We start from the raw sequence: 121,465 nt of genomic DNA, 5'->3' as shown, positions 1-121,465 counted from the left end.
ACTATCTTAAAAATTCGATTGACTGATGTCCTTAAAATTCCGAAAAGTGTTTCGTCATATTATTGTTTGGGTTTCATTTTTCTAAGTTTTATCCTGAGTGTGGTTGTTCAGGTATACTGGCACTTTTTTAATTGCTTGGCGTTTAATTGTTCTTGCATTTGCTGGATTTGTAATCATTTCGTAAATACTTAATACTTTGTGGTTTCATTCATTTGCCTCTCATTTTTCATTCATATTTCTATGTTTGCAGTGCTGCTTCGGTTCGTGAATATATTCAGTCTCTTGTTTTTCATATTTTTCACTCATACGACTTTTGATTGATAGCTTGGCTTAATTATTTGCATTTTTACTGATTGATTTTTGGTAAACAAAATATTTTAAATAATAATATGTACGCTTAAATAAGTTTAATGCATTAAACACATTTTTGAACATTATTTTATTGACTTTGATAATGGTTATGATTTTTGCATCTTTCGCTAATATATTTTGTGTATTTCGTTACTTGTTTTTCTCAGCTTAATTTAGAGGAGTTACATAATTACGAACTTTTTTGCTTAAATTGTGGCTATAAGAAGAGTTTTTGTAAAACAAAAAGAAAATAATAAGTCTGGCTTCTGTCATTCACGTCAAGATGGTAAAGAAAAAACACATTCTTGCAAAATCATAAACGCTTTTCAGGAGTATATGGGATTGAAAATCAACTTTCACTGTGTCGAGAGTCGTTTGCGGTTTTGTTTTGAACTTAACAACTAAAATATACATTGCATTCATTTGTATACAATTTGACATGATTTACAAAATGTTTAAATTTAGTTTAGTTCATTGAGAAGATCATGTACGTACTCGTAGTTTCCCGTCATATAAAAAATATGATTTTAGCATACTTTGGTCACAGTTGAATCGTAATTGTAAATGGAACTAAGGATGAGCACATAATCATAACTTTTTTTAGGCTGGAGCTCAGTGCAGGCTAGCTCCGTTTGTCTATCAAGAAAACATTAAACAACAGGCAATGCGGGGGTATTTTCAATATTTCTGTTCAGGATTCATGGGGAGACAAAACGAAAACAAGTGGGAAATATTAATTTGGGCAAGGGGTTTATAATAGAAAGACGTCGAAACACGAGTTGGCTTATATGCTAAGAAAAAGAGAACTGTTTCCTTACAACTAAAATTGTATGTTCTGAGTGACCGCGTGTGTGTGTGGGTGTGTGTTGTGTATCATAATGTGTCGCAAGTTATTCTCTGCATTAAACTTAGATTCCCTTCCTGTTACTCGATTTCTTTCTGCCCTAATCCCCGTTCTATTTGGTTTATTGGCCTATCGGAGCACGCGCAGCGTTCTGATCTCTAGTGTGCCGTCAGGGGTGGGAGTGGGAAGCGGTTGTCTAGTAGTAGGCGGCTGCATTCGAATAACTCTGCGAGTAGGCCTGCGAATCTGCAAGAAGACGATGACCGATGACGGATGATGCAACTGGGAGCTCTGAAATCACCTACCATAACCCGCATAGGCACGCTCGTCGTAGCCAGTGCTCTGCTGTCCATGCTGGCTGTAGTCCGCCTGCCCGGTGGCATTATAGTCCACGGCAGTCGAGCCATACTGCTGGCTGTAGTCCTGGCTGTACGACTGGTACCGCGTATCCTGCGGAGCAGCATAGCCCGTCGAACTGCTGGGAAACACATTAAATTAGTAAATGAATGGTCCAGTCGGAAGAGAGGAAAGGGTGTCAAGAGTAGATAACCCACTTGTAGTTCTGATACTGGCTCTGATCGTACTCAGTGCCGTGGTGGGCGTAGCTACTGCTGGCCGGGGCACTAGTCTGCGATGTGTGGGTCGCATAGGTGCTGCCGCCGCTCTGGCCGTAGCCATTGTATCCCTGCTGGGTGGCTGGGGCGCTGTAGCCACTTTGCGCATAGGGATCCACTTGCTGGGTCTGGTCATGAGTCTGGTAGCTATGGTGACTGTATAGAAATGAGAACGTTAGTGATTAAGTTTAGTTATCAGCCATCAAATAGAGTTGCATAGATGTTTGTAACTAAATCTACCTCTATAAACTTATATAACCTAGTATAAATCCAATATTTATGCTACTCTATACACGATATGTCGACGTCTTACCTCTGCGCTGGCGCATGATGACTTGGCGGCGAGCCATATGAAGACTGCGAGGACATGCCGCCGCCTCCGCCGCCACCCATGTGCTGCTGGGTGGAGTGGTACTTGGGCGTCATGGGCCGCTGGCCGTAGGGACCGCCCTCGTAGCGACCGCGCTTGGGACCAGGACCACCGGGAGCGCCGCGTTTGAGAGCTGGTACCGGTGCGAGTTGTGTATTGGGATTATGTGCCTGATGATGATGCAAGGGTGGCCGACTCATACCTTGATTGTAGCCGCCCCTACCGCGCGGGGCTCCGCGCCTGGACATCGAGCCGTGCTCTCCGCCCGGACCGCCGCCCATGGAGTTGCTGTGGTGGCTGTGGGAACCGCCATACATGCTGCCGCCACCGCCGCTGCCGTTCATGTGCGAATTGTAGCCGCCGCCACCTCGTCCGCGTCCGCTGAAAGGACCACCGCGTCCCCGGCCACGGCCCAGATACGGAGGAGGTCCGCCGCCATTGCTGCCGCCTGGGGCAGAGCTGCCGCCATGCGAATTGCTCGAGGGAGCGACCGACGATGCCTGGCCATCGGTGGCATCGTCGCCGGCTGAGTCAACTGCTGGCTGTTCTCCGCTGATCGCCGAAGTCGGCACTGGCGACACGGTCTTGTTATTGTCGGCACCTGTGTGTTGTTTGGGAGCTAGATTGGATTGGATTGGATATAAAAGGTGCGGTTGGGAGTCAGGGGGTTGGCTGGTGAACTTACGTTGGGAGTACAAGGGCGGACGACCGCCACGCATGCCCATGGGGGCTCCACCGCGCGGCTGATAGCCACCGCCGCGTCCCTGGTAGCCCATTCCGCCGCGGGAACCACGCATACCCCGAGGAGGACCCGACATCATGCCCTGCATGGGCGGTCCCCCGCCCATGCCGCTGCCGCCGCCTCCGCGCATGCCACCCATAAAGTGACCGCGACCTCCACGACCCCTTCCGCGGTCGAAGCCACCGCGCATGGGTGCTCCGCCGCCGCGTCCGCGGAAGCCGCCGCCACGTGGGCCGCCCATCGATGACGAGGACACTGAAGCTCCTTCCATGCTCCTCGCTGGCCGATCAAGCACTCTGGAACACAATCACTACCACTGGCACTGGAACTTCCTAAGAATGGACGCGGATTTCGAGACTGAAGGAGCACGGGGAAGAAGCAGCACTCAGATGCCGGAGAGTCGGGCGGTTTTGCTGGCGAAGGGGAATCGCTGCTGTCGATGGTCACTGGTTACTTGCTCACTGCTCTGATCGATGCACTTTCAACTATGGCTTATCTTAATTAACTTATTTATCTAAACATTTTCGGGGGTCGGGAGCGCGTTGGTCTGCGTTGAGTGAAAAAATATGGCGGCGACTATTGATTTTCGTTGCAGGGCTGCCCACTCGTCAGCGGTTTGCATTCTTAAGCAGGGTTGCCGCCATTTGTTAAATCTGGCTTTAAATAGCTAGTTTTGAACATCTGTTCATGTGCTAAAATCCATACTCTGTAAAAATCAATATGGAATTAAGATCAAATTGATTGTCGATAGGTTTTTATTCAGTAAATAATCAATGTAAAGGTGCATTAAACCATTTTTAATTATTCAATAATATGTCTAGGAATAGATATTTTTTCCAGAAGTAGCCAAGCTCCTAAATCGAGTTACCAGGTTGGCATCACTGATCGCCACTTCAACGTTAATTTTAGCGGTAAGTATGTTTCTTAGCAGGTGTTTTAGCTAAGTCTGAATAATTAAGTTCATCAAACCCCTATGATTTGTGTAACTCCCCCACTTTCATTTATATTTGCTCAAAACAAAGCTAATCCCTTTCCCACCCCAAAGACTCATCTCTTGGAATTTCGCTACTTCCCCACTGCGGTCACACTGAGAACTGGGAAAATGGAAAACAGAAGATAAAACGTGAATCCTTCTGGTCGAAATTCCGTGGTTACAATCTGGTATCTGGTGAAAAGGGGCGACAGGCGACAGCGACAGGATGCCGGGCAAGGTGGGAGTGAAGATCAAGGCGGCGCGCAACCTGCCCGTGATGGACAAGAGCAGCGAGACCACGGACGCCTTCGTGGAGATCAAACTGGCCTCGGTGACCCATAAGACGGATGTGTTCCGCAAGAGCTTGAATCCCACCTGGAACACCGATTGGTGAGGTCTTAGCTTCAATTATTTCTTCATACTCTAACTGCTTCCTCCGGAAAGGTTCCGCTTCGAGGTGGACGATGCCGAGTTGCAGGACGAGCCCTTGCAAATCCGCTTGATGGACTATGATACGTACTCCGCCAACGATGCCATCGGAAAGGTCAACATCAGCCTGAATCCCCTGTGCCTGGAGAGCTCTAGTCAGGCGGTGCACGGCAAGGGCACCGTGCTTTCCGGCTGGATTCCGGTCTTCGATACGATGCATGGCATCCGAGGCGAGATCAATGTGATCGTCAAGGTGGATCTCTTCTCGGACGTCAATAAGTTTCGGCAGAGTTCCTGCGGCATCCCCTTCTTCCACTGTATGTAGATTTTGTACCAGACTATCCGGTCCTCAAGCTAATCTGCTTTATTGAAAGCAGGATCAGTTCGTTACATCTTCCCAAGAAAGACTAATAAACTTTCTTCCACAGCCCAGTGTGTGCCATTTGGCTACCGCGCCCAGGTGATTCACGGCTTCGTTGAGGAACTGGTGGTGAATGACGATCCGGAGTACCAGTGGATAGACAAAATTCGCACTCCCCGTGCTTCCAATGAGGCCCGACAGGTGGTATTCCTCAAGTTGTCGGGCCAGGTGCAGAGGAGAATGGGCCTGAAGGCCATAAACATGGGCGCCAATGCCGTCATCGGCTATACCCAGTGCTTCGATCTGGAGGGCGATGTGGGCGTGGTGGCCCGAGGCATTGGAACGGCTGTCACGCTGATCAAGGACACCAGCACCAGTCAGCCGAACAGCGCGGATGTGGCCCTCATCGAAGAGTGAGTATTTTTTGGCACTTGGGGTCATCTAATGAGTCAGAATTATGACTTTTCTAGTAAATTACCATACTCTTTCAGAGAATTAGTCATGGTCTGTTTGTCTGTATTACACTTATTACATAAGTCTGTTATAATTAAATGGGAACGTCTAATAATAATCATGGAAAACGTGATATATCTGAACCTTCCTTCTACTTCAAGATTCTTTTTCGATTATTTCTTAACCCATGACAAATCTCAGGTTGCAAGAGTATTTGTAACTTCGGTAACCGAAGCCAACCTGCCCCTTTATGTAAAAAAGTCTTGGTTTAGCATCCGTAGCCGATTGTAGGTGCTAGTCGAAAGCCAACTTAAACATGTTCTAAAGCAATTTCTTTCTTCTCTTGAACGTTCTCCAACCCACACCGAAATCTCTCCGACGATGTTCATCCCTCGATATCTCTACTTTCGCTCCTTGTCGTATCGTATTGCACGTTGTTGTTTCGTTGTTGTGTCGTGTTTGTGTTTATAAAACATTTACGTACCGTATCACCTTACCCGAAAACGGCTAGACTGACACAAAAGTATCTAGACTTCCTCAACTGTGCGGGGGCGAGCAGCGCAAGTCTGCCGCTTTCCGGCCGCACGCCCCAATATCGTCTCAATATATATAGGGAGCCCAGCTCGTCGGCGCCTTCGTCTGCAGCAGCGGCGGCAGCAGCAACGATGTTCTACCTGGAGAGTGCCAGCAGCGACACCGAGGATGCGGAACTTATGCAGAATCTCATAAGGCAGGAGGACGAGCGAGGCGATCGAAGTCGCGAGAAGAAATTGCGACACCGCATGCGCCGACTAACCCTCTCCTCCAGCAAGGTCTTTACTCAGAAGTATACCACGCTTATCCGTCGGATTGAGCCAAAGATCCCGGAGAATGCTACGCAATCGTTGAGCAGCATCTTTGGAGGAGCTGCGGCTGCCACTTCGAGTTTCAGGCGACGGCGCAAGTCTCGCTTTAACGCGTCCACCTTCAAGTCAGCTATTCCGCCGTTCATAACGCGTTCCATCAGCAGCGATGCGGACGAGCGTCCTGGACATATGCCTGTCAAAAGCTTTCTCACAGTGCCCGGCTTGTCGGAGTACCAGGAAAACACTCGTTCGGCTCCTGATCTACCAGGAGATGAGTTTCAGGCCAAAACCCGGCCATCATCCAATTACTCAACTGATTCAGAAGAAGAGTCTCTACAGTTGGATTTGGAAATAGGAGCGCCCGATAGCAATTTGGACGAGTCCCCAGACGACGATGAGGAGAACCTACAGGATAATTGGATTAGGCCAGGAGAGACGCGAAGCTGTGAGAACAGCCAACAAGATTTGGGTCCTAGGCACCACAATCTGCTCGAGGATTTCAAAGGCTTCTCTCGTCGCTTGCAAAAGATGATGCACCTGAATCCCAAGAGTAGCGAAGTGGAGAAGCGACCAAAGCTGCCGTTTGTGCCCTCGCTGGAACGCAAGCCGTACTACAGCTCACAACCGGAGTTGCCCACCTGCTCCGATGACTGGCTGGGACCGAATCTCAGTGGCTCCTCGTCCATGCTGCAATTGAACGTGCTTTCCACCTACGAGAAGGCCATGCAGCGTAGTGCCTCACTGAATCATTTGGTGGCACCCGAATCCCCTGTACCGCCCAACACGTTGCTGCTGAAGGCGCCCGAGCTGCGCGTCTGCCCCTCGACACCCACCCCCACCCAATCCGACCACTTCACCTTTGAAAACTTTAACCCCCCCTGCCTTGCCCAATTAGATCAATCTGTAAATATCTCTAATAGTACTAACCATAGTAACCACAATAATGAATCATCATTGCTTGCTCCATTTGCCATTCGTCAACAACAACAACCACGCGAATTTAGATCCAGCACTGACCTGCAACAGCAGCCAAGCTCAACAGGAGCAGCCGGAAGCAGTGGACCGACCAATATACCCACAACAGTGGAGGGCAGCAGTCCCAATTTGAAGCGCTTCGCCTCGCCGGTGGGCAGCAGTCGTCTTAAGCTGACGCCCAGTCCCTCGAAGAGCGGCATCTCGGCGACCACGAACGCGGACAGCGCCTCCACGTCCACCGCCTCGACGGCCACCACCATGGTGCCGGTCACCGTCGGCGAGATCTGCCGAAGATCCTCCGACTCCGACCTAAGTGTCACGCCCAAAGGTATGTAAGCGATCATTCCAAGGTTTGCAGCCCCGATTCCGTGCTCATGGGTGAACTCCCGAAATTGAAGGATATGTAATACTTATTTTTTCCCTGAATCAGGGATCAGGGCTGCTTTGGGATCTGCGATCCATGTAGTTAAGATCTAGGATAAGGCCTTAGGCTCTAACCATCTAAGCACCAGTTGCTGTTCAATATTTGTGTGTTTGCCGTCTCCGTGTGTCTTTTTCTCACCGTCTCTCGTCTCTGAGTAACCGTAAACGTCTCTTCCAACGCTCTATCTTTGCGTCCGCTGCCGCATCTCGCCATCAGGCATAGCCTTTACATTCCACCGGAAGCGTAAGTAGATGCTCCGCCTAATCTCGGTGTCCTTTCTCGATGTACCTCTGTGTGTCTGTGCGTGCTCCTCTCTGTTTCTTCACCCCGCCCGCACCTTTGGGCGGGGGACCGCTGTTCTGTATCGCCAAGTCTTTCCCACACATATCTTGCGAATGCCTCATACGAACGATCTATCCTTAAATGTTACACTACACTTTCATTACGTGTGTGGGACTTGATCTGAACTGAGGATATCAATAAAAAGGTTTTAATTTGTTTTGACAACATCAAAATTAATAAGGGTCTTTACACAATTGGTAAATTTAATTTTTAAACAACGATCTCCTTTTCCTAAATGTATTTAGGTTATATTAGGAAGTTAAATGTAAAATGCATTCTCATTAATTGGCCAAACTCAAAATTATCAATGTCTATTCTGGCTTAAGACATTCCGCTGTATATATAAATGTATATACTATGTGTAAGGCCCAAAGGTCACCTTTGGTATTAAATATTAAATAATAGTTCGAAATGTTCTACATCTGCAGGAAACTCTATTTGTGTGGCCAGTGAGCGTCTTGTGGCCGCCACGGCCATGATGCGTTTAACGCAACCGGCGGTGGGAGCCAAACCAGGAACAGCAGCCGACAGCCTAGACATGTTGGAATACCCCTTCCTGACCATGACAAAGTACCCGACGGGCTTTATTCTTCATCTGGGTGCTACGGTCGCCGCACGATCCGTGAAACTACTGGAGCGAGTGCCCAATCCGGATGAGCCGGAGGTGCGCGACAGCTGGTGGACAGAGCTGCGCATGGAGATCCGATCGCATGCCCGTTCCCTGGGCTGCAATGTAGTGCTGGGCTATGCGGAGACCACAACCATTTCGTAAGTATCAATAAGTCACAAAGTTTAAGAATGGAAACTATAATTGATTTTATTTTTAAACATTTGACTGCCAAACAATCTTTATAAATTAGTAATCATTTAATCAGAATTTCCTAAATCCACCTGTTGAGATAAGCGAAATTAATACCCTATCTTTGTTTTGCAGTGACGATGTCTGCGTTTTATCTGCCACTGGAACGGCGGCAGTGATCAACATGGTGTTCAATCGATCTGTATCGCAAACCGATATCTTCACCATGTCAAAGGCAACCGCCAGCGTTGCGGCCATGACGAATTCCGTGGAGGAGGGGAACGGAAGCACTGCCGGAGATACGAGCATTGGCAAGGACAGCGGTTCCTTGGGCACTGGCAACAGTTCGGGAGGCAAGCGTTACGGACTTCCCCCACTAAATGGTCCCCGCAATGCCTGTGCCATCTGCCACATACCCTACAACCTAAGCTCCGTGCCCTTCAACGTTAAGATGAAGAAGTGTGCAGTGTGCCGCAAGGGTCGAGTGCCGGACGTACTCTTGGCCACTCTGGAAGTGCCCGAGTTCATGCAGGTCACCGGGCGCGGTTGCTTTATGCAGGCCCAAGTGGTGCGCGCCAAGAGAGATCTGCGTGCGGAGCTGAACGCCAAAGAAATATCCGATGGACTGCCCTTCCTGGAGTACGAACTGCATCGGGTGCTGATCAACAAGCTGAAGGCCAAGGGAATGAATGCTATTTTCGGGCTACGCACCCAGGTGGCCATTGGAGAGCGCATGATAGCGTTGATAGCCACGGGCACAGCTCTGTTTCTCACTGCTCTGCCAGTGCCGCAAGTGCCCAAGATCGTAGCTGGTAATTCGTGGACCGATAAGCAAAAGCTGAACGAGCTGCAAAAGAAGTTGCAAGAGACGTTTGAGCGCAATCAGGAGATCTATCAGCTAAAGAGCTTGGATCCTGATTTGGCCGCCAATGCGGGAGGAGCACCATCGACAGGCGCCACTGGGGATAAACAATCGGATACGGACGACTCTGATGAGGAGGAGATGAACGAGATCGATCTGAATTGCGGCAACAAAGAGCTGTGTGTCTTGGAAGTGGATGATATTGAAGACTTGGAAATCATTTCGCTGCTCATGGAGCCATATCCGCCGGAAGGCTTCCATGTGGTCAATACGCAGCAAGTGCCGGGCATGCTGGAAATGGATACAGTCAAAAATCTGCAGATGTTCACTCAGGTGTGGCGCGCTCGTCTGGAGGTGGGTCAAAGTGTTAACGGCTTTCCCAAACACTTTCAGAGGTAGGTGTTAAATATGAATGTTGTGATCAATAGATAAAAAATATATGTTTCCACAGACTGCTGCAGACCATTTACTTCAAGCTGCGCACCATGATACCCTGTGCCATCTGCGATCTTCGCTTCCGACTGGATCTGCCAGAGACGGTAAGTAGAATGATAGTACTTGGCTTACAGTTAACTATAACTATAAAATATTGCACGGTTGCAGGATCAAATTCAACTGCTAGTCACTGGCATGGCGATGGGTCTAACCGATGCCAATAAAATGAAATACCGTGGACGTGGTCGTCCAGTGCCACAGCAGCAGCCACCTCCACAACAGCAGAACGGGTTCCATGATAGCACAGTGCACGCCACCCAATCCCAGCCTGAATTAAATGGCAAACGAATGCTGCAGGAGGAGGATTACATATTTCCCCTGGACGAGGATCAGATGGTGGATACACCAACGCCGACCAGTACTGCTATACCCCCATTCGGGATGAGCTCATTTAAAATGCGCAAAACTTCACCATCACGTCTAAACAACCTGGCTTCAGGATTACCATCCACTGGAGTTAAGGCGTTGAATGTTGGCTCTGTGTCTCGTAATCGATATGTAAGTAGATGTTATTATTATACATATTATAAATGTTATAGATGTGTATACTTCTTTCTAGTTTCCTCTGCGAGATCGTTACGGAGTGGATTTGACGCCCTTGAGTTTCATCCCCGGTGGTCGTATAGACAAATATTTGGGCAACCTCAACTTTTTCTTCATCCGAGAGAGTACCTCGATTCGGGAGAATGGCGGGATCAGCGGATTTGTCCATGGTTTTATCACGGAACTGCTGGCTGTGGTGAGGGCACACATAGCTTCACTGGGCGGAAATGCCATGGTCTCGTTTTACATCACCGAACTAATGTTGTTCGATAATCAGCATAAGAATCAGGTAAGCCAAGTTTAAATATCCGTAAGCCTTTTGGTTTAATCCCCTATTTTGTTATTAGGGTCAGTGCCTGATTAGCATTGGTGGCGATGCCGTCTATGTGAGCTACCATGCCGATGACTGATACAAAAACTTGCGGGGCATATAGCGCCTATTCTACGCGAATCGTCCCAAGAGCCTCTACTCTCTGTTTTCTTCCGCTTAGCTAGACCCGTCAGCTCTGCCCAGCAACTGAAGTTAATCTAATTCACGTTCACTTAACAACTTTACAGTCTCTGTAGTTGGATTCTTTATGCAATATTTTAACTATGAGGACTCGTCCTTATCCTAACTTAGTAGTGCGAATATTTTCGGTCTTGTTACTTGTTTGCTTGATGTTTTTAGCGTTAAACCAATTGCAATTTCTGTAAATAGTTGATGTTTATTGAATATTGAATTTAGAACGAGTGCGAATTCAGACACAAGTATACTAACGATATATACAACTGTTGCAACCACAAACATGACACACACATACTAGTATTCCTAGATATCCAATTTTGGCGTGTAAAATACAATACATACACTATTTAAAAATAAAACAATTGCTCAATTATATGGATTCGATGCGATTCGATTAGTTTGGTGTGGTGGAGAGCAGCACGAACATGACCCACAGATGAAGCAGGGCCACGTAGACGATCACGGAGACCCGCATCATGGGATAGCGACGCAGAAAGGTGCCCACCCGGATGCCCATGGAGTCGGCTTGGCGAAGAGCTCGCTTGAAGCGACGTGCCACCCGATTGTCGAAGGGACTTGGATGCATGAGCAGCGGGAATTGTGCCTTGACTGGAAAATATTTAAATAAGAGATGTGTGTTAAGGAGTTTTCTAATTGCCAAACCATGTCACTCTCACCATCATCCGTGCTGTTGAGCAAAGCATGGCGGGAACTGCCCCTCTGGCTCTCCATCTCAACCAGGTGCATGTTCTGCTGCAGCTGCGTCTGCGCCTTCTCGTGCTGCAAACGGAGGGCATTCCTCTCACTAGTAACCCTTTCCAGAAGAGTCTGCCGCTCGACAAGTGATTGGGTTAGAGCCTTAAGCCGAGTCTCGTAATCGTTTTTGGCTCCTGTATTGGCCTCCTCGCTGAGCCTTTGGCGCATCTGTTGCAGCTGTTGCTCCCGCTCCTGGAGGCGGGTGGCGGAGGCGGCCATGTGGTTACTGAGTTGCTGACGGAGTGAGGCCAGCTCTTGGGTTAACACTCTTTGATCGGACTCAGAGGTCACACTGTGTTCGCGAGCCTGTCGCAACTCCTTGGCCAGTGTCTCCTCTCGTTGGCGCGCTAGGCTCAGCTCCTGCTGCCGTTGTCTCTCCTGGGAGAGGTAGTCCTCCAGCTGCAGGCGAGCCTTTTGCAGTTCCTCGTTGGCATGCTCTAGTTCTTGCTTCAGTGTCTCGTGTTCGATTTGTAGGAAGCGGGTCTCGCTGTCCTTGGCTACCAAGTTGGGATCGGCGCCCTCCTCCGAGGGCCTGGCCTTTAACTCTGCGATGAGGGAATCCTTGGCCTGCAGAGCTCGCTGCGCCTTGATGCGGTACTCCTGTAGTTCTTGGCGCTGCTGGTCCGTTTCCTTGGTTTGCATCTGCAATTTTTGAGCAGTGCTCATGTATTCCTGCTGCAGTTTGGCCAGATTGGTTTCCAGTTCGGAGATGGAGTGCACATACGCCATGTTGGCACTCTGAGCCTCATTGTGGTCGTGGACCGCCTTGTCCCGCTCCTCGGAAAGTGTCTTGACCAGGGCCTCCAGCATCTGGCTGTGTTGACGCAGATCGAACTTCTCGGTCTCGTTGTTCAGCTCATCCAAACGCAGACGCAGTTCATCCCTTTCGGCTGTAATCTCGTTCAAGGCGATCTTGAAGGCAGCCAATTCGTGGGTGTCGGACAATGTGGAGCTGCCGGAACCGACCTCGGGATTGTGGGAGAAACTCGCCGACGTGGTCATCTTCTGGCGCATCTCCTTGGTGACCACGGAGCCGCCGCCCTCGCTTTTTACGCTGGATGAGCTATTGGCCACCGAACGCTTCGCTGGCGACAGAGTGGACTTCAGGGACAAGGACTGGGTGCTGCTGGTCATGCTCCTGCGCATGGGATCCGCTGCTCCGGTGGGGCTGTCCGTCTGGAGGGCCGTTGCCGCATTCTGGTCCAGCTTGTTCAGAATGTTTTCGGCCTTGTCCGCCAGTCCTGTTATCCAGGATGACATGTTTCTCTAATAATACAAATCTCTGCAAGCGAAAACACGTAAACAAAACCTCACTGTGTGACCAGGTCAGTAATGACTACCAAACGGTGACCAACAAACAAAAGGTCTCACTAAAAATAACGAGATTTTTTAAAAATTATATTATGATTATTTAATTAATTAAATATCCAAGTTACATAGAAGAAAGGAATATATTTTTTAACTCAAAAAAAAAACTAATACATTTTTTTTGTAGAATATATGTACTTACATTTTTTAAAATAAATATTTAAAGATTTATCTTGATTGTATAATATTCCTATATTTATAAAAGGGTATTTCAAAAATAAATAAGTTTATTGGTTTAATAATATGGTCTCTTATTAAAAACACCACCCACTCAACCCACTTTTAAAACTCAAAGCGCTAAAATGTATATATACTTTATTCAATACTCAACGGGGCAGTAGTTTTCCATCTTCGAGCCTAACAACTATAAACTATCATTATCAACTACTTTCCAATACAAAAGTCTTTGAAGACGACGTCGAGTATATCTTCGCAGCTAATGTGTCCGGTGATGCGCTCGATGCAGCGCACGGCGTTGCGCAGCTTGGACGCGGCGATGGCCATGTCCGGGTAAACATCGGGTCTGTAATCTCGCAGAAAGATGTCGATGTTCTCTATGCAGCGCTCCAGTTGTTGCCGGTAGCGTGAGTTTGTGATGCGTGGATTTTCCGCCCGGGGTTCGCCACACAGTTCCTGCAGCTGCTTTTCCAGAGAGCCCAGAAAGGCGGGCATCTTATCGGGCTTATGACAGGATATGGCCAATATATTGGTTAGTTTGTGTAACTGCTGGGATTCTTCATTCGACAAGGTGTCTGTTTTGTTGGCAACCAGCTGCAGTCGTTTTCCCGAGCACATATCCAGGGGTATATCCAATTCCCCCAGATAACTATCCACAAATTGGGCAACGTCATTATCGTGTGTCAATTGTGTTATATTCTTGGCATCTGCTAGGAGCAATATCAAATCTGATTGAGCCAGGCAGTCCTTGGCCCGCTGCATTCCCTCCTGTTCTATACTGTCCGTAGTGTGTCGGCGTAGTCCTGCCGTATCCGAGAATACCACCGGGTATCCCCCGAAGTTGTGCATTGTTTCTATGATATCACGGGTAGTGCCCGCCTGATCCGTCACTATGGACACGGATCGCTGGCAGAGGAGATTCAGAAGACTGCTCTTGCCCACATTGGGTGCTCCTATAATCACCGTGCGAACTCCATCTCGGAGGAGCTCGCCCTGCCGCTGGTCACTTAAATGCTCGCGAATCTCCCGCTTTACCGCCTTCAGTTCTTTGGTGAGTTGCAGGATAATGCCGCCTTCGATCTGCTCCTCCTCGGCGAAGTCTATGTAGGCCTCCAAGTGGGCGGCGCACCGGATGAGACGGCGGCGCCAGTTGTCGTAGAGGCGGGCCAGTGCTCCCGTGCTCTGCAGCAAGGCCTAGGAGAAAATATAGTTTATTTTCGTTCCTATTGGTCTATATTAATATAACGCTCACCTGCTTCCTTTGTGCCTCCGTTTCGGCATGGATGAGATCGGCCAAGCCCTCCACCTCCGTCAAATCCAGTTTGCCTCCGAAGAAGGCTCTCTTGGTGAACTCTCCAGGCTCCGCTGGCCTCAGACCGTCCACTTTACCCAGCGCATCCAGCATGGCGGCAATCACGGCCAGGGATCCGTGAACCTGGAACTCGCAGGAATCCTCGCCAGTGAAGGAAGCCGGTCCCGGGAACCAAAGTAAGAGGCCTCTGTCAATCATCTCCTTGCTGGCAGGGTGGTAGAAGGACTTTAGATACGCTTGGCGGGCCTGTTTGGAAAAGAAACAAGAATTAAATAAAATTATTATTATATAAGTTTTTAGCGCCAATTAGCAATCCATTATAATTTTGTTCCGCAGGTTCTAGGTCAAGATTGGCAGAGTATACTCTACGATCAGCTGACTTCTGAACAGTTTTCCATTGATAAGACCAATGAACTAAAAATGTGTTGCCTATGTTTAAAAATGTTTGAATCCAACTTGGCAAGTTGCCATTTAAAAATAAAGTTGGATATTTTAACCCTATAGGTTCTGCCTAATATTTAATTTACTATCATTTAGAAATTACCTTAGATCAAAATTAAATTTCAATGGATTATCAAAAAGAAACGATCAATTTTTAGGCGAAATAGTTTGCCAAATCTTAAATAAAAAAATAAAAAATCAACAGGTCTTGAAACATAATGGGTTAAGACATTCTCTATATATATAGAAGCAAGCAAAAACAATTCAAACCGGCAAAATTTTTAAAAGTTTGTATTTTAAATTAAATATAAATAATATCGTCTTAAGCAGTAAGTTTTTTACACAAAGGTTTTAAAAGATTATTATATAGTTCAAACATAAATAATGAGAAGATTATTTTTTTAATAGGGGTTCCTGATTGTCCTAAGATCGCCTTTGGTTTTCTAGGGCAAGGTCCCCATATCTTAAATATATATAGTATCAACTGACTTGCCTTTGGTTCATATTCTTTATTGGCGACTATGGCTCGGAGCGCCTTCTTTGTTTGCGGCCCAGAGACGCGGATCACGGAAACGCCGCACTTGACATGGCCGGAACTGAGGCTGTAGATGGTGCATCCGCTGCTGGCGAACCGACGGAAGCTGCCCCAGAAGCCGTGGGCGGCGTTTCTCAGCAGCGCCATGGTCGAAAAACAATTAAAAACCAACCGCCGAATAATAAACAATTAAACGTGAGCTCCAGTGTGACCGCAGAACGGCCGTTACAAAAATATATTATTCTGTTTTCAGATATATACTGAACTGCATTAAAAATAAATAAGCCCAATGGTGGGGAACTTGGCTAAACCTTTAGTGCGTGCACAAACCTTTTGAAAACCCCCTTTTCAATTTGAAATCATTTTTAAAAACCAACATATTCTAAATAAAAGACATATGTTCTCTTTCAACTAGGGTGTTTACCCATGTATTTTAACGCCAATTTTAGATTTTGAAATTTTTTTATCCTACTTTCCGAACGGACGCCGGTATCCCCACAGCTTTCTTCTGATAAACATTGTAAGCCTCTCCCTCTGCAGTTCCTTGGGATTATACGGACACCTTCGTTTCTCTTTTGGAATCCTTTGCTTCAGGGCTTTGAAAACATCTCGTAGTGTCCTGTTTGGCAAATGCTTTCGTAGGTTTCCAAAATTCTTTTGATGCGTTGACATGCTGCACACTAAACTCCATGTTGGCATCAGCTTTCCGAAACCCCGAAGAGCCATTAAAGCAGGTATTAATTTTGACTTAAATATTTATTTGGATATTGACATCACATCTGGGCTACAGACACACAACATTGTAATACGTTTTCGGATTTTGACACTTTAAAATCGGTTGCCCTGTGGCACTAACAATTTGATCAGGCTACTGGAAAGTACAATCATTTGAATTTCTTACGCGGATACTGTCGAGTAAAACTGGACCAGTATTAGTACAGGAACTGGCGATTCCGGGTGCGATATGCGTTGGACATCCGGGAGGAGACAGTAGGTGGCGGACAAGACTCAGTGGTCCGGGCGAACCGGTTGCGATTGATCATGGCCGTATTGGTTTCCCATTGGTTGATAAAAGCGCGGGCCTCTTCGTCCCACGGTTTGGCGGTATTTGGTCGGTCTTCCTGTAAAAAATTAATAATATATAATTTATAATAGTTAAGGATATATTAGGCCTTACCTGACTTCTGCGACGACGAGGTGTCTTATCCTCGTCTACTTCCAAGTAGCTCTTCCTGCGCCTCTGCTTGGCCGCCACACTCTCCGGGAAATTGATCCAGGTGCAGTCGTAGTGACGCTTCTCCAGCTCTTGCGGTCGATACTGCTCCTCATCGAAGCGCTCCTGGCTGTCCCTTCCCGAGGTTCGACCGACTTGACCCTCGTCCTGCTCCCACATGGAACGCCGCTTGTTCTTCTTGTAGATGTCCGCCTTCTCCCGCTCCCTGACCACCTGCTCCTCGGGCAGGTACTGGGCGAGCACCTTGCCCTGATCCCGGGGACGCTGGTACCGCCTGGCGATGTGGCGCGTCGAGGCGCACTCGATCCTGGCCCGCAGAAGCTCGATGCAGCGGTTCACCATCATCCGAGTGCAACCGTGGAAGTTCACCATTCTTGAGAGGTGTTTCTGTGTTTTAAAGGTATTGTTTAAAAAAAAGTATGAGGATTGTGTAAGAATACTGAAGTGCCAAAACGTAGCCTGCTTCTAAAGAGGCGGCGTCTGATGAAATGATTCCGAGCCCCGGCAAAACAACGTGACATGTAAGGTGCGTGCGAAGCAAGGCCCACCTGATGCTGTAAGCCAGCTGGCCTTTCTTAATTAGCGCTCACCTGGCGTTAATTTTCTACTCTTAGTACCGGGCGCACAGATCAGTTAGGTTCTTGGATTGACGGCATGAGGTCCACGATTCTGGTACTTCTTTGGCTCGGAGCCACAGCATCGGCTCAGGGGAACCACACCCATCTGCTGGAGTCCTCTCTCGAGAATCGCGTACTATCAAGGCGGGTGAGGGGTTTGATATTCCCGGACAAGGCCGCGCTTCTCCTGACCGCCGCCCTCACAAAAATCATTGTGGGTGCTCGACCCAGTGGCCTTCAGTATAGTCTGGAATTCGACATGTACATCCCAGTGCCCGACACCGTCGAGGGTTGGCAGCCCAAGATTCTGAAGAGGTTTAGGCCAAAGCCCATGCCAAAACGCCGATATGATTGGTCCTATTACAAAAGACCAGCTTATCCCTATTTTACCACACCTTATCGGAATGCGTATTACAATAGGTAAATTATAAGTAACTTGTGGTTAAAAGATAATTCGAATTACAATGTTTCAGCCCGGCTTTGAATAGAGGATCCTTTTACCAAAAGAAAACAAGGTAGGTACTAAAGGTTTTGGTAAAACAAAATATAAATTCTATTTTGATTTCAATTTTAGTCCTGATTTTGGTAGAGATATATTTCAAAAAACTCCATGGAGTTCATCCTCGCTTATTGATCGCAAGAGTTTCTACCAATCCAAGGATGATGTCTATAAGGCGAGGTAAGCTGCAGATAAAAAGTTTTTAAAAATATTCATAGTTTATTTTTTTTTTAGTCCCGCTTTAAATAGCGGTGCGTTCTACCAAACCCCCTGGACTTTATCTTCAACTAAGAACCAGTATAAGCCACAGGAAGAGGTCTATGAATCCTGGGATCAAGTGCCCAGTTGGAAACTAAACCGTGGCTATAGAGAGCGCCGAGAGATTTTCGATCAATTTGAGGCCATGGGAAAGGTGTAAGCTATGTTAGCTTAAATACTAGTTAATAAAGTTATATTTGAACCTTTTTCCATAGATTCCAGTTGGATCTTAGGTCCTGTATCAAGAGAGCCATGTGCGAACTGAGAGCCAAATTCAACAAAGGTCATGACCAGGGATTTCTCTTGGATGATCTTCTGAGAATTGTCTTAACGTGAGTTTTAAGGCATACATTATAGTGAAACCCACTGAATATACTCCCTTTCAGAGTGCCCGAGGAGATAGCCGACGACAAGTACCGGCATCGCATGGACATCCAGGACTGTGCCCGGTTCTACTCCCCAAGTTGCCCCTACAATGTTCTGGACTTCCTCACCCAGAGTGGTGGAAAAATGTGAACACAGTAAACTGTGAAACGAACTTCCGCGTTGTATCATTTATGTGGTGTAGGGGGTAGCCCAAAGTCCTCAGTTCTCATTCCGTTCTCGAGCTGGTCAGGTCTCTCACCTCCAGTATCGTATTCCTTAAAATTCCCTTTGATTTCCACCTAAATTCCATCTAAACTTCTCGGGACCACAAATTTTGAAAATCCCCTTCGGTAGAAAAGTTCAAAATTTGTTAGCTTCAGAATGGCATTGAGTGGCGTGAATCCCTCTCGGGCCCTGCTCCTCCGTCCCGCCTCCCTGGTGAAGGGTGCGGTGAACAGCTGTGTGCGATTCGCATCCGGTTGCGAGAAGGGCGAGGGAGAGAACCGATGTCCCAAGGTACTGACCAAGTTCCCCTGCGGCAAACCCGACATCCAGGCGCCGCCCAAGAAGAAGCCCAAGATGGTGCAGTCCGTTTCGATGTGGCTCAATCCGTTCTGCGATCCCGAGGACACGACCTGTCCGTTCAATCCGCGCTTCGACGACATCTACTACGTGGAGTCGGACAAGGCCAAGCGAAAGTACTGGCAGACGTGGGTGGCCTGTCCGCCCATCCAGATCAAGCCCAAGAAGATTTGCTGCTTTGCCAAGGCCAAGCCGGCGCCCATCAAGCGCAGGAAGCCCTCGTTCAAGCCTTCCACAGCCTGTCCCCAGCCCTGTCCGGATGCCAGGGAGGAGGCGTGTCCCCGGCTGGCCCGTCGCTGCCATCGCGATGGTCGCCGACCCCCATCGTGCAAGCGGGAACGCGGACCCCTGCCCTGCGTGAAGCCCCGTACCCCGTATCCCTCGTTCTCCGAGTGCCAGCGCCTCAGGCCCGACGCCCTGCCTCTGAAGGAGTGCACCTGCCTGGTGAAACCGATGCTCTGCGAGGTCTGGGCCGAGTTCCGCCGCAGAGCCATCTGCAAAAAGAATAACTAAGCAGATCCCGAGATTCTGAAGCCTTTAAAAATTTTTTATTTTGTATGAGAAATAAAATTGTTATTCCCTGAGTGCCTGGAGGACAAAAAAGCAGAGTGATCTTTAAAGAGGGTTCTTGGCCATGTTCTTGACCAGGGTCCAGAGCAGCGGGTTGCAGTCGCTGTAGGTCCGCTCGCAGTCGGCTCCTCCGCGTCCGGCATCCCGGGCGTGCAAGTACTTTATGCCCACATTGTCCAAGCTAGGTCTGAAAATATTATAAAAAATTTAATTCTATACTTAATACAGTACTTTAACTTACACCAACACAGCGTTCACAATCTCGCTGAAGATATTGCTGTTCTGAAAGGGTTTCTGGGCGATTTCGCAGATGCTTCTCAGCAGGCAGACTCCTCCATAAGCTCCATCCAATCTTCGGGAGATGGGGTTTATAAGAAAGATATTTTAATTAAAAAAAATCAAACTCACTGCTCCATGCCTATTTCGATGGCATTGTACACCCAGGATCGGGCCTCGTCGTGCAAAACCTTCGCCTGCATGTCCTTGCGCCACTCACGGGCCGTGGACACAAAGGCAGTGGTGTTCCAAAAGCTCCACCAGTAGAGCGGAACGGTGGTGGGTATCCACTGGCCCTGCACGTTGACGAACCACCAAAAGGATTGCTCCTTGTCGGTCTGCTTGATGGGGTATGCCAGGCTCGGGACAAACTGGAATGCGTTATATGGTCAATTGAGAAGAGATGGATCAAGGATATCAAAATCCCACCTTGACAATGCCCTGGCCATTGTAGATGGCCACACGCTTCGATCGACTCAGAGGAGTAAAGCTGCTGTTACTATTTTCATCAGATATTTTGATACTTCTGCTAAATTCCAAGCTACTTCCATCTGAACTATAGATATTCCTGGTGTGGCTCACCACCAGATCGACAGTGAATACCAGAGTTAGGAGCAGCAGAAGCCAGGTGAGAACCCTGTGGACCATCTTGTTTGTTTTGGAGTGCAATGCTAACTAATCCGGCTTTGTTTAAACTTCGATCTGCGCCACGATCCACAAGGAACGCAATATTTGTTTGAGCAACAAATTGACAACTCTGCATAGAGAAAGGGTACACGGAGAAGAAATCTATTTTATTAATATATTTAAAGATTTTATTATATTTTTAGTTTTCGCAAATTTAAAGACATATCAATGAAGCAAGGAGTATCGGAGTAATCTATAAAAAGGGTCTCTAAAATTTATTGAACCTAAGATATGAAAAGCTTTTTGCAGTGTAATAACGCTGACTAGAGATCTCCAGGAAATGAAATGGTTCTTGAGAAAGCAAAGAATAGACTTATGCGCAGCAGCCCCTTGATTGGTTAGATCACGCTGCTGGATGATGATGGAAGACACGCTCCACTTTCAGAAGTGTTTTGTGGACCATTCTAATTGCTGTTCACGCGTTTGTTTCTGGTCGTTGATCCGCTCATTTGCAGCTCGCCTTAATTAATCCCCAAATAGACAATGGCAAGAACTAGATTTCGGCTGGCTCGTGGCGTGCTCCCCAAGTGGATCACATCACCATGTATCGCCCAAAGCTGCAGAACGGAGTAAATCTCAGCCAGGTCAACCTGCTGCTCCTCCTGATCCCCTTGATTCGCTCCACTTATGGAATCCTCCTGTATCCTGCTTCAACGGTGCTCCAGATTACCTCGTCCATCTCCATACCCGCCGATCTGAACACCCGCACCAAGGTCTTCATGGACATGGGCTTCCAGATGAACTATAACCTGCCTGCGACGGTTTCCGCCTTCTACAATTCCACCATCTGGGCGGATGAGCTGGCCCGCAGGCACAAGCGCCAGTTGGACAGCAGCCTGGAAGAGAGTCTAACGCAAAGGAATCTTGAGGATTCTATGCTTCCGAGTGACTTCACGGCTGGGCAACTGTACAGGGGTCTGGAGCGCATGCTGGAGACCTACGGCTTCCATAGATCCTGTCTGCTGCGCAGTGTCTGCGAGCTGGCCCTGCATCCCTTCGCCGAAGACCATTTCTACGGAATGGTAACCCAGGTCATCACCTTCCTGCTCACGTAAGTTGAAACCCCTGACAATTTTATAAATATAAAGAACTGATTTTATTATTTTCACAATTTCAGACCCTCCCAGCACGAAGGCTTCGCGGAGGACGAGCAGCTTTATCGAGATAAGTACGAGAGAGCGGAGCAGATTGGCTTCCTTGGGGGTCAGTGCCACCTATCATATCCCAGCTGTGAAACAGATATAGTAAACCTAGCCACCCGACTGGTCAGATGAAATAAATCCGTACTGCAGTCTAACATTTGTGTATATTTAATTGGACAAGATGAACTCTGAACGGGCACACAAGTCCATTTTACAGATAATCTTCGTTAAATGGGAAAAAAAAAATGTATATGGGTTTGACCAGCTTCTCTTGTGGAAATTCAGTTTAATACTGTCAGCTCAACAGGCTACTGATGCCGCTGAGGAAGTCCACGGAACAATTGGAATACAGTTGGCCACAATCCTTTCCCAGAAAACCATGCTGTTCGGCCTGTTCGTAGACTTCCCGGTAGAGATTTTCTCCGGGGGCAAAAGCCTCGTGCAAAGAGGGTCTGTAAGGGAAATTGTAAAAAATTTAATAGTGTCTCCTTATGTTTCAGGCAAATTAATATATTGTCTGTAAATCAAAGTTATCCTATCTCTACTTACGTGAGTGTAAAAGTCAACAGAGCGGTGAGCATATTGTCTTCAATATCCTTGAAAGGATGTCGGGCCAGCTCGCAAACACTTCGCAGGAGGCAGGACTCATCAAATCCATAGCGGACAAGCATGTTCTCCAAACTCTCGTACAGCTCTGCGGCCGTAAAGTCACTGGGATGGATCGTGGCAACACCTTCGGGCAGATACTTGGCGGTCTCATTGCGCAAATGGCGCCTTCCCCGGCGCGAGAACTCATCCTGCCAAATGGTGGCCGCGTAGAAGGAGGACGGCTGAGCGGGCAGGGCATAGTTTATCTGAAGGCCCCAATCCCAGAAGAGTTTCCGATCCGGAATCACCACGGGCACCGACAGCGAGGAGGTGACCTGGTAAACGGAGGCTGCCGGAAAGAGCAAGGGGAACTCGGCTCCTATGCGAATGCTCCACAGCGACAGCAGAGCGCCAATGAAGTGGACACTTGGGAGATTCATTCTGTTGTGACAGTCACCCGAAGGTACGTGTATTTCAGTTTCTGGACTTCTAAACAAACCGACGCACTGCGTTAATTAGAGACTCCCAGCAGCTGCTAATGAAACGCACAGACATTGCAATTTACATATAGGCCTATTTCCAGTGGTTTTATTGGTTCTAGTGAAATATGACTTGACTCATGAGTTTTAAGATATCGTGCTTGCATTGGGAATATAATCTCAGGCAATCCCGACCCAGAAAGCCATCTTGCTCGGCCTGTTCGTAGGCATTCCTGTAGACAAGTTCGTCATCCCGGAAGCCTTCGTGTTGCGAGGGGCTGGAAATAATATAATATATATTATAATAATAGAATATCTTTAATATTGTAATAATTTACCTCAAAACAAAGGTGACAATGTCGCTAAGCAAGTGCTGATGGCTATCATCGAAGGGATGCTGGGCCAATTCACAGACACTTCTCAGCAAACAGGTCTCATGAAAGCCATATCCCGCCAGTGCGTCCTCAAGAAAGGCATAGAGCTCCCCAGCGGAAAAGTCCTTGGGGTGCATACCATTCCCTCCATCATGACCATATTTGGTGTAGAAACTCTCATCCGTCAGTTCGAGTTGAGGAACCTCACGTTTCGCTTTGTAGTTGGCAAATCCCGGCCAGATGGGTATGCTATAGAACTCGGTTAGGTTATAGGGATAGTTGTAGGAGATGGCAAAGCACCAATCTATCAGTATACGACGCTCTGGAAACAGTTCAGCAATGGGTGTGGATACCGAGAGGGTCAACTAATGATTGCAAAAGTTAGTACGCAGCTCCAAAATTGTGTAGCCCTTACTCACACCCAAATTAGAAGAGGCTGGCCATATCAGAGATTCGGATTGCCCAGCGAGGAGGATGATTAAGATACTCCCAGTTAACCAACCCAGTTTCATTTTCAGAACTGTTCCGCTTGAGTCTTGAAAGAAAACTGATCCATGTACACACAGACAACTCCCACAATTACTAGAGTAAATTGGGTCGGTGGGTTAGTGGACATATGAGTACCGTAAATATATCAAGACATCAATCAGCTCTGGGCAAATGTTTGATCAATTGGTTGGCACTGCCAGAATAACTGGCCTCTCAGAAGAACTCCAACAATGTACGCATTTCAGTTGGTCAAGATGCTACGAGCCAAGCTCTTTATCTTCTTGGTGCTGTATGCCGCTTTCAGGCCAAGTTTGGGAGAAGATCATTGCACATCCAAGAAAACCCAGCTTAAAGACGTAGTGCCTAGAGTTTTTATCAGAAGGAAAAGAGCAGTGCTTTTCCCACCAGGATCATTTGTGAAGTTCACCTGCTCCTTTGCCACAGGTCTGCTGGCCACCTATCCGAAGGGTATAACCTTCGTTTTGGAGGAAGCTGTGTATTTCCCAGTTCCCGGGACGCTAGAGGATATATACCCCAAGAGGTTTCGGCCCAAGACCACGACCAAGAAACCGGAAAAGCTGCCAGATTCCATTGTTTACATACCCGGTACCGATTGGCGTTTCAAAGCCCAGACCTTGCCCAAACCCAAATGGAGACAGCCGCCTCCAAAGACCCATCGCATCGATGATGGTAGCTATGCCAACCCGTTCAAGTGGCAAAAGTGGAGTCAGGAAAAGAAGTGGCAGCATTACAAGTGGAATGAATTCGATCCCAACAAGGCCAAGTGGGCGAAATGGACCACGCCCTCGCCAAAATGGGAAAACAAATGGAGCAAGTCAGCTTGGGAGTCCCACCATTACCATGGCCATCGGGATCGCAGATCTTTGTTTGATCGCTTCACCAAATTGAGTTCACTGTGGGTAGTTATCATATTTTATTTCGCTATATTGGTCTCAAGGTATTTTACCTCTCAAAGGATTGGCATAGATGTGAAGTCCTGTATTTTACGCACCATCTGCGACAGCAAGAGATTACTCCTGCCACCTGGTTACTCCATGCTTCAGGATATGCTGCGTGTGGTTTTCACGTGAGTTGGGGGTGCCTTTGGTGAAATTTGTATAAAAATGTATTTTAAAATGAGATATTCTTTAAAGTTTGCCCCGTTTGGATGGCTTGGAAGATGAATACACTCGTATAATGGACCAAGATCCTGAGGACTGTGCGGCGGACTTAAAATCTAAGTGTAACATGAATTTATTGATTTGGCTGCTGAGCGGCAAAGTTGAATAAAGTATAGATTGATTTTCAAGTACCCACTAAATACACCAATCACGGATCCCAGACAAGTGCAATTAGCACCCCCAAAAGAATCGATTACAATGACAAACATCCAATTGAAGTCCATTTGGTACTAGTTGTCTGGATTTGGTACATCTCAATCAGTACTTCTCAGCAATGCGTGTTGATCTGTTGATCTTCTTGAGTTTTATCCATTTGACTTTGGCTCAAGTGGAGTCCAACCAAACGGAGTTAAATCATGTGTTGGATCGTGTTTTTTCGCGCCGAAAGCGCTTTGTTTTGTTTCCGCCTGGATCAAACTTAAAGTTTACCGGGCAGCTGAGTAAAGGTCTAATCTCGGCCTATCCCAGAGGAGTGAACATGAATATCGAGCAGGCCTGCTACTATCCTGTGCCCTCCAAACGCGAGGATGTCTACCCAAAGCGGTATCGCCAGAGGACTACGACTACGGAGAAACCCAAGACCACCACGGAACCCACTTACGTTTGGATACCGGGTACCAACTGGAGATTTAAGGCCACGCCTCTGCAGAAGCCCAAGCCCATTAGACTCCATCAACGCATTGATGTGCGGCCACCGAAGCCTTCTTATGCAGATCCTGCCAAGTGGGCTCATTGGTCGAAATATGGTAACCAATACGACAATTGGTCGCCAGCAAATCACCACTATGAGAAGTACAGCCAACCGGGGAGGTGGAGCAAGTGGACCACGCAGTCGCCCAAGTGGTCCAAACGTTGGTATAGATCTGCAGATGGAGAGTACTATGATCCCGAGGTGGAATCCTATGAGGATGTGAGGTCGCAGCCCCTTGATGATCCTTACGATCCCGATATGGCTCCTTATGAAGTAGCTCACTATCCAGAATTGGCCCATGTCAAGGATTTAAGGCATTACAATGGGCATCGTGATCGCAGGCAGCTGTTTGAACACTTCGAAGGGTTCAGTAAGCTGTAAGGATTAGTTGGAATATCGAAGAAAAATATTTTTAGTAACCTCTGCCTTATTTTTCAGCCTGGGAATCGACGCCAAGGCCTGTGTCTTGAGAGCCATATGTGATAGTAAGCGTCTACTTCTGCCTCGAGGATATTCCATGATACACGATATTGTGAGACTAGTATTTACGTAAGTGGAGTTCGTCAAAAATATTTAAATATTTTTAAGAACATATAAAGCTATTTCCTTATCAAACCCTAGTCTTCCCACCGCGTCCGGCGTGGAGGACGACTACTCCCGGATCATGCACATGGATGCGGAGGATTGCGATCGTCAGTTTCGGGACTCCTGCAAACTGAACATTCTGGCGTGGCTCATGGGCGGCAAGTGGAACTGAATAAAACAAACATAGAGAAACTTGGGGAATGGGTGTTTATTGTATGAACTGGGCCTGCCACATGGACTGTTTACATCCCGGGTAGAGGGCGGCGCAGTCCTGCTGGGCGGCGTGGGCCTTGTCGTAGTGGGTGTCGCGATAGGCAACCGGCTCGTCGTCCAGGGCTTCCGGAATGGTGAACACCGCTCGCATCAGTTCGCCCACGAAGGTGCCGGGCTCGTCCTCCCCCGCCTTCTGACCCGTCTCGCAGAGGGTTCGCAGGACGCAGTGGTGGCCATGGTGACCTCGCCTGAGGAAAGAGTAAATCGGATAGCTAATTAACGAGATAGATACTCTTCAGCGGATATCCCTAATGATTAGCAGTGATTATCTTAAGTGGGCATTCCAAACACTAAAGGATGACTTAATATTAATATGTTTCCAAGGCGTAACATAGGAGATAACTTAAAGCTTTAAGAGATTCAAATAGAGATGGCATTACTAATGCACATATTTCACCATGTGGAAAATCAAACAGATGAAGCCCCACTTCTCTCCAGTCCAACTCACTTGTCCAGATACTTCTCCACCCGCTCATACAACGCCTGTCGGCTCCTGCGATGGTGCTTGATCTGGAGCTGCTCCAGGCGACTCAACTTGTCCTCGTGCTCGGTGGCCACTCCACTGCGTCGCTGACGTTGATGCGGATTGGCTGCATCCGGAATGCTGCGCTTTCCAAACACCGGATATATGCGATGATGACGGGGCGCCGGCCTGCGAGTGGGTCGACTGGTGGTGGTGGTTGTGGTGGTGCGGCTGCCCTGTCGTCGCTGTGCCGCCGGTGGTGCCGCCTTTTGAGTTTTGTACCCGTAGTAGCGATTTTTCATTCTACAAGTGGGTAATAAAAATAATTTTAAAGGGCGAGAAAGTATAAATTTGGAAAAAAAACTGCTCTAAAATTTAAAAATCAATTTACAAATCTTAAATAGTTCCCTTTCTTCCAACTGCTCGGTATTCTTAGCCAACGAAAATATTTTTCCTCACCAAGAATATATTTTTGTTTACCTTGAGTTGAGTGCCCAGTAGGGATAGCGTGAGTTCTGGGCGGGAGTGTAGGGCCGCGCCCACTTGGCGAAGGGGTTGCTGGCGCTGACCCCGGGTCGGCTGTAGTAGTAGTGGTTGTCCTTCCGCCTGCCCCCCTTGGGGCGGTGGTAATAGCTGTCGGCGTATTGATGCGCCGGATGCATCGGAGTGCGGAAGACGGGCGAGGAGCTGTAGTAGGAGTTGCTGCCACTCGAGGAGCCGCCGTAACTCGACAAGTTGATGTAGTTGGGCTTGTAGTCCAGGGGCCTGCTCGTCGTGGTCGTGGAGGCGGAGGACGGGTCGGAGGCGTCGTCCACATAGGTTATGTTCGACACGGTGTCGTTGCGACTGATGTCTATGGTTCCGTCCTCCAGCTTGGTCAGCAGGTCGTCCAGCTCCTCGCTGGGCGGCTTGCTGGGCAGCTCCCAGGCCAGAGCCACCGTAATGCCCAGAATCAAGTAGTTCGTATAGTCCACCACTCCCACAATCTCGTCGTACACTAAACGGATGGGGAAGAGGTAATTGAGGCGTGTGATTTGCATGGTTTGAGGCAGGGGCGGGGAATGAGGGATTTTAAGGGGTCAATTTACTTAGAAGACTATGATCCTAAATTCCAAGATAATTTAGGAATTACTGAGAACACTGTATAAGATTTAACAGTAGAATCCCTCACGAAAACCCCCTTAAGAAATAATTTAAATCACATCTTACAACATTAAATTAGATAATAGCTCATATGGGTTACAACTATAAAGACCCCCATTATGAACCCCCCGAAAAACCCCAAAGCTACGCCCCTGTCCTGCGACCGAGCGGAACTTACCCATCTGAAAGGAGCTGCCCTCCGGAAATACCAAATAGCGTCGTTTCCGGGACAACAGCTCCTGCGACTGGCTGCCCTGGACGGATGAGGAGGCCGACTCATTCAGCCGCGTCTCGATGAGCTGCTCCAGGCTGCTGTCCGCATTGTTTATGCCCAGTGACGGGCTGCCGGTTGCCAACTGGATGGATTCCCCGGTTTTCAGTGCGTCGGCCAAGTTGGCCGAAAGCAGGACAACTGCAGTCAGGACTTTCGGCCAGCAATTACCTATGGGGGAATTTTCCACTTTATAGCTGACGGAGCTCCTCACTTTCCGCGTCAACATTTTCCGGCAACTTGCGGTCCAAGCGTTGGCCACGCGGCAACTGTCGGCCAAGTATCGCGAGGCTGGCCCAAACAGAAAGAGGCGAGAAGAAGCGTTCTGCAACTTGGCCGTTAATTGTGAGTGCTGCCCTCCGCTTTCCCCCGAAGAAAGTTTCCAGTTTGAGTTGGAGCTGCGTTCGTTAAATTTCTTTCGCTCTCCTTTTGTCTTTCATTAGTTTTCACACTTTTCGTCTTTTGTGTTTTGGCAAGTAGTTTGTCTTGTAGAGCGTCTTTGCCTCGTTGCCTCGTTGCCTTTCCTCCTCTGCCAGCTCATTGGTCTATTTAAAGGTTCAAATTACTTTTTCACGCTCCCAACTTGTTCTCCCTTCTCCTGGTTTATTCGTTCCCATCTCGAAAGTAGCACACTTCCATCTACCATCGAGCATCTTCCTCCGATAGTGTTGGGGAGTTCAAGTTGAAGTAATGTGATCACTAGTCTCAGTTTTTCCGGGGTAAACTTGAATGCTCGAGGAATGCTTTTAGCCGGGGAAGTGAATAAACTTCCAAATGACTTTTGCACAATCTTTCTTTCACAATATCCGACTAGCTATTTGAAATACAAAGGGTGTGTCTCTTAAAAATATATAGGATTAAGGTACGATTTGAGTTAATCTTTGAAGTTTCCGTAAGCGAGGTAAATCAAACCAGATATTATTTAGTTTCTCAATATTTATTGTTTGCTCTTCCTATTTATTCCAGCCAGAATGTGTGATTGCAATCGCCGTAGAGCTGTCGACAGTCGCCGCGCTGCCGATGGGCCTCCAGGTAATGGGGGGAAATCATTAGCTCCAGTTCCCCTGGCTCCTCCACGTCATCGCTGCCGGGCAGCTGGAAGATGGCCGAGAGTAGCTCCATTATAAAGCTTTGTGGCTGGGCTGGATGGCTTCCTTGGAGCCCCTGCTGCCTCTGGGCGGACTCGCAGAGAGCTCGCTGCACACAGGAGGTGCCATTCAGTCGTCGCCTGGGGATTCGGGATTTATTATACCACTGAGGCAAATGATTTGCTTAGGTTCTACACTCACGACTTGTACAGGCGTTCGATTTTGCCGAAGAGCAGCTGCCTGGAGCTGAGATGCTGCTGCAGGTGGAGTCGCTCGAAGTGGGGATCCAGCTCCAGGCTTCGTCGTCTCCTGCGTCTGGCAAAAACCGGGTATATATGGTGTTTCGGCGGTGCCCGTAGCACCTGTCGGGGTCGCTGGGAGTACCCATAGCTGAGGAAAGTAAGCAAGTTGAAATTTAATTTAAAATTTTCCATTTTAGTTTAAATTTATCTAAAAAATTTAAATTCAGAAGGTTAGATACTATATCTGAAGTTCACTTACTTCCACTTGGAAGGGCCCCACTTGCGCTGCTTCTCCTGCCAGTTCTGCTGGACCCGCTGCCCGTTCCGCGTCCACCAGTTGGTTTTTCCCGTTCCCGCTCCATCCGTCGCACCCACTGCCTGCCCCCTCTGCTGCCACCTCCCTAGCGACTGTCGCGCATGCCAATTAGCGGGAAATAGCGCCTGCCGCTGCTGTCCACTCGCATTTGCATCCGCATTCGCATTTGCATATGGGTAAGCGGCCGGGATGCGTTGGATATTCGTGTAGTACGAATGGGAGTCCTGCTCATTGGCCGCATATGCCGGTGGATTCGCTGGCGGTGCGTGCACAGCCTGCCAATTACCAGTGGCTGTTGCTCGATTGTCCAGCTCCAGATTCTGGGCAGGGGCTTGGAGCTCCAACTGCGGATCTGAATCGGGCAGGGGGACGCTGTCATTGCGGCGGACAGTGCCGATGGTGCCGTCGTTGATGCGCGTGAGCACGTTTTCAATCAGCTCGCTGGGCGGCTTACTGGGCAGCTCCCAGGCCACGGAGCAGGTGATGCCCAGGATGGCGTAGTTGGTGTAGTCTATGATGGGTATGATGATGTCGAAGACCAGCTGGAAGGAGGAGCCCTCCGGGAAGAGCAGGTAGCGTTTCTGCCGGTGCAGTCGCATCATCGCATCCTTTCCACTCTCCAGCGGGGCGGGAGACGAGGCCGGAGGAGTTGTAGTGGCGACCATTGAGTGGGAGACATTACCACCAGGTGGACCATAATTTTGGATCAGGCAAAGAGGCAGCAGCAATATGAGCAGAGTGCCTGCCCCAGCGCAGCCAATTACTTTGATTGTTTTTCCCATTTTTCCTTAATGGAAGGCGGCAAGAGTCACTTGGCCAACACTGGCGAGCTGGAATGAAGTTAATAAAAAGGTATTATAATATTGCAGGTCACCAAATAAAAGTAAATGTTAAGGAAACTATGTAAGAAATAATTTTTATCTTACAAATGGGCATTCAACTTATTTTTATTGTATCTAATGGATTTACTATTATATCACTATCTCTAAAAATATATATATATTTTTCCATGGATCTGTAAAATGTGTTTCCATGCTTTCCAGTATCACTATCACTTATTGAATATTTTTTCTCTGTCACTCAGAGAAGTCCAACATTTTGTTCGAGAGTGTAATTGAGCAATCGAACATTCCGATTGCTCCGTGCCCGGGCACTCCCATCGAAAAAAGCAGCGACGAAATTTGCATAATTTCACTTTAGCTGTGACGCTTCCATTTGCCGGCACTGCCAATCATGCGTTAAATTAATGCAATTTTCGACAACATTCGAAGCGCGAGAGATGCTCGTTCCGATGGTCAGACGGTCCGATTTTTCGATTTTTCGATCGGCCTTTACAATTAAAGCACTGCCATTCCAAAGGGGCGAACGAACGCGAGCTTATGAAGCAGATAATTACCATTAGAGGCGAATTGGGCTCTCGATGGGGACCGATTAGGCCGGGTCCGCACTCCTTGCTTTACGATATGTTGCTGCCATTAGCTGTCCGAAGCGAACTGATGCCCCGCAGACCGGCCATCGAGTTCGTTCCATTTCGGAGCGGCAGAGTTTAATTGTACAATTAGCACCCAATCGAGTGTCGTTAACTCGATTCTGTGTCACTGCAAGTGCTCTTTAAAAGGTGCTAAATAGCACCGCCCCATTTGGCATCGTAGGTCGTATATCCCATATCTGCCACACCGATTGCCGGCAGCTAAAATACTAATTTGTCGATTTTTCACTTAGCCATCGCATTAATGGCCTGGTTATTTCGCTACATTGTCAAAGTGGCCGATAACAGATTGTTTAATTACTATATTTGGCCAGCGATTGGTGGTTGATTCCTGTCTGCAGTGTCGACAGCCCGCCCGTTGGCAACCGCAATAAATAATCTTTAACACGACAAAACCGAAATAAAAACAGTAGCTCATGCAAAAGGGATTAATATTGAATATATTTTAATCACTACGGCTTTCGCAAGGATTAAGCGCTTTTGAACATTCGGTAATTCTCGGCTTGATTGAGTGCTTTTTAATTTTCACATTAACTACATGCCTATTTTTAACAGACTTAACTTCATTTTAAATTTGATTTGTTTAATGCCAACTTGTTTGGCTTTTAGAAGATTAAATGGAATTTAGTGCGCTAGTTCTTGTATCTCTAAAATAGTTTTGTATAATTTAGTATAGCTTAGATTGTTTCAAAAGAATCTCTTGAACTCCAATTGTTTTGGTGGCACCTTTCAGCGGTCAGCAATCAATTTACAGAACAAAAGAACCGCCAGGAGGGAGGATCTTCTGTCGGGAGCCGCTCCACCCGGAATGGCAGTCAAAGCGCCCGAGGGCTTTCCACAAAACCAGGTGGCAACAGAGGATTCGCACTGCTGGGACACAGGTTGGATATCCGCTGTTAAGTCCTCGCCAGAGGCGATTGGATTCTGGCCTACGCACAATGCCATTTTGGCCGCCGAGGATTGGAGGAGGTGGGAGTCGGATGGAGGCTCTTCGGATCGGAACCGTGCTCCTTAACTGCTCCTGAAAGCTGCTGAAACTCATTGGAGTGGCCACTGAAAAGCCTCAGTTGCGGTTTTTATTGTTTTCTATCGATTTAACACATATGAATATCTCATTTCGCACTGTAAATGTGTGTTTATTATTATAAAATATTCATAATGTGGTTGTTCGAATTATTGTGGTATGTCATTGGTTTATTGTGCCACGAGTGTTTAAGAAATATTCCTATTGTAAACTATTTTAAAATGTCTTGATTACTTACTGTGTTTTGTGTGAGATATGCTCTAAAAGTTGAATATTTCGGAGAGTTTGAACATAATTTTCATCTCAACTTTAATTCCTTGTAAATGCTTTAAAGGTTGATTCTACATAACATTTTTTCCCAGTGCATAGCCGTAGTTTTCTGTTAACTTTGCGAATTCTCGTCTGTCAATTTCTTGGGCAAACTAAGAGCCGAGTTTCCCATTGCCGCCGCAAGTTGCAAGTTGCACCGGCTGCAAAATTAGTTGACCATGCACTCCAGCGGCAAACAGTTGCTCCTGAATCCTTCCGTCGTCGTCCTGCTCCTGCTCGTCCTTGTTGGAAGTGCTGCTGGAGATGGGAGTGCCACATCCACATCCACATCTGCCTTAAGCCTCAGCCGGTCGAAACGCTTGGCCATTTTCAATGGCTCGGGCACAAACAAGGTTGACCACCATCGGATATCGATCCGAGTTTGGCATTCCGACTCCTAATTGCTCTCCCCCAGATTGTCGCCGGCCTGGCCTACCCCATCAAGCAGGCGGATGAAGTGCAGTCGGTTTGGGGATTCGTCAACTACCAGGCGCAGTACGTGCCATCGCCAGTTCCAATTTACTGGTGGAGTTTCTGGAACACCTCGACATTTGTGACCACAACCAGGGAGTGGCGCCAGCATGTCCAGAGTAGGCTTCTCCAGGACGAGACTCGCATGTGGCTGTACGATGTGGTGGAAACGGGCCTGGAGCGGTGAGTGGATAGCCCCGTCTGTCATCGCCCTTCCCTGAGGTATTCTCATTACAGGTTCGGAGATCGGAATGCAGGCTCCTGTCTGCTCAAAAGTATCTGTGAGATAGCGCAGCGCCCCTTTGTGCATAGCAATATTTTTGGGGAAGTACTCAATGCAGCACTGGTGTGAGTTTAATTTGATTTTTTGATTGTTAGCAGCTTAACATGTGCTACATTTTCTGGGTTAATGGAGATTCTTGTATCTTTTACTACTGAACAGACCGTCTTTGGACAATGTGCCTGAAAAGTATCTGCTTGCCAGGAATGCCGGAAAAGCTGGTGCCAATTGTTGGAAAACCTACAGTGATTGCAGCCGGAAAATGTGGAACAAACTTATTCGAATGGCTAAGATAAAAATCTGACTAAATTAAGCTTATTTTTGATATTAATATTTTTAAAGAACTGTAAGATTTAATCGCTTATGCCCTTGACTGCTGGAAAAAGTTAAGCACCATCAATTTAAATTAGTTTTTGGAAATTTTCTGTGTGCTCCTTTGACTTTTTAGTCTTTTCGATTCTGGCTGCTGGTATTTTTATTGTCTCGCTTTTTTATTTCTGTGGCTGGTGCTCGTGTGAGATTTTTACTAATTTCCAACCAAGTTGAACTGTAAACAATGTCAGCAGAGAAACCAAATGAAAACAAATGCAGCTAGCAAAACACCAAGGGGCATGGGCGGGTGCTCTACCAGCGGATAAAGGGGGGCTGCAGGGGTACAGGGGCTCCTCGTACTAACGAACAGCAGTCGTCGTGGTAGTCGTCGCAGCAGTGGCAAAAATTTTGCAGCATGCAAAACATTTGTCAAATGTAAATTAGCAAAAGAAGTGCGGGGGAAAGGTTCTAGCATTGCCTCTACGGCTGCTGCGGTTTTTTCTTCTACCAGTGGCGTCGACTGAGCGGGGGAAGGGGGCCAAAGGGGGGCGCCAGGAGGGGCGCAGGAAGTGGGCGGCTTAGGGGGCGGTGTTGAACGGGTGTTTGCCTGGTACAAATCGCATAAAATCACACTTAATGCCCGCAGGCAACATGCAGCATGTAAAAAGTGCAGCGAGGCGTGAATGTCGCTGGCACACAAACTTCTGCATGTGCACAGGACACACACTTGTGTGGACTTGCACTTCGAATAATTAAGGTTAATATTTTACATTTTAATTAAATAGATATGACAGGTTGTTGTAATATTTGTAAGTAATAATGGGTTAACTTTCTATAAACTAGGCAAACCTCGTCTGAAGAATTCGCGTTTTGTTTGTAGAATGAGTAGTGATCTTTTTCAAGAAATGTGGCAACTCCCCATTTGCTAGGCTGTGCCGTCTAAAGAATTCGCTTTTTTTTGTTCCAACTTAACACAGCGATTTCTTCAGGATAAGATTTTCTAAAGATAATCTATATTCAGCTATATAACGACATTTTTCTAGTCAAAAGAAATACTATCCTAGCATTTTAAGACTTAATTCATTACCCAAAAATCCCCAATTTCTCCCAGTGCTCTCACGCACATTCACATGCTCAAGCAGTGGTGCAATGTTGCAGCTGAACGCAAATGCGGAAGCATTAACATGGACGCACCCCGTTCCCGCTGCAGCCTCCTATTTGCGTCTATTGTTCGCAATTATCATGGAACGCAAAAGGCAATGCTTAATTTTTGTTATCCGAAACTTTTACCCTGGCCCCGCTGCACTCACGCCGCCGCCGAAAATGAAATAATGATAAAAAAATATGCAAAAGTACAAGTCAAACTTTAATAAGCGCCATTTCTGCTCGCCGTGTCGTTTGGCTCCTCCCCGGGTTTTTCGGTTAGCTGCCGGTCCTCACGGCGTATGAGCAATTTGCATTTGTTTGCGCCACGTCCTGGCCCTCCCCCTTTGGGGAGCCCAAACAAAGTTCTAGGCGATGCTCTCAAGTGAATTTTATCGCACCCAGATAGCAAACAAAACAAGTCTGCATTTGTATGCGAGGTAGAGCCTTAAGCAAATTCAAGTTATAATTAAATTTTGGCAATGCAAAGGGCCTGGATGACATTTGAAAAAGTGCCTCAAAGAAAGGCCTGGCCTTGGAACCCAAAGGGGGAAATTAAAACGAACTGGGCCATCAGTTTTCTTCTTCAAGAAAGTTCTTAGATTACGATCTTCAAGAGAATTTTGTTCCAAATCATGATCTTTTGTTTAGCAGCTCTCGTTTAAAGTCACTGACTCGGGGACTATTTCACACCTGGGTGTCAAGTCCAATGAACTTCTGGAACTGCTGAACAGCAATCTTAACGGAAACCCTATTTCGTCATGGGACTGCTACAATTTCTGTACAAAATATGGGACAGTTGGCAGGAGTAATTAACACCTTGGCTTAATCACTCAAAAGAAATTAGCAAAATGCGCGCTACACCTTTTATTTATTTTGTTTTTTCCCGAAAAACTTTTCGAGCTGTCGTCTGGGCCCTCAGTATTTTAATTATGTCAAATTTACCCAGCTTTTCGCGGGTGTTTCGCCCGCTCTTTTTCTGTAATTTCCGCTGCTGTGTCTGTTGTTAGCTGGCAAATGTCAGCAGCCAATTAGGAGGAGTGAGCCAAAGGATGTGCCGCTGCGTCTTCGTCATCTCGAGTCAGTCAATGTCACTCTGCCGCTGTCCACCGGCGCAGTTGCCCCACTCAAAGTCCCAAACTCCCCAGCCAGCCGGTGGCAGGAGGAAGGGGTATTCGGGGGGTTTTGGATGCCAATGCCACTCCAGCGCCTGGCCTCAATCCCTGCTCACCTCTTCCTTCCCCCGGATCGCCTGGCTTGGCCTTGTCATCATTTGCATAAGAAATTTATCTCAATGAGTAGCTAATTGGGAAATTGTGACATGCCCGCTTCTCCACCTTCCATCTTCCGCCATCTCGGGACCCAGTTCCCCTAAGTCAACAAAAGGGCTGCGCAAATCCATGGCACGTTAGTTTTATTGCACTAATCCTTGAACTAATTTGGGGAGACGCAGACGAGAGCCACGAGACCGAACCGCTGATGTCGAGAGTCTTGGGATTTTAAAATTAAGTCTAGGCATATTGGTTTTTATAGTGTCAGCCGTGAGACTAGAGCCCAGAATAGCTTAAATGTTCTCTATTTATAAGATAAGTTTAAGAGGTAACAAAAAAGGTATGTAAATATTACCAAACTTTTAATTAATTGGCCTGCAATGCCTTTGAATTACACCAAAATTAAGTTATATTAAAGTTCAAATTATATTAAATTGGTGTTTCAAATAGAGCCTGGGTTTATTGTTCTTATACTGCTAACCATAGGAATAGAACCTACACTAGCAGAAATATTTAAAATGTTCCAGCATACTTTTCTTATTTTTAAAATATTTTATTCCTTAAAAATAAGTTTGCTTTACATTACATTAGACTTAAATGCAATTAAAAATACTAGGATAAAAAATAGGTCATATCATTAGGTATGTGCCTATTCATTGAATTCCATATGGTAACTATAGAGTTTTTATTAATTTTCAAGTTCTATTACTTTTTGATGATACCGAACGTCAAATTTAAAACCTGTGCTTAAAGCTTAAGCCCTATTCGCCTGGGCAGCATTGTCCAAAGTGCGGCAATCAGCGTTTGACTAACTAATTGCGTATACGCCATGCTCTCTGCCATATCATAGACGGTTTAATTTAGACACACAGCGACTGCGATGGGCACACACAGACGCATCCTGGCCACAAACTGAATTGGCTAACTGAGCTCATTAGCAGCCGCTGTCAGGGTCTATATTCCCCGTCTCTAATCCCCCCCAGGCCAAGCCCATCAAATCCCCGCCAGGCAACAGTGAGGCCTATCACCTACCGCCCATCGCCCATCGCATATCGCCCCATCCAATTACATATTCGATAATGTGAGGCAAGCCAAATGAAATTAATTGCACATTTTAATTGACAACGCATCAAATCAATTTGCATGCCAGTCACTCCACCTCGGTCCGATTAATGAATGAATGAGTGTGGCATACGGATGAATGGAAGTGCAAACCAGGCTGGGGTTTTGCACCCGGGCAGCGGGCCCTCTTCGCATGCATAATGTGCCGGAGGCAGATGCGCATTTCGTAGGTCCTTGACGGCCAATAAATTACCCGAGGTGTGCGCTAATCTCGTCTATATTGTGCGGCTGACCAATCATCATGCCGCACCATACCCTCACCCGGGAAATCGGAAAAGCGGGGCGGAGGCCAAATGACTTACCACACCTGTCGGGCCATATTAATTTTAGATGGCCCATGCCCGTTAAATTGTAAACTGCCTATTTTCCTAAGTAATTAAAATGGCTTTCAGGCCAACGCATCTGCCAGCTGGCAGATAAAATATTTATTTGCGATTAGTATTATTTTGTATTTTGCACAACACTAAAATGCTTTTATCTCTTCAGCCATTTATTGACGTTTATTCATTTTATTCACTTGGCAAGAGATCGAAAATTGTGTAAAAATGAATAAATAATTTACAGATTAAGGAGAATCAAATGCCAGCTATAAATTTGTATTGAAGGCAATATTATATATTGGCTCAATTGTATGCATTCAAATTGGAATAGAAATAAAGTGAAACTCAATCTTTGCAGCCAATAGGGTTACAATTTATTGTTTGCCTTTGTGGTTTTCCATAAATCTGCAATGTGTTGAACTAAAATCCGATGGTTATCCTTTTTAATTATCTTACTAAACGCTTTTTTCACCTTTGTACTGGCGTAGTTTTGCTGGAGGCAAAACCATCTCATTAATTGTCACTTGCCATGGGAATGCCGGCACATTTCCAGGGTATTTTAAAATTAATTGTAATTGCGAAAATACACTTCACGCGAACTGGGAAAAATGGAGAAAAATGCAAACATCACCAAATGAGAAAATTAAACTGCAACCACCAGCAACAACAAAGTGACATTTACGTTTGTGTTGTCAGCAAATGTAACAAGTGAAATGAGCAGCATGTACTTAAGGGTAAGGAAGTGGAGGTACCCTATATGGGGCATAATCTATAAATATATATATATTTTTTTTTAAATACCTAAAATACCTTTATTTTTCCGAATAGGGTACATCCTATTAAACTCCTTTAGGAGGAAGCCAGTCAAGGTAATGCGAAATGTAAGGCGCTGGGTGCATGTGCATAAAGTAGGGTCAGTTGATGTGGTTGGGGAGTGGAGTTGACCTCTTAATGCAGCAATTCAACGCACGCCCAAGATAATTAATACTTGATTAAGGCCGAGACACGAACTGGTGGCTGCGTGTGCTCCTTTTTATTTTTATTTTATTTTACTTTTCGGCTACCTACATGTAAGTGGCACAAAGTTGTGGCCCCAATAAGCGCCGCTTCAAGTTTTGCGGTCAATGTCCAAGTGGGGAGCCATCCTCCAGCTCCTGGCGCCCATTACTTGCTGCATCCTTGTGGCAAGCTAGAGAGACTTGAGGGCTCCCACAACTGCAGTTTAATGTCCTTGTGCGCGAGCATGTTATTTATGCTTTTCAACTTAATTAAAGTTAATTTTTAATGTCGCCGCGCTGGGCGACAGGTTTTCCTCGGGGGGCGTTGTGGGCGTGACAAGTGCATCAAAGGCTGCCGCAAACATTTTAACACCACTCGGCGTTTTCGTGCGGCTGACATTAAACAGCTGGAACACTCTTGTCAGCCAGCGAGGTCAACAATGGCCACCGAGTCCTCGCCATTATTTCGTCCTGGCCTGGTCGGTATCCCTTTTGGCCTTTTTCCCTCCCGCCACTGCCGCCGCTGCTCACTTTCAGCTGTTTAATAAAAATGCCAATTAAATGCACGTTGCTGATTGCCACACGCACAATCAGCGGCTGGCGGAAAAACAGAAACACTCGTCCAAAACCTGCAAATGGCACACAAGTTAATTATAAATTACAAATGGCAACAACGGCGAATAAATATCATCAGCAGCCACAAACACTTACTGCGAGCTATCCGGGAAAAACAAAATCAGCAACATCTAGAAGAGGGCGACGATTTGTTACCCAACTTGCTAAGTTGACTTCAAAATTTCGTTGAAGAAAATATGTAATCCAAAATTTAAATACCACAACCACAATATGATGTATTTTAATTTATTATCTACAGCTATAACTTTGTGTTTAATTAAATCTTAAGCTTTTACTTCATATTCAAATAAAATCTTTACGTTAAAATGTTGCTAGAAGTATTAAGTTGCATTGTTATTTCAAGGGTATTAAAATATAGCAATGCGAATGAAACCGAATCTCTTTTGCTGAAATGAAGTTTTTAATTTGTATTAAAAGCGAGGTGAATTAACCATTGTATTAAGTGTCATTGGGCCACAAAACGAACTTTAAAAGACCCTGGCCAAACTTGAATCCCTTTGAAGTGCTTTCATTACCATCGGTAATATTATTTTAGGCAATCAGTCCGACAGGCTTGTGTACATGTTTATATTTTGATGTCCAATTCAATCTCGGTTTGGTTTGTTTTGCATAGCTAAGAATAACAAAACAGTGATGACAGGCTTTGTTTTTCGGAACGGTTACTATTCGGCCAAGTTAGGATACATTTTACGAATTTATTATTTATTTATTATTTGAATGGTACTCAGAATCGTTCGAAATCATATCCAGCGTTACCCATATTAACCTGAAGATTTCTATATATTATAATATCTTGTGAAAGAAAACTTCATAGTGAAAGTCCCTATCTAAAAAGGGAAATTTACGCAAAAACCAAATTGTTGGGTAGTCACCAAGCATGATTATGCTTTAAATTCATTTTCCAATAATACACTTTTATTTGGCTGGCTTGTCACATATTTTAAATGCAGTGCAAGCACATTACACTCATTATTAAACGTCGTCCGTGTACGGCGATATGCTGTCGAAACTCAAAGGACAATGGCTGTGCATGATTTGCTCGCAGTTCTCCTCCCGCAGATGCGGCATATGCCGCTTGTCGTGCTCATCCAGGCTGCAATTAAACAACGTGTAAGCGCGGGATAATTAAAATTCCCTTTATTTTAAGCAGGCACTCACGTAAATACGTATTTCAAAAGCTTAAACAGAAAGCCCTGCCCGTGATCGCCGGCCAGGGCGGTGCAATAGGCCTTGAGCACGCAGGCCCGCCCGTCCAGGCCGCTTCTATCTATCAGCTCGTGGAGCAACGCATAGGTGTCCCTGCGAAAGGGGCGGTTCTCCCTCTTGACCAGCACGGGCGTATTGGCTCGGAAGCCATAGCCATGGGCCCACACAGTCGGCGACTTGATCACATTGTTCTTGGCATTAACGCGGAACTTAAAGAGGAACACAAGCTATGCTATAGGCAACTAGGGGATATGCGATTTTTAAGGGAGTCTTAGCTTTCAGAGCATCCGAATTATTTTACTGGGAATATATATATTCTTTAAGGAGATTTAGGTTTTTGATGATCATTTACAGGATGCAGTTTAATAGTTAAGACTCCCTTTGGCTAATAGCTACCCACAAATATTCGAGTGGTCTCTATAATATCCAGATACCGCTTGGCTCGACTGTGAACTGCTGTGGAATTTTGATCTTGGCCTGCCACCAGGATCAGGAAAGTAAGAACCGTAATCAACCGAGTCGTGACCATTGTAACCGATGTAAAAACTCAACTAACAGAATAGAAATCAATAGAACTGTCATACAGAGAAAGACATTTCTTTCGGCGAACGAAAACTGGTTTGGTTTTGTTCTAAGAGCTATTAGAACTATGCTAATTGATGGCAAACCTTGCTCTACTTAACCCGGAAAATGGAGTCTGTGATCGACTCACCTGAATATCAGTTTGAGAATTTTGAAGAGCATTCCGCTCTTTTGTTTGGGGTTATCCACGTCGTTCAAGGCGGTGCAGAAAGATTTCAGCATGCAAGCTCGGCCATCAAAGCCATGTCTATATGGATAAGATAATATATATAAATAAAATATATGATATTATAAAATAAGATATGATATTAAATGTACAATAGTTATTATAAGATATAAGATTTTATAATATGTTACTTTTTAAAAAAAGATATCATGATAGATATCATATCGTATCTTTAAGGACTTTTTGAATATGATACAAACTATTTAGAATGAATATTTTGCAGAAATTTTAAAATGGCGAAAAATATCTTCAAACTTACCCATCGAGGGCCATCTCTAGCTTAGAGAAGAGGTCCCTCTTGAACAGGCGAAAGAAGACGGCGTTGTCCTTCTTCTGCTCCTCGATGGACGGGAAGGGGTAGTTGGCGCGGAAGCCATAGCCGTAGGCCCACAGCGTGTTGATGGTCCAGAGATTGTTCTTGCCGTTGGTGCGCCACTGCGGGTGGAGGGAATCGAAGGACCCGTGATTGGGAGCCAATTAAAACCGGGTGCCATACGCACCGACATACGTGATCCCTTGCTGAATTGGAGATAACGCTTGCCCCGCCGCAGAATCCTGGTGGCATTGCTGGCTGCCGAATCGTACTCGGAACTGGGTCCATAGTCGCCACTCGACGGGGGACTGGGGATGGGGCTGTCGAAATGTTTGGACAGGGTGCTGAGCCCCTCGAAATTGTCAACTGGCTGAGGCTGAGTGACGGCTGGACTGGATGACAGGATGCTGGGGGCCACCTGGACCAACTGCAGCATCAGCAAGGCCGTCGCTGACAGGTGAGTCATGTTGGTGAGTTTCCAAAATTGCCACTAATTAATACTTTCAACTGCGATGTGCTACGGTTGTGCCCCGACAACTCTACGCTTTTTCCGGTTTAATTGCCCCGAACTGCGTCCAGCTCCAGGTTCCCTTGGCTACTGACATAAGCTCGGATGTATTTAATCTGGCTGACATAAATTCGAGGGCCAAAAAGAGAAGCGAACAAAATAAACAAAGAATCGGTTGCCACTGCCGGCATTGCTTATTTATTTATTGCTCTGTGCGGGGTTCGGTGACATCTCGTGTCTTGGCCATTGCCACCCGCCAGAGCGATCCGTCCTGCTCTGGAATTCTAGTTCTGGACATGACATTTACTTGTTAACACTTTTCTCTCCATCTCTCACTCAGCTGCTGCGGGCACGGAGCCCTTGTTGACATCCACAATTTCCCCGTTTACCATTATAAATGGGGCCAGCGGAGCACTCGGACGAGGTGTGAACACCTGGAAGAGTTGGCAGAGGGCTGAGGAAGAGAGAAATGCTTATCAATAAATAAATATTTTTTTGGGTCAGTGAAGCCAATAGGATTATGTTCTAATTAAATAAATAAATAAATAATAAATAATAAATTTGATATTTTGTTTATGCAAGATGTGTAAAGCTTTCAGTTGTCAATAAATGTTTGCTAATTATGTTATAATTGTGGAGATGTAATCTTTTAACTATGCTGTAGGGCATTTAAAATCCAATTAGAGTTTTTGTCTTGAGAATCTGTTTATTATTTTGACAGATTTTATTCCAATCCAAATTGATGTCTGCTCATATTTCCAAGAAACCCAAATGATTGCTGTCTAGGCCAACAGTTGTAGATATTTCGGTCTGTCACTTAAGTTTCACTCTTAGTCTAAGACAATGCTATACCATTTTCCCTCTGATTGATTTCAGTTTTTCAAAAAGCAACATGGTATTTTTGTTTGGCTTGAATTGCGGTCCAATTTACCAGTGGCAGGATCATAATGATGGGGCAGAAGGTGTCGGGAGACTTGCACATCCGTCAGTTGGAGTCGGCTCACAGGCACCATCAATTCCCTTTGGCTGGAGCAGGATGCCAACTTGCAGCTGGGCAAAAGATATATGAAGTGTCATTTTTTAAACTGGCTCAACAAGTGCCCTTTGGCCCCGACCTCCCCTAGCTATATAAATTGCCTTATAAAACGGAGGTGGACGGAGTTGACATTTAAAAAGAATTTGATGCGAAACACTTTTGGGTAAGTATTGGGAATTTATTAGGCGTAATAATTTTTCGGCGGCGTCGTATATTTTCCAAAGGCCAGTTCCAATAGGGAGAAGTGACAGTGGTACTGGGTGCAGTCGTCGTTGTGGGCATTTCTGTAGGCCTGGTCGTAGTGGAAGATGTCCGAGTTCTCGTGCAGTTCGCGTGTGAAAATTCGCTGCTTCGGCAAGCTGTGGATTAAAATAGTATTACATTAAAGTTTTAAATTGAATTTTAAAGATTTTTTGCAGCTCACCTGAATATAGTGCGCAGCATCTCGCCCACCATGCTCATCTTGGTGCGCTGGAAGTACTGACGACTCTCGCAGAGGGTTCTCAAGACACAGTCCCTTCCATTGTAACCCATGCTAGAATACCAGAAGGAAGGCTACTTATAACCGTATATAATTGATATTAAAGTAAACTAAAAATATTGGAACTTGAAGGGTCTTTAAAAATCTAACGAACATTAAAAGTTATTAATGATGTATCCTATAAAAAAGGAACTTTAAAATATATATTCATTAAATGAAATCTCTTTTTGGGGAACTCATTGCGTTCAACTTATTTTTAAAGACTTATATTTCGAAATTTCGAACTCCTGTTAATAGGATTCTAAGAACCCCCGTACTTATCGACAATGGTCTCTATCCTCTGGTAGATGGCGCTCCTGGACCTTCGTCTTAGGATGGCCGGTCCCACTGGATGAGTGGCGAATCCGTGCAGGTGCTGAAGGACCCACGTGGTATTGGGCAGGTCGTAGGCCACGCCCCAATTGAGGCCGAAACTGTTGTAGCCATAGTACGGATTGCCAATGATGCCCACGGTGAAGCAGACGGCCACCTGATCAAGGACACGTTGACTAAGAGCACTCTGGGAGGGAGGAGAACTGGGACTGGGAGCACATACGGAAAGCGAGGAGCCCTCGGGGAAGCTGAGATAGCGCTTCGGACGACTGAGCACTCGTTGCCAGCGCCGGTGCAACAGCTGCGAGGATGTGCCCAGAGATCCGGGTGCGGACGAGGACGTGGATGGAGCGGAGTCGTCTGCACGTTCCATCATAGTCATCAATGTTGGCGGCGACCATAAATCATGGCTGCTGACATTACCCGGAAAAAACGAGTGGGCCACGAGGGTGGCCGGGGGCGTTGCATTTGTCGTTGCAATTAAATCGTAAATCAAAAACTTTGCAACAATTAAACGATAATTAAACAATACGGATTGCGCGTAAATCATGGCAGCAAGCAACGTGGCACGTGCCACTCTCGCAGGCAACTGCTGTAGTAACTGAGAACGGCAAAGACTGCAAACAGTGGCAAACTCCGAGCTGCCAAGACAATGGGCCAGAGTGCAAATGTGTCAATTGTCCGCTAACGTTTAGAATGCTCTTCAGACACTTGCAGCAGTCACGTTTACAATAAACATGGCACCGGCCCAAAAGCTCGTCGGCTGTGGGGAGGGGTGTCCGCCCAGACAGGCGCTGCAACTTAATTGAATTGCCTGCGCCGACACTTGGAAGTGTACCTTCCTTGCCCACCTCCACTGCCGTCAACATCACCACCTCCATCACCAGCACTCCCATTTCCACCTGCATTTTCACCTGTGGATGCCAAGCGAAAGGTCGAATTGCCTTCGTAAAGTCAAAGATGCGATGACAGAGATCGATGGACTGGTCGGCGATGGCGTTCATATTTGCCAACCCGGCTCCGCAGTGGAAGTACAAGGTATTATTAGTTCGCACCTCAAGTGATGGGGTTTCGAGAGGCCTTTCTAAACTGGTTTTGACTATTTATAGAGTTCTGTGTTGAATTAGCGTTTAGAGAAGAGACTTACAAAGTGGGTTCCGGTTGAAAGATCTAGTTCTTATATAAAGAATGTTAAGTAAAGAAGAAATACATAAAATATTCTTATGTTTTCTGTACTACAAAGAGTTCTATTAACAAATATTTACATTATTATTAAACCTCTTAAAAACGTTTTCTGATTACCCATTTTACTTTTTTTAAAAGAGTACATAACTAGCCTTTGTTAAATAATCTCCACCGCATGGTTGGCGGCACAATGAACCTCCTGATATAATTTCCAGGGGATACTTAACTTTTTAGCCCCCTTCCGGAACCTCCAGAGCTGACAGTGGCGGCTGTCAACTTGAATGCTGTGGCCAGGACGACAGGCGAACAAACAAACAAACAACTTCATTAACCCCATAGGGCATACAGAGCATACCATGCACAAGGACTCCCACTGCCGCATACTATATGTACAATGTGGATATATGTACGTATCCCGACACATCGGATGGAGGCAATTGAGGCCGGGGAAGGCGCTTAGCTGACCCATTAGAGGGCGAGGCGCTCGTAAACCAGAAGAGCCAATGCCAAAAGTCAGGGGCAAAATGGCCGGGCATCAATTGTGGGACGCTAAGCAAAACAGACAATCGAAAAGCGAAACCAATCGAGGGAAAACAATCATGAAACACAAGGCGGGCAGACAGCAAAGCACAAGACACCAAATTCCCGACACGTGAAAAGCTAAGGTCAAAGCCAGGGGAAAATCCCAGGCAGATGGGCGGAAGGAGGGAAAGCCGGTCGAAGGACAAATATGGTAACTTTTTGACGACCACTTGAAGCTTAGCCGGGTGTCCCAGGAATCGAAAAGGGGCCTCAAGTCTCTTGATTACCATGACAACGCCCGTCACTGTATCTGGGGATATCTTGGGCAAGCGCACAGATACACGCACACATGCGTGTGCGGATCGTTGATAAGGCATTTTACAGATTGCAGATAGTTTAGCGCCACCCGCCACATAACTCTCCCCAATTACGGCCTAATTTGTTATGCATTTTTCGCATTGGCCCCAAGTTAAAGTTGCCGAACCGCAGACTCCGAGACTCACAGACTCGTGGACTCGTCCTCTACGGATATTAAACTATTTCCGAAGCATACAAAAAGCCAATTTAAATGCTAATATAAAATACCAACATTTTATTATTATGCCATGAGCACGCATCTCCGAGTAGTGGGCGGTGGGAGGTGGGCGGTGTAGGGTGGCTTGTGGGCGTGGCCGGGTAGGGACAACGACCACTTTGGGTGCGAAGTTTTCTTGGTCGCACTGTGCGTGATAAGCCAAGTGGCTTGCTTGGCTGATTTTGGCAGCGAAAACAGGATGCTGAGCAGGGGAGCCTGCCACTTGAAGCATGTAAAGTATCTACATATGAATGGGAGCTACTTCTGCGGGCCGTACAGTGCGTTTCGAGAGTGAAGAGCCCCTGCGGCAATGATTAAAAGTCATAAATCAGCGGGAATATATGGCAGTAATTTAAGGCCCACTCTGATAAATCATTATTATTGTTTGGGCATGGAACCGAAATAAAGATAGTTATGGATGTGTTTTTAAAAGGGGAGTTTACCAGACTTTTATATTCCATTTTGAGATATAGAATCTTAAGGTTCATATTTAAGAATTAATATTTAAAGTTAGACTTTTTGTTATGAAACTATACTTTATGGTTCATTCTTTATAAAGAGGGGCATTTTTAAATCTAGTTTATATCTTTCGCAATTCCATATTTCTTGTCCGCTCTTGAGCCTTCAGAATAGTTTGGGCTTATCATAAAACCCCAGCTCAACTCCCAACTTTGCCCTTGTTTTCACACACAAATAGACTCGAGATGGTCAAGTGCCTTTGACCCATGAATCCCGAACCACTCACCTGTCTATCATCGTCTCCAGGCGGCTATAGAGCTCCCTGCGATGTCTGCGCTTGATTTGCGCCTTGGCCGACTTCTTTGTGGTCCAGCCGTGGGCATTCTGCAGCACCCAGGTGATGTTGGGCAGGTCGTAGGCAACGCCCCAATTGATGCCCAGACTGAGGTACAGCAGGTTGGGGTTGCCGATGACACCGGTGGTCAGACAGACAGCGCCCTGGAACGCGGTAGAAAAATATTCTTTGAGGTAAGAACTCATTGAAAATCAGATGTTCAAAAAATTATAAATAAATATTCAAAATTCTACAAAAAAAGAGCGAGGTCCTCAGCATTCCCCAATTATTATGTGGGAATTTAAGAGTACAATTTATTTTCCTATCCATTTATTTCCCTGCAGAGGGATAGAACACCATGCTGTCCCATTGTTCGAGGGTTCGTTGACTCACCGAAGCTGATGAACCCTGGGGAAAGGCCACAAAACGCTTGCCTCTCGAGAGTTTCCGCTGCGACGATGGGGCCGCATGTGGTGTCAGTGGGTCGTCCTGCTCCAGGTCCCGGTCGAAATCGTCCTGTTTTCCCTGTGCGACGCGTCCTGGCGGAGTCAGCGTGACATTGTTGACTTTCCCGGCTTCGTGACTCGTCGTCGTTGTCGCCAGCGGAGCAAATTCATCCGGCAAACTGCTCTGGCACTCGCCCAAGAGCCAGGCCGTGAGCAATAGCTTCAGCCAAGTTGCACACATCTTTACAAACTGAATCAAAGATTGGGCCCTTGATTTCTTCCACATTCATAGCTCATCTTTTTGTCTTAGCGTTCTATCAAAATGGCAAACTTGTTAATTGAATTAGAGCCCCGGCCAAGTGACCCGGTTTTGGGCTAATGCCTTGGCCAAATAGCTACTTGCAATGCGGTCAAGACACGCTCCAAGCGGACCAAATTGGAGAGCCACGCGAATGGAATTGCGACTTGGCCACTTGTTCAAACTGGAGTTTACTCCGGGCCGGCTCCTCAGTTCCTCAGTTCTTCGCTGGGCTCCGCTGGCTGCGCTATGGTCAACTTGATTTGGTTTAGATTGGTCTTGTTGGCCAGCCTGGTGGTCCTGTCTGTGGCGGGCAATGGCCCGGCTGTCCTGGACTCCGATTTGAGCTCGGGGAGTAGGGGAGTCACCTATATGCACGAAAAGATTTATCTACTCCATCGCCAGAAGCGCTGGCTCACCTTTGAACTGGGATCTTCTCTCACGGTGGGCTTAATTATAATTTGAAAACTTATTCTAAAATAAAAATATTATTTTTTTAGGTAACGGCCAACTGCGCTAAGGCAGTTTTAGACACCATACCAAGAGGTCTTCTTTGGTTGGCTGAGATTACTAGCATTTATGAACTTCCCGCTGCCGTTGAAGATTGGATACCCCGTCATGTGGGCAAGCCAAAAGTGAAACCTGTGCCACCGACTCCTCCCCCTCCTCCACCACCTCCTCCTCCGCCGCCTCCTCCACCGCCACCTCCTCCCCTACCAGCTCCTCCAGGAGATCCAATTGACTTTCAACCACAGCCCGTCATTGTGCCCCTCAATCCCGCGGATCCCATCCAGTCCTTCTACTTTGCCTATCCCCAAGGCATTCCACTGAGTCCTACTTTGAGTCGTCGCAAGTCCTACTCCCAGCAGATGCAGATGGGATGTCCAGCCTCCCACCTGGTCAAGGATATGTATGGCACCTACTACTGCCGACCCTCTGCCATGTCCCGCAGACTGAGACGCGAATTGGAGAGCCAGGGCAAAAGGATAATCAACGACTCACAGAATCCACAGAATATGCTATTCGATCTGATTGCCATGATGGCCACCATGTGAGTAATGAATTTTAAAGAAGGTATCAACCAGTTTCTTTCGATAATGGGTTTTTAAATACTGGAATATTAACAAATATTTTTAAAATTACAAATATTTTTAAAATAGCTTATCTGGATGATTCCACTTGAATTACATTTAAAGCGCTGTATAAATACTATAACCGAAACCCACCCTATTCATCTAAGTTCCCCTCCATACTAGCAAAATGGATTAGGGAGAGCTCCCTTAAAAGCAGTCCCTAATGTCCATGACTCATTTGAAAACCCCCTAGGGTATAGTGCGATTTAAGGGGGCTTTAAGCAGTGCAATTTGTGAAGAATATGCACCCTCAACGGCTCGCTTCCCTTTCGCCCCATGCAGGTTTAATTACCAGCCCGACTACTGCATCATGCGGACCCTGTGCGAGGCACGTCATCTGCTGGCTCCGCCGGGCTTAACGCTCTTCCACGATATCTTCCGCATCATGCTGCGCTACGTGCATCCGGAGATAGCCCATAAACCCAAGTATCGGGAGGCCTTCACCGCCGGCCATTCGCTCCACGGCTGCGCCAGTTTGTACGGGCCGCATTGCCGCCAGAGCTTTTTGCTGCTCATCAGCGAGCGCTTTCAGGAGAAGTACGCACGTTGATTAAATAAAAATAAAAATTAAGAATAAAAACAGCTATAAATGAAATAAGGAAAACAAGCCAATGAATTTATCGAACTGCAACGGCCAGCAAGGCGCCGGGGCTAACTGCTATGAGACACTACATAAAGTTAATGGATTGCGATGTATGTTCAATTTAATTGTAATAAACGGAATCATATATACGCTGTGCCCTTCACAACGGGCAGTCTTTATTCCTGCGATTCCTGCCGTTTCAGGTTTTAATTGGTATGCCTTTTAAGTACTTAAGTGGAGTAATAACTCCGATTAAAGTTTAACAAATGCTAGTGTAACACAAGTAACCAACAAACATCTTAGTTTTGTTAATTTGTCAAGGGCATTTTTGAACTATGGAAAAAATTAACACACAAATTCTTTTTTAAGCCTACACCTACAATTACCATCGGTTATTTACTCAGCCTGGCACATACATTTCACGGGCTTATTAAAGCCTGAAAAAATGCCATAAAAATCAATACTGTCCAGCATTAAGCTTTTACAAATTCTGTAATATTTCCCCAGTTCAAACAATAAATACAAACGAAAAACGAGTGCATAAATTGATCAGCAAAAAAATATATTTCATTGTGGGCTCTACCAAAAAGTTGAATGGAAATTAAGTAAATACTCGTCCATCGACGATTTTTATTGACCTTTTTTGGCCATTTTGTGGTGCGCTTCGTTGAAAAGTGAAGCGCATGTGAGTTGCTTTGTTCTTATGGGCATATGGGTAAAAAACTGCTATTATTATTATATCACCTCAAAATTAAACGCCAAAGTGACGAGGCCATAAATGCATTTTCAACTAGAATAGGGTATGGACATGTTGATGGATTGGGACTCGGATCTGGAGCCTCGATTGTGCATGCAGCCCCCTCCCCGGGGATGCGAAATGCCAATTCCATAATTTGTGCTGTTTGTTTTTCGCTTCACAATGCTGACAATTGGAGTGGAAGTGGAAACAAAACAAGTGTATTTCCCACTGTTGACAGAAATTTACATGCTACAGCAATCAGTGTTGGCCCCGCCCTGACAACCGATGGTTAAAGGGGGCGAGGAGGAACCCCCCCAGTGAACCCAGAACCCGAAAACCCAACAATGGGCACTTGTTAAAAGCAGACTTTGCAGGCAGCCGCTAATCAGTGCAATCAACAGAGCACTTGAGCTAATAAGCCGCTAAAGCGTATGGTTCCCTTTCGGGCCGGAGCTCAGTATCCAACGCAACGTTCTACTGACAGTATGAGGCTCTCCAATCTGTTTGTGCCGGCTTTTTGCCTGCTGCTGCAAGAGATGCATTCCCAGGTGGCTTCCATGTCCCCCCAACCAGACTCTAACGCCACACGGGCGGTGACGAAAGTTCTACGCCGGCACAAGCGTTATCTGGCATTTCCGGAGGGTTCTTCGGTTTCGGTGTGAGTGTGTTAATGGTCGACAGTTGGTAAAACGGCTCTAAGGAGGATCTTATGACCCATCCCGCTCTGTAGGGTGCCATCTGCATGACGATCGGCATGATTGGCAACCCCGACGTCGACTACCTCAGTTGGGCCGTCAACTGGGGCGTGGCCTACGATCTGCCCAACCACCAGTGGGTCATTCAACACGCCCACGGACTGAACGCCACCCTGGTCAAGGACACCATCAAGCGACGATCCCGACGAGCCTTCTACGACGAGGTGCAGTCCCTATTTGACAAGTGAGTGCTAGTTATGGAATCCAAAAGTACAATTTTCGAACCCATTCTGGAACTAACAAAAAAAGAAATGAATACGTGTTCAAGTTTTGACCCACTTTAAATATTTGAATGTAGAATACTAGAATATTCAACCACAAATTCATAGAGGTATCCCACGTCTTAATCGGAGTTCCGGAACTCAAGTTATGGAATTTCGAAGTGCGGTTTTGGGGTCCAATCTGCAGTTCTTCCGAATTATGGAAAAATCGGACATGAAAATGGGTTAAAATTTCGATCCTCTTTAAAGTGAAATATTTGAATGTGGAATACTAGAAAATTCAACCACAAATTCATAGAGGTATCCCACATCTTAATCGGAGTTCTGGAACTCAAGTTATGGAATTTCGAAGTGCGGTTTTGGGTTTTGCAGTTCTTCCGAATTATGGAAAAATCGGACATGAAAATGGGTTAAAATTTCGAACCTCTTTAAAATGAAATATTTGAATGTGGAATACTAGAAAATTCAACCACAAATTCATAGAGGTATCCCACATCTTAATCGGAGTTCCGGAACTCATGTTATGGAATTTTGAAGTGCGGTTCTGGGGTCCAATCTGCAGTTCTTCCGAATTATGGAAAAATCGGACATGAAAATGGGTTAAAATTTCGACCCTCTTTAAAATGAAATATTTGAATGTGGAATACTAGAAAATTAAACAACAAATTCATAGAGGTATCCCTTATCTTAATCGGAGTTCCGGAACTCAAGTTATGGAATTTCGAAGTGCGGTTTTGGGTCCAATTCTGGAATTCTTTGGAATTAGGGAAAAACCGGACATGAAAATGGGTTAAAATTTCGTAATTCAACCATTAATTCATAAAGGTATCTCACGTATTATTTGGGGTTATGAACCTAAAGCTATTTATTTTTAAAGTGCGGTTTTCGGTTCCCGGGCTAATATATTTGGTGTTTATTTATTTTTAATGATATTTATTTTACTTTTTCAGTATGGGCTTTAATGGTCGCTCGTGCGTGGCTCGAGCGCTTTGCGAAAGTGCCAGGTTTATGCTGCCGCCAGACAAGCGCGGTAATATGTTGCAGGAGTTGGTCAGGACCGTCTTTAGCCTGCCCGCGACCCCTGTGCTTGCCGACGAACCCCAGGCTCATCACCAGTACGATCGTATTTACCGCAGGTCCAAGCGGAACTCACGTGAATGTCACGAAATATATCCAGGATGCCAGTTCTCTCTGCTGGCTTTGGCATTGGGAAAATATATGGCAGCCACTACCACAAAGTTTAGTTCATTTAACTATATGTGAGACGCGAATAATTTAATTGAAAAGAAATAAAAAACATGGATATTGATGGCCCTGAATTTATTTAATACAAATAAGGTGTAACACACAAAAGGAGTGTAAAAATAAGAACTTTTTTCAGAAATTACCAAAACCGCTCACCCGTGGCACTAAACCATTTCCAATGAAAAGACTGCTTGGTTTTTTAAAACAAATTATTTTCATTCTTCTTTATTTAATAACGCGTAACATTTATTTATATAGTAATTGTTTTCTTTTAATGTGTTGTCGTTTTTTAATTGTTTTCAATTTTAGTGTTATTTTTCGCAATTGTTGCTATTATTTCAATTTGTTTTTGCGTTTAGCTTAAGTTCGTTATTTAGTGTCTTACATTTAAATTGTTAATGCATTCTGTTTTTTATATTGTTGTGTTAGTCAACATATTTATTTTTTTCTATCGATTTTATTAATTTTTTTTAATGTTTTTTTATTTGTGTATGACCTCGTAATTTTCGATCAATTTTCAATGTTCAATTGTTTGCTTGCTGGCTGCGCGTGAGTGTATTTATTTAGTTTCGGTTTGTTATGTTTGTAATATGTTTGCTGTTTTGTTGTTCAAGAGAGTTTCGAATATATATTTAATATATATAATAATTATATATATATTTACGCACGTATTTGTTATGTGAAATGTAAATGCAACGCTTTTCCGTTTAAGTTTAAGTATTGTGTCACATTTATTTGAATTACTGATGCACAAATTTTCCATTTACCTTCTCATTAGGTTTGCTTGTTGCTGATCTTGCTTTGATTTGCAGTGTCAAATTTAGCTTAGCCTATTCTTAGTCGCAAGTATTTTACATAAATTGTTTATGGATTATAATTATCGTTACTTAGCTTACTTACGTTATGCGATTCCATTTAACTAAATTTTCAATTTAGTCAAAATTGATTTTTGTGTAGAATTTTTAGTGAGCGCTTGGGACGCCTAACTAAATGTCTATCCCATACTTGCATTTATATCTGGCTTTAGTTTACTGCGTATATGTATGTATATTTTTCATTATTAATATATTTGGTTTTAGTTTTTTCTTTTTTTGAGCAAATTGTCGTTAGTTTAGCCCGTGGGCATTTTACCTTTAACTTTAATATTCGTGGTGTTGTTTTCCCCAGTGAGTTGCAAGACTTTAAGATTTGCCATTTTCTTTGATTTGTTTTGAGTTAAAAATCTTGACGCTAAAATTGATTTTTGTTTTGCTTTTCCATATCTTGATCGAACGAATTGAAAGAAAATTTACACAAAACTTGCAACGGAAGCTCTTAAACCTAACGGCACCTAATAGTTAATACAAAAAATATACATACAGGTGTATATGCATAATGTATACCACTAAGTACTATATATACCTTCAAATATATAGTTAGTATAATTCTTATATTCTCGAGGGATTTAAGTTTATGAATTTACACATTTGATTTCGGCCTTATCTCGCACACACACACATGCAATGCCATTCACACCAATTCATACGAAACGCATGCACTCAAGCTTTAAATATTCGAGTATATTCGTGGATCAGAGTGTGTTCAGCTTAGGGCCGAATGAGTGTTTTGTGCTGCTTGCAAAACTGCGAATTTTTAATGTCAACGATTTGAAAGCCTCCTGAAAATGTCTTTTCTTTCGAACATATGGGGGAGCTGCAGAAATCCCTTGGTTTCATATCTCCCAAAATAGCATTGCATACTTTTAAGCACCTTAATAGGTGATTTCGTTTACCACAAGTTGCTGAAACACCCCCTGCTTATAGGAAATATTCAAAAAGCAAGTTCCTAAAATTAACTGATTGTTTAGCCTTTACTCTGGGAAATATTTTACAAAAGTTGTCTCTTTTCCATTTGTACATAAGAAAGCATGTTCCAAATAATGGTGAAAATGCTAATTGCTGTGAAATTCGTGTACTTGTGTGTCAGTGTCTAAATTTTCTAGCTGTCATTGAAACCGTTTTTAATGAATTATTTTATGTGTTTTTTGATTTGCCTCGCTGCTGGCCAACTTTATGGAAATTTGTCAGCCAAATCGAATTAAACATTCGGCAACTGTATGTACAAGACGAGCTTTCATGGATGGGATGGATGGTGCGGAGTGCTTAGAAGTTCTGGAAAGGTTCTAGTTCATCTATTGTCAGGTACTTGATTAGTTGCTGGGAACCGAAAGGGGTCAGAGTTCAAGTGAGCGAGAGATAGAGAGCGATGGAGAGCGTGAGGAATGCCTTGAGGAAGGTGTCATCTTTGATTTTCCGTTTAACCCTTAGGGAATGTCATGATTATTCGCTAATCGAGTTCGCAGTGCAGTGTGTGTGTGTTGTGTTTCTATTTGTGTAAACTGTTTGTTGTTAAAATATTCTGCATTTCTGCATTAATCAGCTCCACAGTTGCTTCCAATTTGTTTTTTGTTTAATTGTTTTTCTTTAGCAATACGCAGACTTTGATTCTTGTTGTGTTTGCTACAAAAGACGACCTTTGATTGGAAGACATACGATTTTATGTTTTTTGAATCTCAGGGTCAAGCCGCATATTTATCAAACACCTCAATTTCCTGTTTACATCGTAATTATTTTGCTTCAGTTATCCCGTTTTGCTTGCTTTTATATATTTTGTTTTATAACTATTTCGCGTTTAACTAATTATGATATTTGTTAGTGCTAAGTGTGAGTGGCCTTAAAATTGTCCTTCGAAACACGTTCTAGCCTTGATGGAATGCCCCTAGCGAAGTGGAAAGCAAAGCGTACTATACAGGATATCTACCGATTTTAAATCCCTTGAAAAGGTGTCTTGCGGATTTGAAATAATTGATTGCATTCTTTTAGGCGCCCTTCAAATATGTATTCATGTATTGCATTCTTTTGGGCGCCCCTTTAAATGTGTATTAATTTATTGCATTCACTTAGGCGCCCCGTCAAGTGATTTGAAATCTCTCCTGTATTTTTAGTTACCCAACTTTTCATCCTAAAACATCCTTTAAGGGCAATTCAATCGGCTATTGTTGAGTGGTATTCATTACTAATTTCTCCAAGAATTTTCCTGTGCTTTACCTAAGATCTGTGAGTACACAAGTTCGTTGTCTGTTGTAACTGTAATCGGGAAATGAATTGTACTGGAAATAAATTCTTTTCGCTTGCTGAATGATCGATCATTGATGGATCGGCATCTGCCTCACATTATATGTATATTTTTGTATATACAGGTATGAACTGCTTTAACTGTGTGCCTCTTGTGTCTGCATTGCTGTGTGTGTGTGTCCATGGGTGTTTTGTGGTGGTTACTTTAATTATATACAGAGTTAATCGTATCTTGCCTAAATAGTTAGTTCTTAGCTTCAATGTTAACTTCGAGCCCCGATCTGCAAGATCTACCCTTATGTGTCTAGATGGAGTGGCCTCTGCTCCTCCCTTTCCATTTTTGGACACACTCCGAAAATTGTTTGCTCTTAACTAGTTCGTATATCAATATACTCGTATATCATATATAGATGATACATTCATACATATACTTGTATATTTACTAATGTTCTATTTGCATTTCTTTCGTCTTATTTGTGGCAGTATTTAAATTACATGGTTTCTTCTCGATTACCTACATTAATTGCTTAACCCTTTGTATATCAAGCACACTAAACATTTAGCTAGAAACCTAAAGAAAACTTGAACAGAATCGATTCGAAAAGGCAAATTCAAAATGTTTGACATTACTAGCATAATATACAGGTAAACGCGATTTAGCTCGCCTTTTTGCTTTGGTTTTCTTTGGGCTGCTAAATTTAAGTTAATTTATTCGTTAATACATATTAATGAATCAATGTTGAAATGAACTGTACAACTAGGAGTCCGGCCGATCGTGGGTGGGATCGACTGACGGACCGACTGATTGAGTGATTGAATGAACGATTGTTTGTCTGTTTGCTTGTTCGGGCGGTGGTGTGTGTGCGTGTGTCGGTGTGTGTGCAGGACGAAGGACCGGCACACCCACACGACCACACACCCACACAGAGCCAAACCTATTTGTTTATAACCTAAAAACACAACCAATGAGAGCATATACACTTCTATGTATTTGTTAATTCGATTTTGTTTTCTCGAGTGTCTCCACTTTTCCATCTTGTGTCTTGCATTATTTGGTAAAACGAGTTTTCATTTATTTCTCTATTTTTTTAGTTTTTGCTTTAGCGTGTCGATTTCCCAAGTGAAACAATTTACAAAAATGGTTTTTGTTGAAATGAATTTTCGTCTAATTGTTCTTCCTCGCCTCGCGCATTTTTCTTGTGTGCATTCTTTTTTTTTTGCATTTCCCATAGTGACATTAAGTTTAAATATGCATTAATGTTTTTTTAAGGGGTTCATACTCATTTAGTTTATTTTATTCACAGAAAAGTTACGCCATTTACTTGTCATTAGTTCTTTGTTTTCATTTCGCTTTGCTGCCTTTAAATATATTTTAATAGTTGATTGTCTAAAACTATAACAAAAGATTTGTTAGGCTGGAAGTTTGTACAAAATAGTGCTAAATTAAGAAGCTTACAGTAAATTAGCTGATTCAACAATTGTTATGCATAACCAAGAGCTATACCAGCATATTAAAATTATTAAAAAAATTCCTATTAAATAAACATACTTAAAGCTTAAGCAAGTTTGAATATAAATATATTTTAATATTTACAGGTCACACCAAAAATGGCTGATATTCGTTTACCTATGAGTTTGAGGATTCATTTAGACCTCAACAAAACCAACAACTAAGTGGTGACTGTATCTTTATTATACAAAATATATTGTATTCGTTTTTCCATTTGGTAATGCCGGGTTGTCTTTTTGTTTTAAACTATATGTTGTGTACGGACTTTTTGTTGAATACAATTTTGTCCTCTGCGAACAATTTGCTGTCATCAGTTTTTTGTGTATTTGCCTTGTGTCAATGGATATTTGGTTTTGCATTTTAAAAAGTGTCATGTGTTGTGTTCCATATTCTATGTATTTATTCGTATTTTTCTGTATATAGATTTCAATTTTGTTTTCAGACTTTTTTATTTTATGCTTTTCAAAACGGAATTCGAGAATGTTGTCAAATAGTTTTCGCGTTTTTTTCCCATTTCAGTTAGCAACTTTGTGTGTGAAATTTTTTTGGTTTAAATTTTATAAGCTCAGTTTAATACTTTCCATATATGATGCACAATTATATTTCCTGTGTGTGTAATGAATGTATGGGCATTTGTGTCAATTTTGTTGCTGCTTTTTGCATTGTTCATTTAATCGTTTAATTTTAAATGTGTGTCATTGGTTTCGTTCTAAGTTTAGTCCTCGTATTTGTATTTAATTACTTGATTTATGATATTCCGACGTTTATTTCATAGGCTTTAGATTACGTTTAGTTTAATAGCTAAATATTTAAAAAATGTTAACTGTTGATTTTTATGCACTTTACATTTTAATACACCCAAATTGGCATTCGCTATTTAGATTTTCCTGTTTAATTTTCCTCTTTTTTTATCGCGTGTGATTGTGTTTCTTTTGTGGTTGCGTGCATCAGGGGAAAATAGTTGTATAACAAAAATTAAAGTCCGTTTTGGCCTTGCAAACTCTGATATTTAAGGAAAAAAGTACCATTTTCCAGCCAGTTCATCCAAGCATTTAAGCCAGAACAAATACGAAATATATATCATTTGCTGGCCCCTCTCTCTCTCGTTCTAGCCACTGCATTTTCTACCCAGCTTTTTCCGTGTGCTCAAACTGTGCCACAATCGTTGGCTTGGAAAACTATTTTAATTAATTCACACTCACAAATGTTGAATATTTTCGATTAGGAATTTTAATTAAACTTTTGCCGGCTCGCACGCACAGAAACAGCAAAAGCAACATTCAGGCTGTTGGCAACAAAGAGCCAGCACCCAGGCCGCTTGACAACCCTGGCGGCGGGCTCAGGGTTGCCGTTGTCGTTTGTCGCGACATTCTTTCCTAATAGTTTCTACAGATTTCACTTATGCTTGCCAAGTTCTTGTTGCTGTACAGAGGGTACACTGGGAAGAGTTTATACTTTGAACATATTATATGAAATATTAAACAAACAAGAATAAAAAGTTATAATATGGAAGAAAAGTTTTATATTCTCAGAATTTGAGTGGAAAATTGAAAAATCACCAAAAGGACTCTTGAAAAAGTAGTTATATTTTTTTCCCTGTGTCTTTTGCAATCGCAAGGCTTTTTATTAACTACCCGCACATACCTAGCCCCAGTGCAAATAGTATGGCAAATTGCATTCCGCACTTAATTTGTTGCATGCCTTGCGGCGCGGCCACGCCTTCTTCTGCCAGCCCCGCCCCATTTTCGCACCGCCTCCGTCGCATTTGCTTAATGTTTACTGTTCTTGTTGCTCCAGCGGCAGAAACTTTTGCAAAATCAATTAAAAATGCAAAGGCAAAAATGAGAGGGCGCGTGGGCGTGGCAGTGGCAGCCAACCTTGTGGCAAGTTTCGTTAGCTTTGGCATTTAAATTGAAGGTGTTTTGCTGTGCGGCACTCCAGCGAGGCTATTGGAATGGCCAGAAAGACCAGCAAACCAGCAAACCAGCAAAACCAGAGCCCAGGACTCAGAACTCAGAGCTCAGAGCTCGGCACACCACTCGCGTGGCCCGTTGAAAGTAATTAAAAAGTTTTACTTTAAATTGAACTTGCCAAAGGTTTTTGAAACGCTCCGTATGCTCCGATGAATGCATAATGAGTGCAGGGAACTGCAAAACAGCGGGCCAAATAAACATCTAGAGTCGAGAATGGCTGGGGGAAAGCAATCAAAGTGCCATGAATGCGAGCTGCTGAGCGAAAATGGCATTTGTATTATGCGCAATAATTTAATTGATTCAAATCGCTTCTCAAACTATAGGTACAAAGTGCTCGCCAAATAGCAATTCGCTTTAGTTATTGTTACTTGTTTTCCGCCGACTGTCTGTCTGTCTGTGTGCGTGTTTTTTTAATTGAAATTGTTATGTGTGTTTCCGTTTCCGTTTGCGTTGTTAAGTGATTTGACTAGCTGCAATCCTATATATACGTATACTCTATATATATTTATATGTATGCTTGCACGATATAATATATTTGGGTGTGTGTCTGGGTGTTGCCTGTGTGTGTGTGGTTAGTAAAAATGTGACGACTCGTTTGTATCAACATTCAACTAAATTTATTTCAGAATTTCGCGCTTCTTACGAACCGATTTGTCGGACTTCGTGTTTGTTGTTTAATATTAAATTTAATTCAATACTAGATTTGCTTAGCTACCACTAGTGACGACTTATGGGCTAATTAAATGTAGTTTACCGTATTTACTTTACTTATTTATGCTAAAAATAGATTGGAATTTTATGCAATTTAATTTTACCCATTCAGCGTGGGCGCGTTTTTTCTGCGCTTGCTTTTGTTCTGCTAAAAATAATGTGAAAAATATGCACAAATAAATAAACAATTAAAATTGATTTTCCTCTCCGTACATATATGTATATGTACTTTGTCACGCCCTCAATCACTCTGCCTTTCACTCAAGCACCCACACTCACGCATTGAACACATGCAGTCAGATTTAAATTTAAAATGCAGTTTTAAAACATTTTCATTTGTCTCTTTTTTTTGTCTTTTTGTTGGTGTGTGTTGTGTGGAACTTTAAAACTAAAAGATGTAACAAGGAACTTTTTGGCGCTCAAAAATACAATATAACTTACAAAACTCCATACGCTTTTTACAACACTGGCCCGAGGATCTTTGCGGGGATCCGCGAACCATGTGAACTTCCTCGACCCACACAATCATACATCAAGTACATCAAAAAACTTACAAACTAAGCTCCGCTCCGCAGCGATCTTTTGGCTTGCGTCGCTATCCAGCACTGTCTCGGTTAATCAACACTACAACTCCCTCGCATTACATTACATACATATTTTGATCAACTGCTCCAAAAACTTGCCCTCCATTCGATTGTATTCAAGACATTCAATTCATTTCGCAATGTTCACTTCACTCGCCTCGCGTTTCATTTACGATGGGCTCCACGAGTCATCCGTTTCGTTGGCGCTCGCAACACTACTCACAATACCCTTTGCAACACTGCCGATGACACTGCCACTGTCACTGCCGTTGCTGCTGCTGCTGCTGCTGTTACTGTTAGTGTTGAACAGCGCCGAGGAAATACTCATGGTCTGGCTCATCGTATATTATCCACGATCATCGTCGCGAGCGGCGAACAGGGTCCGCAGCGAGCTGATGATTAGATTCCACCAGCCGGCCGCGAACCCAAGTGGTCGCTATAAGGTGTTCTCGCTGCCCATCTTGAGCAGCTCGAACTTCTTCTTGGCAATCTTTGAGTAGAGTATGTCGATCGGCTGCGATTGGTCGTACAAGCTGGGCGCCTGCAAGATAATCAGCGCTGTGCCGACCACGCAAGCGATCGCGAAGATCCACAGAAACATACGATCCAATACCATGGCAACGTACTTCCAGTCCTCCTCCACCTGTGTGGTAGTAAACGAGAGTGAGGATGAGTAAGATAACATGTGTATTATTATATTATATATATTTATTAGGAAATTAAATTAGGAATTATTTTATTTGTATATTATTTCCTCAAATAGAAGTCATATTTACTAGTCTTAAACGTAAACTTTTTATTTGACTAGGGGTAAGTAAACATAAGGAAATATTTGAATTATTATAGCACTTTCCTTCTTTTCTCTGGGCACCCATCTTCATTAATCATTTTGGCTTTCGAAAACTAATAAAATGGCTTTGGCAGATCTAAATCAGATTTGCGGTTCGGGCTCCGGCAGTTAAATTGAAATGTTCCAGTGCAAACATCGATTGCAGCTTGAAGGCCCCCACATGAGCCCCCTGCACACCCACACCCACACCCACACCCACCATGTACACACAGTCCTTGCAACCAATTGCACACCCAGCAGCCCGCCGACAAATGGCAAACTGCTGCAGCGCAGGAACCGCATGTTGCAAACTCCTCGTATTTGCGCACAAACAACTCAATCACTCAACTCCAAACGGTGGCGACAGACCGATTGCCCTTCACTTGGCACCACCACCAGGAGGAGCACCAGCAGGGGCACCAGCACCACCCGGTCGAACGAACCACCGTGATTCGGAATAGGATCCGCCAGCACCATTCTAGTTTACGATTTCTGATTAGAGCGGACGGCGGCGGGTGCGATTTAAAAGGCTACGGTCGGTTTTCGGGGCTGAGTCGGGGTTTTTATGGCACGAATGTCGGACCCCTAATGCGGGTTATCAAGAGCAGACGCAAACACAGCACCAGACATGCTGGCCAGGTCCGTTTGGGTCCTATTCCTCTTCCAGCTGCGACTGCCAGACAATGATTGCAGCTGATTGGCCATGGAGGGCGGCGGATTCGCCCGTTTTCAAATCCGACTGGTTTGCGGAGGTGTGGCCACGGATTATTAGATTTCGCTCGCTGTTTGGAAAATTAATTACAGCGCGGTGTGGCGACCAACCCGATAGTGATTTTTGGTTGGCATTTGGTAAGAGAAATGTAAATGAAAGGTTTTGAAGTTTCCTCCTCATCACATAATGTTGTAGTTAAAGCACTCTTAAAGTTCACTTTTTTAGTACTTGTCTGCCGTGAAATATATTTTATTTTAAATTGTCTTGTTGGATGATAAATGGAATAATAATTGCCAAATTATTGGCATGACTGGATAAATTTGATTTTGCACTTATGTAAATGCCCCAATTTGAATGTTATTGTGGGGACCTAAAATATTTAAATTTTAACTGGTTGAATTGATGATTTGATTGGTTTTAAATTGCATGGAATGTTTGGATAATTATTTTAATTGCTAAAGCCATAATAAAGAATAATAATAAGGTGGGATATTAATTTCCTGGCTTAAAAACCTAGGACACTTACGCTCTCGAACTTATCCTTGTTCTTCACGTGCTGCGCTATGAAGCGGGATCCCTCGATGGTCTTCTCCATTTCGCGGGCGTAGGGCTTCTCGAACGTGGGGCTGAGGTCGGCGGCTGCGGCAGCTGCAGCAGCGGGACAGCATCCGGGACTGATGTCTCCGTTTAGGCCCGACGGGCTGAACAGGTCGTCGTCGGCGCCTGGGAGTGGCAGTGAGGAGGGCAGCGGCGGTTCCGCGAAACAATGGGCACTGATGCCGCCCGCCGCGGCCAAGTCGAAGCGGTGCGAGGCGGGTAATGCTGTGGGAAAATAATAAAAAAACATTATTGATAACGGTTAATTGTAAAAATAATTCTAGAAGTCATTAAAACTATCTAGCTTTTCATTGAAAAAAAAATGGCATTCACAAAATTTAAAGAAGCTTTCTTTCTCTACTAGTAAAAAATGGGTTAAAACCCATCCTGCCTCCAACTGATTTGATCTATTTAAATTTATTAAGCACTTAGCAGTTCTAAAAAAATATTTAACATCACCAACGTCATCTAAGTTAATACACAAGACATAAAGCGCAATTTGGCAGCCCATTTTTTCCGAGTGTTTGCCAGCATTAACAGCATTAGGCAAATAAAGTTGTAAATGCAATTTGCAACTTTTCTGCTTTGTCTTCGTCGCAATTCTCCGTGGCACAATGTCCCCGAAGGAAGTGGAAGTGGACAAAGGACCCTCAGACCCGTGGAGCCTCAACCTCGAGGGCGGCCCAACAGAAGCAGGACTTCAGGGCCGGGGATACAATAAGGAAACTCAATAAATAGTTTTCTGCATTCTGTTTTCCATTTATTTCGCTGGGCCATTTCAAAGTTTCAGGTCTTTTCTTTTCGGATTTCCCTCTTCGTTTCGCGCGCGCCCTTTGAAAGCCACTCGAATGGAGAAATTATTAAGTCCTATGACCGTAAGCCTTAAACAATTGGCCTTCTGGGCGTATACGTAATATTACAATGGCTTCATTAAAAGCTGCGCCACACACTTTTGACTCCACTTTAATGAGTCATCTAAATGCGGGTAGTGTATGGTGACAAAATAATGCAATAGCCATTTCCAGGAACTTGTAATGCCTCGACCAGACCATAAGAAACTTTCCCTTTTCTCCGGCGTCCTTGCAGTTGCACTTGTTAATTGTCATAAATTATTTCGCCCCCCGCCCAGCGAACACAGCGTCATTATAAAGTGGTGTGTCCGAATGCATATAATTTCCATGTTGTTGTGCATATTTAAAATGGAATATAAACTGGCAAGTTGCAAGTTTCCCGTTGCTCGCTGCATGCACCGCTGGTAATGTGCCCACTAAAGCCAGTTGAAAACATTCATAAATTTCCCGGCTGCAAAGGAGGAGGGGCGGCTCGAGTCCCAAGAAGCCAAGTTCTACACAAAAACTTTCGTCTCAAGCGGAGCGGGAAAAGAGGGGGAAAACTTTTGCCCAGCTTTCTATGGGATTCTCCTCGAACAGCTCCCGGTAGAAGGAATACCATACCCTAGCCATACAACTGTTTTACTGAAGGAGGTTGTGCAGTCTTGGAGAGTCTGGACTCTGGTTGCTACCTGGAATGCCGTAGTCGCCGCTGAAACGCTTCGAGTCGTAGTTGACAAACTTGTCCACATCCGGCGGCAGGTGATAGACATCGGTGAGCACCTCGGGCGGCTGATCCTCCTCGGGCTCCTCCTTCTTGGGCCGCTCGATGCAGAGCAGCTTGGGCAGGATCTGGATGAAGAGGCGCTGCACCCACGGTGCCATGCGATGCGTGACAGGTGATCTGGAAGGTGTTTGCAATTGGGTTTATGAGGAAATGGAGGGGGTTAAGGAAGGGATTATGGAAGGGGTTATGGAAGGGGTTATAAAATGCATTTTGCAAGTGGTTTTGATACGATTAATATTTAAAAAAGATACAAGCGCTTTCACAACCCACCTGAAGTTCACGTTGAGCACGGCGATGGTCACGACGACGGAGAGCGTGACCAGCATCATGGTGAAGAGCAGATACTTTCCCAGCAGCGGCACCGTCAGCGAGGTGGGCGGAATAATCTCGGCCAGCAGGAGGAAGAACACGGTGAGCGACAGCAGGATGCTAATACAGAGCGAGATCTTCTCGCCGGAGTCGCTGGGCAGGTAGAAGACGAGCACCGAGAGGAACGAGATGCCCACGCAGGGGATGATCAGGTTTACAGTGTAGAAGAGCGTCTTCCTCCGGAGGGTGAGGTTGAACACGATGTCCAGATAGGGCTCCTCGCAGCAGCTGTAGAACTTCTCGTTCCGCACCGCCGGCACCCGCATGATGTCCCACTCCACGGAAATGTAGTAATCCTGCAGGTCGATGCCCACCTCGATGTTATCCGAGTCGGCAGTCTGCTTCAAGTGCCGCAAGTCAACCTGGGAAATGGTATTAAATATTTAAAAAAGTGCTTCTTACATGGTATAAATTAAATTTTCAATAACTTTTATCTGATTACATTGTTCTAAGAGTGAGATAATCAATATGAAGGACCAGCTGCTGCCTTTGAAACTGGAAACTTGCTGATTTATGCCCGGCAACTTTGGCAACTGCTGCACCTGTTCGCCTCGACACGAACCCAGGCCAATCATACATCTATTTATGTTGATTTGTTGGGCCATTTCCCCAGGCCCCCCACTCCCACGCCCTTTTCCATTTTCCCCCAAGTGTCGCTTACGGCTTCCCCTTGCCGGTGGCGAAAATCAAAGGTGATGGAAAAACGTACTTTCTGACAAATTTTTGACAATCGTCAATTGCACGGAGAATTGTTTGGCTGGGAAGGGGAAGGGCAGGTGAATGGCTCGGTTCCTATTCCTGTTCCGGATCCTAACTCGGCGACAGATGGCAGGAATCGAGATAGGTTCGGCTCACGTGCGTCCCGAAACGCAAATGGCATTTACGCTTGTAACCTTTATTTCATTTCCATTTGGCTTGATTTGTCATTTGTTGTCTGTTGCTCATTTATCAGTGGGTGGCATTCTTAGTAGAAGGTATTTCCTTTCTTTTTAACTAAGATTTAAAGCACTTTCTATACCCCATAGTACGAACTTTTGGGATATATAAACCTCTTAGACAGCTGAGACAGTTGTCATTAATACCTCGTCCTGCCTTTGCGCTGACTTTGTGAAATACCCGAAAACCGATCCGCAAATTCCACAACCCATACGAATTGTGAGGAAGTCGAAAGTCAATGAAGCATGCTCGAAATTTGTGATGCGTAAAAGGGAGGAAAGCGAAAATTTATATGTAGAATAATGTGCTGTCATTTTTCGATTTTTTCCCCCACTTCCGATTTCTTTTTTTTATTATTGTTGCCCATAATGAACACAATAAGAATGGGAAAGAGGCGCCCCATATAGCAGCGCAACAGTTGTGTTTTGTTCTCGAATCAGTTTACCAAATGCACTGGAAAGAAAAGTGCTAGTAAGGTAGGGAACTTTTATAAAATGCTTTCTAAAGTAAAGAATCTTTTAAGGATATTTTATGATAAAATGGGTATTTAAACATATAAATATTAAACAAAATATTAGGGCAAACATAATTGCTCTATAAGGATTTTCTTCTAAGGGTTTTATTATTAATGTTTTATCTCTCCCTATTATTATTTTTCAGGTACGTATCTACATTTAGAAACATTTTTAATATTTTTTGACTAGGTACCTTTAGCTTTCGAGCTTAGTATTTCAGTTTCCCTCGCTTTTTGTTTTCCCTGCGTATTTAACAATGCCGGCGCAAAAAGTTTTCCAAAAGGCGTGGGCGTGGCTGGTTCATTAAACGCAGCTGCCAGCTGTTATCTCACCAACACAAGCGCACACGCATGTGCATGGGAAATGGAAAATGGGGACTCCCCCTTGATTTATCGCATGACAGCAAGTGAAACGTGTCAAGTGTACGAAAAAACAAAGTAAACATTAACGGCAGATTCCAGATTCCAAATGAAAAGCGCACACACATATTTAACCATGAAAATCCACCGGAGAGAATGGCATAAAAAACGCTCAATTCCATTATTTTAACATGTTTAAATAGTCGTTTAACAGTGGGATGTCCTCAGCCAAGCGTCAGTTTTTTCCTCAGTTTTTGGTTTGTCGAAATTAATGTTTTTTTAATCGAGTCAGAGTAAGGTTTGATTAGCACTCCGTCAGATAGAATCAAGCCCGGGTCCCAAGCCTCGTTCGGGGTTTTATTTTCCTTCGATTTTGATTGATGGGCTGGGGCGTAATCTGTTCGTGGCCAGGGTTGCCAGCTGTTGCCGGGCCTTTAGCCGCAGGGGGTGGTTCCTGGGTTACCCTCCCGCTTTCCAAAGCAATCCCACATACTCACCATATAACCGTCGTAGGTCCAGGAGCCGAACTTCATGAAACATGTCTGCTCATCGAAGGGAAAGTACTCGACATCAATTTCGCAAAAGGATTTGTAAATGGCGGGCGGTTTCCACACCACTTTGCCCGTGTGATGAAGAATTGCTTTTGTCATTATTGTCACTTCATAGTTGCCATCGGCGCTGCAAGGAAAAAGATGGTATGACATATTTTAGTTTCTGTTTTTGGCAGCGATTTGTAAAACGATTTGCTTTATTTGGCAAGGATATTTTGGGGCACATCAAATAAATCTTAGTGTAAAGATTTTGGCATTAAGTTGTATTATTTTTGGGGTAGAAACTAATGATTACTTTTATTTCACAGGCTCTGCTAAATGCTTGCCTCGGCCTTTTACATTTGCTGTGTTTTTCTTTGGCCCCACAAAAAGGTTTCTGCCCATTGGATCGACGGAAAGTGCCGAACTAATTAAAAATACATTTTAGCCTCTAATTACGAATTCATTTTAGACTGGAAAAAGTGCGGCTAATGCTGGTACTGATTCCTCTGGGAAGGGCCCTGCCACGCCTCCATATCTAGTATATGGCATAGGGTCCATTAGCAGCAAGGTCCCTTTCGGCTCCTCTGGCCATAGCCACTGGCCAGAGACGTACACTAAATCCAAATCCAAAAGCAAAGCATTTTAAAATGTTATTACAACAACAGCAGTGGCAGTGGCGCAGGCAGTGGCTGTGTGGCACTGGCAACCATTAATGGCTAAAAACCATTTAAAATGGCTGTCGGCACTGCACACACACACAAACACACACACACAGGGGCTCAAGGGAGCGAGATGGAGATAGAAAAGTGGAGGGGGAGGGAGTCTGGGGGCGACTGGCCAAGAAAATCAACAAAGAGAACAAAAGTTTATAACCGAAGCCGAAAAAAAGCCAAAACCACGCCTGGGGGTCACCGCAATTGCAGCCATTATCTTAACGGTGATTCACACATAGAGCCAGAGACAACCACACACAGATACACTCACAGATACACACACAGATACACACGATTGTACAGCAGCCGGACAACGCGGCGTATGAGTGTCGTCGCTGTGGTCCTGGCAGTTATCCTGGCCAAGCCGACGGCGCCTGCCGCGTCTATCAGCGCGTTAATCTCAGCGCCGCACAGCGAGCGCCATCTTTGTATCTCCGCACTCGGGGCCCAGTCAAAGTTTGCAGGCCAGAAATCGAAGCGGCGCACAGTGGGCCACATAGCCAGGGAAAGAGATCGGAAAATAGGAGCGATATTCACTTGAAAAATATTGGAGCTCAGCAGTTTGCCTTGGCAAGGAGTGGGTTTTGTTTATATTTCTCTCTATTTTAGGAAATATTTTTTAAAGATAATAATCAGCTAATTTGTTTTACTTTTAACTGATTGATTTAACATTGTCAGAGCACTACCACTTAAAGCACATAAGTAAGTGGCTTAAAATATTTGTGGCACTGGGCTCCACTGTACCGCAACGGAATCAGGGGAGTTGGCAACCCGCTGGCGGGCAAGAAAAACTTTTTGCTGACTTTGTTGCCGCTGCTCCTGCTCCCGATTCCCTGGCCATGTCCTTCTGATCCCCCACCGCCCCCATTGCCTTTGTCTTCCTTGTGCTCAACCCATCCCCCTGCCCCACCCCCATCGACGCCCTCGTATTTCTCCACGCCATTTTTATTTTTATAAATCTAATAAAAGATAATGAAATTTTATTTCGTTTCTTTTGATTTCAACGCAGTTGTCGTCAGCTTTCATGCTAAAAACTAAAAGCCAACAGCAGTTGAAAAAGAATCATAGATAGGGAATGGTTGGATGGGGTGCGGGGGATGGGTTATGGAAGGTTATGTGGGCCAGGGATCTCGGAGTAGGAGGCGAAGGACCAACCAGACGCCCATCTCGCAACATACAATAATAGAATTAAAGTGGCTGTGGCTCCTGTTCCTGAGTCCACTGTGGGTGCGGCCCTTGGTCGATGGCAAGGGCCTTGCAAAAGTTCAGCTGATAATAAAGTTGTCAACAACATTCATTTAATTAAAGAAAACAAAGCCAAAGCAGAGAGCACTTTGGGAATAGCAGGGCCAAATGCGGCTAACGGGCGGTCCACAGCCGGGGAATGGGGATCTAATGCCCGGGCAGAGATTTATGGCATTCTGCTAATATGGCATCTCAAAATGGTAATGCGTTTTGCCCATGACTGAGTGGGAGTGTGTGGGCGGGCTTAGTGGGATTATTTTGCCAGCCAAACAGGGCACGCGATGGCCAGAGCCATTTCCGCACAGAGAATAAAACTTAATTTGATCATTTATGCGACACTTTATCGAGTTACAGTGTTCTTTATATGCAAATCGACCTAGCACTTAATAGTTGGACCTAATCAGATGGTAAAATAATTATAGGCTAGTAAGAAATCGTCTGCACAATTACTCTTACAAAAATATAAAGATAATAGCCAAGATTTTTATAAAGTAAATTAACCAAATAAAAATATATTTTTAAAAATCTAAAAAAATACCAATTGATTTTTCAAATTAGGTATTTTTAAATATTTATTAAATCAGACGTCAATTAGAGAAAGGAGAAGAGAGAAGGATAAGAGAAAGAAGGACAGAACGAAAGAGGTTCCAAATGAATCTAAAATTTAAGTCCTTACTGAGATACATTTCTTTTCATAAAAAACCGATAAATATTAAAATAAATAAACAAATATACACATGCTTGTGCTCTTGAAAAGATTTAACAAAATCATATTCTAAGAAAAAAAAATAAAAGAAATATCTCTGAATTAGTATCTATAAGTAACTAAAATTCAGGAACTAATTCAGATATCAATGCCAAGCTAAAACCACTACATTTTCCTCTCGCTGTAGACAAACAGTAATTATTGGATACCCCGAATAAACTCATATGCGGAATGTGTGGAATGCCGGCTAACCAGCATAATAACCAGTCGCATAAACCACTAAGTGCGGCCGGAGTAAGCTCGCTTATGGGGCCGAAACCGAGGCCGGGGTCTCGAGTCAGTCGAGTGCGATTTTAATTTCTTGGATCAACATGAAAATTAATTGCTGGAATTAAGCGGCTTTCACAAATACAAACAGTGTGGGGCAATCAGGCCAAGGGTGCTTTTTGGGTGGTGTTCTTGGTAAGCATGTATTTCAGAGACTCCTCTAGTTTATTTTGTCACGTCTGCTTGTGCTTTTGATGAGGTATGCAGGTAATTATGCCGGCTCCCAGGAGCCCATTCAAGCTGAGGGCCGCAGCGAATGCAAGGGATAATTGCAATTAAAAAATTAACCAAATGTTGCCGGCCAAAAATGTTGCAGTTCTCCCGGTGGCTGGCTGAAAAACAAGACCAAATGCCTGGCCGCGGGCAATAAATAACAACTTTTGACGCTTGTTTTGAATTCTTTTGTGGGCCAGAATGTTGGCCCTGAGTGCGTGCGTGTGTGATTCTGGCCCAAATGCCGCACGTACGCAGGTATTTGTGGTGCTGTTGGTGGTGGTGCACAAATGCGAGCACAAATTCGGACCATTTACAAAGCCTGGCCAACTATTTATTTCGCTGCCATTGCGCGTTTAGCAGACAATTAAACATTTTTCATTGCATACAAATGGGGATGCGCGCGAAGGGGATTCCCCGCTCGCTGCGCAGCACAAAATGTTGCATCGTAAAATAGATTGCCATCGTCCTTGTTTTTCTATTTTTTTTTGTATTTTGCCAAGTGTGTGACAATAAACGCGCTTTCCTCCGCCGGCGACTGCTGCACATGTATTTGCATTTAAAATTACTATACAGAACTACCTCGTTTTTTCTCTCCTGCCGCTTAATTTCTGCATAAATTTACAGGCCTGCTTGTTTGCTCCAAGGCTCCGAGGGCAAACAATTCAAACTGAGAGCCAGGTTATTGATATTGACATTGGACTTACGTTTATTATCCTTGCGGCAACACTAAAAGCCGACAAGATAAATATTCGACTATCATTCATTTAATTTTTATGAATTTCCCTCAGATTTCCACCGAGATTCGGCGCTTGGAATGCCATAAAACGGGCAGTAAGCCTTAAGCCATCACCTTAACTTGGCCACTAAATTAAATGGACTTTGGCCGTGGCGTTGGCCATTTCGATTGGCATTTGGAAGGCAAGAAAAACACGAGGCACAATTAAGTGCGACAAAGGACACTTCAAGATCAATTTTATGCGGCAACAAAGGAAGTGGAAAGTCGAAGGCATGGCTTCATTATGGTGCGTACAAATTATTTGCAGTTTAAAAAACGTCTCAACGACCAAAGCCGGCCATATAACACCCATGGCATTCGAGTAACACCCGCTTGCCGGTTCCCATAGTTACAATGCCTTTGTCGTTGGCTGGCAAATGAAATTTAAGCTTTTTCCAAGCAATAAATTACGACTTTTTATGACACTGCCATCGAAACAGCCCGAAAGTATGCTATGCGTATAGTTGACTCAGACGGGGAATCGGACTCCCAGCCTTAGCGCCAAGTTGGTAGTAGAATAAAAAGTATGTACTACGTATAGCCATCACCCTGTCTTCCCCCCCATCTACACACATAAAGGACCCATAAAGCGCGTAAGCCGATCTGCTGCAGCAACAACATCCTCGGCAGCCAGAAGCCCAGATATCCTGACCGACGTCCTGGGCATTTGCTGGGGGGAAGTGCTCTTCGAGCAGCTTGGCAAATCGACCAAGTCAAGTGTCCAGGCAACCAAGGCGAACACAGTGGGCAGAAAGTCCTTAAAAGGATTTGGGAAACAAAAAGGGAATCAATGAATTGATGGAATTATTTAATTTTAGGGGGATTACCCTTAGAAAAGCAAGAGAGTTATTTTCTAATATCAAAATGTATGTTTAATATTTAAATATTTAATTTAGTATTGGCAACTATAACATTATTTATCATTACATCTTTGTATCAAATAAATAACTTATGTCCCTAGCCTGCTCTCTTTTCTTTTAATTAGTTAACTTAATTGAGGTTGCCGGACTTAGTTTTAATTTCTCGACATGTTCCCTGGTCTCAGTATCTCTAGATACATTTCGATGCTTGTCCCCTAATTGGCTTCGCTCCAGCAAATTATAATAATTATACCGAGCAACGAAAACGTTCAATTTGCGGGCAGGGGAATCGGAGATCTAGACTACAACCCGAAAGGCCCACCCCAGGGCACTTAGGCAGCCTCCAGGGAAACCCGAAAAGCAACCGCAGCGCTCGAGTTACATTGAAATAAAAATACGTTAATCATCGCCTGATAAATGGCCGACTAAGGCAGCAGTACAGCTTGGCTTTGATTTATACCGCCGCCCATTCGGGGCAATTATGCAAATGGCCAAGAGGCTGGGGGGCGGGTCTCGGGTATCCAAAAACGAGCCCGGGGCAGGCAAATCTTTAGTCGATGAGCTGGGCGAAAATTAGTTTGGCACTTACTTGTTATAGAGCACAATATCCGGCAGCCATATATGCTCGGAGGGCACGTGCAGCGTGTCCACGCCGCCGTAGTCATCCGGATTCCATTTCAATTTGTAGTCGTTCCATTCCTGAAATTGCAAAGTGCACATTGTAAAAAGGTAAATGCTACAGCTATGCAAATGGCAATTATTTATGCTCGATTGCCATGAATAATAGAAAAATAAACGTATGTGTAGGGGTATAAAAGTTAGAAAATATGCGCACATTCAGCTGAGGCTATTCAGCTCGCCGTTTATAAATGTTTAATACTGCGGCTCGGGGCGTTTAACTCGTGCATTCGCTGCTATTTTAATTTCATTAATTATGCATTAATTTATTGGTCGCTAAGCTGTTGGCATTAAATTACATTTTCATAATGCAATTGTACTTCAATGTTTGGGTTCTATGTTTAAGCAGAGGGTAGTATGCAAATGCGGGGTATATGCGTTTGTTGTGTGCGAAGATCTATGCTAAGATCTAATTCCAAAAATCTATTTGGTATTTTCAAATCAGTTTATAAACAATTATCAGTTTGTAATTAAATAGTAGTATCTAGTATTTGAATTTCGCTATATATATATTACGCCATAGTGCTAGGTATTCTTTATTCCACACTCCTTTCAGCTGGCATCGGATTTCTTTTTTATTGCTTATACGCATAACTGTAATTATGTTGATTGCCACTTTCCATGTATATATAATACCATATATGTATTTATACGGCCACGCCAAGTGGGAGCCATCACACTGGGGATTACCCGAGTTGATATTGGTTTGAGGTTTCATGGTGGCCGAGGCTCGCTTTCGTGCTGACCAAGCATGAAATTCCCCGATAATTGCAAATATAATTGCCGGGTGGGACTCCAAACCGGTTTAATGTTGATCCGCCTTACACACGAAATCGGGTTTCAATTGTGATTACATGAATTTCAGCAATTATGTGATGTGTCTGGCGAAAAATAAGTAACGTTTGTGTTAAATTAAGGATCTAGAACCCTTTTATATTTCGTTATATCTACTTAAATCTCCGCTGTCCTCATAGAAGTACCGAAATGTATTCCTCATTTAATTGCGGTTACCCGTCTGCTTAAATGCAAGTGCATGTGCCAAATGTGTTGGCCAAATACAGTAAAGCCTTTATGGGGCTAGGTGCGCAAGCGTTTGCGGCTTTATAGACAGACTGCCGCCTGTTTATGGGCGTGGCATGCCACTAAACCAAATGTGAAAGCAAACACCGAGCCATACTATAAATGAGGGTCTGCTTATGGAAAACCGCTTTTATCTGGCAGTTTGATACTCATTAATTGAATCTTTACAATGCCTATCTGGTAGATAAAATAGAACCGAATCTATACAATGTCTATCTTGTAGATAGCTTATATTTGAATCTAAGCAATGTATATCTTGTAGATAAAATACAAGAAATATTTTAAAATACCACATAAAAGGATGTCTAAGTAAAGCAAAAATGAATTTTAAATTTCCTTTTATAATTCTATTTTCCCCATCAATGGGAATTCATTTTATGGAACACCAAACGACCCGGCCCTCCCTCATAATGATGGCTAATATGTACATTTGGCCAAAACAAATACAGATGCACACAATCGCAAATTGCTCGGCAAATGCATAATTTATATATCATTTCGAATTCCGCTTTTGTTATTGTTTTCGGTTTTAGTGAATTGTCAAACCAAATACTTTGGCTAAGCTGCCGGCACTATTGACTGCAATATGTGTGCGAGGCATTTGCTGTGCATGTTTTATGCAAAACCGGAAAACTTTAAAGCCCCCTCCTCCGCGTGAGTGTTTAAAAGCAGCTGGGATAAAAGTCGGAATTCGGACCAATTGATATTCCTCTTGTGCGGGCGTTTTTTTTTCGCAATTTGTTTTTGCCCAACTGCTGGCCGCCGCATTAGTGAAAAGCCAATGGACATGTAGAGTGGCAAGCGCAGGGGAACTGGCAGTGGAAGTGGGATTGGTCCTGGTATCCTGGCTGTCCTGGTCCCGAAATTCCCAGGGAAATGGAGCCAGGCCACTTGGCCAAGCTAGAAGTTTGGCATAATGCGAGCGCGTCGAAATTGGCTGGCACAAATTATTTTGCATTCGACTTCAGCGAGGCATGCAAATGGCGAATTCATGTTCCCCGAAAGCCAAATCACAGTTGAGCAAGCCTGAGCTGAATTACTCCTCAAAAGTGTATGTACGCATGCTCTCCGTGCACAGTTGGCAAAAGCCAACGGGTAACTTACCTGCTCCACCCAGACATTGGTTGTCATAATTTGATTCTTCAGATTCTGCAAATAAACGGGGACAAAGGCAAACAGATTTGTTAGACTCGAATGTTAACAGGAGTTTCATTAATTTAACGCTGACAGTTTCCACTTGTGCCCAATCGAGGGGGAGTGCATTCTGTGACAGCTCCTCCAGCGAGTGGCAGAGACCATCAAATAGGAATCGTTGCGCCGGGGAAATGTTGTTTTAGTGAACTCAACTCGGGCTCCACTCCTAGTCGACTTGCACTGCTGATGCAGCTCTTATAGCTTAACAAATCTATTTTAAAGTGCTACGAAACAGAGGAAAAAGGAAGTCGAGGGGTGAAATAAACTGGGGCGAGTGGCGTCGCTTTCGAGATGTCGTCGAGTGAGCTGCAGTCTTCCATAACCATTGAGTTTTAATCAATTTATGGGCTACAGGATATCATCTCCCCCTAACTTTGGGTTATACTACCGGTTTTACAACTGCTAAAAGTTTTCTGACGCTTAAAAACCCATTGCGGTTAGCCGCTAGTCGAATAAAAACTTGTAAACTATTAGGGGGATGCCCCTGCTTCGTCTATAAACCGAAAAATCTAAATTTTTTGCAAACTTAAATCTGTCTTTTATGAAGATTTATAGACTGTATTTGTATAGATAACGTACCTTGTTGGGATCATAAATAAAATGGCAATCGATGAGTATAAAATCTGATATTTTTTAAGCTTTTCTAAAAGATATTTTCTTTAATACTTAGGCTCTCTTCTTGCTTATTTCCTAAAAACTCTCTGGATCTCGTAATATTTCCCCTTCCTTATTTATTTGCTCGCCAGGCCAAACTCATTAAATGCGGGGAAGCTCAATAGAAAAAATTAGAAAACGATAAAATTACGGAATAAATCACTTAAGCGTTGAAAAATGTAATTAACGACAGAATGATAATGATGCGCCGTAACGCGTTTTTCGCATTTCTATCCGCCGCAGAGTTAGGAGCTGGGAAAACCTCAGGGACCGCGGCAATATGTCGAGGCACGCAGTGTTAATAGATTTTTCCAGCCACGCCACCGGAGGACCGACTCCCGGATCGTGGTTCCTGCTTCTCTGCCAGTAATCACCCGCTCAGAGGGCTCTTAGCCCCTTAGCCCTTCTGTGGACCAGGACCAGGCGGCACTTGGTGGAAAGGTCATTAGGCGAGGGCGACGCGGAAAACCGGCAATAAAACGACAAAGCCAAGAACCGGGCACAATGACAGCGAAGGCGATGAGTGCGGCATAAGGAAGAGATAAAATGTGCGGCGTCACAGGAGCGGGAAATCCAAAGGATATGGACGCGGGCGATGGGGAGTATCCTTTATGCTTTATGTGGGGCATCCGTTGCAACCAGTGGCAAAAGCGGAGCACGCAAAAAAGTGGTATTACTATGTGCCATGGAACTGAGTAAGTCACTTAAATTATACAAATATTAAATTAAATAAATAAAAATAAAAAAAAAATTTAAAATTATAAGCAATTTTTATACGTTTAATAATAATACTATTTTTATCATTTTAAAATGTATATTGCAATCTTTATGTGGCTTTTTATTTTGACAACACTTTAGGAGTTTTATTTTATATCATGAAGAGCGTTGTACTATCAGCCAACGGAGTTTTTGCCTATCAAAATCTCTTCATAGGAAACTTGGAATAAAACATGGGAAAGATGTGTCTACACTTAACAGAATGATATTATACAAAGCTATTTATAAATTGGAAGCTCAACACTACCACTTAAAAAACTCTAAAAATCATTAAACTAATTTTTTAACTAAAAATATTTATATACATTTTTATCTGTGCAGCGGTTGCATCGGCACAGTGGTTGTGCCCACAGGTTAACCCATAAGAAATTGAGAAATTCGCAATCAGGATGCGGACTTGCACGGCAGACGCCTCGGGCAGTTCGCACCTCCAAAGGACTGTGGACTTGTGGCCTGTAATTGGTGTTGCTTTTGTCGTTGTTGCACGTCTCGCTTATTCGCACTTAGGCGGACGGAGGGGGATTTCCCTGCACAGGATGCAGGATATACAGCATTTAAATTGCTTAAGCCAAGTGCTTTAAGCAGTCGTCCTGCAGCAGGATTTGCATCCTCAGCGGGTGTGTCTCTCTGTGTGGGTGTGTGTGTGACAGTTTTTGCCCACTCTGGGGATCCCCAGAGGTCCTGGGCAGGAAGAGGATGGCCCGGTGTGCCCATGACTTGCCTGACTGGGCTTGTTTACAATTTAAATCGAATTTCCTGTGTGCTGTAAATAAACTTTGCAAAAGGCATTCCACTCGGCCTGCAAAAAGTGTCCTGTGACCACAGCAGCAGGAGCCGCATTTGAAAGGCGGTGTAAGCTGAATAAGCAGTAAATTAATTTCCGAAAATATCATGAAGTACGGCTTGGTTTCAAGAGGCTCTCTTCTAATTCCCACAATTAACAGGGGAACTGTGTCAAGCATAGCTCTTCGTAATGGAAATTTTAGGAGATACTTTATTGCCTATATTTGCAGTTTGTGTCTATAAACGGGCTTTTATTATTAAACTGTTTTTATTTTTTCGCTTAATTACACATTTTTTTGTGGTGAAAAATAAATACTTTAGTTTTTTGGCGTTGAACTTTTTTGTATAACTTGGTCAAAAATGATCACATACTCAAAGGAATTAATGTTTTTGACAGCTAACAACCCGGATAATTGATCGGAATCATTTTCTGGCTGATTCTAAAAACATACAATTTTCATCATTTTTTACTTTTTTTGCAAGGGGTAGCATCGTCTTTTTTTGCGAAACTGGGTCAAAAAAATAATATTTTAGGTGCAAATACCATTTGATTGGAAATTTTATTATGAGTGCAGCAAGGTGTGGCATTCCACTCTTGGACCAATACTTTTATTATAAAGACCAAAATACTGTTTATTTTGGGTGAAAAATGAAGAGCTTCGTTTTTTGGCAAGCATTTGATATTTTTCTTTTACCTTTTTTTGTGTAACTTGGTCAAAAATTTTTCGTGTTTTTTTTTCGTGAAAAATGGTAAATACTGCTTTCTCCGCAACAAAAACTTGAGTACTAAAATGCTCCTGGGGCATGGTGAATTAAATTGCAGTTCTGCCATTTGGACAAACCCTTTGTCACCCATTCACACAGCCTCACATATTATGTGAAAAGTTAATTTTCTCTCGATTGTCACGGTGGCTCACAAAGGGCTTTGCAGTGCCCGGTTGAACAGAGGCAATTTCGGCCTCTGTTTCAATTTCCCCCAATAATATGTGGAATTTATGGCCAACATGCAATTAACTGGCCCGAAAATGTGCAACATTTGCCATTTGAATGCGTTTGGGTGGCAAAATGTAAGCCGGTCTTACAGGGCAAACAAAGCTGCAGCTGCGATGGGCTGGCCAGCCGGAATTGCCTTTCTCAGGATGCACACATACTATACCGGCCGTATATAGTATGTCACCTGGTTGGGCAGCAGTTATGCAACTAATAAGCCCGAGGCACCGAGCCAGCTATGAGCCATGGATCAGGTGACCGAGGAGCAAGCAGATGGAAAATTGCAAATTACAAATTCTGCAGCCAAAACGCACGGCTGCTTTGTTGCTGCCCTCACATACTTTCTCCCTTCCCCCGCCCCTCTGACAGTTGATTGCAATTTCCAGGACAACACAGCAGCAGCAAAAAAAAAGGGGGAAAATGTACAAGCACTGATTTCAGTGCGGAGAATTTACAAGCAATTGTATGCCAATAAGGAAAGGCAGGCAACACGTGTGTCCCACAACAACAGCCACAGGGGGAGTCAACAGGACGAAACAGGACGAGAACAGGACGAGAACTAGGGTGGCCAGGGGCCGGGTTGGAGGGGGCGGAAAAAACGTGGACTACCAGTGGACTATTGCAATAAAAGAAATTCTGCGAATATTTCAAGCCAGTCAGCAGTCAAGCGCACACAGGGCGGCTGTGCGATATTCCTGTGTGCAGCAGCTCGCATACACAGAAAAGCAATTTCGATATAAGCACCTTATGCCAGCTGCCCAGATGCTAGCCCACAGTGGCGTGGAAGCGGGCGAGCCGACTGGAAAAGGGTTGAGTTGGCCAAAAGCCCCGACCTTTTCGAGGTTTCGCGCCGATTTGGGAGATACATCTTGCTTAAAGCATATATTTTGGAATGCCATTAAGGAAAGAAGTCTAGTGAATCATATACGAAAGTGATTTAATGTAATTACACTGCAATAAAAATGGATATTTACCTCCTGAATTAAATTTAAGAAATATATTTGTAATTTCCTGAAGATAAACTCAAAATATATTGAAATTTAAAGAACAATTTCGGGTTTTCTATACATAAAATAGTCTCTTAAAACGTTTCACCCTTTTAGTTTAATTAAAATATGGGTTTTATTGAGGGATTCTAAATAGTATAAAGATTAAAATGCGTATAAAATGTTCGAAAAAGCAACAAAAAAATTCCTATTCTTGGAAAAAACACTATAACGCTGAAATCTCCTCTATTTTATTTATTTTTTTTAAGATCTGTGCCAATGTGCATTGGTGTTACTGCTCCTGCTCCTGCAGCTGACTGCTGCTCCTGCCTGGCCTGCCCCTCAGTGGTCTTGGTGCTTAGCGCGTGATTTATAACAGCAGGCGGAAAAGTAGAAGGTCGAAAGAACGAAGCCAAAGAAGTGGCATCAAAGCAGCAGAAGGCATAAGCCATGGAGCAAAGCAGGGGGTCCCAGGACCCAGAACCAAGAACTTGGAGTAGAGCTCGGCTACTGTGTGGCCAAGAGCACGTAACTGTTAGTCGGTTCCCCATTTCCGGCTGTCATGTGCAGCCAAACCGAGCAGAAGATTGTGCTCCATTTGCCTCCGCCTGGGCCACAGAACCGATCAGGCCCAGCCAGCGCCTCGATATTGCCACGAATTCCGTGTGTATGTGATATATGGGCTGCTCAATTTCGAATTTCGAATGCCGATTTCGATGGCCCCCGGCCGCCTTTCCACTGGCAATTGCATAGTTAATCAAGAAAACAATCAACTGAGGCCAAGCCATTGATTTATTATGCAAACAACCATCGAGACAATGAAGCGCCTGGCGGCGGGGCGGCTTAGTAGCCTGGCTTTTTAATCGGCGGGCAAACAGTTATTAATTGCGCCCCGATTGTTTGCTGCGGCTTAAGCAAATGCCATGGCCTGCTCACCGGCAGCGCGGGGCTCTCGCGAATTAATCTGTTGTGATTGTCATTTGATAAGCCCGAAAAGCGGCGGGGGCAGAGTTGTCAAACAAATGGATTGCTTGGTTTCGCCAGCCTCGTTAGCAGGAAATTATGGAAGGGGATCAAAGGGGCTATAATCATCAATTCATCTTTTTACTTACTTAAGGAAGGAATTAAATAATAAAATATAAGTGTAAGTTTCTGTAATTTAAAACATAATTATTTGGAATAGATTTAAAGGTATGATAAAGTAATTATAATTAGTAGCTATTTAAGCTGATGTAACTCAAAACTGCTTGAGCTTTCCACTTTTGAACCCCTGTCCTGAAAAAAGATAAAAGCCCTTTTAATATCCCCCTAAGAACAATGATATCCCAACTTTTTGCTTTAATCCTGCAACTATCAAGACAAATGGCCCTCTGATTTATGTTTAAAACGTGTTTTAGCATTTTGCTCCCTGCCCAGAGGAAACTTTCCACTGAAGGGGCTACGGATACAGATACAGATATTGAATACATGGATGGCTACTCACCACATCGATCAGCTGGGAGAGGCGCAGACCCATCTTGACGGTGAGGCGGTCCGAGTTGTTGCCCACGGGTCGGATGAGGCGGTTGTAGTTGCTCAGCAGGTCGTCGTAGAGGCGCTTTGCATCTGGGTTGGCCAGGCCGCCGGTGGCGAAGTGTAATGCTATGAATACAGCTGCGAATAGCACGCTACCCATCTTAGGCCAGGTCCAACCCTGCGGGGGGAGAGAGAGCAAATAAATATGGAAATAAGTTGCGGATAATGTCGACTGGCAGAGCGGATTCAGTTCCAGCCTGCATTAGCATTATTTCAGCATAAAACATAAAAACTTTCCGCTGCACAATTGTGCACGGCGGGCGGAGGTGAGGGGTGGGGGGAAGTGAGGGTCGTAAATTTTGCAAAAGTGTCAAAAGTCTTAGAGCTTTGTTCCCTTTCGGCCAGCAGCGTGCAGCCATAAACACCATTTAATCTTTGGCTCAAACACTCAAGACACCATCGCACACATGCATGTCTGGCTGCCAGCGAGAGTGTGAGTGTGGGTGTGCCGGAGCATCCTTCCGTTTCCGGCGACTTCTCCTTCTTCTGGCTCCAGCTGCCAGCCCCATGTGCTTAGCATTTTTGTTATTGTCCAGCCCACACAATTACCCAGCCACCCACTCAATATGCGTTTCTGCATTTTATGCATAAAAATCCTTGCGTTATTCCAACCGACATCCTCGAGTGCTGTCGTGCACAGCTACATTAGCCGCAAACAAGCAATTATAATCAATTCCTGGGAATTCCAGCCAATTAGCAAAAGTGCCTGGGATGCGCAGAAAAATCTGAGATACATTTCTTCGTCGTATAAACAACAAGCAAATATTGGCATCTCGTTATTGAGACAAAGTAATAAATGTTTGCCTGGGCAGAAAGGGCAAAGAATAAAGCCCAAATATATGGCCCTGCAAGTTTTTAGTGCCATAAACAAACCTTTTCGCACTGCACACGAAGTGGATTGTTATTTACTTATAATTCATGACCGGCCCGATGAGTTCCAGCTCTTTTGGCTAACTCAAACAGTCACTTGACCAAGTGGTTTTATGCCGACTCAAGATTTGCCCAAGCAAAGCAGCCAACTGTAAGCCAAAACTTTTAACTGGAAAACTGCAAACTCAAAAGTTTGTTGTCTTTAGTTTTACATTTTTTCCCCTTTAACACGGGGAAAGTTTTGCGCAAAAGATTTTATGTGTCAGTTGGGAAAGTTTTCCATAATTTGATATCTGCACATGTGAGGGAAGCGGAATGCCTTCTCGGCCAATTACATTTATCAATTTGATGGTTTCGGCAACGAGGCTAAATTAATTATGCTAATTTAGTGTGTAAATTGTTTGTAATTTGTGCATTGATTTCATAAAAATGCGTCTGCCTTTCGCCTCCGAATAAATCAAATCACATACCGACGTCTGCATAATTCAGCGCAAAACACGTGTCAGTGACCGCAGAACAAAGCAAAAACAGCATGGAGGGAAATAATATTAATAATAATAATGGCGGAGGGGGCAACATGACATATACAGAAAATGGCGACAGGGCCGGCGAACAACCGAAAACAACCGAAACCAACGGCGAAACAACGAAAATGGCCGACATAAACAACGACAACGAAAATGAATGTCATTTCGAGGGCTATTTATGCGCCTCTTAGTTGGCAGATTATTTCATTTTCATTTCCATATGACCATTTATATTTATTTATTATTTATACTTCCCCCACGCACACGCACACACTTTTCTGGCCACAATTTGGCTTGCTGCGGCTGTCAACGCTGCGTATGCGCAATATTATTTGCTGACTATTTATTAATATATATATCAAGTAAATGTATCTGCGGCCGAGTGCGTGTGTCTGTGTGTGCTTGTAAACTTTTTGTTCGAGCACTGCTCTCCATAAAAACCAGACGATGACGTGTCCTGCCCCCGAAAATAGCTCGCATTGCCATTAATGAAAAATGTAAACTGCAAAACTTTGCCATGGCATTTTCGCTGGTTTTTTGTTGATAAAGTTTTAGAAGGACTACGAGTGCCAGTCGAGCGCACAGTGGTGCTATAAAGGGCAAAAGTGTATTTTAAATCAGGCCAACAAAGTAACAACTATTTGGGAGACTTATAAAATTGTTGTAAAATAATAATTTGAGATTAGAAAATTTTTTATTTTTTGTAACATATTTTTTTATCTAACTCCCTGCAATCCTTTCCCTCAAACCACTGTACTTCATTTTAATTACACAAATGTTCCTCTTCCATTTTGGTTATTCGGAGTTGGCAGCATAATGAAGCCAAAAAACTGACATTGACTGCGGGCCACAATTTTAATTGCAATCAGGGGGAGACAGTAAAAAAAGCCACCAGTTTACTGCGGAATGAACTTGATTTGAGCACTCCCCTTGGTAAGGGGACCTGTGAAATAATCGCCGGGTGCTTCATCCTCATTTGCCGGGGATTGGAGTCCACTACGACCGCGATTAGTTGCAAAAAGCAGCAGCAGAAGCAATATCAGTCCCCTGCCAACAGCAGAACAAATTGTTATGTAATTGCCCGATGTATATAGAGATGTACTCAGCCATCCACCTCCGCACAAAGCAAACACTGCTGTCCCGTGCTGTGCTGTCCTGCTTTCTTGCCATTTTATTAGCACTTGTTGTGCGGGGGGGAGGCAGTGGCGTATAAAAATAATAAGTATCAAAAATAACTGACCAGCTCTATGGCCGTAAAGAGAACGAGACGAACATTGAATGCACTCGACGTGTCCGACGGCGGCTATAATTTCAATCACTTCCCCGGCAACTGCAGCAGCGGCAAAAGCTGCAACAGCAGCAGCCAAAATGTGGCATTAAAAACACTCGTAAACGCTGGGGGAAAAGCGGAAAAGCTGAGCTGAGGGGTGGATTTCACTGTATCCGCTTTCAGTTCTGCCCCTCCTCCGTCCTCTTGCCGTTTCTTTTTTCGCCCGCTTGAGTGCAGCCAGCGAAATTGCAGCAAATATTGAAAGAGAAACTATTTGTTAGCCAGCCGTCAATTTGTTCGTAATGAGCTGCGGCTGAGTCCGAATCCCAGTGGCCAGTGCGCTTTGTTGCCGCCCCGACTTTTGTTGCTGTTTGTAGTGTAGTGTAGTGTTGTGTAGTGTTGTGCTGTGCTGTGTTGGGCCACAAATGAAAATGTCTTTCAGCGTGGTAAATATTTTATGTCATTTCTGTGCTCGTCTTTTGTGCGCTTCTTGTAGTTGCCGTAGTCTCTGGGTGCTTTCCTTTTTTTCCCCCAATTTTTTTCGGTTCTTTCACTTTGCTCGGCTTGTTGTTGCCTTGTCTTGTTTTTTTTTTTTTGTTTGGCATTTTTAAGCGCCAGTAAATTTTTTAGTAGGCAGCGAAGCTGCGCAGAGCAACCGCAGCAAAGGCAGCAGCAACAATAAGCGGGAGAAGCTCTGCCGGAAACGGCGTCGACGGCAACATGGCGAGTCAACTTCCGCTTGCCGAGCGTGTGTGCGTGTGTGTGTGGGTGTTTCCATGTGCTAGTGTGTGGGTGCTGGGCGCGGAGGGCTCTTGCAATTTTCCAGTCGAGTTCGTTTTTCATTTCCGTGTTATTTGTTTTGCATACGCCACTCCCACGGCCACACCCCCGCCCCTTGCGCATTTCCCATTTCTTTGTTACGTTTACCCGCCGCCTTTTTCGTTGCATACTTCTCTGGGCTGATATATTAACATGGCCGCACCGCCAGCTGCCATTTTTGGCATTGTTCTTGTAATTGCTTTTGTCCCTGCGCCCCCGTAATTGAATTTCACTTCTCCCCGACCAAAAGAGACCCATCATCATCGCACTTAATCCGCTGGTTCCCCTTTGCGAATCAACTCTTCTGGCAAAAAAGGTGCACTTGGAAAAAATAAGCTAAAGATTAAGAAATAAAAACAAACTAAATACTACTATTTGATTACTTTATGGGAATAGGTTTGAAATTACCAAGTGATTTCTTTAAATAAAATTCTTAATAAGCCAATACTTTCTCCTAGTGCCCCAATTATCTGGTCACTCAAGCCATTCGAGTGCCTAATTTATTCAAATTTATTTTAGGTAATTGCACTTGGTCTGTCCCTCTCATTGATTGGCCTGTTATTAGCTGTCTGACTATCTGGCTGAGTGCATTTTTCGCAAATTATGCAAATTTGCCAGAGAATTATGTGCCGAATCTGATGCATGCCTAACTTGTACACATTTTTCAGTAATTTCTTGGGCAAATGCTGTATTTCTACTGGGAAAATTCACAACCAAAGGCTAAAAGCCAGCACACAAATCGAATGGGGAAAGGTGAAACAGGATAAGGTACAGGGGAATAGATAGAGGTGGCCATAAAGAGAGAGTTGTATAATCAAAGGAACGCACACACACAGCCATAATCTGGGAAAAGGTGGGTCAAAATACCTGGCAGAGTTTTTTGCGTGTACTTTTTGTCGGGTAAAAGTAAAAGCAGAAATTTTGTTATTTGAACTTTTGCTCACGAGCGCCCCCAGGTAGCTTGTTAAACATTCTTGGGTTGCCTATGTATTTTTGTACATACAAATACGAAGCTGTGTGTATATTTTCGAAAAAAAAGAGAAAACTTCAACTTGAAACACGAAAATTTGCATATGATAAGCAAATAAGCAGATGTATGCAAGGTAGCTGGGAAAAGTTTTATTAGATTCTTGATTCGTAAAAGGAAAGAGAGCACGGGGAGGGGGGTGGCGCGCTTTTGTGGCTTTGGGCTGGCCAACTGTGGCTATGAATATGCGGCCCAAAAACCCTTGCAAATATGCCAAACATTTGAAAATTATCTTTGCATAAATAACATTGATGTAGTCTATGTGTGAGCCACCCAAATGAGCTGAAACACCTGAGCATTTGGCCCAAAGAGGCTTACCAACTACCAGTGCACAGTCGCTTGAGCAGGGCAAATGATGTGCAAATATGCGTGAGCCGCACACAAATGGCGACCGTACAATGCGGCGTATGCGCAATATTTAATTTCCAGTGCTTCGAGCTGCCACGCACACACAGACAGAGCTAATTTTTCGCTCAAATGCCAGAGTGTGTGTGTGTAAGGGAGGATGTGTGTGTGTGTGGGGAAGCATGAAATGCACTTGCTTTCACCATCAGCGCTTTAAATAAAATATTAGCATTTATTGCCTTCTGCACTCAGCGGACTATTTAGGCGGAGGGGGCACACAGGATGCAGGGGATCCAGGGGATCCAGGGGATGCAGGGCATCCAAGCGATGCAGGGGGCCGAGATGGAATACGGAATGGGAGTCGTAACTTGCCCTAAGTGCTATGCAAAAGGGTTGCTGCCCTCGCCCAGGTGAGTTGCTGTTGCTATTGGTTCAGGTGCTCCCGGGGAAGCGGAAACTGGAGTTACAGCGGCGCTAATGTGGTGGGGATACAGGGCTATTTGCCACCTTTTTAAAGTTTATCGAAAAATTTGTTAACCACTTTAAAGAGCTTAAATTGTTGAAGATTTCACAGAGATTTATATGCTCATTCCCATGAATAAAAGAATATTAACACATTAAAATTTAAAGATTTCTTGAAAATTAAATATAAACAACCCTTTTGAAAATGAAATTTTAAGGTTAAACTGGTTTTTAAACGTATTTCTTAGAGTCTTTTTATAATTTCATTGGAACTGTAGTATACTTTAGGTACAGTAGCTTCCCGCCAGGAAGAGCTTTTAGAGGTTTTAGCAACTAAACAAATGTATTATTATTAATTTAATAAATAAAGAGATAAAGGAACTGCATCAAACTAATCTCTCCCAAAATAAAATACATTTTCAAAACATTTTAATCATTCAAACGGCAAGTAAGTATCTGTAAGTACGAGTGCAAGTGGAACAGCAAGGCCAAGATGTTAATAAATTCAAGAGCTGAGCTCTTGAAACGCACTCAATAAGCGAGGTAATATATGCAATCCGTTTGGAGTGCTCGAGCTTATTCTGCCAATTACTTAACAGATGATGTGTCCGACTCGAGTGCCAGCTTCATCAGTCAGCGGAGAGCCAAATGCAGGGTGTTGCTGCGGTTAATTTGGCTTAAAGCCACACAAATTGCTGCCAGTCGAAGAGCTGCACTTGCAGCACGAGCTCGCAACTCAGGCGGGAGTAAGCGCCTCGTAAGCAGTGAAGTAGGGGGCCGGGGACGGGGCCCACAAATGCTCGCACTCAGACCAATTGAGCTTTAAACGCCAAAGTGACAGGGGCCAACAATGGCAACAATTTCAGCAACATTTCGCAGGACAATCGGCAGCAGTGACAGCTCAGCTGGATGGCGCCGACACAATGGGATGTGGGACATGGTTTATGGTTTATACGGATATGGATATGGATTGCGCTAGAATGCATCTCACTCACGGCCCGTTGACTCCACTTTGGGAGCCATTGTGCATTGTGAGCACTTGCATTATCCCATCTGCTTATCAATAAACAGCAGTTCCCGCTGGGGCGTGTTGCTTTCACTTTGCCAGCAACTTGCGAGACTCTGTATCCTGGGGACCCAGGTGCCAGACTTTTCAATATTTTTTTCGGTGTCTCAGCTCTCCAACTTTATGGCCAAACTTGGGCGAGCCAAGGCTCTTAAAGAATTTTTAGATGGCCATCAAAAAAGAATTTCATACGCCACGTAGGCCGGTCCGAGTTAATTATGTTTACGCAATGCCATTTGCATAAGAAAGACCAAACCAGGAGAGCGGCCAGACGACGTACATCAGAATTTCAGACTCCCCGAGCTCAGCCAACAACAGGATGCATGAATAATAGCCCAAGGTGTTAATTTAATAAACGAATTACGAAAACATGAAGTGCCCCGGGCAGGAACTTAAATGTCACGGCTAATGCTAATTTTCAGACGAGATATCCTTTGCATAATGTCAATTTCTAAAGTACAATTATGCTAAGTAATTTTTGGGCAGGGAAGCGAAAGTTTCAGGTGTATCAAAAGATAAATGGAGAAGCTATAATGACCAAGATTATCTAAACTTATTTTAAGCCATGTTATACGTAATATTCATACCAATTTAAGTTTTGCGAAATCAATCTTATGACTCTTAAATGTAAAATACGACAGGAAAGGAGCTTCTCAGGACTTCAATCAAGTTTCCTTTGGCAGATTACTTGGAGCCCAGTTAAATGGGTAGTTGGGGCTGTCAAAACTGCAAACAGGGCTTTCGTGATATACCCACCCTTACCCAAATAGAGCCCCAACCCGCGCTCCTTTGCAGGATCTCTCGCGAGGAATAGTTTCATGCACGCAGCTAAAATTCGTGGCATACTTTCTGGGGCCGTCGGAGCAACTGAAACTGCTGCTGGAGCAGAAGCAGCTAACAACTGAAGAATGTTGGGACTTGCGGCTATGAAACAGCATGCCAAAAAGCAAATACACCACGCCCCTTTGCCCCCCCGAAACTAGCAAATATGTAGGTTGCCTCCCTCGACCCACAGCTACCCGTGAACTAGTTTCGCGTTCGCTTTAAATTATCTTTGATGCGAAAAACGGGGCTGGGAAATGGTGGGTGTGGCAGGGCCGTCAGAGGATGGAGGGTGGAGGGCTGGGGAAACGAATTGCCGCAGGTGTCAAAAACACACAGACAAAGTCAATTTGCGCTGGCAGACGACAGGACATGCCGGCGGATGGGGGTTTGGGTATGGACGTGGGCGTGGGTGTTAGTATGGGCCTGGGATCATGGACGTGGGTGGGTAGTTTCCACGAGGGGGGTATGGGGCATGGGGCATGGGCGTCCATAAGCGTGTGCTGCTCATTACGCGGCGCCTTTGATGTGCAGCAAGCCGTCGTAAAGTGCCGGCAGCAACAACAAACAACATTACAAGCGCCAAGTGGCCCGCTTTCTGCTTTCTGCCTTCTGCCACGGCTGCTCTCTGATTATAATCATCATGATAAGTACTCTATAAACCACCCACTAGTTGGCTGCCTAACAATGGCAAGCCGCAAGCCCGGCGCTTTCCCATTTGATGTCGCACTTACCGCCGGCGCAGGGGAAAGTGGCAGGGAAATGGGACCGGTAACGGGAGCGATTCCCCCCCTTATTTTCGAGGTTGGCGGGCACCTAATGTTCACCTGCACGACGCCCCTGCCGCGTGTGTTTATCTTTAATGCATACAAATAATGCACAAACTGCAAATGCTGATGGCGCTGGGCGATGGCATCAGCAGCTAGCAACTCGACACGCCATAAAATCAAGACACACGCCAACTTTACAGCCACCAGCAGCCATATCGGCCAAATCAGCTGGAGTATCTGACAAATTGGGGCCACGCCCACGCAGCAAGAACTCCCATCTAATTCAGGAGGTTCCAGCAGGGCGGTACACAGGGAAAAATTACTATAAGCTCTTTCTTTTATAAAGAATGGGACCTGTTAAGGTTTGAAGTCTATGTAAATGGGTTCCATGTTCTGCAAGTGTTAATTGTAGAAATAACAATATGTATATGTAGATCCTCAAAGAGGAATTGTAAAAAAATATTCAAAGAGGTTTTAACAGCAAAAAAATCCAATATTTCACAACTTCCTTTTCATGATACATTACTTTGACGTTGATTAACTTTGATTAATTTTTTAGCTGTACCAATGAAAGCATATCCTTCAAATCTGGAGTACTCAATTGTAATATTATATTTATTTACTTAAATACTAACACAACCTCTCTGCCAGGCCAGGCTTTTCCAGGATATGTTAGCAAGCTAGTTAGTAAGTTCTTTATAAAGTTGGCCAAGGGTTTCCTCCAACAGCTCGTTAATACCGAATGCCAATCTTACCCACCTAGACATTCATAAAACTCGGCCACTCCCTTCATCTTTCAGGCGGTGTCAGATACAAATTGATAGTCCCTCAGTTCGGTTTTCAGCACTCGGAGGAAACAAAGCATAACCGGCTGTTGAAATGACTTTTACCCATTTTGATAGATAGATTGAGAGATACCCGTGGAAACCGTGTGCGGAGACTGGAGGAAAAACAATGCCGACAGCTGCCAAGGCCTGTCAATATTTCAGACCAGCGGCCACATTAATCAAACGGCCGAGACCATGCCGCTCACCTATTTCGAGTGATTTGGGCAGAAATAATTGGCTATGCACGTGGAGAGGGGGTTAATGTGTATACCCTATATACAGGGGCATTGACCGGTCGAGGGGCCCTCTGTCATTGGATATGCACAAAAGATTTATGAGTTAATTAATGTAGCGAAGTGCCCGTGGAAGCGGACTCATTGTTGAGTATGATTAATGCGTTTGTCGCTTTTTTGTCTTCGCGCCGGAAACGGAAATGCAATTGTTGCCGCTTCCGGGGCTAGTTTTTACCCTTTAAGCGACGTTGACAAAGTCAACGTGAGGCATTAAAGTGCAGCGATTTGGGTCAGATGGCTGCAAGATGGCGGCGGAAATGCGGTCTGCTCCACTTCGTGGTCGTAACTCATTCATAGCTCATAAACGGTGCTAATATTGAGTGTCGATTTTCCACCACACTGGCCCAGGACATTGCACCAATGTCTCTCTTTCGCACTTGGCTCGATTTTCCTCACTTTTCCAGCGGCATCTGTGTGCGCTCGTGAGCTTGTGTCTGAACAATGCAGCTGTTTGCCTCGGCTTCTCTATTTTCAGCGACCCGCTTTTTGTGCCCTGGCGACGAGGACTACGAACTACGGACTGCCGGCTAAGGACTAAGGACCACGGACTGCGGCGGCAGCTGCTTCATTACGGAAGCCAGTATCCTGTTAATAGTTTAACATAAACTGTGGTAAAAAGTGCACGCCGCCTGCCGTCGCCTGCCGTCGCCTTTATTGATTATCGCCACAGGGACACCTACACCGCATTCGCCATTCTGGGCACCGGAAGTTGACACACTTAGCAAATGGCTGCCACCCCCTGATGGCCTACAAAGCGGCGGGGCCATTCATAAAAAATGCATCTCCCTGCAGTTTGATCGCCGTTTAAAATTAAATTCCAACACTCGATTCATGTAACCTTCCCCATCGGCAGTCATTTTCCATCTCCCTCACGATATAACTGCAGCACCATAACTCATCTTGGGGCTGCCGGCCACAAGATTGCGATCCTATCGGTGGGAGAAAGTAAGCTACAACTGTCCAGGGAGAGCTGGGATTTTGGTACCCCTTACTGCAGGGGTTGAAAGGAGTATTAGTTAGTTGAGAAACCAGAATAATATTTATATATCTAAACTCAAAACTAAAATATACCTAAGAATACAAATGATTTCTCTTAAAATGTTGTAACTCAAGAATCCTTTTATAGGATATCCCCCCTTCGAAGCACTCTCCTGTTAAGGTCCAACCTATTTTTTGTTGCGCCGCCTGCCTGGGACAAAACATAGTCATAAATTTAAATCAAACGTTCTGACAGGCAACCAAAGGCGATTGCAAATTTATCTATAAGAAGGGCCAGACAGCATTTGAAACTTGGACAACAGATGTCCGCTTGAAATTATTTCTTGGCAAGCGAATGGGACTGAAATGTATATAAATGGTATATAATAAATATGAATTTGTGTGGCGGAAGTGCCTGCATTTACTGTGTCTGATTTATGTGCCAAGGTTTTGCTGCTTTGACTAATTATGTGCGGAGTTTTTGAATGCTCGATTGATTGATTGATGGATGGGCTTGTTGTTTGTTATTTGTTTGGCGTGCTCATTATTTGCAAAATTAATATTGTAAAACAGATGTTTCCGCTCCCACTTCATTGTTATTTAATTACCCCCGATGCCGGGCCGCCGAAGTTTGGCGCTTGATTAATGTTTGACCACCGCCCGGGCAGTTTGCAGGTAGGAAATGAGCGATGCAATCGATAAATGAATAAATGACAGCTAATTAATCCAAACAAGCGCATACACTGCGATTATTATCATACGGCAAGGCAGGACATTCCCTGTGTCCTTGTGGCATTTTAAATGCAATTTCATGCCCGCCACGAAGGGCGAAAAAGTGAAATGAATTAAAAATTCATTAGCATTTAACTGACACGGAACATCGATATCCATACAGCCGGCAATACAATGCAATGCCAATTAGGCCATAGATCGATGGCGGTTTTAGCCATTCGGGGGCTACGACTGCGGGTTGCAAGTTCAGTGAAGTGAGAGCCTTGTTGACTTAGCAGAGGTCGCTCTAGGTCGGTTTATACTCGGCTGGATACCAGGCATTTCCCTGCTCAGCCCCAAAATCAGATGGATAAGCCAGGAACACCCACAGCAACTGCAATCTGCAATCTGCAATCTGGATGTGTGGTGGGTGGCTGTGTGGATTCCGTTCGTCTGACTTATGCATTGCCACGCATGAATTATTCAAATACGATGGCCATGCTATATGCATATATAGCTGGAAGCTCCGAGCTGGCAAAAATGAAAACGGAAACCAAAACTCAAACAGCATAAACTGCAGCCACTCGAATTGGATTGAGTTTTCTACTTCTGCTGCCGCTGCTGCTGCTGCTGCTGCTGCTGCAAATGCAACTGAAACTGAAAATGCAACTGGGTTGTGGTGAAAGGGGGTTTTTCGGGGTGGTACCTAGAAAGTGCCACAAACACGAACGCAAATACGACATGGTAAAACAGAGTTATGATGAAAAACATTGCAATGCATAGCCCATTTAAACGCAAGGTTAGCAAACCAACATGTTCATTTGAAGTTCGTCTATGCGAAATCCCAGAAAAAATTCAATTTCTGTGCGGAATCTGGCACAAATTGCAAAACTGGTGGGGGAGAGGCGAAAAAAAAGGATATACGTAAATAAACTAGCGCACACATAACCAGCCACAAAAGCGATTACGCGAACAGCCACGAAACTCCCATCGAAATCGAGAAATCCCCTCGATTCCGCCAGCTGGGAAACTAAATTATTGTGTAACTTTTGGGCAAAGGCAATTTGATAAATTGCCGAAATCTCGATGAGGCCGAAACGATGTGATTCCGGCTGGGAGCAGCACTTAGCAGAGAGATCCCCGCGTATTTGCCCAACTTAATGGCTGAAAAGCAACAGAAGCGCGTAGTTCGATTATTTAATGCAAATCCAATGCATTGTCAATCAGCCAGACAGACTCCTCATCGTCTCATCTCCTCGACGGCACAGTTGGCAAAGCGATTTTCAATTTCCAATTTCAAATTTCAATTCTATGCAAAGTAGACGATGACTGAGCCCCCCTTTTGGCCCCGCCCCCGCATGGATTCGCATGTATGTGTGCCAACTATTGGCACACAACTCTCACTCACACGCTCATCCAGCCACCCACACAGCCGAGCACTTGAGCAAATACCCGACGATCCGAGACCCAGAGACAATGCCAGGACGTGCTCATGGGTGGCGAAGGGGGTTGGGGTCTAGGGGTCTAGGGGTCTCGAGGATGCGAGGAGCTCCTCCTGTGCTGGCTGTTCCGGCATCTAAATTCGCTCCAATTAATGCGGGAATTCGTGCTAATTTGGCATGCAATTTCTTCACAAAGGCTGGGGGAATCCATTTTAGCTTGGAATTTATCTCAAAATGTGTTTAAATATCTTTTATAAATTAAGGAGGTAAAGTATTCTCCTGAAGATGAATGTCATATGGAAGCAAGGGTTCTTTAAGAAGGCTGAGGTCTTATATATGAAGGGAATAATTTTTTAAAAATAAAGTTAAATCCTAAGAACTTTCTCTAGAATTGTGTTTATTTAATATTTTAAATGTTGTACACAGTCATTTAGGTTTATTTTGTTAGTGATTTTGATGAACATAATATTTTATTATTAAGTAAACTATTTTAGTATTTTATTATAAAAAATATTATACAAAAGCCTCGTTACATTATAATAAGTATTTGGCTATACAAACTAGCTGCATGCTAGCTGCAATATCTATCGATTGTTTAAATTTGTAGTTTTAGTAAATTAAATAAATTCATTTCAAATATAGTTTTCCAACCTATAATTTACCCAGTGACATTAGAAAACAAGCTTTCCAGAGGAACTCCTCTGAAAGTCCCGCCTTTGTCTATACCCACCCCCCTACCTATATCTGACTTTATCTGCCTCGCACCATCGCCCATAGTTTACTTGCGCTAATAGCATTGAACGAGCTCGAAATCAAAGCAACGACATCCAGCTGAGACTCCCCTCTTTGGCCCCAATCTCCTCCGAGCCCCCCATCTGCCCCTTTGTCTGCTGCCGCGTGTCGCAAGTGCATTCAATTACTTGATGTGTCTATATGGCAGCTACAATGTCTCCCCGATGTGGCCCCCATTTCTCCTCCGACTCCCTGCCCATGTCGAGCGCGTTTAATACAATTGCCATTTTGTAGCGAAAGCAGGCTGGCACTGCCAATACGAGGGCAGGGGAGAAGGGGCGAATTGTAAAAGGTATAAAATTGATGGATAAAATGATGCAATGGCACTGGCTTTTCCAGCATCCTTAGCCTCGGCTAGAGGATTTTCTCTGAGCTCAGGATGCCCCAGCCATGGCTACAGGTAGGGCATAAAATATATATAAATAAATATGAGTGGGCCATTTAAAGGCTGTAGCCCGTAGAGCATTGTATCTGCCTCGTAATGGAAATTGCACAACTATTGCTAGCTATTTGCGAAAACAAGCAGCTTTAGCACTATTGAAACAATAAATGGCCAATCTCTTAGGCATACGATTTTCCAGCTCACCCGCATACTGGCCAAACATTGATTAATCAACTCACCTGCAAGAAAACAAATGAAATTTCCAATTAGCAAATGCCTCATAAATACCATATCCAAGTAAATAATTAAGTTCGAGTTCGAGTCTACAAGCAAAAGTCGGGGCCACAAAGCTTGGAAAATGCCCGGAAAACGACGGGCAGGGACAACTATTAGATGCTCTTCGGAGATTATCAGTACAAATGTACTGAATATTATCCCAAACATCGCACATAATCTCCGCACAAAAGGCGAGTTGAAGTTTAATGGCCTTAAAGTCTGCTTATCATTCGGGATTTAATTGAAAATTTCTGTTGACCAAGGAACATGGACATGACGTTTGAGGAAATGAAAAGCTCGGGGGCCAAAGGGAGCGCCGACCAGATGGCAGCTGTCACAAGCTGCAAAACACGCTCCTGTCACCCATTCCTCAGCTCCGGCAGTTGGCCCGGAGCAGGTGGAAGGTCCGGGGAAACTTTGCACATGCGGAACCGCATGTGGTTCTATTATCACAGCGTAAAAATGTTTGGCCAAGCTGCATTTGACCAAAAACCAAGCCCTAAATTAGCCAGTGGTCGCCATTTAAGCCAGTCTTGCACTGAGGAAAAAGTTCTGGTTATCAGACTTCAGATTCAAGAAATATAAAAAATGTTTATGAAATATTTGGAATACTTAAAAAAAGGTTGTTATATTACTAACTTATCAATGCATGCTTTGTATCTTTTTGTGAACTTTTAATTTAATTTAAACTTCCTTTTTTCTCTGTGTAATCACTTTGGACTGTTGCTTTCTCTCATAAATTCTAATGCGGGTGTGAGTGTGTCTGTGTCTTTGGGAATTTTTTGTTACACTTTCGGCGCTCGGTTTTGTTTATGTTTTGGCCCGGTGGGTGGTGGCTTTTTTGGGGTGTGGCTGGGGGCGTTTGCTGGTGAGGTGAGGTGCCAAGAGGAGGTGGGGGTCGGGCTGTTAATAATGCGTCGTCGCTGGCTTTTTGTGTTGTCGCAGCTGCAAAACTCATGCTTTTGATATGGCAGATAAGCCCAGCATAAAATATTTTATTAGCCAGCGACTGCACTCGCTGAGGAGGGCAGGGAAAAAAGCGGGGAAAGCGGGGAAAACAAAAAAAGACCATTTTCCAGCCAGCAAAAAGTGCCACTCAACTCAAACACTGGCATTTTTCGCGTTTTTCTTTTCGGCAGCTTAGACATAAATTCCTTGCCGAAAAACGGGCATTCCGAATGGGTTCAGGGGTACGGAAAATTTTCCATTTTCCACTCCCCCCCTCCGAAAGGATAATGAGCATGTGGGTAAGCAAGTATGTAAGTAAGGGTATGCGGGGTTCGTTGGACTGGTGACTTTTTGTGCCTTTTCCCTTTGCGAAAATGAAAATTAATGAATGCGAGCAAATGCTTTTGGCATTGTGCCAGGCAAAGGCAACATACCAAAGACACTAAATTAAATGTCATATGTCAACTTCTCCAGCTCTGCTTCTGTGTTTCTCTTTTTTTTCTGGTATTTTGAGCTTTGTTTTCCCGCTTTTCCCAGCAGCAGCGAGAGTGTGTGTGTGTGTGTGCGAGGGAGTGCGTTTCCCTTTAGCCATTTTCGCCTATTTTCATTTGCTGTTTGTCTTGGCCACGGAACGCAAGTTCATTTAGCCAGCTGCCAGCCGACTGCCGCCCCTAATGCCTGATGTATTTTAAATTAAATTTCAATTTCAGCCGCTTCTCTCGAGCGTAATTTAATCCCCCTCGATTCGTCTGAGAGTTCAATTCGATTATGCCAAAAACCAAAAGCCCCCGACCCCGGGCGCCACCCCGCTGGCAAGCCGGGCTAAAAGCTTTATAAGTAGTTAGTAAAAAATATTAATTTAATTTCCGGTTAACACTCACGTGTGCCAGGTGTCATCAGCTCACCTTGCTGCTTTTTTTTTATCTACCGCGCAGCGCGTTAAATTATTTAATGGCTCGTGTCAAAGGTAATAAATGTTCGTTCTGCGTGCCGAGTTTTTTGTAACTTTTGGCCCACTAGGGTATATAAACCAGGTTGGCTATAGACTGTGCCATGGCAGAGACAAAAGGAAGTAAGGGCAGAAATCGCTTTTAATGCGCTTAATAGTTCGCGCATCATTAAGTTGGATTGCGCGGAAAAGGGCGACCGCATAAAAGAAATATTCTTATGCCGGTTTTTTCACTAGCTTTCGCCGCTCTGCACTGCTCTTAATTGCAAATCAATATGGCAGGGGCTGCTGTCTGCTAATTGCACACTTCGATGGCCCTCCTCCAGACTGCCTGTATAAATTTCAGCATTTTTTTTCACCATCCCACTGAAATGGAATTTTCTGCACCCAAAATGTCGAGTGTCACCCGAGGAGTAATTTTCAATTTCCATGCAAAGCAGAAATTCCACTCAAACCCAATATCTCTAGCCGCAAAAACCCAATAGAAGGCATGTGTAAAAAAATATTGTAAATAATAAATGAGATGGGGACTAGCAGAAGTTAGGACAGAAAGTTTTTGCTCGGCTTTAACCGCATGACTTTTGCTTTTATTGCTGGCGTTTTTCCTTCGATTTTCGCCATTTCACACTTGGCCATAATGGGCAAGAAAATTGCCAGAGCAACAAATAATAAAATGTGGTGATGTTGTTAGCACGATGACTTTGAAGTGCGCATCTAGCAGGAATCTAGGAAGCAATCAAATTTATGGCCAGCAGGCAAGAAGAGGAGCAGTTCGGCTGGCCTAAAGAGTTAAGCCCTGTGAAATTATAGCTGAAATACGGATTTAAACACGCCTCCCCGGCATGACAATTCAGTTCCCGGGGCCAGTTATCCAGCTTCCCAGCTCTCCAGCCACGTGTATAACTTATTTATAAGGCTTTTACGCACAAATACACAAAAATGTGCAGGGGCAGACCTGGAAATACGGAAATGTGTACTCCGTGTGGAGGGGATATTCCGGGCTTTTGTTACTTTAACCCGCTTTCAGCAGAGAATTTGCAAATGGACTTGGCGAAAGCGAAACTTGTCCTTTGTGTGCGCTTTACACACGTTATCGGGGGGCGGAGTGTATCCCACAGATACACATATATACAGTAGTTACAAAGATACATGCGGAGTGGCAAGGGATGGCCGAGATAATTGCGTCTTTGTGTGCCCAAATATTCGTACGAGTGCGAGCATTGCCACAGACCCTCACAGATACAGATACCCGGAATATCGCACGACTGACAACTTTTCTGTGGCAACGAAACGGCCCTGGCAGCCATTAAAAATGTAAAATAGGAAACAACACGAGCCGCAAGGAGCAACGAATACTAATATTTTTTTACGACCCAGCATTGTGCAAATTTGTCCATCTATGACATGAGCATAAATTCCATTAGGGGGCCGCCGCTCTCAAGGGTTAAGCGAAAGGGGAGCGAGAAATAAGTTTCGACATCTATTGTAAATTATTTTTTCGCCATAAAGCAGCTTAAATAAATTCGTAATTATTTTAAATGTGCCCATGGTGCCACGCCCCCCATGCTCTGGAAAAAGTTTCGGACAAAGTTTCCATCGTTCCCATCGCCGCTCATTAAGTAGCACAATTTCTGTTTTCTTCGCCAAGTTTTCGCTGGCCAAGTGGGCTGGCAATGGGGGCGTGGCTCTGGTGGGTGGTGGGCTGAAGTGGCGCCGCATCACACGCCAAGTAATTATGAATATTTTAACGAACTTTTGCCACAGGCAGCGGCAAATCAAAATATTTCATTCGACTGCACAAAAGTTAGAGCGAAAAATAATTCCATTCCGAAAATAGAAAGAGCTCCGAGAGTAAAAGCCGTAAAAAAAGCGTTAGAAAAGCACAAAGAATAATAATTAAAACTGCATCAGATACATTCTGGGATCGCGCTGGCTGCAGCCTAGATAAATCATTCCGTATTTAGCGCATCTCGGGTAATTTAAATAATTAATTAAGCAAAACTTGGCTAGTTTTCGGCTGGAGCGAAAAAGTTTTCCCAGCGATTAGAGGTTAAAATGTGGCAAGCTACGAGCTATGAAATTAAATTCTTTAAATTGTTTCCCGGCAACCCCTTCGACCCGAACTGTCACTTAAACTTGGCCTTCTGCCGGCAGTTTAAAGCCCCGCCGCCTTGATTAAGTTGCACACTGCGTATACGCAATCGATCCGAGTGCCAGATGCCAATCACTCTGAATGGGGGCCCCTGGCTCGCACTGGCACTAAGCTGGTTTTTGTCTGGGTGCATAAATTGATTCTGGCCTTAAAGCCAATTAAGTGGGTCAGCTTACTGCCCTAGCCCTGGCGCCCCGCAGATCTGCCCACTCAATTCATCTCAAGTTGGCCAAAGTTGCGGCTTTGTTGGCCGAAGTTTGGGGATGCGCCTAAGCGCATACACTTGCAGCACTTGTGGCCGAAAACCAAGCGAGATAGCGAGAGCTGGGTGTCTAATTATCATAAAAATAATAGCGCCCGGGCGATCTTAATTGAATTTTGCCACAATGCAACAGAAAATGCAGAAGGACCTGATAAAAATTCCCTCAGCCGAGGCACAAACACCTGGGCAGGACTCGCTTTTCTACCCTCGGCGCATAATTATCCGAAGAGACTGTTTATTTTCCTTTGACATATTCGACGGGGGAACGCTTAATTTTATGCAGAATTTCAATGGCTTGGCTAACTTTGCAGCGGACTTTGCGCCAGTCAGCTGCTGAGCTGCATGGATTAGCATAAAATCAGCGACAACCGTCCCATTTTTTTCCAGCACCAAAAGTCATTTCGGTTTTCAATTAAAAGCCAGCCAGCTGACTTGGCCCACCTGGCCGTACATCAGCCGAGGGCCGCGTAATTCACCTGCATCATCAATCTAACACCCGGGGCCCAGGCTGCAGGCTCCAGGCTCTAGGCCACCTATACCCCACGCCAGGATCCCCAGGTCCGTCGTGAAATGCGCGGCCAAAAGGAAGACAGCAAGTGGGGTGCTTATAAATTTGCGGAACATGGCAGCCCTGACTAACTTCAGGATCGTAATTCTTTGTGCCAGCTCGCAGGAGCACTGGTCAGCAGGGATTGGCACTTTTGGACCAATACTTTTATTGTTTTGCTTGAAATTCGGACTGTTTTGACTAACCTTCGTTTTTTGGAAAAACGAAAAACAGATTTTTTAGTTTGACTCTTTTTGTTGTAACTTGGTCAAAAATGGTCCGAAGGCTAAAAGTCAGGATATTTAAAAGTAGTCATTTTCTGACTGTTTCTAAAAACTTACAAATTTATCAAATTTTTACTTAGCATCGTCTTTTTTTTGCGAAAATTGGTAAAAAATAAAATATTTCAGGTGTGAATGCCAATTGATTGGAAATTTAATTACGAGCTCAGCAAGGTATGACTTTCTACTTTTGGACCAATACTTTTGTTGTTTTGCCCAAAATACTGATTTTTTGGGTGAAAATTTAGACCTCAGTTTTTTGGCAAAAATTCGGTTTTTTTCTTTCAACTGTTTTTTGCTTAACTTAGTCAAAAATTGTCGGAAAGCTTAAAGGCGTTCTGTTTTGGTTTGCTTACAATCTAGATAATTATTCACATTCATTTTCTGCCTGATTCTGAAAACTGAAAATTTTATCAAATTTTGACTTTTTTTACAAGAGGTAGCACCGTTTTTTTTGCGAAAATTGGTCAAAAATAAAATATTTCAGGTGTGAATGTTATTTGATTGAAAATTTAATTACGAGTTCAGCAAGGTATGACATTCCCCTTTTGGAGCAATACTTTCCTTGCTTTGCCCAAAATAATGTTTTTTTTGCTGGAAAATGAGCCCTTAGCTTTTCCCTCAGTGTAGAAGGTGCTCTGGTGGATTGGTAGTTCGATTTGTGAGCCCACTTGAAGGGCACTCGGGCGGAAGCTGTGTTGGCCGGTGTAAATAATTGCCTGGCTGGCACTACACCAGTCCCAGTCATTCATCCATTCATTTGCGCCATCATAGCGTGATTTGTTCGTGTGCAAGAGCGGGAGATTTATGCATGCGGTCGTCGCAGGGAAAAGGCAATAAAACTAATTATGAAAGTTTACCTGGTCGGTTGAAAGCACCTGTGCCATTAGTGGCAGGGGCAGTGGCAGTGGCAGTGGCTGTGTGTTGTCATTACTCCAGGAGTCAGATAATAATCGTGGCATTAATTAATGGAACAAGCAGAACGTTTCGCCTCCTTTGTTTGGGCCCGTGTAGATTTTATTATTTTTTGTTTCATTAAAATTAGTGCGAAATGTTTCTGTGTTGTGGCGGCGGTGGCCCAGAGCGGGGATGGAATCCCTCTGCCTCGCAGACAGACTGCTTTTTTGGGGTTTTGCGGCCATTAAATTGCCCCATAAATATGCCCCAAATGGCAATGGACATTGTTGCCTTTGTGATTGCAGTGAGAATACGCATTTAAATTTCATTTTCATGGAAATTAATTAGCTACGAAGCCGGAAAATATGCTGGAAATGCCGGTCTGATCTGTGGAGATACAATTGCTGCGGATGGCTTCCGCCATTTCTCATCCTGTCCGTGGTAATCTCCTCGCCCCCAGTGCCACTACTTTTCGCATCGAAGGACATTTGATTCGCTATGATTATGTATTTCCTTTGGCACAAGTTTTCTTTTTTGCGCTCGCCCTGGTTAGTTGGCCAACATCATAAATATCATCGTGTCTGCCTTCGTTTTTACACACAGGCCGGCTTAGAAGATTTATGTGACCAGGCACTCAAGACAGAGCGGACAACTGTGAGGGGAAAACTTTATTTCCTTGAGATACGAAATAGTAGGAGTCTCGAAAGTCCTGGGAGTCGCATGTGACATAACTTTGATTGAGTCGGGCACCGGAGGGGCTGTCGGCGGGGCAGCTATTTGCAGATACTCGTATCTAATATGCAAACTGACAACTTAAGTACGCACATAAACGAAATCTAAGACAGGCATAGACAACGCTCAACACATCGGGGCAAACAAACCGCTCTCGAACACCACAGAGATTACCCACCCATTGTCTACCTACCACCCACCAGCCTGAAAACCACACCACCCATCCAGCCGCCCAACTATCCGCTCCGCACTTGACTCCGCCCCTGCTCCCCGATGCTCCGAATGACAAGTTAATCATTTATTAACGTTGACATGTCATTGCTCAAGTATTTATTTACTGCCTGGCTGTGGTAACTACATGTACGCATACACGTTCGGGGGCTCAGAGGTTTCCCGGGCCATTACCTTTCCCGAAAATCCATGCCCAGAATCCCTTTCACCTTGCTGCAGCAAGGACGCACGAGGTCTGATGAAGTTGGGCACACCAAGAGAAATGTCAATTATATAGGATATCAATGGACTTTATTGCATTATTTTGCATTATTTCAAATAAATGATAATGTTTTTCATATTTTTTATAAAGGTTCCTATTTTATAAATGTATCTGAATGTAAAACAAGAACAAACAATTGTGTAGGATACTACAAAAAATTAATTTTTTAATGTAAACTCTTCTTTATATTGGAATTTATTTTTTCAAAGATACTATCAGCTCTATTAATTACAAATAATTATTGGCCCTTCCCTAACCCTAAAAAAGGATTATCTTTTAAATAAAATTTGTGCGGGTCTGGTTTTTATAGGCAAAAACTTGTTTATTACGTGGATAACGTCAAAAGGTATCCCTTAGATGGGTCATATTTTTTCTCTCTGCAGACTCAGCTCGAAAGCAGTTGCAATATAATAATGGCGGTGAGCAGCTGCAAAATTATTTATAATAAACATAATAAGCGGGCGACAGCTGTTGCCAATGGCTGTCGCAGGATGTGAGGTCCTGGTGGCTTCGGTTGTCGGTTTGCCGATGACAGCGCCGTCGACAGGCGAAATGCCTAATCCTTGAGACATTTTCGAGCTTAATTACGTGTTTACCGCGCTCCTCAGCCACCGCCCTGGCTTTCAGGTGGGCTCTACGAGAGCTCAGTTTTTGTTTGCCCCCGAAAAGCGCCCATATACACACCCACTTTTGGCCAGGACACGGGACGGGATGGGATAATATGTTGCCCCATAAAGTATGCTACAAATTGTATACTTTCTAGCATATTTGCGGCGCATAGCACAAATTTCTGACGGTTTCGTGCCCAGTGAAAATGTGAAATATTTTATGGTCTACCCCGAAAAAATAATAAAAAAAGGCGCTGCAAAGGATAGAAAATACCAATCAGCGTGACTGTTGGCTGAACTCGTGCTTATCGCCGAGTTTTTGATTTGCCTTAAACTTTCCTTTCACTCAGTTCACATCCTTAGCATCCCCCACACACACACAGAGATTTTCCCCGGCCTCAAGATGAACTGGGTTTTTCTTTGAGGCAGGCTCATCCCTTCCGCGTGCCCCGGCATCCTTTTTCTCTCTTTTTTTTCTCGGCATATTTTTTTGTGGCCCGCTTTTCAGTTAGGCGCCTGCCGCGGCTCAATTATATAAATTTTTATGGGGCCCCGAAAAAGGAAGGAAATTTATGCGAACGTTCGTTTCTGTTGTTTACACAACAAAAACGTGGCTACCCCTTTCCATCTTCGGGCTAACAAGTGTGGCGTGAATGTGTCCTAGCCTGGCCTGAATCTGCAGCTAACTGGGTCTCTGAATAAGCCTTTTGCCTGAGTCACAGCCCCTTGCCTCGCTCTGTGATTAATAGTTTTTTCATCGACATTCGGAGGTCGTGGGGCCAAAACAAAAAATTATACAACCACGCTTCACTGAACTCAAAAGTATAAATATAAATTCCATCAAGTTGGGGGTACAAATATATGTGTTCGCCAATAATTATCCTGTGCCTGTGAGCAAGGGAAAAAGTTTGTGTGTGTTGAAGCTGATACGGAAACTTTCTTTTCCCCTGGTTTTGGCCAAAAATCTCCCCTTTCAGTTAGTTTTATTGGCTTTGCCTGTCGTTTCTCACACTGCCCTTGACTGATATTATGCCAGGGGGATTACTTTGATGGCAGCACATGAATTACAGCCACAGTCAGCCACATAAAACTATACCCATATCGATCGAAAGGTGCTGGCTGCCACAGGAGCCTCTGATGCCGCCGAAGCTCCTGATGCTCCTGCAATGTATACATCAAGCTGGGCCTAGGCTGGCGAAAAGTTTTATTACCATATGGCTGCGGGAGCATTCCTCCTGTCGAGGATACTTTCGGGTTTTATGCTCCGGCCAGAGTCAATGAATTGATTGATGTACGCCTGGTTGCGAAGCGAACCCGAAACGGCATCAAAAGGCAACAGCAGCGGCATAGAATGCGCATAAAAAAGGCCAAGTTTCAGTTGCCAAGTTGCCGCCGCTGTTCTTCTGTTTTTGCTTTAGGTTTGGCTTTTGAGCTCGGTGGCAGGGGCAGGAACCCGAGCCGGGCTCACACATGCTACACTAAAAAACCGAAGCTAATAGCCTCGAGCAAAACTTGGCTTTTGCCGAATGGCCACGCTTGCCGCAGCATAAACTGCACGACTTTATGTTCCATTTGCGGGTTTTACCGCTTGCCGGCCCCACTCTCTTGGCCGGGTCAAAACTTCAAACAAGCTGAAAATTAATTTAATGCGCAATTTCCACGGGGGTAGATCTTTTGGAGCAGGGAGCGGAAAAAATGATTGTAAACGGCAAAAGTCATTGGGGCAAGCAAATGAAAATGTAAACTTAAGTGGCACACACGCATTTTTTCCAACCATTTTATGTGCAAAACGAAGAAGCTGTTGGGACGGGGGAGAAATGGGAGGAAAGCGAGGAAAAGCGGGGAAAAGCGGGGAAAAGCGGGGAAAAGCTGGGGAAAAGTAAACGAAAGCCGAACAAGCGGCAGGCAAACAAGCTCGAGCGAGCAAAAAAGGGCCAAAAGCACAAGAGTCTCGACTCTGCTGCCGCTCACTCCATATTTTATTTAACAGTCGCTGTACGAGCACTCGACACACATTCGGCGCTAGTTTCGGCCACAATTAATTGGATGTGCCAGTTACAATGCCATCCTGCCCCCAGCATCCGCATTCCACCTTCCGAACCATTCAAATCCTCCGCCCGTTCGAGCGGGGCTTCAATTAAATTCAAATTAAGGCCCGACCTAAGCCCAAAACTGATGGGCAGAGATTTTTGCAGCACTCGCTGGCAAACGATATATACTGCACTGCGAAAAACGAGGCCAACGAGGTATCAAATCTACATACACATTCCGAAAAGAAAAATCCAAAGAAATCCATATGATTTTTAAATCTATTAAAAAGGTGGCTAAAAGTATGCTATGACTGTTAAATTAATTCGAAAAGCGTCTGAAAGTATGCAATAATATTCGGCTAACTTTAGAAATCAATTAGAAACGCGCCGAGAAGGATGCAACAATTTCCGAAATACAACATAGATTTTTAAACAACAGAAATGCCAAAAAATGCTATTGCTATATAAATTAAAATTTAAATATTAAAATAAAAATTTAAAAGAAATACAATAAAACCTTTATAAGTTCACCTGATTGTACTAGCTGACTTTTTCCTCAGTGCTGCAGATACTCCAGCACAAACGACTTAAATGATGCCCCAATGACGTCGCATAAATATTTCGTTATGGCCCGTCTGCGAAAAAAGGGCCAGCGACGGAAAAAAACGGCAATCGAAATGTGGCAGCAAATCGATGCCACTTGCTGGGCTCAACGTGGCGTATGCGTAATGCAGACACGGCACAGGGCCAAGAGTCGTTCGCCATTATGTCCGTGGCGTTATTTATGATATCTCCATACGACTATAGCGCGGACCTTTAAGTTCCGAGACGAAACCGCGATGATCTGCGGTTCAATTAAGTGGAAAATAACCATAAATCAAGGCAACATCATATCTCTGCAATTGAGTTTCAACTTGCATTGATTCCGCGATGGTAGTATGCCATGCCCCCAGGTAGTATCTTCCATATCTGATGTGCGCCTTCCTGTGTGGCTTAACCAGGGAGTCGGGATCTGAATTGGAAAGCGAAACTGAATCAGAGGCGTTAGCTCGCACACCCAGATGGGAGGAAGAGGACGCGGCATTATTCGATTCTTATTGTAATCGCATGAATATATTTCTCGCATTATAATGCTCAGCTGAGCTTCAGTGGCTTTTTCCTGCGCAGTCGTTGACTTTTTGCATTTTTAATGTGTGTGTGCGAAGGGACTCGCTACCGCTTTTCCGATTTTCCCTGTATACCGCGTACCGGCGCATGTGTGTGTGCGAGTGCGTTCAATAATTTCCGCCACGGCATTTTGAGTTGGGTACGCTGCCAAATAGAGTGTAACGTGTGTGTGGCGCCATCAACTTGAAAAAGTGTCAGCAGGCAAAGCCTTAAATCTCTGCCTGCCACTTTGTGTATGCCCGTGTATATATGTGCCACATGGCACACACCTCTTCCGCCCTGCCGTTGCCAGAAAATCGCATTTGTATCACTGCATTTGGCATTTTCCGTTTGCCAGCTTACCCGCCTCAGCCGCTTTCCCTTTTGCCGTCTTCCCGGCCATTTCTGCCGCCTAACAAACCGGAAGGAAGTAAGTTTTTAAACGCAGCCAGCCAGGCCCAGATCCAGAGATTTCGAATCGCCCCTGGGCACGAAGCTGTGATGCTGACTGTGGTTTTTCCAGCTCCCCCCCCCCCCTGATTTTCCCCAGCATGTTTTCCACCTCGCTTTCCCCGCACAGCCAAGACAGTTTATTACGTTGCACGCGCGAATTGCACTGCTTCCAGCCAACGAACCGAATTCAGGCAGCCCCAAAAGCGAAATTGGCCATTGAGCGCCAAGGGGGGAGGGCAGAAAGGCATCGTTTTAAAGGCTTCGCTTGGCCCGGCCATTCTTTTACCATTTCATTTATAAAATTTACCTTTTGGCTAACCGAAATTCAGCCCTGCCAGTCGATACGTCAACTGCAAGTCTTGGCCGGGCCGAAAACCTTAACCGTTTTTGAGAAACTTTTCGCTAAGGTCCTTATGACATGGCCATAGAATTTGACAGCTTTGCCAGGCTTTCGGGCTTCCCAACCACCGAACTTGTGGGTCCTCGGCGGGGAAACTTTTGCCTCTGGGCGGATGGAAAAGAAGCCACCCCCGAAAACGAGCTCAACTCATTACATACAGCAGCCCCTGCCTCTGCGCAAGCAATTTGTGCTACCCCTTAAGTCATTTAAATTAAATACACTTTAAACTAAAGGCTTAAGGAGAGTCCAAAAGGGTTCCCGTCCGCAGCCAAAGTAACCGAGGCGAAATCATTTCGAGAGCCCGCATGAATGCGAATGACTGTGACTGGTGCGAAGGATATATATTTTATATACCTACAGATGGATTCCGGCGGACTCCCGCACCCGGAGCCCGAGGAAATTAAAGTGGTTTTCTTTTTCGGATTTGGGGGTTGGCTCTTCTACGCTTCTGGCCCTCTGTGTGTGTGAGTATCTGAGTACAATATTTCGGAAATTACTTTGCACTGTTGGTGGTGGTTGCTGCGGTAACGCTGACACCGCTCTGGACTCCGGCTTTGAAGTTGCCTTTCTGCTTCTGTTTTTATTTTCTGTTTTCAAGATCCTGTTCCCTTTACCTGCAATCGAGAACAGGGCGTACATAAACTTCCGCTTGCCGACATTTGGCAAATTGACATTTTTATTTTTGGCACACAATACTTTTTCACTGGTTTTTTGGGGATTTCTGGGCTCTGGCACTCAGTTTTTGCGCCCACCTGTCCCGAAATATTCTTCTAAATGAAGAAAAAACTCAGCCACCTTTTGTCCGGCAACGCGGGGTAGTGAAAAGCGCCCGGAAAGACAAAGAAAATCCGATGGAAATTTGAAAGGGGTTCGTTTCATTTTTATCCCCCCTTTTTTTCTTCGTTTTTTTGCTCGCTCTTGGCCTTTGTCTTTCGTGCGTGTGTCGATTACTCCTCTTTGGCCTGCTCCTTGGCTCCTTGGATCCTGGGATCCTTGGGATCCTTTGGCCCATTCATTCTGTTCCACTTTCTGGCCTGTGTGTGCGAGTGAATGGCTTTCATGCTGGCGCCATTTCATGCTGCCGCCTAAAAAGTGTTGAATGAAAGCGTCTTGAGCCTATTATGCCATAGCCTATATTTAGACGAGTGTGCTCGGTGCCGTGTTATCGTGCAATTTTCGTCCCAGGTCCTGCCCCACCTACAACTGGCTCGGAAGGGGAAAACATTTCCCGAGATTGGGCTTAAAGGGTTGCAAAAAAACATGACACCAGCAGAGGCACTAATTCAGCCACCTAATCTGTAGAGTGGCAATCATTTAAAGGGGAAAATAAGCTGAGGACATCAAGTTCTTAGTTCTACAAAGAAATCGTAATTTGTAAATATTATGAATTTTAAAAATAATATCATTCTGAAGTCGCGACAAGCTGGGAATAATCTGTTTAAGTGAACAATTTACATTTTCATGGCCCTGTTTACATAAGACATAAGGAGACAATGGGCTCAAAAGCAGCCACAAAACTTCCACTTGCAAGCCAATTTGATGATGGTTTATGCAAAGGCACACGCCACTCGTCTATGAGTAAGTACCCATTCGCAAGTGTTTGCCTAAGACAGTTGTCCAATATGGTGTACATAGCCTGGCACAGAACTTGTAATAGATATGCACATAAAACTTTTTAGAACGAAATATTCCCTCCCTTTTACATCACATATATATATATCATTTTTTTACTTTTATGCAGAGTGTTTGGAGTACTTGTCTTCTCTTTTTTCGGTGGCTGCATACATTTGCGTATAATTTTACAATGTCATTCAAATTCAAGCAACATCAATAAAATCTTGGATCGCTTCTTGAATATATTTGGTGCCCTATTTATTTGGTCCTTAAAATAAAGCGGAAAAAGGGAAGTCGGCGAAAATTGCATGCAAAAACAAACAGAGTGGTTGCATATGGGAAATGGCGCAACATTTTATAGCGCCAACTTGTAAAAAAAACGTGGCTCGCAGTAAGGACCAACTTATAGTTGATATGCCACCAAGCGGCCCTATAGTTCTCCAGCGCCAAGTAAGTTCGAGTTCTTAGATTAACTGCCAAGCACACAGACACATACACACCGAAAAAAAGAGGAAAATGCGGAGAAAAGAGAGGATATGGCGGCAGAGCGAGGAGGTGGAGAGGAGGGAAATGGCGCAAGAGGACATCGACGGAAGTTGGGTTGTCCTTGTCATCATTTGGTGCTGGCGCAAAAAAGGAAATTTTTGGCAAAATGCGAAAAACAAGTAAACGGAATTTGACAAACAATTTCAATAAATTTCTGCAAATAACTGACAGAGACGGAGAGGAGGCAAGAGAGAGACGGAGAGGGAGAGCACACAAAATGGCCGACGACGAGGAGTTCAAAACGAAATTAAGAAGAGGAAGTCAGGCGAGCGGAAGGGATAACAAGTCGAATGTTGCGTTGACAATATTAGTTGATGTTCCGCACACACACCAAGGCAGGCAGAGAGGACACACACACACACACAGAGCAAATGTTATTCCCGGAAGTTGGGAGCGGGCGAAATGGCGGCCCTGTCATATCGTAGTTCATTGGTTTGCCTGTCAGCTGTCAGCACGTAAGCCGCTCGTTCGAGCGCTTCTCCCTCTCTTTCTGTTTTTCCAGCTTTTCCTGTTTTCCTCTCATTTTTCCCTCCTTTCCCTATTGACCAGAAACCATCTTTTGGCCAGGTTCCTTGGCCCTTGTCTCGGGCTAAGGCTAGGGCCTCTCTGGAATGTCATGACATGTCAACATTTAACACTTTGTCCTTTTGCTAGCCCAGGTCCTCGCCTCCTGGCCAACTTTTCCTGTTTCTCTGCAGCTTTTTTTCGTGTCCCCTTGGTTGCGACAAAAATTTGTCTCACTAGCAAAATGCTATCGAAGGCATATTACATGCTGCTGCTGGCTTATGAATTACGAGTTACGAGTTGCGAGTACATTGCATAACGGGCAAAAGTGGCTATGGGGAGTGGACTGGCAGCTAGATTGGATTTTGCCTGGCCAGATGTAATCCGAATTCGGGAACGATCTCCACTGATGACAGGCCAGTGAGGCGGACGTGAAAATATTTAACCCAAAATCATGGCTTTTTATCGAAGGCAACTCTCTCTATCAGCTTCCTGTGCTGCTGATGCCGATGCCCCTCTGCCGGATTGATTTTATTCCCATTTATGTTATGGAGCGGGTTGTCAGTTAGCTCGTGCGCTCGTTGGCTGTGCCTCTGGCCAGAAAGCCACCCATCGGAGCAATTCCTCGACTCGCTCCTGACACACCGACTGCAATCAGAGATCAAACTAGCCAAAGGCAAGATGGCACTCCACTTGATTGCCAATAATAATCGCTGCTTCCTTGGCCCCCGGCCCAAACGTGCCTCCAGTGAGCCGCAATCACAGAGGAGGACACTCGGAAAAAGTGGCTCACAAATTTGACGTCTTTAGGCACCTTTTGATGGACTAACTTATAAAGACTGGAGCTTGAGGATAACCTTTTCCTATTGTATCATATGTAGACATTTTTTTTGTTCAATTTAGATAAGCTTTAAGCTCCGGAAACTTCTGGATAACAAATAAATAGAATATTTTATTTATTGATTTAGAAATTTCTTTATTAAAAATAAAAATTTACATTTCCTAATTCATAAAATTAACCAAAATTTACTCAATCCTAAGGACACTTACTTTTTCGAGTGTGTTTCCTTCAGTTTAATACATTTTTATCTTGGTTCGTGATAAGGAGGCTGTTTCAACTTTGCCCAAACAACTAACTACACAAAACTTGAAGTAGGCCCATAAAATGTTGAGCATTTTATTACGATACCTAAGCACAGGCACACACCGACACTCATGCAACGTAATTATGATACAAGTCGAGCTCAAATCATATAAAAATTTATAACTCAAATGCTGATGATGGCATTGGGGGCATTATGCATGGTTTATTCTTCGCCAGGCCGCAACAACAGCGGCTAGGGTTCGGGTTAGGCTTCTATTTTTATGCGACAACGTTACATTTTTTATGAGCGCCTAATAGTATGCAGTGTGTGTATTACACATTACGTATACGCCCTGTTCTTCAGTGTAGTGTCAAGGTGTAGGCATCACTCCGTTCGGCTTCAGCTCGGCTCGGGGAGCCCAGAACGGTGCTAAAATTAAACCAGACGCGGTGGCCTGCGTTTCGCAGCAACACCGCAGCAACACGTGCACTCTGGGCCATTGTTGCCGTCGTTTCTGCCCTCGTTGATGAGCGCGAAAATCACAATTTTCCCTGCAGTACAATTTGTCAGGGGCTTTTGCCTTCGTTTTATCCTCCCCTTTTTATCTAGCTTTTTTCGCTTTTATTTTGCTTTTTTGCCAATGCAGTCTCTGGCGAAATTTGCCTACAATGACAATGCTGCTGACAGCCAACGGCTTCGATGTGGTTTGTCGGCCGTCGGTGGCAACAACACTGCTGTTATCCTTTTATGCATTTTAATTTCCACAAACACAGGCTCACACACGATGATATGGGCGAGATATAGTACGAGTGTGGCCTAGCGGGGGGCTGGGACACGTGCGTGGCAGCACCCGTGGGTGTTTTTCCCCGAGTGTTTGTGTTTGTGCGGGCGATCATAAAAGCATCGCATTAGAAATTATACGACTGTCGCTGGCACAGATACAGCTACAGCTGCAGATTCGGATACACACACATAGATACACTGGGGGCACTGAGATAAATGTACAAATACAGATACAGATACGCAACCGACAACGTGTGCTGGGGAATTCATTAGCACGACTCTCGCTGAAAGTTTGCCCACGTCACGCTGTCGCAACTTTAAAGTGCCTGTTTCCCATTCCTATTCCGAATTCCCACTCCAAGTCCCTTAGTCACATGGCACCACCCTCTATGCCCGCCCCCAAACTTTTTGTGCCCCTGCGTGTGCTTATCATAAATTCATATGTGCGCCGCTCTGTTTTGTGTGTGTGTTTGTGTTTTATTAACATTTTGGGTGCATTAACCTGACAGCTAATGGCCAGACGAAGGCCCGCGTCGGGGCACAGATTTTCACATTTTCAGAATTTTCACATTTTCCGCTGGCCCCCCAGCTGGCTGGTTGGATGCTTGGCTGGCTGTCGAGATTGACACGAGATCTCGTAATGGTCGTGGGAAATTCTCGGAAGTAACTTGTAAAGATGCGATAATTGAGTTTCGCGTCGGAGGCCATCTCCGCAGGTCCTTGCGGGCCACAACTTCCCCAACAAATTATTGACAATTATAGCAGCGTTTTCATGGTCCGCCGAAAATATTGAGGCAAGTGGAATTTTAAAATAAACATTGTTTAAGAAATTACATGTGTTTTAAAACTTAGTTAGCCACATGTTGTAATAAAATATTTTCTGCTTCTATTTTGGCAGAGAAAAATCAATAGAAAGCTTTAAAAATCAAAGTTCCCTTCATTTAAAGAACTTATTTCCCTTGAAATAAGTGAGAAATGTTCTTGAATTAGTTTTTCCTTTCTATGCTAAGTTGTTTCCTTTTTATTTAACCTTTTATACTTTTGTTTAATTGGCAAATTTCTATAAAAAATCTATATTATTCGCATTACCTCTCCAACAAAAGAAAGACAACATTTTTAAGAACAAATTGTTCTTAAAAGAAGTACAAAATGTTATTGCATTTTTCTTTCTCTTTTTCCAACTAAAGTGGTTTCTATTTTTCTAAATTATATATTTCTGGTATCTAGCTACTTATAGTTTTTTAATCATATTCAACAGCAAAATAAATATTGTAAAATCCGTAAAAAGAAATATATTTCTTAAAAATTGTTTCCAGTGCACTCACCGTTGCTGCACAGCGCGTTGCATTGCCTACAGATGACAGGCCGTCGTAGCGTCGCCGCCGACCACTTGGCTGGTGTTGCTGGTCGCAGTGTTGCTGCTGCGTTGTTGCTGCTGCTGCTGCTGGGCCGCCGTCGTCGTCGCCAGTGTTGTTGCTGCTGCCCGGCTCGTCGATTAGTTGCTGAGTGGCTAGCAATGGGCAGCTGCCGGCCACGCCCACTGCGCCCAACAGCCCGCCGACGCTGCTGCAGTTGCTGCTGAAGCTGCAGTTGCTGCTGCTGCTGCCGTTGCTGCTGCTGCTGTTGGTGTTGCTGCCGCTGTTGCTGCTGCGCCGTCGTCGTCTGCGATGGCGGTGATGGGGGTGGTGTTGTCGCTGGCGTTGATTGTGACGACGGCAGCGTTGCTGTTGCGCCGCGGCGTCTATTTTAATGGCAGCTATGGTGCTGCTTTACAGCAGCACTCCACCGATCCACGGAGGTTGCTCGCAACCGCCTTCCTAGTTGCCCCTGCTGCCGAATGTGGCTGCTGCCGCTCAGTGTTGCTGCTGCTGCTGCTGTAGATGTTGCTGTTGCCACATGCCTTGAGCTGTGTTGCGTCAGTCGCTCGCTAACGATGACAATTCCATAAACATCCTTTCGGCTTCCTTCCTGCCTCTGAGGTTGCTCTCCTTTTTTTGGTTTTGCTTAAATTCCTGATTACGTTTTTGTTGCTGGCAGCACTTTGTTGTGGTTGTTGTTCGTTTTGATGGTGATGGTTCGAAGCAATTCCAGTTAGCAGTCTTAGGTGTTGGTGTGCCTGCGAAATTGGCCAGGGAAGCGGGAGAAGAATTAATGGAAGGTGTCAATTAGCAGTGAATGGAAGGCGGCAGCCAAATGGCTTTTACTTTGTCTGCCAGAATACTTTTAAGCAGGGAGTTCTTTATTTGGGTCTTAAGATTTGGATAAACTTTGTGAACAGGCGTTTGCAAATAGATAGAAAAGCTGTGTTTTCAAAATAAAAGTCTTAGTTACCTCGTTAATATACATATTTGAAATGAAAAACTAAATATAAATTATAGGTAGACATAGAAGTGAATACGCTTTGAGTAAAGTGAACATTATAAGCAAGAAAATGAAAAGGAAACCAACGACTTATAGGTGATAAAGAAATTTAAATTAAATTAATTATCGATGGCGATGAAGAAGAACTTCCTGTTGGCATGGCTGCACAAGTGGCCAAAAATTAATGGAAATTATACTATCAATTAGCCTGACATCGACTACTGGCAGCCAAGGCACCCAGGGCACAGCACATAAATGGAATTAACCGAAAACAGTTGCCAAGTTGTCGAGCACTGGACGGGTCATTTGGCACAGTTCCTATCGAGAGGGCCGGCTAAGGTCGCCAGTTAAAGGGTCTCGGAGCTCAGATTATAGCCCTATCTGGCGGCATCAATATGAATATGTTATAAACGGGGCGAAATCGGAATGGGGACGATTTATATTGGTGGAGCGTTCGCATGCGGAAACGAATTTTGTGTAAATTATAGATTTTTTCCTCTGCTCCGCCGGCTCTGCCCGTTCGCCTGGCAATTTATCGTATTTGAGTTTTGGCTGGCAATGATAATTTATATATGTACGTAGTGCCGGCTGAGTGTGTATCTGGGGCTCGGCTGGTCTTGGCTTTGAGGGGCCACACCCAGTTGACAAATTGCCAGGGGAAAATTAAATATTTTTTGCAGTTGTTAAATTGCAATAACGCTGAACGGGTTCCATTTCGCAAGGAATGCGCTTTGAGTAAAGTTTGGCCAAGGCAATTCGGGCGAAAATTAAAGCATAGTGACTGAACAAAGTTCGTGTGGCGTCCAATTTATTATTACTTTCCATTCAGTAATTGAGGACTGCAATTAAGAGTGCACAAAATGCACAACAGAGCGGAAAATGTTGGGCCATTTAAAACGAACGAGATGTGCAGTGGGAGCATTTGAAATGCTAAAAGGAGTCGGCGGCGAGTCCAAATGTGAAATGCAAATGACAAAGCCCGGGATAAAGTGCAAGGGAGGAAAATGGGAAAATGTGGGAAAAAAAGGCGGGCAGAGAATGGAATGAAAAGCTTGCAACTCTTAATGAGTGCGCTGACATAAAAATAATTATGAATTAAAGCCGAAGTTGCTCGGTTGTATTCTCCTTTTTTTGTGTGTTGGTTTAGCATGCCTTTCAGTTGGCTCATAATTCAAATGCATGTTAAATAAATGGGCAAGGGGAGGGGAGAACAGGACGGGCCAGACTCAGTTGTCAACGAACTCGGCTGGGCACTGTGTGCCGGGTTCAGTTTGTTTCATTGTCTCCAGAAATGCGACGTCATCGTCAGACGTTGCTGTCGTAGCTGCCGATGTTGCTGCTGGGATTGCTGATGTTGCTGCCGCTGCTGCTGCTGCTGCTGTCGTCGGCTGGCGCCCGTTGTCTGTCTGCATTTTCATTTGTGGCGCATAAAAGGAGGGACACGGACCCCACGAAGGCGCAAGAGCTGCCAGCAAATGTCCATCAGCCAGGAGCAGCAGCAGCAGCGGCAACATCACCACCACAGCGACATCGATGTACATTGTATCCATATCTGGGCATCTGTATTTGCATCTGTATCTGTATCTGCGGCTCTGTGTGTGTGCGTAAGGGAGCATAAAGGGCCGGCGGACTGGCAATGCGGGCAGTTGGCTCAAAAATAAAAATGGAAAATGGAAAACGGAAACCGGGGAAGTGGGACTCCGACTCCAGCTGCTCTTTAGGCACTGCGGGTCGGCTAAGTGCATCGCCAGCCCGAGTGAGTCGCCAGATTTTCCCCGGAAAGATAGCGCCGAGCATAATGCACTCCGCTTCGAGAGTTAAAGCCCAGATTGAGTGCACTGGCACGTTCCCTGGGTGGCCGGACTAATGAGCTGGCTTAAATGTTTAGCCAGACGGCGGAAACTGAAAATTGAATTTTGTCTCCGCCAGTCCCTGCCTCCGGCCAGTGACAAAGCAATTTTATGGCTCCCCAGGCCTCAGCAACCGCAATCGAATTGCACTCTGTGACAGATTGCTCGGTTATAAATAAAAATTGCCTGCAGTGCACAAAATATTTGCTTGCAAACTTGGTCGTATCGATGGGGCAGCTTTAAGAGGCGTATATATATCCCCCCTTCGCGCCAAGGACCTGGTTTATTTTGTAAATTGTTTGCTCGAATTTCCGCTCGGTGAAATAACAATTGTGACTGCAACTTTTGCGCCACCAACTTGCAACTGGCTTAATTTTGTTTGCGCTGCACAAACTACTTAAGCGTGCAGCTGGAGCTGAATAAAAGGAAAAACTGAGACAATTGCGCCCCACGTTCCCTGCCAGATAATACATCAATTTCAAATTATTTGCCCAGACGAGGGGCGGTGGCTGGTCGCCTGGCGGGCGTGACACTTGCCGGCCAATATAAATAAACACTCGGTATTCAATTTAGCAACGATTCATCAGCATATTGGCGCGGTGGGGGTGGCTTTCGGGGTGGCGGTGGGTCAGAGCTTGAGCACTTGAGATGGCAACAAAAGGCGCTCAGACGGAGACCAAAAATCAACTTAAAAAAAGGCAAATATTTGCGCACAGGACGATGGTGGATAGATATATACGGGGATATACATGTATATATCGCTACATTTGTGTGCCAGGACGAAAGACAATGGCAACAGCCCAGAGAACAGCACAGAACAGGCAACTAAGCAAGTGGGAATTTGCGTTAAAAACAATAACAGCGACAACAAAAACGAAATGAAAAGCGAAAAACGAAAGACGAAAGATGCAGGGAAAGCTGGGAAAGCGGGGAAGGCCAGCCAAAGGAGACTGTCTGACTGACTGGCTGGCGGAATGGCAGGCGGCATACCTGGCGTATGGGTAATGTGCTACCTTTCGGGCGGCAGGTGACTTTGGAGGCGATTGGGCGGGGCCGGGGGTGGCGCCTGGCGAAACTGGGATAACAGGTCGGAGCGTATTCATTAGAGCAAACGAGAAAAACGTTTGAGGTAATAATAAAACGAGAAAATCAACACAAAGGCAGCCCCAGACATGTGAGCCTAGCGAAGTCAACATTTGTTTACACGAGTCACTGAATTGTGATTAAATTAGCAGGAATATAATTACTAGGTAGCAAGAGCCATTTGGAAAAAGCACCAAAAACATTTTAAATACATAAATGAAGGCTTTTAATACACAAATTTATTTCCAATGATTTATGAACTGGTGAAAGAAATATAATTTAATTTCTAAAAATAAATTAGTAATTTAATTATTAGTTTTGGATTTGAAAGAAGAAACCTTTTCGAACATAAATATTCTTTTTGGGTTAAACTGAATTTAACAAAATATTTGTTTGTACAATTTTCTAGTATTAATGTTAGTTTATAACTATCAACTCTAATTTATGGTAACTTTTATTCATTTGTCGACTGAGTTTACTGCTTTGTAGGCATAATATTTTATTATAAATACCAAATTTTTTTACAATTTTATGGTTACTCAAAATTTTTTTATGAATATCTCTTTCAGGTCCTTCCATTAACCATTTCAGGACAAGGGACTGGCATAAACATGGGCCTGCCTTCGCCTCAATACTCAAGTACAGTGAGCTCGCACACTGACACACATTTCCGATGCCCCTGTCAGCCCGTCCGTCCGCATGTCTGCCTGTTTGCCTGCCTGTCTGTCTGTCTGTGGAGCCGAGTGTCTGTGCGTCCCTCTGTCTTTTTGTCTGGCTGCCTGGCTGGGGCGTTGAACGTAGCCGCAGTTTGGAGCAACAGTTAAGCAGGAATCATATAGCACATTTTAAGGGGGTTTCCCCTGTGCCCCTTGTCAAAAAGGGGAGTGAAATTTCGGCTTAGAGCGCCGTAACTTACATTACAGGGCTGCTGCTGCTGCTGCTGGTGGCATCAATTTTTGAGCAGGCCAAAATGTCTGAACGGGCGAACGACCCACCGACCGGAACAGAACGGAACGGAGCGGAGCGGACCAACCGACCGACTTGGCCAAACGGATTGAGCGACGCGCGGCGGAACCGGAAACGAAACTCAATTTCGGATATGACACTCAAGGCTTAGTAGTTTTCAGCGGCGGACGCCTTACACTGCGATTGCTGGCGGTCCGCTTGGCCCGAACACTGGCACACACACAGGGAAACGCGGTGAGGCAGCGCTGATGAGGAGGATTCAGTTGCGGATGCGAGTGCGAATGCGGATGCGGGACCGGGCTCGGACTCGCTGCTCTGCAGCAGCCGCAGATGGGAGCCGTTGGCTGGCGGGCTCATTTGCCTGCGATTTGTGGCAGCATTTTGTTGCGTTTTATCGGTTTTTTTTTTTTGGTTAGGTACTACAAAATATTCGTTGGACTGGCTCTGTTTTTGTGTGAGTGTAGCGGGTATTTCTACGTTTTTTTTTCGGTTGTTTTAAATTTGTTTTTATTTTTTTGGTTTTTTTCTTTTTTTTTGAGGCTCTGCTTTTGCTTTTTTCTTTGTTTGGTGAGACGCGGCGCTTGTCACTCGCTCGATGCGTACGATTTCTTCAACCCGCGGGCTCTGAGGCAACTACTGATGGCCGCCGCTGCACGGCAGACTTTTTCGCAGCTGGGGCCGCCGCCGCTGGTCCTTTGGAGTGGATGCTGCTCGGGATGTGGCCGTGTGGCAGTCGCCGTCGCTCACGGCCGCTCTGCGCATGCTGGGCCACAAAGCGACAAAGTGGAAGAGCAGCGGCAGAGCCACCCTTTTCTCTGAATCTCTGAGATACAGCTCCTTTTTGCTGAGCTCTCTTCGAGTGGCAGGTCCTTTGGCATGCCAGTAAGTAGGCAATAATTTTAGGTTTGGTAATTTCTTGGGCAAGCCCAGAAGTAGGCCATGCTTTTCATAGCCCAAAAATGTAGGCAATAACTTTGGTTCTGTAAAGACATTTGGCAATTTGTATGATTATTTCTCCAACTTTATTTAATTTCATTAATTTTGAGTTGCTGTTCTACCATCAAAATAAAAATAACACACTCTCTTAGCTTCACACTCTCTTATCTGCAACTCCAAAAGGGCGTTTTACTTTCAGACACATGGCAAAAGTCTACAAAGCCGGGAGCATCCTCACCCAAAGTCTCACTCTTGCGAGATTTCTCTCTTGTTTTTGGGGCTGCCTCTCTGGTTTTTTGGCCACCATTTCTCAGCCGCCCGCAAATTGTTAGCCAGAAACTCCAGGGGACTTGTGTCGCCGCGCGTTGGGCGGACAAAAAGCGGCCTGGCTAATAATTTACATATAGGGCGTGGATTTTTCTCCGGCCAAAACTCTCCAGCGCCGTTGGATGCGTGTGCTTAATCGGAAATCGCCCTACACCCACCGCCCATCCTTGTTATTTTGGCAGCACCAACACACCCACCCCCACCCAGCATCCCCTCCAGCGTCCAGTCACATTTGTTTGTTTATTTCGAAACATTGTTGTCCTTATTTCGGCATGCCTTTTGTTATCCTCTGCATTTTCGGAACCAGAGAGAGCCCGCAGAAGAGAGAGAGAGAGCGAATTTCATTATGCGTGTGAATGAATTTTATGCTGTAATGTGACGCTGTGTGCGTGCTTGTACATATGGGTGCAAATGGATTTGATGTAAATTGCAATTTTATGCGTATTTTCATTTCGTTTGCGATTCTCCTCCTTTTGGCTTTTCCCTCGGTTTTCCCACTGTTTTCCCTCTTCCTGTTACTGTTTTCTGTGTGTTTTGTTTTCGTTTTTTTCGTTTTCTGTTTCTGTGTCCTGCCGCCGTGTCCTGCTGTGCGTGTAATTGATAATGGTCTCGATTGTGGTTTCCTCCCCCTCATCACTCGCCCCTTTTTTGAGAACCTTTTCCTCTTTATCTTCGCTGTTTTTGTTTCTCCTTTTTGTTTGGCTTTCATTTGTCTGTGTTTGGGGGAATTTTTGACAAAATGTGTGCCCTGCCACTTTGTGCTGCTCGGCTAAAGCGGAAGCGGAAGTGCATTCAAGTCGCATATGGCCGAGGCAAATTGGCCAGTTACCATATTTATTTTTAGGCGCGCACGTGGCTATATTTACAAGTGTAATTTGTCCTGTGCCAACTGCGTTTTTGTTGACACAAGTTCACAGGACAATTGAATAATTTAAATGGTGGTTGTGACACTTTATTTTTTAAGCCCTAGCAGAGTGTGTTTATTAACCTATTTCTTTTAAAGGGAATTCGATTTCGAAAGGTAATTTATTTAAGAAAGCCATATACATATGTATTTAAAGGGGTTTTAATTTTGTACTGAACTTTCAGAAATAAATTTTAATAAAAATATTCTGTGAACTCCCTTATCAATAAAAAAAATGTCAATTGAATTTCATACAAGAAATGTATTTCACCGAGCTGTAATACCAAAATATCCCGTTTAATATTGACCTATAGCCAGCAATTGAGTCCTGGCGTCAACCTGCATACATTCAAAGGTATTTGCACACGCACGTATATTTGAGATAGTGCGTGACAATATTTACAAGTGTTGAACGACCTAAGCTAACTTTATTTTATTTGTGCATCCCTCGCATAAGGTGGCCCAATTGCCGCTGACTGTATCCGTTTTGCTCTGGGCCAACTGCCTGGAAAGGGTTACATGCCAGTGTCTGGCTTTGATTATTTTGCCGAGAATCGTGCAGGGAAATTCAAATGAAATGAATCCAAATGTGAAGGCCAATAAAATTCGGTTCTAAGAAACCAGAGCACACTTTCCGATTTATATGTGGTGTGCTTTCTCAATTAAGCTGTTAATTTTAACGTGCAGCCATTAGTCCCAAGCAGGCCACCAACTACGCTTAGATGGACCTACATCCCTTCGCACATCCGGTGGCTACAGCATTTCGCAATTTGGCCAGCACCCAAAGGTATTCGTGTCGCACTGGACGGGACAAATAGCAAACGGCAAATGCCGGGCATCATGGCCAATGGACCGCTCATTTGGCGCTTAAAAATTATGGCCACATGTGGGCAGTAGCGCCAAGGCAGAGGCAAAGTCAGAGCAAAGTGTAGATGGACCACCGCCTTGGCCAGCGTGTTGACCGAATTTTGTTACGTTTGCAAGTTTATCGCGCCCACGGCTGTCGCAAGGTCCTCGTCCTGCCCAGAAATGCGTGTGTGGGGGTGAGTTGGGGGTGGTTTAGTGATTAAGTGGGTAATTGGTAGGCAGGCTGCATCGCCTGTGAGCGCCGCATAGCATCAGACGAGCAAAGAACACCTTGACTCGGGCTTTGATGTAAATAAGTAAATCGCCTGGCTAGGGGGGCGTATGCGTAACGTTAGGGTAGGCACAGGTGGGCTCCAGAAAGAGAGGGTGGTAAGGACTCCAGACTGGGTCTGAATCTGCACCAGTCTGGGCGTATTTCATTGTTCACTTTAAATGTTAAACAGGCCCCAACCAGGCTATTGTTCTGGCCAGCTTTGCAGGCGAATAGCGTTCGCCAGCGGGTTCGTGCAAGTGTTTTAATGCTTTGTCACCAAGTCTTTTCAGTGCTGGCCAAGTCAGCTGGTTCCTAAAAATTAGGCCAGAAAAAGTGAGTTAAATTTGGGTTATAATGAATGTAAGGTTCCATTAAAAGTAGAGCTTAAATCCGTACTTACTTTCCCCAAAAACCAGAATTATCTTTTGATTTTACTTAACCTTGGGCGTCTTTATAGTTGCTAATAACAGGACCGCTCTATCATGAAAAATATTTCACTTAAACATAAGCAATGTCTTTAAATCCGAGCCTTATAAGCAAGAGTATATGTATTTTAAAGATATATCCCATTACATTACCCCTTTCAATCGATTCATGAACACCCTTTTAACTGCTCTCAATCCTTTATCAATTCCTTATCGAATCCCCCACCTTCCCTGAGCTTCCCAGCCCAATTATTTATATCCCGATTCAGCCGTAGTTCCAGATCATGACATCACTAAGCCAGCACCTGCATCTAGTTACCTTCGCTAGGCGTCCGAAAAATTGTATGGCTTTGGCTGCCTTCACATCCTTTGTTTGTCCGAGTGTGGGTGAGTGTGTGTGTGGGCCCGTGTTTGTGGCTGTGTGTGTTTTGTGCACTTGTGTGTGTATTATTGTTTTGGCTCTGTGTGAAGTGCGCTGCTTGAAATGCTGCACATGCCTGGCCAACCGCATGCCGGGCTTAGAGGACCGCCGCAAATATTTCGGGGCTGCTTGCCCAGAGAATCCACGAAACCCCCCTTGCTGCCTTTCGGCCCTCTTTTTTCCCAGCTCAAATTTATGGCACTGAGCGGCCCCACCTGCCCCTGCCTCTTTGAGCGACCGGCAGCAGCACAATAAAATATTTTTTGCATTAGGCAAGAATTTGTTGAAAATATTTGCAGGTTTTTCCCCCCCCAGCTTGACCAGGGAAAAGCGGGGTGGCGTTGGGGGTGCAGGCTGCACTGGGTCCCGGCAATTAGGGCTGCTTAAGGGTTAAAGTTGTGGAGAGGACGGGAAGTTGCACATTAAGCGCTTCATTAAATATTTAAGTTTGACCTGCTGGCGCCACCCACCGCGTACCACGTACCACGCTGCGTATGCGTTATGTGAAGGAGCAGTGTTT

The 121,465-nt window shown here is 44.5% G+C and overlaps 21 protein-coding genes across 29 annotated transcripts; 9 read left to right on the top strand and 12 right to left on the bottom strand.

Moving 5' to 3' along the window:
- Positions 1-420: 420 nt before the first annotated feature.
- Positions 421-3,513, bottom strand: LOC108026360 (loricrin). 7 transcript variants are annotated; one of them, XM_017097271.3, is made up of 6 exons: positions 2,865-3,513; positions 2,382-2,798; positions 2,123-2,312; positions 1,750-1,965; positions 1,501-1,673; positions 421-1,441 (listed from the first exon to the last, which is right to left on the bottom strand). In XM_017097271.3, the coding sequence occupies exons 1-6, from the start codon at positions 3,190-3,192 to the stop codon at positions 1,392-1,394; spliced, it is 1,374 nt and encodes a 457-aa protein (XP_016952760.1). In that variant the 5' UTR covers positions 3,193-3,513; the 3' UTR covers positions 421-1,391. The 7 variants fall into 7 exon arrangements, with proteins under 7 accessions (XP_016952760.1, XP_016952761.1, XP_016952762.1 ...); XM_017097272.3 differs by having other exon boundaries at positions 1,501-1,670; XM_017097273.3 differs by having other exon boundaries at positions 1,501-1,670; positions 2,382-2,780.
- Positions 3,514-4,007: 494 nt separating this feature from the next.
- On the top strand, positions 4,008-11,303 carry LOC108026265 (C2 domain-containing protein 5). Of its 2 annotated transcripts, none has more exons than XM_017097126.3 (10): positions 4,008-4,284; positions 4,339-4,640; positions 4,752-5,097; positions 6,987-7,285; positions 8,152-8,491; positions 8,658-9,779; positions 9,836-9,923; positions 9,988-10,377; positions 10,439-10,711; positions 10,770-11,303. In XM_017097126.3, exons 1-10 carry the CDS (start codon positions 4,121-4,123, stop codon positions 10,830-10,832), a joined length of 3,387 nt encoding a protein of 1,128 aa, XP_016952615.1. In that variant the 5' UTR covers positions 4,008-4,120; the 3' UTR covers positions 10,833-11,303. The 2 variants fall into 2 exon arrangements, with proteins under 2 accessions (XP_016952615.1, XP_016952614.1); XM_017097125.2 differs by having other exon boundaries at positions 5,649-7,285.
- LOC108026267 (golgin-84) lies at positions 11,110-13,003 on the bottom strand. The gene is made up of 2 exons (XM_017097127.3): positions 11,608-13,003; positions 11,110-11,539 (listed from the first exon to the last, which is right to left on the bottom strand). The coding sequence occupies exons 1-2, from the start codon at positions 12,944-12,946 to the stop codon at positions 11,325-11,327; spliced, it is 1,554 nt and encodes a 517-aa protein (XP_016952616.1). The 5' UTR covers positions 12,947-13,003; the 3' UTR covers positions 11,110-11,324.
- Positions 13,004-13,352: 349 nt separating this feature from the next.
- LOC108026008 (tRNA modification GTPase GTPBP3, mitochondrial) lies at positions 13,353-15,728 on the bottom strand. Its single transcript, XM_017096698.2, has 3 exons — positions 15,478-15,728; positions 14,484-14,789; positions 13,353-14,425 (listed from the first exon to the last, which is right to left on the bottom strand). Exons 1-3 carry the CDS (start codon positions 15,664-15,666, stop codon positions 13,439-13,441), a joined length of 1,482 nt encoding a protein of 493 aa, XP_016952187.1. The 5' UTR covers positions 15,667-15,728; the 3' UTR covers positions 13,353-13,438.
- A 191-nt stretch (positions 15,729-15,919) lies between these two features.
- LOC108026071 (uncharacterized) lies at positions 15,920-17,249 on the bottom strand. Its single transcript, XM_050889078.1, has 3 exons — positions 16,697-17,249; positions 16,421-16,640; positions 15,920-16,362 (listed from the first exon to the last, which is right to left on the bottom strand). Exons 1-2 carry the CDS (start codon positions 17,123-17,125, stop codon positions 16,452-16,454), a joined length of 618 nt encoding a protein of 205 aa, XP_050745035.1. The 5' UTR covers positions 17,126-17,249; the 3' UTR covers positions 15,920-16,362; positions 16,421-16,451.
- Positions 17,250-17,407: 158 nt separating this feature from the next.
- LOC108026123 (uncharacterized) lies at positions 17,408-18,643 on the top strand. Its single transcript, XM_017096826.1, has 6 exons — positions 17,408-17,790; positions 17,844-17,885; positions 17,960-18,012; positions 18,088-18,283; positions 18,343-18,459; positions 18,514-18,643. The coding sequence occupies exons 1-6, from the start codon at positions 17,408-17,410 to the stop codon at positions 18,641-18,643; spliced, it is 921 nt and encodes a 306-aa protein (XP_016952315.1).
- A 61-nt stretch (positions 18,644-18,704) lies between these two features.
- LOC108026060 (uncharacterized) lies at positions 18,705-19,692 on the top strand. Its single transcript, XM_017096754.3, has one exon. The coding sequence runs from the start codon at positions 18,875-18,877 to the stop codon at positions 19,586-19,588; it is 714 nt and encodes a 237-aa protein (XP_016952243.1). The 5' UTR covers positions 18,705-18,874; the 3' UTR covers positions 19,589-19,692.
- LOC108026061 (uncharacterized) lies at positions 19,640-20,569 on the bottom strand. Its single transcript, XM_017096756.3, has 4 exons — positions 20,351-20,569; positions 20,054-20,292; positions 19,887-19,997; positions 19,640-19,832 (listed from the first exon to the last, which is right to left on the bottom strand). Exons 1-4 carry the CDS (start codon positions 20,567-20,569, stop codon positions 19,691-19,693), a joined length of 711 nt encoding a protein of 236 aa, XP_016952245.1. The 3' UTR covers positions 19,640-19,690.
- A 581-nt stretch (positions 20,570-21,150) lies between these two features.
- On the top strand, positions 21,151-21,882 carry LOC108026129 (uncharacterized). Its single transcript, XM_017096832.1, has 2 exons — positions 21,151-21,659; positions 21,726-21,882. The coding sequence occupies exons 1-2, from the start codon at positions 21,151-21,153 to the stop codon at positions 21,880-21,882; spliced, it is 666 nt and encodes a 221-aa protein (XP_016952321.1).
- A 163-nt stretch (positions 21,883-22,045) lies between these two features.
- Positions 22,046-22,778, bottom strand: LOC108026126 (uncharacterized). Its single transcript, XM_017096829.2, has 2 exons — positions 22,300-22,778; positions 22,046-22,202 (listed from the first exon to the last, which is right to left on the bottom strand). Exons 1-2 carry the CDS (start codon positions 22,776-22,778, stop codon positions 22,046-22,048), a joined length of 636 nt encoding a protein of 211 aa, XP_016952318.1.
- A 157-nt stretch (positions 22,779-22,935) lies between these two features.
- Positions 22,936-23,703, bottom strand: LOC108026127 (uncharacterized). Its single transcript, XM_017096830.2, has 3 exons — positions 23,611-23,703; positions 23,156-23,556; positions 22,936-23,095 (listed from the first exon to the last, which is right to left on the bottom strand). The coding sequence occupies exons 1-3, from the start codon at positions 23,701-23,703 to the stop codon at positions 22,936-22,938; spliced, it is 654 nt and encodes a 217-aa protein (XP_016952319.1).
- A 231-nt stretch (positions 23,704-23,934) lies between these two features.
- LOC108026128 (uncharacterized) lies at positions 23,935-24,970 on the top strand. The gene is made up of 3 exons (XM_017096831.1): positions 23,935-24,596; positions 24,657-24,767; positions 24,835-24,970. Exons 1-3 carry the CDS (start codon positions 23,935-23,937, stop codon positions 24,968-24,970), a joined length of 909 nt encoding a protein of 302 aa, XP_016952320.1.
- Positions 24,971-25,135: 165 nt separating this feature from the next.
- On the top strand, positions 25,136-26,329 carry LOC108026074 (uncharacterized). Its single transcript, XM_017096773.2, has 3 exons — positions 25,136-25,929; positions 25,991-26,101; positions 26,174-26,329. Exons 1-3 carry the CDS (start codon positions 25,136-25,138, stop codon positions 26,307-26,309), a joined length of 1,041 nt encoding a protein of 346 aa, XP_016952262.1. The 3' UTR covers positions 26,310-26,329.
- On the bottom strand, positions 26,330-28,516 carry LOC108026073 (uncharacterized). The gene is made up of 4 exons (XM_017096772.2): positions 28,195-28,516; positions 27,354-27,870; positions 26,859-27,176; positions 26,330-26,598 (listed from the first exon to the last, which is right to left on the bottom strand). The coding sequence occupies exons 1-4, from the start codon at positions 28,514-28,516 to the stop codon at positions 26,346-26,348; spliced, it is 1,410 nt and encodes a 469-aa protein (XP_016952261.1). The 3' UTR covers positions 26,330-26,345.
- A 722-nt stretch (positions 28,517-29,238) lies between these two features.
- LOC108026078 (uncharacterized) lies at positions 29,239-31,413 on the bottom strand. The gene is made up of 4 exons (XM_017096776.2): positions 31,330-31,413; positions 29,877-30,763; positions 29,577-29,765; positions 29,239-29,515 (listed from the first exon to the last, which is right to left on the bottom strand). Exons 2-4 carry the CDS (start codon positions 30,713-30,715, stop codon positions 29,245-29,247), a joined length of 1,299 nt encoding a protein of 432 aa, XP_016952265.1. The 5' UTR covers positions 30,716-30,763; positions 31,330-31,413; the 3' UTR covers positions 29,239-29,244.
- A 1,521-nt stretch (positions 31,414-32,934) lies between these two features.
- Positions 32,935-33,810, top strand: LOC108025971 (uncharacterized). The gene is made up of 4 exons (XM_017096664.1): positions 32,935-33,108; positions 33,171-33,409; positions 33,464-33,574; positions 33,669-33,810. Exons 1-4 carry the CDS (start codon positions 32,935-32,937, stop codon positions 33,808-33,810), a joined length of 666 nt encoding a protein of 221 aa, XP_016952153.1.
- A 6,426-nt stretch (positions 33,811-40,236) lies between these two features.
- LOC108026111 (uncharacterized) lies at positions 40,237-42,206 on the bottom strand. Its single transcript, XM_017096811.3, is given in 6 exon segments — positions 40,237-40,401; positions 40,467-40,741; positions 40,867-40,960; positions 41,227-41,343; positions 41,582-41,757; positions 41,823-42,206. Coding segments are annotated over 6 exon segments (1,062 nt in total). The 5' UTR covers positions 42,102-42,206; the 3' UTR covers positions 40,237-40,280.
- Positions 42,207-43,360: 1,154 nt separating this feature from the next.
- Positions 43,361-48,319, bottom strand: LOC108026107 (uncharacterized). Of its 2 annotated transcripts, XM_044095597.2 has the most exons (7): positions 48,270-48,319; positions 47,500-48,218; positions 47,059-47,270; positions 44,256-44,442; positions 43,978-44,189; positions 43,604-43,714; positions 43,361-43,538 (listed from the first exon to the last, which is right to left on the bottom strand). In XM_044095597.2, exons 2-7 carry the CDS (start codon positions 47,836-47,838, stop codon positions 43,361-43,363), a joined length of 1,239 nt encoding a protein of 412 aa, XP_043951532.2. In that variant the 5' UTR covers positions 47,839-48,218; positions 48,270-48,319. The 2 variants fall into 2 exon arrangements, with proteins under 2 accessions (XP_043951532.2, XP_016952296.2); XM_017096807.2 differs by lacking the exons at positions 43,978-44,189; positions 44,256-44,442.
- LOC108025972 (F-box only protein 11) lies at positions 48,100-49,533 on the top strand. Its single transcript, XM_017096665.1, has 3 exons — positions 48,100-48,294; positions 48,351-48,901; positions 49,266-49,533. Exons 1-3 carry the CDS (start codon positions 48,100-48,102, stop codon positions 49,531-49,533), a joined length of 1,014 nt encoding a protein of 337 aa, XP_016952154.1.
- Positions 49,534-50,778: 1,245 nt separating this feature from the next.
- LOC108026102 (uncharacterized) lies at positions 50,779-52,569 on the top strand. Its single transcript, XM_017096802.2, has 3 exons — positions 50,779-50,961; positions 51,036-51,244; positions 52,232-52,569. The coding sequence occupies exons 1-3, from the start codon at positions 50,791-50,793 to the stop codon at positions 52,542-52,544; spliced, it is 693 nt and encodes a 230-aa protein (XP_016952291.1). The 5' UTR covers positions 50,779-50,790; the 3' UTR covers positions 52,545-52,569.
- Positions 52,570-52,727: 158 nt separating this feature from the next.
- On the bottom strand, positions 52,728-117,456 carry LOC108026100 (acetylcholine receptor subunit alpha-like 1). Its single transcript, XM_017096799.3, has 10 exons — positions 116,763-117,456; positions 111,878-112,668; positions 80,352-80,561; positions 74,589-74,633; positions 72,316-72,425; positions 66,849-67,029; positions 64,443-64,903; positions 64,078-64,289; positions 62,485-62,780; positions 52,728-61,060 (listed from the first exon to the last, which is right to left on the bottom strand). Exons 3-10 carry the CDS (start codon positions 80,541-80,543, stop codon positions 60,854-60,856), a joined length of 1,704 nt encoding a protein of 567 aa, XP_016952288.1. The 5' UTR covers positions 80,544-80,561; positions 111,878-112,668; positions 116,763-117,456; the 3' UTR covers positions 52,728-60,853.
- Between the last annotated feature and the right edge of the window lie 4,009 nt (positions 117,457-121,465).

Source organism: Drosophila biarmipes, chromosome 3R (genome assembly GCF_025231255.1).
Source record: "Drosophila biarmipes strain raj3 chromosome 3R, RU_DBia_V1.1, whole genome shotgun sequence".
Classification (NCBI taxonomy): Eukaryota; Metazoa; Arthropoda; class Insecta; order Diptera; family Drosophilidae; genus Drosophila; species Drosophila biarmipes.
Note: the sequence above shows the minus strand (reverse complement) of the source record. Positions and strands in the feature narration are given on the sequence as shown.

What these genes read in the sequence shown, in the direction of transcription:
- LOC108025971 (XM_017096664.1), top strand. Translation starts at nt 32,935, where the DNA reads ATGCACTCCAGCGGCAAACAGTTGCTCCTGAATCCTTCCGTCGTCGTC. An exon ending in GTGGAAACGGGCCTGGAGCG is followed by an intron (nt 33,410 to 33,463) that starts GTGAGTGGATAG and finishes TTCTCATTACAG; the next exon opens with GTTCGGAGATCGGAATGCAG. An exon ending in GTACTCAATGCAGCACTGGT is followed by an intron (nt 33,575 to 33,668) that starts GTGAGTTTAATT and finishes ACTACTGAACAG; the next exon opens with ACCGTCTTTGGACAATGTGC.
- LOC108026074 (XM_017096773.2), top strand. Translation starts at nt 25,136, where the DNA reads ATGCGTGTTGATCTGTTGATCTTCTTGAGTTTTATCCATTTGACTTTG. An exon ending in TTCGAAGGGTTCAGTAAGCT is followed by an intron (nt 25,930 to 25,990) that starts GTAAGGATTAGT and finishes CTTATTTTTCAG; the next exon opens with CCTGGGAATCGACGCCAAGG. An exon ending in ATTGTGAGACTAGTATTTAC is followed by an intron (nt 26,102 to 26,173) that starts GTAAGTGGAGTT and finishes ATCAAACCCTAG; the next exon opens with TCTTCCCACCGCGTCCGGCG.
- LOC108026129 (XM_017096832.1), top strand. Translation starts at nt 21,151, where the DNA reads ATGTATCGCCCAAAGCTGCAGAACGGAGTAAATCTCAGCCAGGTCAAC. An exon ending in GTCATCACCTTCCTGCTCAC is followed by an intron (nt 21,660 to 21,725) that starts GTAAGTTGAAAC and finishes TCACAATTTCAG; the next exon opens with ACCCTCCCAGCACGAAGGCT.
- LOC108026360 (XM_017097267.3), bottom strand. Translation starts at nt 3,192, where the DNA reads ATGGAAGGAGCTTCAGTGTCCTCGTCATCGATGGGCGGCCCACGTGGC. An exon ending in CATCATGCGCCAGCGCAGAG is followed by an intron (nt 1,966 to 2,122) that starts GTAAGACGTCGA and finishes ATTTCTATACAG; the next exon opens with TCACCATAGCTACCAGACTC. An exon ending in GCGTGCCTATGCGGGTTATG is followed by an intron (nt 1,442 to 1,500) that starts GTAGGTGATTTC and finishes GTCTTCTTGCAG; the next exon opens with ATTCGCAGGCCTACTCGCAG.
- LOC108026100 (XM_017096799.3), bottom strand. Translation starts at nt 80,543, where the DNA reads ATGGGTAGCGTGCTATTCGCAGCTGTATTCATAGCATTACACTTCGCC. An exon ending in CCAATGTCTGGGTGGAGCAG is followed by an intron (nt 72,426 to 74,588) that starts GTAAGTTACCCG and finishes TTGCAATTTCAG; the next exon opens with GAATGGAACGACTACAAATT. An exon ending in GATATTGTGCTCTATAACAA is followed by an intron (nt 67,030 to 72,315) that starts GTAAGTGCCAAA and finishes TTTTCCTTGCAG; the next exon opens with CGCCGATGGCAACTATGAAG.
- LOC108026265 (XM_017097125.2), top strand. Translation starts at nt 4,121, where the DNA reads ATGCCGGGCAAGGTGGGAGTGAAGATCAAGGCGGCGCGCAACCTGCCC. An exon ending in GACTGGATCTGCCAGAGACG is followed by an intron (nt 9,924 to 9,987) that starts GTAAGTAGAATG and finishes GCACGGTTGCAG; the next exon opens with GATCAAATTCAACTGCTAGT. An exon ending in CTGTGTCTCGTAATCGATAT is followed by an intron (nt 10,378 to 10,438) that starts GTAAGTAGATGT and finishes ACTTCTTTCTAG; the next exon opens with TTTCCTCTGCGAGATCGTTA.
- LOC108025972 (XM_017096665.1), top strand. Translation starts at nt 48,100, where the DNA reads ATGGTCAACTTGATTTGGTTTAGATTGGTCTTGTTGGCCAGCCTGGTG. An exon ending in AACTGGGATCTTCTCTCACG is followed by an intron (nt 48,295 to 48,350) that starts GTGGGCTTAATT and finishes TTATTTTTTTAG; the next exon opens with GTAACGGCCAACTGCGCTAA. An exon ending in ATTGCCATGATGGCCACCAT is followed by an intron (nt 48,902 to 49,265) that starts GTGAGTAATGAA and finishes CGCCCCATGCAG; the next exon opens with GTTTAATTACCAGCCCGACT.
- LOC108026061 (XM_017096756.3), bottom strand. Translation starts at nt 20,569, where the DNA reads ATGGTCCACAGGGTTCTCACCTGGCTTCTGCTGCTCCTAACTCTGGTA. An exon ending in ATGGCCAGGGCATTGTCAAG is followed by an intron (nt 20,293 to 20,350) that starts GTGGGATTTTGA and finishes AACGCATTCCAG; the next exon opens with TTTGTCCCGAGCCTGGCATA. An exon ending in ATCGAAATAGGCATGGAGCA is followed by an intron (nt 19,998 to 20,053) that starts GTGAGTTTGATT and finishes CATCTCCCGAAG; the next exon opens with ATTGGATGGAGCTTATGGAG.
- LOC108026071 (XM_050889078.1), bottom strand. Translation starts at nt 17,125, where the DNA reads ATGGTGAACTTCCACGGTTGCACTCGGATGATGGTGAACCGCTGCATC. An exon ending in CTCGTCGTCGCAGAAGTCAG is followed by an intron (nt 16,641 to 16,696) that starts GTAAGGCCTAAT and finishes AATTTTTTACAG; the next exon opens with GAAGACCGACCAAATACCGC.
- LOC108026078 (XM_017096776.2), bottom strand. Translation starts at nt 30,715, where the DNA reads ATGGGAAAAACAATCAAAGTAATTGGCTGCGCTGGGGCAGGCACTCTG. An exon ending in TGGGGCCCTTCCAAGTGGAA is followed by an intron (nt 29,766 to 29,876) that starts GTAAGTGAACTT and finishes TACTTTCCTCAG; the next exon opens with CTATGGGTACTCCCAGCGAC. An exon ending in ATCGAACGCCTGTACAAGTC is followed by an intron (nt 29,516 to 29,576) that starts GTGAGTGTAGAA and finishes CCGAATCCCCAG; the next exon opens with GCGACGACTGAATGGCACCT.
- LOC108026102 (XM_017096802.2), top strand. Translation starts at nt 50,791, where the DNA reads ATGAGGCTCTCCAATCTGTTTGTGCCGGCTTTTTGCCTGCTGCTGCAA. An exon ending in CGGAGGGTTCTTCGGTTTCG is followed by an intron (nt 50,962 to 51,035) that starts GTGTGAGTGTGT and finishes CCCGCTCTGTAG; the next exon opens with GGTGCCATCTGCATGACGAT. An exon ending in GTGCAGTCCCTATTTGACAA is followed by an intron (nt 51,245 to 52,231) that starts GTGAGTGCTAGT and finishes TTACTTTTTCAG; the next exon opens with TATGGGCTTTAATGGTCGCT.
- LOC108026008 (XM_017096698.2), bottom strand. Translation starts at nt 15,666, where the DNA reads ATGGCGCTGCTGAGAAACGCCGCCCACGGCTTCTGGGGCAGCTTCCGT. An exon ending in ATAAAGAATATGAACCAAAG is followed by an intron (nt 14,790 to 15,477) that starts GCAAGTCAGTTG and finishes TTTTCCAAACAG; the next exon opens with GCCCGCCAAGCGTATCTAAA. An exon ending in CGGAGGCACAAAGGAAGCAG is followed by an intron (nt 14,426 to 14,483) that starts GTGAGCGTTATA and finishes ATTTTCTCCTAG; the next exon opens with GCCTTGCTGCAGAGCACGGG.
- LOC108026123 (XM_017096826.1), top strand. Translation starts at nt 17,408, where the DNA reads ATGAGGTCCACGATTCTGGTACTTCTTTGGCTCGGAGCCACAGCATCG. An exon ending in CGGAATGCGTATTACAATAG is followed by an intron (nt 17,791 to 17,843) that starts GTAAATTATAAG and finishes ACAATGTTTCAG; the next exon opens with CCCGGCTTTGAATAGAGGAT. An exon ending in TTTTACCAAAAGAAAACAAG is followed by an intron (nt 17,886 to 17,959) that starts GTAGGTACTAAA and finishes TGATTTTGGTAG; the next exon opens with AGATATATTTCAAAAAACTC.
- LOC108026128 (XM_017096831.1), top strand. Translation starts at nt 23,935, where the DNA reads ATGCTACGAGCCAAGCTCTTTATCTTCTTGGTGCTGTATGCCGCTTTC. An exon ending in TTCACCAAATTGAGTTCACT is followed by an intron (nt 24,597 to 24,656) that starts GTGGGTAGTTAT and finishes TACCTCTCAAAG; the next exon opens with GATTGGCATAGATGTGAAGT. An exon ending in ATGCTGCGTGTGGTTTTCAC is followed by an intron (nt 24,768 to 24,834) that starts GTGAGTTGGGGG and finishes TATTCTTTAAAG; the next exon opens with TTTGCCCCGTTTGGATGGCT.
- LOC108026127 (XM_017096830.2), bottom strand. Translation starts at nt 23,703, where the DNA reads ATGAAACTGGGTTGGTTAACTGGGAGTATCTTAATCATCCTCCTCGCT. An exon ending in CAGCCTCTTCTAATTTGGGT is followed by an intron (nt 23,557 to 23,610) that starts GTGAGTAAGGGC and finishes TGCAATCATTAG; the next exon opens with TTGACCCTCTCGGTATCCAC. An exon ending in ATTGTCACCTTTGTTTTGAG is followed by an intron (nt 23,096 to 23,155) that starts GTAAATTATTAC and finishes TATTATTTCCAG; the next exon opens with CCCCTCGCAACACGAAGGCT.
- LOC108026126 (XM_017096829.2), bottom strand. Translation starts at nt 22,778, where the DNA reads ATGAATCTCCCAAGTGTCCACTTCATTGGCGCTCTGCTGTCGCTGTGG. An exon ending in CTGTTGACTTTTACACTCAC is followed by an intron (nt 22,203 to 22,299) that starts GTAAGTAGAGAT and finishes TTTCCCTTACAG; the next exon opens with ACCCTCTTTGCACGAGGCTT.
- LOC108026060 (XM_017096754.3), top strand. Translation starts at nt 18,875, where the DNA reads ATGGCATTGAGTGGCGTGAATCCCTCTCGGGCCCTGCTCCTCCGTCCC.
- LOC108026267 (XM_017097127.3), bottom strand. Translation starts at nt 12,946, where the DNA reads ATGTCATCCTGGATAACAGGACTGGCGGACAAGGCCGAAAACATTCTG. An exon ending in GCTCAACAGCACGGATGATG is followed by an intron (nt 11,540 to 11,607) that starts GTGAGAGTGACA and finishes AATATTTTCCAG; the next exon opens with TCAAGGCACAATTCCCGCTG.
- LOC108026073 (XM_017096772.2), bottom strand. Translation starts at nt 28,516, where the DNA reads ATGTTGACGCGGAAAGTGAGGAGCTCCGTCAGCTATAAAGTGGAAAAT. An exon ending in GGGCAGCTCCTTTCAGATGG is followed by an intron (nt 27,871 to 28,194) that starts GTAAGTTCCGCT and finishes CCATCCGTTTAG; the next exon opens with TGTACGACGAGATTGTGGGA. An exon ending in TACTGGGCACTCAACTCAAG is followed by an intron (nt 27,177 to 27,353) that starts GTAAACAAAAAT and finishes ACCCACTTGTAG; the next exon opens with AATGAAAAATCGCTACTACG.
- LOC108026107 (XM_044095597.2), bottom strand. Translation starts at nt 47,838, where the DNA reads ATGTGGAAGAAATCAAGGGCCCAATCTTTGATTCAGTTTGTAAAGATG. An exon ending in CTGGAGACGATGATAGACAG is followed by an intron (nt 44,443 to 47,058) that starts GTGAGTGGTTCG and finishes TAATGTCAGCAG; the next exon opens with CCATGATTTATGGTCGCCGC. An exon ending in CCGAGGGCTCCTCGCTTTCC is followed by an intron (nt 44,190 to 44,255) that starts GTATGTGCTCCC and finishes GTCCTTGATCAG; the next exon opens with GTGGCCGTCTGCTTCACCGT.